A 144,179-nucleotide genomic window follows, 5' to 3' on the forward strand; every position below is an offset into this window, starting at 1 on the left:
CTTGATTCCAGCTTGTGTTTCTTCCAGTCCGGTGTTTCTCATGATGTACTCTGCATATAAGTTAAATAAACAGGGTGACAACATACAGCCTTGATGAACTCCTTTTCCTATTTGGAACCAGTCTGTTGTTCCCTGTCCAGTTCTCACTGTTGCTTCCTGACCTGCATACAGATTTCTCAAGAGGCAGGTCAGGTGGTCTGGTATTCCTATCTCTTTCAGAATTTTCCAAAGTTTATTGTGATCCACACAGTCAAAGGCTTTGGCATAGTCAGTAAAGCAGAAATAGATGTTTTTCTGGAACTCTCTTGCTTTTTCCATGATCCAGCGGATGTTGGCAATTTGATCTCTGGTTCCTCTGCCTTTTCTAAAACCAGCTTGAACATCAGGAAGTTCACGGTTCACATATTGCTGAAGCCTGGCTTGGAGAATTTTGAGCATTACTTTACTAGCGTGTGAGATGAGTGCAATTGTGCGGTAGTTTGAGCATTCTTTGGCATTGCCTTTCTTTGGGATTGGAATGAAAACTGACCTTTTCCAGTCCCGTGGCCACTGCTGAGTTTTCCAAATTTGCTGGCATATTGAGTGCAGCACTTTCACAGCATCATCTTTCAGGATTTGGAATAGCTCAACTGGAATTTCATCAGCTCCACTGGCTTTGTTCATAGTGATGCTTTCTAAGGCCCACTTGACTTCACATTCCAGGAGGTCTGGCTCTAGGTCAGTGATCACACCACCGTGATTACCTGGGTCGTGAAGATCTTTTTTGTACAGTTCTTCTGTGTATTCTTGCCATCTCTTCTTAATATCTTCTGCTTCTGTTAGGTCCATACCATTTCTGTCCTGTATCGAGCTCATCTTTGCATGAAATGTTCCTCTGGTATCTCTGATTTTCTTGAAGAGATCCCTAGTCTTTCCCGTTCTTCTGTTTTCTTCTATTTCTTTGCATTGATCGCTAAAGAAGGCTTTCTTATCTCTTCTTGCTATTCTTTGGAACTCTGCATTCAGATGTTTATATCTTTCCTTTTCTGCTTTGCTTTTCACTTCTCTTCTTTTCACAGCTATTTGTAAGGCCTCCCCAGACAGCCATTTTACTTTTTTGCATTTCTTTTCCATGGGGATGGTCTTGATCCCTGTCTCCTGTACAATGTCACGAACCTCATTCCATAGTTCATCAGGCAGTCTGTCTATCAGATCTAGGCCCTTAAATCTATTTCTCACTTCCACTGTATAATCATAAGGGATTTGATTTAGGTCATACCTGAATGGTCTAGTGGTTTTCCCTACTTTCTTCAATTTAAGTCTGAATTTGGCAATAAGGAGTTCATGGTCTGAGCCACAGTCAGCTCCTGGTCTTGTTTTTGCTGACTGTATAGAGCTTCTCCATCTTTGGCTGCAAAGAATATAATCAATCTGATTTTGGTGTTGACCATCTGGTGATGTCCATGTATACAGTCTTCTCTTGTGTTGTTGGAAGAGGGTGTTTGTTATGACCAGTGCATTTTATTGGCAAAACTCTATCAGTCTTTGCCCTGCTTCATTCCGTATTCCAAGGCCAAATTTGCCTGTTACTCCAGGTGTTTCTTGACTTCCTACTTTTGCATTCCAGTCCCCTATAATGAAAAGGACATCTTTTTTGGGTGTTACTTCTAAAAGGTCTTGTAGGTCTTCATAGAACCATTCAACTTCAGCTTCTTCAGCGTTACTGGTTGGGGCATAGACTTGGATTACTGTGATATTGAATGGTTTGCCTTGGAAACGAACAGAGATCATTCTGTTGTTTTTGAGATTGCATCCAAGTACTGCATTTCAGACTCTTTTGTTGACCATGAGGGCCACTCCATTTCTTCTGAGGGATTCCTGCCTGCAGTAGTAGATATAATGGTGATCTGAGTTAAATTCACCCATTCCAGTCCATTTCAGTTCTCTGATTCCTAGAATGTCAACATTCACTCTTGCCATCTCTCGTGACCACTTCCAATTTGCCTTGATTCATGGACTTGACATTCCAGGTTCCTATGCAATATTGCTTTTTACAGCATCGGCCCTTGCTTCTATCACCAGTCACATCCACAGCTGGGTATTCTTTTTGCTTTGGCTCCATCCCTTCATTCTTTCTGGAGTTATTTCTCCACTGATCTCCAGTAGCATACTGGGCACCTACTGACCTGGGGAGTTTCTCTTTCAGTATCCTATCATTTTGCCTTTTCATACTGCTCCAAGGTAAGGAGCAATGGCTGCACTTTGCTGGAGCAGCCGTGAAGAGATACCCACGCCCAAGGTAAGAGAAACCCAAGTAAGACGGTAGGTGTTGCAAGAGGGCATCAGAGGGCAGACACACTGAAACCATACTCACAGAAAACTAGTCAATCTAATCACACTAGGACCACAGCCTTGTCTAACTCAATGAAACTAAGCCATGACCTTGGGGCAACCCAAGATGGGCAGGTCATGGTAGAGAGATTTGACAGAATGTGGTCCACTGGAGAAGGGAATGGCAAACCACTTCAGTATTCTTGCCTTGAGAACCCCATGAACAGTATGAGAAGTATGAACAGTATGAAAAGGCAACCTCTCTAAAACTTTCAATAAAAACAAGGATGTTCATCTAGCTATAGATATAGCTATATGGCTATTTACTTTACATGAACTCAGAGAAGTGCAGTACTTCCAATTTGTCATCAGTTTTTCTTCACTCCACTTAGAGGAACCACAACCCTAATTTACTTAGTCTGATTTTAACATAATTCCAGTCCTAGTACCTGGCATGTTCTTAATCCATGTTGTTAATTTAACCCATGATTATGCTGTTACTCATTTATAAACATCACTTTAAAACAAGTTTGTGGCATTTATCATTAGTCCCACATATCATCTATCCATCACCCTGCATTGGGCTGTGTAGACCAGGCTCCACTCTATCTAACCAGTCATCATATCAGGCATCATATCCTATATCATATAGAGCTCTGAACTTCACTAGGTCAGAGGGAGGTGAACGCTGGGGTGATCATCCAGCTGCCTGCATATGGGATGAGTCATCTCAAATAGCAGAAGCAAAGGTGGTGGGGGCAGAAGCATGTCCAGTGACACAAGATACCAACCTTGGAAGTTCCAAACCTCCCTTGCCAAGGTCAGGCAAGCACAGGTGATATGGGGGAAGAGCTGACTCATGTTCAGAAAGCAGTGGGAATGGGAGCTGAATCCCCTCTATGTGACCCTAGGAAACTTCTTTCACCTTGCTGACTCTGTTTTCCTCGTATGCATTTGGAAACTTGATGTATCTATAACCAATTGTGACTTCTTATGTTTAATGGTGGGAAAACCGCTTGTACCATGCTGATGGTTGTCCAGTAGCCTTTTTAGAGAAGAATTGTGTCTTAGGTGTTAAGACCCTAAACATGTGCATAACTCTTGGCCCATGCTTTCACTTCATTTTCAGTGATATAGTTAAGTAAATGCTTTCAAGGATATTATTTGAAACTTCATAATAATGACAATATAAAATTAGCCTAAATCAAACTGTGAGGGATTGGCCAAATGATGATCTATCCACATGATAGAATTTTATACAATCATTTGAAACCTTACAAAGAAAATTTAATGTCATTGGAAAATGTTCACAATATAAAGCACTTGATTAAATACTCTATATAATTTTGATATATGTGTATGAAATATGGAAGAATATATTCACAGTGGTTATTTCTGGATTATGGTGGTGATTTGGTGACTTTAGTTGTTTCTTCACATTCTAGTATGTTTCCAATTGTTACAAGTTCATATATGAGAAAAAAATATCTTACTTAAAAAAGTCTTGAATTGGGATTAGGATGCCGGGATTCGAGTCCAGCCTCCAACAATGGCCGCATGAAAGTAAGAAAAATCTGCCAAGTGAGGACAACTTGCCTCACCTTTCTTATTGGATGAATGAGGGGCTAAAATAGGATAATGAGCAGGAAGTGCATGTGGGAGAAAATGACAAAGAGATAGAAGGGCCATTACTCCTACAAATTGGCCTAAGAAATGCAAAGTTACTCTTAGAAGAAATGTTGGTGCTGATAGTATTTCAAGTTGTCCTTATTTTCTCCAACCCAGCTTCAAAATAGATGAGATTAAAAAAAAATTTTTTTTAAAGTTCATGTAGAAGATTTTCTTGCCTAGTCACAGAAATGTCTCTGAGTGATTAAGACATAGACTAAAGTTGATAACGTTTCCTTTACTAACAGATCTAAAAGAGTGTCCCCCTCCTCACCCCACAACACACACACACACACACGTCTGTCGCCCTAGTCATCCACCTGCTCAGAGAGAGGGTAAGTGGGGTCTCTGATGCCTCTAGATGCCTGCAGCCTCCCGAGCGCACTGCCTGCCTTTGATCAAGGGGCAGGGAGCACTCCCCTTCCCGGGTTCACCAGGACACACCGGTAATCATTTAGAGTGCTGTGACAGCAATGTAGCCAGTTTGGAATATTCCTTTAACTCAAGATGCAAATGTCCTAAGGTGCCACCATCCTACTTTATTGCAAAACTCTAGGGTGATGTACAGGAGATGGCTGTGCATTCTCTTCGAGCACTGTGTAGTATTCCATACCCTGGACTTGCTAAAGTAATATTCAGACACTGCTCTCACAAATCACCTTCTCAAATTGAGCTGCAATGAAGTGAATCAACGTGTACTGACAAGGAAAATCTCCAAGAGTTTTTTTTTTTTTTTAAATAAACAAGTTGCCGATCAGAGTAGATCATGAAACCATTTATATAGCTATAATTCAAAACCTTACAATTCTAATTTATGTGAGTGTATAAGGCATAGAAAATTGATACTAAAGGTAAGATTCATACTAATGGTTAGATCTGAAGGTAGAGGAGTATGAAGAAGAAAATGTAGATATACTTATCTGTATTTAAATTTTTCCAGAAATAATGTGTTCATGTATTTCCTATCTAATTAAAATTAATTTGAAAATTAAAATATCTGGCAAAATTATAATGGATAGTTGATAATTGAACAAACAAGTATATTGTGGAGAACTGAAGTCACAGTTTCCACTGTTGGAGAACTGAGTTGCAAATTGGAAAGTGGTGGTGGAAATAGAATCTTGTAGTGTTGGATTGGAATTAAAAGTATCAGTATGAACTTACTGTTTTAAAAAAGGACAGAGAGAAGAAGGGAGCGAGAGATGGGGTGGGGGTGGGGGAAGAAAGAGAAAGATTGATTGTCCATGTGTATATATACAAAGGCTTAGAAGCAATGACACTTCAGTAGCAATGAACATGCCAAGCCTCCATATCTTGGTTTCTGTATGTCATTTTCCACCAAAAAAAAAAAAAAGAAGGACTCTTGGAGACAGGGCTGATTCCAGGCCTGTACCAAAGTAAATACCAGATGAGCCTGGAACATCTTCTTGTCCCAGAAAGTAGGGAAGTTTTTACAGAACGATTGGGGACACGTCAAAAAGACAAAGGATCCAGTATGAAAAGTCAAATCTGTGACCAAAAATATTTTAGCATCAAAATAATGATAGAAAAGAATCATAACGCATTGAATGAAATAAAAATTCATGAGTTACCTTAATATAAATGAGTAAATGGAAAAGAAAGGAAAACTATTTCTGACAGTAAAGATAACTAGTTAATGTAGAAGAAATAATAAAATTAGAAAAATTCCTTCAGGCACACTTAAGAATAATAATACGGAGAAGGCAATGGCACCCCACTCCAGTACTCTTGCCTGGAAAATCCCATGGGCAGAGGAGCCTGGTAGGCTGCAGTCCATGGGGTTACAAAGAGTCGGACATGACTGAGCGACTTGACTTTCACTTTTCACTTTCATGCATTGGAGAAGGAAATGGCAACCCACTCCAGTGTTCTTGCCTGGAGAATCCCAGGGACGGCAGAGTCTGGTGGGCTGCCGTCTATGGGGTCGCACAGAGTAGGACACGACTGAAGCGACTTAGCAGCAGCAGCAGCAGCAGCAGCAGCAGCAAGAATAATAAGTAAATCAACCAAGCATCATCAATGGATGCTAAAACAATTGAGTTAACATTTGAGGAGTAAGTGGATATTTACAGAATATCAAAATATCTCCCCATAACAAACTTACTGATTACAAAGGAATAAGTGTTTCCTAAGCATGGAGAAAGCTGGCAACACCACGGTAACCAAGGGATCCAGGTTAATATGGCCAACTCAGGACAAGCCCACCTCCTGTGCCTCCTGAAAGAACACACAGAGGACAAGATACCACATCACTTTGGTGGTATTTCTGCCCAAAATACATTACTTGAGTCTAATCCTAACAATAAACTGTGGAAAATTCTGAAAGAGATGGGAATAGCAGACCACCTGACCTGCCTCTTGAGAAATCTGTATGCAGGTCAGGAAGCAACAGTTAGAACTGGACATGGAACAACAGACTGGTTCCAAATAGGAAAAGGAGTTCGTCAAGGCTGTATATTGTCACTCTGCTTATTTAACTTACATGCAGAGTACATCATGAGAAATGCTGGACTGGAAGAAACACAAGCTGGAATCAAGATTGCCAGGAGAAATATCAATAACCTCAGATATGCAGATGACACCACCCTTATGGCAGAAAGTGAAGAGGAACTCAAAAGCCTCTTGATGAAAGTGAAAGTGGAGAGTGAAAAAGTTGGCTTAAAGCTCAACATTCAGAAAACGAAGATCATGGCATCCGGTCCCATCACTTCATGGGAAATAGATGGGGAAACAGTGGAAACAGTGTCAGACTTTATTTTTCTGGGCTCCAAAATCACTACAGATGGTGACTGCAGCCATGAAATTAAAAGACGCTTACTCCTTGGAAGGAAAGTTATGACCAACCTAGATAGCATATTCAAAAGCAGAGACGTTACTTTGCCAACAAAGGTTCGTCTAGTCAAGGCTATGGTTTTTCCTGTGGTCATGTATGGATGTGAGAGTTTGACTGTGAAGAAGGCTGAGCGCCGAAGAATTGATGCTTTTGAACTGTGGTGTTGGAGAAGACCCTTGAGAGTCCCTTGGACTGCAAGGAGATCCAACCTGAAGGAGATCAGCCCTGGGATTTCTTTGGAAGGAATGATGCTAAAGCTGAAACTCCAGTACTTTGGCCACCTCATGTGAAGAGTTGACTCATTGGAAAAGACTCTGATGCTGGGAGGGATTGGGGGCAAGAGGAGAAGGGGACGACAGAAGATGAGATGGCTGGATGGCATCACTGACTCGATGGACGTGGGTCTGAGTGAACTCTGGGAGTTGGTGATGGACAGGAAGGCCTGGCGTGCTGCGATTCATGGGGTCGCAAAGAGTCGGACATGACTGAGCGACTGAACTGAACTGAACTGAATGAATTGAATCCTAACAGCAGGCAAACCCAAATCTCAGACATTTTGCAAAATAAGGAGTCTCCAGTCCTCAAACGCATCAATGTCAGGAGCACAAAGGAAGCTTGCAGAAGGGCTCCGAATTAAGGGAGACAAAAAGACCTGGGAACTGAAGGCAACAGGTGATCCGACAGATCATCTTTGCTGGAAAGGACATTGTGAGTATAATTAGCCAAATCAGATAAAAATCTATGGATTAGATGATAGTGTTGTATTGCTATCAATTTCTTGATTTTTGTTTATTTTCTGATTTCTGTGGTTACATAAGTGAAGGTCCTTATTTTTAGGGAGTACATATTGAAGTACGTAGGGGTAAGAGAGCATCGTGTCTGCATTCAATTTTCAAATGAATGGGAAGAGAGGGGAAGAGAGACAGAAAAAGAGACAAGGATAAAAACTGGCAAAAAATGTTAACACTAGAGGAATCTGATGAAGGGAACATGGAAATTCTCACAACTTTTCTGGAAGCTTGAAATTATCAGCTTAAAAGAAACAACAAATTTAAAGGAAAAAGGAAGTAGACCAAAAAAAACCTTAGAGCAGATAACCAAGGTCTCCAACTCAGAGTCCAAGTCAAAAGCTTGACAAATCCTACAGAGAGGTTGTGTAAACAGAATGTGTAGGAATCTGGGTCTGAATCTGGCCAAAGGAGAGGTGATGGATGGTCAGACCTCTCAAAGCCTCAGTTTCTAAATAGGCTTCTTCATCGTGAATCACAGGGGCATTAGGGCCATGGGGTGACAGGATCCACAGAGAACAGCTGGCACCTCGCCAGGGCCCCCCAAACATTCAAAAGACGTGGGCTATGACTCGTCCTTGCTCTTGAACCCATCATTGAAACACGGCAGGGAGGTGTGGTGCCGGTTCCCTGAGAAAAAGCCCAATGGACATCAGTAGCGTCTGCCTAAGGAAGCAAGTCAGTGCCCCATTTGCTTGGAGAGAGCTTTTTCTTGAATGAAGTTATTTTTAAAACCATTCTAGTGCTTCAGTTACCTGAAAACTCCTCTGCCTCCCACAAAGGAGGTAGAAAAGCTTGAGCATCACTTGATTAGAGGGCAGGCTGTCCTCACCAATGTCTGGGTTCCATGGAACTCCAGGACTTTTAGGGTGAACTTGGGAAACGTTGAGACATGAAATCCAGCAATCCCAGGCTGCTTCGGCCACTAGCACTAGAAAGGCAGACCACTGGGCTTCTTGCCCACCGTGGTCAGCTGAGTGAGGACTCAGCACTGACCTCAGGGCAGAGGCTTTGAGACTTCAAACATGTGTACACGCTGCTCACCACCATGTATATACATATTCACACCACAGGAGGTATGTGTGGACTTGTGTGCATATATGTGTGTTTTATATATACAGACAATTTACAGGGAACATTGATATACAGAAATATATAAAATACATAGAATCAAAGGGCTTCCTTGGTGGCTCAATGGTACAGAATTCACTTACAATGCAGAAGCCAAGGAGACTGGGGTATGATCCCTGGGTCAGGACGATCCCCTGGAGGAGGGCATGGTACTCTATTCCAATATCCTTGCCTGGGGAATCCCATGGACAGAGGAGACTGGCGGGTTACTGTCCATAGAGTTGCACAGAGTTGGACATGACTGAAGCGACTGAGCTGGCATACATATGGAATCAAAGTAGATTGACATTCCTTAAGCAACCTGACTCTCTTTTTCACTTGGCAGGAACACTTCCTGCCAAGTATTTTTGCAAAACCTCTAAAATGCCTCCTCTGAGCCCCACTGTCCAACAGCAGAGTTAGCTCCCTCAGGTCAGAGTAGAAGAGGGCCCAGAGGCCGGGTTTGATAGGCCGCCTGTTGCCCCTCTCCCATTTCCCGAGCCGCAACATCCTCCTGGGTTCGTATGAGGATAGTACTGTGTATCTCCTTGTGTCATGAGGGAGGTAGCCGGTAACATGCAGCATCCTATAATCGCTCCATGGTCAATAACCAGTGGTGATGACCATAATTATCATCATCATTTGCTTCCCGGGGAAGGGCACCCAGAAAGCAGCCTCCGTGAAGCCTGGTTCCCTTGGTCTCAGAAAAGACGGGAGCTGCTCTTGTCTGCGTTGTTACTGATCCAAGTTCTCCCATGCTGCACACACCAGCACAAACACATGCTCACAGTTCCTGTGTTGAGTGAAAGTGTGGACAAGCATTCCCAAATCATTTTGAAATCTTAAAGGCGCTGGAGGAAATTCTAAGTTTTCTTAAATATATACCTTCAAGCACAAATATAAGTGTGGATTTCCTTCCATATCTGCAGCAGACATCATATTACCCTTGAGTCTAAGTCATCTTTTCCCTTTTGCATTGCAAAAATCTTCCCTGACAGCCAACAGAACACATTCTTCTTCTAATTGTTGGTTTACCTCTCACAAATGCCGGTGCATCGCTCCATCTCTAATCCTCACCTGCTCAGTCATTAGCTATCAAGTGTGGCTTTTTTGGAACAATTATATTCTGTCCTGCCATCAGCTCTCTCAGCGCAGGTAGAGGCTACATCCTGACTCCTTACACAGGATGTAAATTATTGCTGGCACACCAGTACCTGAAGAATGATTATACCCACTGCACAGTTAAATAATGGATGCTTAGCAAGGTGCATTGTAATAAGCAAAAGATATGAAATATCTACTATTCTAAGTGGAATACACTAAGTATTTTTTAAATAATAAAGCCATTTGGAGGAAGACAGGCTATTGAATCATGGTCTCCGGAAGAGACACCTCAGGCATGAGCTCATCTGCAGAACCTAGAGGGCCCTGTCATCTCATCTGTGAAATGGGAACAAAAATCATATCCTTGTTCAGCATCAGGATTGCAGGTAAAAGCTTGGCACTGAGGCTGGCACATAGTAGGTGCTCAAGAAAGGGCAGCAGCTGCTGCTCTCAAAGGAGTGGGCTGGCCTGCGGGGGGAGCAGCTGAGCACCCACCCCCTGGGCTGCATCAGGTGCAGTGTCTGACCACAGGGAGAGGCTGGCACTTATCTCCAACTAGGCAGTTGTCAATGGGACCTGCTCTGCCCCTAAATGTAGTGAAAGGTTCTGGAGGGTTGAGAAGAAATGGAGTCAGGGTGGTTCCCATAGACCTCTCTTGCCTTCAGAAGCACAGAAGAAATGGAGGCTCTAGGCATAGTGCCTGGGCAGCTAGGTCCCCTTCCCTGAGCCCCGTGCTTTCGAGGATATTTCTCTGATCCTCATGACAGGGCAAGGAATCAGGAAGTCAAGGGCACATGCCTGTCCAGAGCCTGCATTCCCCATCTTGAAGCAGCCTCCTGGCACTGGGAGACCCTGGATTTCTTGCTGGACTGGCCAAAGCCCACTTCCAGGGTTTACGTGGTCCTCACCCCCAGGCCCATCCTCCTGACCACAAGTGAAGCTACTGGTGTGTGCTGAGCCTATGGGAGTTCGATGAAGTGGAAGGAGTGGATGCAACTTGGACAAGCTGACTGGAAGAGCCCATGAGCACACGGGGTGGGCAAGGGGGAGACCCTGCTCCGGCAGTGAAGAAGGCCCAACCTGAACTGAAGGTAAGGATCCATCCATGAGGTGGCCGACGCACAGGGCCTTAGGGTCTGCGAAGCTGCTCTGTGCCCGACAGTGCACCAGACACTTTGGAATGTTCTCTCATTTACTCCTAACCAAGGACTTTGGATGAGGTAAGAGCATGGACTCCAGGGCTATGGCTTGAGTCCAAGGACTGCTTAGTCCTTTTCCTGGCTCTGGACCATGGTGAGAGAGTTAACATCTCTGTGTCACAGCTCCTCCGCCTGTGAACCAGGAATAGGCAAGTTCACTGGCTCTCAGGGCCATGTGGGACAGAGGAGGAGGCAAGCAGCAGCCAGCTGACATGCACAGTGCTGCCCCCACTACACTGATGGTCCCTTACAGTTAGGCCCACTGTACAGAAAAGCTGAGACTCGGAGGTCAAAGAATTCCGTGGGAAGCAGCAGAAGTGGTCTTTCTGATCCCAAAGCTGCTCCTCGTTCAGCCTCAAGCCCTGTCCCCCTCCACCCGTGATGTGGGGCTGTGGCCCTTTGAAATCCCCCCTCCACAGTGGGCACCTCCTGGCTGATGAGTCCAATTCATCTGGGGTTCCCAAGCCAAAGCCACCAGAAGTTGTAGCTCCCCATGTGGATGGAGAAAGAGCCCTTCCTGCCCTCATTCCTGCTGGCAGGTGGGAAGAGGCTGGCCACAGAGGCAGGGCCCAGCACACAGGCTTCTCAGGCTCTAGAACCTTCTGGAGCTGTCTTCCCACTGCACCATCCTGCCCACTGCAGTGCTGACCCTGCAGCCCATCTCTGCTCACATGGCTTCTTACCAGCATTCCACTCAGAGCCCTAGCCCACAGTGGGCCCCAGAGGACTCCTGGGGCACAGCCAGCTTCTCCAGGCCTTGCGGCTCTCACCTATCCTTCTACCTGAACACCCCGGGCAGCTGAGCTCATGGCAGAGCCCTTGCCCACTGACCCCACCAAGCCTCAGGGTCTGCATTAGTGTCCTAGGGCTGCCATTATCAATTTGTACAAACTCAGTGCCTTAGAACAACAAACACACACTATCTCGCAATTCCAGAGACTAGAAGTCAGGAAGCAAGGCGTCTGCAGGGGCTCTCTAGGGGAGCATCTGTTTCTTGCCTCTTTCAGTTTCTGGTGACTGCTGGCATTTCTGGGCTTGTGGCCACATCACTCCACTCTCTGCCTCTGCCTTTGCGTGGCCTTCTTCTCTCTGTGTCATCTCCTCAGGACACTTGTCACTGGAGTTAGGGCACACTGGATAACCTGGGATGATTCCTGCGTCTCAAGGCCCTTAACTTATCTCTGCAAAGACCCTTTTTTCCTAAGAAAATTAAGATTTACAGGTTCTACAGGTTGGGTTGTGGTCATCTTTGGGGACCACCTCAAATATTCAGGGCTTCCCTCATAGCTCAGTTGGTAAAGAATCTGCCTACAATGCAGGAGACCCCAGTTTGACTCCTGGGTTGGGAAGATCCCCTGGAGAACGGATAGGCTACCCACTCCAGTATTCTTGGGCTTCCCTGGTGGCTCAGCTGGTAAAGAATCTGCCTGCAATGCGGGAGACCTGGGTTCAATCCCTGGGTTGGGAAAATCCCCTGGAGGAGGGAAAGGCTACCCATTCCAGTATTCTGGCCTGGAGAATTCTTGGGTCACCAAGAGTCGGAAATGACTGAGTGACTTTCACTTCACTTCATTCAGAACACTGCCATGTCTTCATCTGTAAACAGTGAGTAATAACTGTATCAGTCCCAAAAGACCATGATGGGGTTTCAACAAGATAGTGTATGTTAGGTAAATATTTAAAAATACTAACCATATTTATTTTATTTTTCCCTACACATACAAATTCTTAAATAAAAACATAGACTTTTATAGAGATGTGTAGTATACAGATCTTTTTAGAGTCATAGAGCAGTTTAAATGCTCTCTTATTCAGTTTAACAAAAACAGTCCCTAATACTACGCATGTATCAGCGCGAGGATGTTACAGCTGTACCCAGGGTGTATTCCCTACGGGTCCTAGGATGGAGATAATCACGGCCATTCAAGGGCCTTTAGCTATCACCTATGGGTTGCCTCCAACATACGGGTGATGTAAGTTGTTAGGATGCAAAAGTTAAGGTTTGTAAAACACACGTGGACTTGTCGGAGGGTGACAAAACAGGGCATCAAATGTTAAATGACTGTCCCTTTGTTCTAGCTCAGCCCCTGTTAGGGGACTGCATAGCAGGTGTGCAGAGCAATGTACATTCAAGGATATACCCTCAGTGCTGATTATAATTGCATGGGGAGGGCGAAGGAGAGAGAGAGAAACAGAGAGAAGGAGGCAGAGAGAGAGAAGATGACAAGGAAAGAAGAGAAGGACCAAAAAAGGAAAGCTGCTGTAATGCCCTTGATGGAGGAATAGTTGGGAATGTAAGTGGTCCCAAACTCAGCTCCTCCGCAGGGCTCACAGTGAGAATGGCACGTCATCAACAATATGTGCAAGATGACTACATTTTGTGGGAAAAAAAAAAAAAACCCAGTGTCTATGCGTGTGTGGACATAGCCGCCTGGTGCACATATGAGCTCACAGTGATAGTGAACTTCTACATCCACGTGCAAGTGGAAAGGGCCTGAAAATACACCATGTGGGAAGGGCTAGACATGCAGGGGGGGCTAACTTTCCATCTCTGAAATGTGTGGACATTTCCCAGCGAGGATGGCAACAGAGCCTACCAGTGTAATCACCAAATTAAGTTCATTCTGTTACCCAGATTTGCAGACAAATCTGTGTTCAGCTGCAGGACCTGGAGGTTCAGAGAGAGCCCAGTGTGTTGTGACTGAAGCAGAGGGAGCTCCTGCCCTTCTCTGAGCACCACTCCCAGCCCCACATCTGCAGAACAAGGGGACTCCTGTGCTAATTCTGCTGCAAGGATCTAGGGACGCAGTCAGCCTGGTCCTGGGAATCTCATGGGTTTCGACTGGGAGAAAGGGTGACCCAGCTGACCACTGGGTTCCCGAGACCCACCAGCAAGCTCCACCTGGCTTCATTGTCCCCAGAGCCCCACTTGCAAGAGGACAAAGGGAGGGCTTCTAGGACACGCCTGGTCGGGGATGCCCAATGCGAACCGGGTGCCTTGGGCCGCTCCCTCTCGGGTCCGGGGCACAGTGAGGCCAAGGAGGAGGCGGGAATGAATCACCACAAAGCTATGCCGCACAGGTGCAGTGAAACTGTGAGATGCTGGGAACCGAGCCCCAGCTGGGTTGCCAGCCTGGCAGGGCCGTGCACCGGCCAGATCCCCAGGGTGGAAACAAAACACGCTGGGGCTCGCTCCCTCTGAGAGGCGGCTGAGGGCTGGCTTTCATATTTCGGTGGCTTTGTGTTTCCACAATGGACGCATTTCTGCACTCTGGCCCTTGTAAACGGATCCTGTTCAACAAGGCAAGTGATCTCTGCTCCCCCACATTTTGGATGCGTGGAGTTCAAGTTCTTGTTCTTGCCCTACAGCTGCTGTGTGACTCACCTGGGCTCTGACCTGTTCTGGGCAACTACAGTCAAAGGTGGTGGGTTCACCTCCCAGGCTAGCAGGAGCGAGGCTGTGCTCCAAAGGTCACAGTGACTCCACTCACTGCCCTAATCCCTACGCTCTCCAGGAGCCAAAGGGGAACTTCAGGGACAGGACCCACCTAAATTCAGGCCTACCAGGAAGGACTACGGAGTCTGAAAGTCAGCAGGCAACACCTGGATCATGTGGGACCAGACAGATGTCTCAGCAGGAGAGGGTGAGAAGTCATCATCAAGGGGAGGAAACAGGTGTCAGCCCACTTTCTCATAACTCGGGAAGGTGGGAAGGTCTGGGTTCCCTCTTAGGTCAGGGCCTGGGGCCCTTGGGAAAGGCCATCAAAAATCTGCTCTTGAGCTCCCTGTTTTACTAACAACTCCACTGACGGCAAGATGGGAAATCAAAGGATGAAATTTCCTGTCTGCTGTAAGTGGGGACATCAACCGAAAGTACCAGAGCTTTCTGAGCTCCCCTCAACCCTCATTCCTAGTTTTATAGGAAAAGCTATTGTTATAAGTATGGATGCTGTTGGGTTAAATAGTTTTGTTACGGTTCATTGGCCAGCGGCAGGTGGTGATTAATCCAAACAGCACACATCTGGGGTGAGGCCCCCCAGTTGTAGTAAAATGCTGCTCCTAGAGCTGGGAGGGGGCTTAATGTTCTGCTCTCTGAGGACCATGCTGCTCTGCTCACTCTGTCTGAACTGACACTTCTGCTGTTATAGGGGGGTGGCCTTGAGTCCCCAGACACTCTGAGCCCTTCTCGTCACTCGCCATGTTGCAGAAATGTGCTGTCTCCAGAACAACCTTGTCGATGGCCTGGGGGACTTGTGTCTCCCTCGGAATCCCACCTGGCCCTCTATCTGAGTCACCAAGCTTCCCCCACGGCCCAGAGGTGCTGTGCCCTTTCTCCGCAGCTCAGCTGGGCCACGGGGTGGATGCCAGCACCTCCTACTCCAGCCCCATCCATCGCCACCTGTCACCACAGCTGCTCCCCTCCTGGAAGTGTGTGGTTTGGGCATCATGGTCACTACAGAGCTCCTGGGTGTCCAGGATGGCATCTTGCCCATCAACAGGGATGGTGGCGGCAGAGGGGTACACAGGCGAATTCTCTATCCTTCTCGGCCGTGGATGGGAAACTCCTCCTGCTTAGGAATCCTGGAGCATATCACTGCATCTGAAGGAGATGCCTGGGCCCAGTCTCCCTGAGAGAACCAGGCACCCAGGGGCCGCGGAGCCCAGCCCTGTGTCTGCATCCACAGGGGCTGCTGTTGGGAGACGAGTCAGGCTGTCCCTCTTCTCTTCATGGTCATAGGAAGAAGCCTAGACTGGACCCACGTCGTGGGGGAGGGGACTGCCTGGGGCAGGGGTGATGGGCCAGTCAGGGCAGAGGAGCGCTGAGAAGAGAGCCAGGAACAGCTCCAGATTTGGGGGTGCCCAGACCTCAGAGCAAGGCCATTCTCCACCAGAACTACCATGGTCTTGGCACTGCTGTTAGTCATCTCGAGGCTGTTTCTTTCCCCTTTGTGGGTGGGATAAGTTTACAAAGGGGCTCCCACCCCGTTGGATGGCTGTGGGATGGAATGTAGCTATGAATGGACAGGGCTTCACCCAGGACTCGGCACGGTGGAGCCTCCCTTTACAGCTGGGTGTATCCACACAGGGCTTCCGCGCACATGCCGCCCACTTGGCCACACCTACTCTGCCAGGCCCTGTGCCAGGTGCCAGAGAGAAAGGCGCAGCCCCCAGCTGCTCCCGGGCGCGGGTAGAGACTCACCTGTAAGCAGATTGCAACACAAGTCATGACAGATGTTTGCCCAGGGGGCCTCAGGAGTGAGTGATTGAGCCAGGGGGCGCCCTGGGGGCTTAAGAGGCAGAGACACTCTGATGCTGTAACAGACAAGAGAAGAGGTACCAAGAATTCTTATTTCGTTGTTTTGTTTCGACTACACATTCCTTCATTTGCCACTCATTGATCATATTTCTCTATTATCTTTCATGTGCCAGGCACAGAGAAGTTCTCTAATATAGAGACAGCATTTTATCCAGAGCAAGTGACATTACCTGATGGACAGAGCCTTCTCCGACCCACGGTCACCACCCTGTCCATCTGCTATCACAACAGTATGAGGCGCTGGTTTAACCAGGGATACCCCCACCAGACTGTTGCCCTCCTCATAGCACCTAGTACAGCCCATTGTGGGGAGAGTGCTGGCAGGGGGGTCGTCAGTACCTTCAGGAGATGTCATCTAGGAGAGCTACACAGGGGGCCTGCCCTTAGGCAGGAAGGACTTTGTGAGCAGAGGGACCGATTGAGCAAGAAACACTGTGTTGAAAGGCTCAGCATGTTCAGGGTGGTGGGGGAAAGGAGGAAGGTGCTCTAGGTGGGGGGTAGGGGCAAGCACGTGCTAGAAAGCTGAGCCCAGACACAGCTGGGCTGGCAGACCCAATCAGACTGCATTGAGCAGCCCTTACCTCCTGTGGTGCCTTAGCCTAGGTTCCTCTGAAGGCAGAGCTGAGACTTGTGAGTAGTTTATTGGGGAACGTTAGTAAAGGATGAGGGTGCAGAAGAGGCAGAGGCAATTACAGGATGCATAAGCAAATTGGCCATGCTATGCGTGAAGGCAGACTCATCCATGGGACCACTGGAGGACCCCATGACGTGTGTCTCAGAACCACCCACCCTGGGAAAGGATGACTTCCCCACCTGATCTCACTCCCAACATTGGTTGGTGTGGCCCCATGAACTGCTAATTCGCAGTAGTTCAAGACTGCCTGGGTTAATCCTGGTTGGACCCAGTTGGTGCTTACAGGAGGGGTGGAGTGGGTGTGGGGTGGAGAGTTCTAAGTAGTGCACACAAGGAGGTACTACTGGGGGTTTGGGGAAAAGCAAGAGCAATCAGTCCAGCTGTCCGACATGAATCTTTGCCTGGACTAGATTTCCCAGCCTTCCCTGGGTTCGGAAGATACTTCAATTTCCCAGACTCTGGGCCAAGAATTCAGGACAAATGCCTGACTCAGGGAGGGCAGGGAAGACAGGTCAGGGGTTGGGGGAGTGAATGCATGTTGTCATGGAGATATTAAGAAGGGAGCCAAAAAAATGGGCCAAGGAGCTTAATCCCTTGTGAAGACACACATCTTTATCCATCAAGGGATGAAGAGTTGGGACATCCACACACCCACTCCCATCAATCATTGGCTGGTTGCTGCTCCCAGGGGTGGTAATTCCCAAGGACTTGGGCCAGCCACGAGGGCAGAGTTTGTCCGAACTCTGAGGTTTTGGACAAGCTTTCAGGCACATGTGCCCCAGACCCTACCCTCATTATATCAGAAGTGGATGGCAAACTCTCATCACGGCTAGGACAGCCACCTTGGACCTTCCAACCCAAGGTCCTGAGCCAGAGGAAGATCACTTCAGGCCAGCAAACACTTACTAAATGTCCCTGACCCTTCTTTGGTTTCCTGCATAGCCCTGCCAAGCCTGAGACTATATATTTATTGTTGGATTGTGGGCTGTCTCCTCCAGTGATAAGCTAAGCTCCCCAAGGTCAAGGATTTGGTCTAAGTCAGGTGTTATTCAAGTGCCTACAACAGTGCCTGCCCAGGAAAGATCCAGAGTTGCTTGTTGAATAAAGGGGGAGGAGTCTGTGAGTCATGCCCTCAACATTTAGTCTCCCAGGAGGAAAGCAGACCCCTTGCCTCCTCTGGCTTTCCCCAGGGCCTTGGGCTGGGTCTTCCCCTGCTGGTGCTTACCCCAGGCAGGGAATTCCTTTGGGCATTATCACAGCCATTTCCGGTTGGGTGGGCATCCCCTCTGAGTCCCTGCAGACCTGGGGTCCATGCCCTGTCCCACCTCCTCCATCTAACCCCCCCACCCCGAGGCCTGCCTTTACACATAGTCTTCAGTGTAAAGTCACGGCAGTATTCAAAAGGTTAAAGCAGAGTGAACTGTTAATTTTAATGCTTTCTCTAAGCTTCAGTTTTAATAAGCGAAAATGATGTTCTTATTTGCAGTAAAGTGGTGTTATAAAATTCTGTCTGTCAAGCTCATTTTAAAACCATGGAAATAAATGATCTGACAAAATCAGGCTATTAGACAAGTGAGGAAGAGTGATTTCCATAAAAGTAGAGGAGCTGTTCCTTAATTTCACACTTGGTAGTCTTTTGGGTCGACTAAATTTTTAAATAAGTGATAAAATTATATTAGCGCAATTGCATTTTTATAGATTTTTTTGGTCATTGTACTCTTTTTCAATCCCTTTATTTTAACTCAAACTGTTCTGCTGAAAGGTTACTCTCAACTTATGTTACCTCGTAACAGTCTCTGCCCACAACGTGGCCCGAGGCTCGCAAATCCTGGGACCAGCCAGGCGGGTCTGGTGAGAGCACAGCACGTGCCCAGAAATGGCCACTCTCTGCGGGATACGTGTGGTCCCCTAGTCTGGAGGGTGGGGTCCCCTGGACTGAGAGAGCACCTGTCCTGGGCTTCTGAACCCACTCCATCTTTTGCTCAGAAGGAGCCCTGGTTCTCCGGAAACCCTCAGCCTCTCTACTTGGAATGCTGGCTGAGGACAGGACCAGGCAGCGTTTGCTCAGGAAGCTGGGAATTTAGGCAGAGCAAGGGAACAGTGGCTCCTTTGTGAGACTTCATGCGTGCTGCACCGCCCCCCCTACCCCCACCCCGCAAACTTGCCAGACCCCTCAAATCATCAGATAGCCGGGGCTGTGCTAGAATTCTGTCTCAGGCTCCGGAGGGAAGAAGGAAGGAAGCCCACAGAGTCTTCCGTGCAGCTGAAATATCCCCGATGTGACAGGGGCCCGGTTGCAGGGAGGAAGGGGACTCCTCTGGTTTGATTTTTATAATTACAACAGCATCAAAGGTATGAATGTTTAGCACATCCTAAGTCACTTCAGTCATGTCCGATTCTTTGTGACCCTCTGGACTACAGCCCACCAGGCTCCTCTGTCCATGGAATTCTCCAGGCAAGAATACTGGAGTGGGTTGCCATGCCATCCTCCAGGGGATCTTCCCAATCCAGGGATTGAACCTGCAGCTCCTGCACTGCAGGCGGATTCTTTACTGCTGAGCCACAGGGGAAGCCCAGCACATCCTCCTTTCTGTGCCAATTTCCCGGGGTAACTGTTCATAGCCCAGACGTCCGCCCCACTCAGCACCATTTACCTCTGTGTGCATGTTCCTAGCCTTTGTTGAGGGGCTCTGGCTATGACACTGGCCCCAAGCTTGACGCTGGCCGTGAGCAGTTTTCAAAAACTTAAATTCATTTCCAGGTAGTCTGCTTCCAGAAGGAAAAAGAGGCTCTTTCCCACTGGAAGGGAGGGAACACATGTTTTGTTGGGAGTCCGACGGGGCCAGGCACCATGCTAGGCTGTGAGGATGCAGACTCTTTGTCTGTATCCAGTGGAGGGGAGTGGTACTCACCTGGGAAGCACAGCTCTGAGGACAAAGCAGCATCCTGCTCCAGAGAGAATGGCCTCTAGTGGAGGCCAGGCTTCTGAGGAAAGGAGAGGTTGAGTGGGAGGACCCTCGCTAAGGGGCTTTGGAGAATCATTTTTCTTTAGCAAAGTTAACCAGGTGCTTTCCATGTGCCAAGCACTGTGCTGGCTCTAAGAAGGGCCCTTTCCTATTCCTCCCTGCACTGGGAGGCTGAGAGAATGCCTATTTCCACTGGGAGGACTTTCCAGGTTGGATACTTGGTCCAGGAGCAAGCAGAGCGAGCTGGGAATGCACAGCCTGTCTGTGCCTCAGTCTCCCCATGAGTGCCGTGGTGCTCAGGGGTGTGGGAGGACTCTCCCAACCCTGGCACCCTACAGCCAGGGGATCTGGGCAGTGGCCAGCATGTGTGCCCACTGCCAGCCAAGCAATATCCTTCTGCTGTTTGGGAGAGCATCTTCGAATCACAGAAGTCAAAACCGCCTTCTCCCCCAGAATCTCCAAGAGGCAACGTGGGAGCGCAAGGGAGTGTTAGAGTCACACGTGCTTCCTGGGAGAGAGGAGGAAGTGCCTGGTAGACAAAGCCTGCAGGGTGGCCTTGGAGGGGCAGGGCTGTCTCTCCCTAGGAAGGAAGAAAGAAGAAGTCCAAATTAGTCATGTTGTATTACTTCTTTTTATGGCAATGCTCTGAAAGTCTGCAAATGTCAGCATGTTAATTTACTGTCACTCAGTGATATTATTTCATCCTTTCAAAAATGTGTTTCTTGCATTTTCAGTAGCATACTCCAAGTGTTCTCCATCTCAAAGTTTCTATAGATAGTGCGACTACTTTCACTCTGACCGTTGCCAAAATGTAGAAATTCATCGTTGACTGGAGCCACATATATGTTAGGCGTGGAGTTGGGGACTTGGGTTTCCTGCTTACAAAAAGGGGAAGAAGCTGATTTTTCTCTCTGCTCTATCACCTCTTGTCCTCCTAAAGTGCTCTGGGGTTTCTCTCTCAAGGAACGTGCAGAGATAAATTTAATAGAGAAATTTTAGCGAATCAGTCATGGCTGAGTTTGTATATGCAGTCGGAGCCCTCCCTGTCTCCCAAGCCAGCCCACCCCCACCCCGATGCTTCTCCTATGGTGGCAAACTTATTTCAAAAATTCTGATGAAACACTTTGTAAATTTTGTTATTCTGTGATGATAATAAATCATTATAGCCTTAAACACTTCTCTAGCTTGGAGCCTCAGTCACAAATTATCTTGTCATTCTGACCAAAACATTCTCCAAAAAAGCTTGACAAGTGCTAAAACCCAGAACATGAAACCATGTGTTGTTGTGAAAGCAAGATTCAGAAATGTCAATTAATTAGATTAAGAGGCTACTTTTAGCTTTACTCGTGTTGCCAAATAACCCTTAAAATATGCATAGCAGTGGAAATCTACCTCCGCGGTACAGTACTTCTGTGCCGAAGGAAGACAATGGATCGGACTAATGGACGAAATTATTGTATCTGTCAGTCGGCTCCAGAGAATGATCTAGAAGCAAATGTCGCTTCTTTTTCCACAGTATGGCTTCATAAGCTGGGTAAATTCTGTCATTTATGAATTCAAGTAGTTTCCCCCACCCTGCCCCTTAGAAATCATATACAGATCTAGAAGGGAAAATCAAGCTTTTCCCTATGTCTTTACTAGTAAGATGGATTTTTAATGTTTTTCTGTGCTTTTTTTTTTAATTTGCATTTGCATTTTGAAGTTCACTTTGTAAAAAAAAAATATCATGGAGAAATTATTTAAATTTTTTTCTCCCTGTTTCTTGAAAATCTTATCTTTAAATAATCTATATCCTCCATTTTATTTATGCCATAAACTGTTCCTATATTTTAATGGTCTGTTTGCTTTAAAAGGGGTTGTTGGTTTTAATAGCTCAGTTACTATCTTTGTAAACTAAACTCCTTCTGACGAAATTCGAGCAGATCATCTCTGCCTGTGTGTGGAAGGCACATTCCAACCCCTGAAAAGGAAATTTAAGCCAAATAAATGTTCTGCCCAAATTAAAATACATAAAATGAATAGTTAACTTGGACAAGAGCTGATGGACGGAGCATTCGGGCTGCGGACAAGTGGGTGTTGGGAGAGCCGGCTGCCAGCAGGGCCTCAGGAGAGGAAACCCAAATGAAATTAATTTCCTGTAACCCCCTTTGTCCATTCCTCTGGACTAATTGATTGCAGCATTGGCATGGATGTTTTGGGAGAGCAGAAATGGCAGGATGGATGGCACTGAGGAGGGTGACATGAGGCAATTCCTGCCAGGTTCTGAGACTCAGGATCTTAGCCCCAGCACCCCAGGCATGGTTCAATGCCACACCCCCCCATCAGCTCTGAGAGCACAGGGGCTGGAAACTCACCTCCAAATTCTCATGGCAGTTGTATCCACCTTGATTCTATGGTAATCTGTGTGTGTTCTGATGCTAACTTGATGACAGGGCATTTCCAACAGAGCAAGACACATCTGTACCCCCACAGAGAAATGACAGGGGTGTGGTGGGGGTGGGGGCCAGGATGAGAACTGTCTGAAGCTGAGCAAAGTTGCATGGAGCTGAGACAGAAGCCCTCCCCCTGCCTCGGGCATTCATAACCTCACCACCCCTTGCCCACCACCATCCCTGACAGCAAGTGTGAGGAGCCAAGCAAGGCATGACGGTCAGTTGCTCTGTCTGAGCCCTCCCTCCCTGGCTGGGGTAGTGGGGGCTCCACCCTGGAGGGCAGGGCAAGATGTGCCCTGTGCCAAGGGCGGGACTTCCTGTAGGAGGGACTTCTTGAGTAGAACCATTTCCTGCATGCTATCCTTTTGTGTGGGGCCAGAAGAGGGATGAAAGTGGGGGGTCTGCAGCCAAATGCCAAGTCCCTGTGCCTCACAGTTCCTGTTGCCCCCCCACTGGTTGTACTTCCCACCCTTCTGATCCAGTCTCACTGTTTCTAGCTAGCAATAAGGCAGTTAATGAGCTAGACAGAAGCCCTACGTTACCTCTGGAACTAGATGGGTAATTAACACATAAATAAATAAATAAGGATATAAAATAAAATGGATGAGTGAGGCATCCAGGGCTCTAGTCTCTCCAGGATAAGATGCACAGGGTGGTAAAAACACGGAGAAGAAGGGGGAGACCTGAGTGCTAGTTTCAGCTCTGCAGGCTGACGTGGGGTGCTATCTTGGCCAAGTCACTCCCCACTGCTGAGAACTGTCTCAGTGGACCAAAGAGCCCAGCTTGAATAAATGCCTACAGAGTTACAGAGATGAGATGTGACCTTATGTGGCTTAGTGCAGCCGGATGGCAGGTACTGACATGCCCTCTGTGTCCCTGCAACTTCACCGTCACTGAACCTGCCAAAGGCTCCCTACTGCAAGTACCTGGGTTGCTAAGGCCCCAGGATCATCTTCTTGTATGCACAGGGAGCAGTGCTCAGCCAGGGATGGGGGAGAGTTCCCTGTTGCCGCAGTGGCAACCTGCTCCTTAATGCTTCTGGAGTTGGCTTCCTTTCCCTTTCTGTCTCCCCTCTCCCCTGGTTCTATCTGAACTTTTCTAGGTCATCTGTCAAAGGGAAGATCAACACCAAATCACTGCTTTCAGCTTCTACTTCTGCAGGAGCCTCGCCCCGACAGAAGATATGGCTTCAGGGCCAATCTGGGAGCCCAGGCCCCACCTAAGATGGGAAGCCACCTGCTGTCATCTAGGGATGTAGCATCTAGAGATGTCAGAAATCTCTATGGAATCTTCCAATTTTCAAAATATGGCGATGAATTAAAGTTATGGTTTGGGGGTTGTTTTTGTTTGTTTTTATGTATGGCCCAAACCAAACAGTCTGTTGGTGGTATTCAATCCAAGGACCACCTTTGACTAAAGGTAAATTAAACTAAAGGTAAATGATTACCTGTGCCAGGTAATCATTCCCTGTTAGTTCCCGTGCCAGAGAGGCCAATATATGAAGGCTCCTCTTTCTAGTACATTCTGGTCTGCAGCCATCTCATGGTCTAGAAGTGACAACCAAAAGGACAGGTGGCCTTTGGTGGGTGCTGGGCCTCCAGATGGCCTCTCAGGAGACAGTGGCCAGGAGGTTCCTGAGGTCAGTGGCATCTACCCTGGTACACCTCTGGCCCCAGGAAGAGAAGACACCTCCATCAGGAGAGCCTGCTCCTAGGGTCCCATGGGAACCCTACAGCCTGGTTTCTCATTAGGCTTTTGGAAAATTGAGATCCTTTGTTCAGGGGAGCCACTCTAAGGTTCTAAGAGGTTCACTAGGGTTCACCACCCCGTTAGCAAAGCTGATATTACTCAAGATGCACAGAGGAACACAGTCAACTGGTAAACGGGGCCATCTGCAGCCCAAACTTGAACCCTAAGTGTACAGGTTGAACCTGACATTGGGGCAGAGAGTGTCCTGCTGCTCTGGGCTGAAAGCAGGTTGATGTGAGACTCTGCCCTCCTGCCCATCAGAATAACAGCTGTAGGTCGAGGAAGGCCCTGGTCCTGGGCTCCCCCTCTTGTGATGGAAAGTGTTTCCTCACAAGATTGCTAAAGCTGGTATGCCTGAATTTCAGTTTGTTGCTGTTTAGTTGCTAAGTCATGTCCAACTCTTTGCAACCCCATGGACTGCAGCATGCCAGGCTTCCCTGCCCTTCACTATCCCCTCGACTGATGCCATCCAGCCATCCCCTTTTCCTCCTATCCTCAGTCTTACCCCAGCATCAGGGTCTTGTGAGACAAATTTGCTTTCTTTGCTTAAGATCTGGAGGAAATCCCTGCTGACAGCATCTTGACAAGCACCCCTGAACCCCCAAGCCTGGAAAAGAATGGGTACCACATCAATTACAAGTTCTAGAAGGCGACTTACGCCAACTGGGACTGCCTCCCAAGGCCTGTGAGTAGATCTCAGAGAGCCCACAGCCCTTGGGATTAAGCAGGTGTACAAACTTTTGAGAAAGGGGCCAGAAGCTCTAAATGGTCAAGAAGCTACAGTAGAAAATCCTAGAAAGGCCTCCAGGTGGAATAGGACTTAAAAGAACATCTACTACTGCAATTGTTGCAGCAATATTTTGTTTCAGAGGATTCAGAGGTGCTTCTTAGGATGCGAGAGGCTCTCCCATCAGTCCTGCCATCTCAAGGCAAAGCCAGAAGGCAGCTGAGCAGCCAGCCTTCCTGTGGCTTCTTACAAGAGGGGCCATCCCCCTGCCCCTCCTGTAGGTTCGTATCTCACCCATCCCTCAAGGCCCAATCAGGCCTGTCTAGTCTAACGATCGGCTCGCAGCCAGGGCACTTGGAAATCTGGAGACAGAGCCTTGTGATCTTTCTCTTTGTTTTCTGTCCAATCTCATTCATAACTGGACACTGTCATTTACTTGTCACTATTGTTCTGTCTCCTTTCTCCAGCTTGACTCCAAACTCATTAGAGGCCCGGGCAGCTCAGGATGGGTCCCAGGCACTCTTTCTTTCTTCTGGGTGCCGGGCACAGGGTAGGGGTGACTTTGCTCTGGTCTCATGGTCCAGCTCCCTGAGATAGGACTTAACCAGGATCCAAGGAAACCTCACCAGTGCCCCACCCCATGTCTTGGACTCACAGAAGCTTCTCTCAAGACAAAAGTGTGGGTCCCCATTTTCAAGAAAGCCAGCCCCACTCCCAAATGGGCTGTGTACCAAAGGCCCCTGCAGTTATGATTCTCTGGGTGTCTGGCACCCACCTTGTGTCTGCTCCCCCGATCTTCAGCAGGCCCATGCCCAAGGCACCAGCATGGTGCTTTCTTACCAGCACTTTCTCCCCCAACCCTCTCATCCCCTTGGTTCTTGACAACAGGAAGAGCGAGGCTGACTTTCCCGTGGACACGTCACCTCTCTGGCTTTCAGTCCCATGCAGAATGAGCTCATCTCTTTTCCAAACTTGAGAGGTTGTCTTCCCCTCTACCCTCTACCCTGAAACAGAGTCCTGCAGGGATGGGGGTGGAGGGGATCTAGCAAGCAGAGGAAGTACCTCAGAGGCCAAGCACACTTTCCTTAGTGATTTCCCCCCGCCCCAGGTACTATGCTACTTTGTTGATAATGCAAATATTGACAATATTTAAAAAGGAAATAATGAGAATTGGGGAAAACAGTGTGAAGTTCAATGGTTAGAGAGTATAGAGAAGGCAGGAAAGGGGTCTCTTTTTATATGGTCTCTTGCCCCCACCCTGTCCCAACCCTCAGGCTGGGGCCCATCCACTGGATCAGTACCTCCAGGGTAATCTGGGCTGTTGGGGAGCCCACAATGAAGCTGGAGCCAAGACTCAGTCTCTGAGTGAAATGCTAGGGCCGAATGTCAAACTCTTCCCAGAACCACGGCTCTTTTGGAGTAGAGGATTGAGCGTGGGGTCAGCAGATGAATGGGTTTGCGCTCAGCCTGCGTTCCTAACTTCCCTGGTGGCTCAGAGGTTAAAGCGTCTGCCTACGATGCGGGAGACCTGGGTTCAATCCCTGGGCTGGGAAGATCCTCTGGAGAAGGAAATGGCAAGACTCCAGTACTCTTGCCTGGAAAATCCCATGGACAGAGGAGCGTGCTAGGCTACAGTCTATGGGGTCACAAAGAGTCAGACATGACTGACGACTTCACTTTCTTGTGTTCCTAGAACTTCTGCAAACAGAAGACTGGCTGACCTTCCTGATAGCAACTGCGGGCCAGAGCAGGACACAGTGCCCGTTCTGGGTCTCATCTACAGGTGGGCCCTGCAGGCATTCCAGCCGGCCTCCCTCCCGGGATGGCTGTGAAGAAGCAAGAAGAAAACGGCATGTGACCATCTTGAGAGAGCTGAGCTTTTCCACACCTGGGTAGGGTGACACCTCGGGGTGCGAGGAGACCTTTGCTTTTGGGGGTAGAAGCCCATGAGGATGCTCTCTTGCCATCTCAGCTGGGGGCCTCAGGACACATCCCTTACTTGAGAAGTGGGCTCCGAGTCTCCCCTTACCACTGCCAATCCCAGCAATCCCATCAAGGCGCCATTTAACCACAGGGAGGGGAGACTCCGAAGGGTCCGATTTCACTGGCATGGTCCCTTTTGCCTGGAGCGGGAGTCCACGGGACCGAGCATGGGTCAAGCCACACAAAGACTGCGTGAGTGAGTTCAGCAGAACCACGCGAGTCGGCTACGCCGCCCAGCAGGTCCCTGTGCTGCAGGAAAGCCTCCTTTCTTGTCCCTCAGCCAGAGCAGCTTCTGTCTGAGGCCTGTCACTGCAGCCCTTCAAACCCATTTGACTGGGTTGGAGCGCATCACACTGTCACCAACTCAGTTTTCATTAAGCGGCTGCTTCTCTGTTAGCCTAGCCAAGCAGAAGAACTCAAACACATGCACAAATTAAATCGACATCCAAACTCCACCAATATACAAAGCAATTTAAATGATATTCATTAGAGCGATGACAAGCCCTGATGAGGCTTTCAGGAGCTGGGTCCTTCAGCTTTTGCCGACTCGGTTTCATGGTCACTGAGGCGGAACTCCGGCGACTGTACCTCCATTTTTTTTCAGCTAAGAAAATGACTCCTTCCTGACACACCTACCTCATTCTCTCTCCTTTCCTCCCCACTGTCTTGGCCCGAGTTTCCCCAGCCCTGGTTTCTGGACACACAGGTACGGCTATGAACTGGAGTCACATAAAGGAAAAAAGCAGCCACCCTGACTTCTTTTTTCCATAAATGCTCCAATTAAAACAGATTTCAGTTTCTCGTAATTTCATTTCACTTGGCCTGGGAGATCTCTAACTCACAATTATGACGGTCGTAAATGTGTCCTGGAATCCTGCTGTGGGAAAAAAAAAATAATGGAAGTGAAATGTTGAAACGCAATAATTTTTCAAACTTAACCCTCCAAATTTAAAAAGTCGTTTCCCAAGTCCTATTTATATATTTTAATTTTTAAAGAGAGAGCAGGATGGGGCCCCACCCCCACCCCCTGCTGCTGCCTGGGGCTACAGCAGAGGAGATAGAGGCTTGGTGGGGTCTGCAGGCACGGGTGGGCATGGAACCCTCAGGCCTCACGTGTCGGGACTAAGAGCCATGCCAGTCTCAGAGTCATGTCTTGCGTCTCCAAGTCCCAGGAAAGGATTCAAGTCCATTTGGGCAAAGAGAGCAGCAAGGGACTGCCTGATTCATCGCCAGCTAAGGGCCAAGCAAGGTCATGGCCACATCCATCAGCTCTCTGGGCTTTGGAGTTTGCAGCCCAGACAATACCCACAGCATGGGGAACCATCCACAACTTTATACACTGAGGCCTGCACTTCTGTTTATAATTTTATGCTCAAGGTTAATTACGTATGTCCTTGGCTTTGATCAGAGATATTAGCATGTGATAATGTTGCCTGCACCCATATTGGGAAAATAAAGATTCTTAGAAATACCCATGGACTGCAAACACACTTTCATCATTAAGGTCTGAGCTCTTAATTAGGAAGAAGCTTTTAAATACTGGTATAGACAGCACTGTCCAAGCGAACGTCCTGTGATGATAATAATGTTCCGTATCTGTGCTGTCCAAAAGAGTGGACACTAGCCATATGTGGCTACTGGGCGCTTGAAAAGTGGGGTAAGACTGAGGAATGAAATGTTTTACTCTATTTCATTTAAATTTGAATGACCACGTGTGGCTGATGGCCACTATGTTGGACTGCTCAGGTTAGACAGTAAATAATAGTGTATCCTAATTCCTGAGTAGCTAATTGTGGATGTTAATCTCTGGGAAGAGGTCACCTTGCTTATCATCATTATCATCAGGGATGATTTATTAAGAATATATTAGTACATGACATTACACAAAGGTGGTGGAAAAGCAGTTCTTCTGATCTTTTATCATTAGAATTTAATTTTGAAAACACCTGGCTCTTTGGACGTAGGGAAGGGCACTGACCCCTGAATGCCGAGCCTCAAGAAGCTGCTAACTTTGATTTAAGTCACTCTTGATGTCCACAGCCATGGGCTGATTGAGTCACCATCAGGCTATGCGGGACTGTCAGGTCACTGACCAACAATGTGGCAAATCCACGTTTTGGTTGAGCGGGAAACATGGTCCCAAATCAAGGGTGATTTGCGATGCCTTGGGAACCATCAAAGCCCACCCAAGTGTTCGCCATTACAATCCTCCTAGGGGTGGCCTCCTGTCAGATCTTTGGAGACTGAAAATGGTGCATCCGCCTCTGGCTTGGGGAAACCTGATGCCTGTGTGGAGAGCGAGCATCTCTCTAGAAACAAAATCCTGTGTGCTCCCTGCTCTGCACTGATCCCGGGAGTCCAGGCCTCGGCAGAGTCTGCCATATCACACACACAGGGAGGTGGGGTTTGTCAGGAGAAAATTCCCCTCCCAGAAGCTTTCTGCTGTAAGACAGAGCTGAGGCCTTCCCCCAAAGGAGTGAGATGGTTTTTGAAGCTAACTATAGCATATTTTGCAAAGGCCAACGCACCCTGGAATCGCGTGGGAGCAGAAGCACAAGTACCTTTTCTGTGTCTCCAAGGTCAGCCGCAGGCTGAAAGGCATCGACTGGCGCCGGGTCCCCAGGGAAATGCATTTTCAGGTTCCCTTTTGCCAAAGATTACACGTGCGTACTAATAAATCCCTAGGGAGAAAAAAGGTTAGTGTTTCTATTACCAAAAGAATAACTATCTGGCAGAGTAAAAATGGTAATTTCGCCATTAGCTAAAAGGATAATAGCTATTATTTTAAAGTTAAAGTATTTATTATTGAAGAGTGGTGTTGGGATTTGTGTGTTTTCATTCTTATGATTGCTTCCTTTAATACCAAGTGGATTATTTTTGTGCTAAATAGTCAACAGAATAAAATGTGATTGCAATTTTCCAATTTCAAAAGAGCTGCACAGATGAATCTGAAAAAATAAAATCATTTGATTTTTTTTTTTTCTGTTGGATGACTTAGAAATCTCGGGAGACAATAGTTTCAGTACCGGATTTGTTCACTGCAGCCTTGTTTCTTCCCATCACCTCCTGTCTTTTGACCACTCTCAGACTCCTCTCTTCAGGGTTCTGTTCTCAAGATGGAGCTTGACTCTCCCCAGAGCTTGACAGTTACTATGGCCTTTTGTCAAGTATTCAGTCACCAGGTCTGTGAAACAATAGGTAGGTCAAGGATTGAGGGCAATGAAGTCCACCTAGTTGGCGTGGTCTGATTGTTTAGAATTAATTCTAGATTTGCAGACCACAGCCCTGAGCTCTGCTGGGGAACCCTCCCAGGCTAACCACCTCCACCTAAGCTCTCCTTAGCACCAGGCAAAGAAACGCCTCTTTGGTGGTTATCAATATTTTTTTTTTTCTTTTTTGCAGAATGAAAATAGAACGAAGATGCCAGGGAGATCTGGGTCTTCATCATAACCCACCCTCTTTAACTATGTAAGATTTTGGTTAATTATAGAATTCTTGCTGCCTCAAACTTAAAGATACATCACTGATATTTTTTGCTAAATGTTGACGGCAGCGAATAGCTAAGATGTGGCATATTGATTTCTTGTTGTGAAGTGAGCTGTTCAAGCTCCATTTAAGATTTTCATCTTGCATGTAGCCCTGAGCACATCATAGCACCATAAATTAGTTAAATTGCACATTTATCACAAATGTTATTTTAAGATACTGCGTAAATGTGATGGCTCAAAGATATACAGTAAGGCTGCAACAAGCCTGGGCTTGGGCGGGGTGAGGTCGGGGTCACCTACACACCTGTGATTAAAACCTCCCTCACTTGGCACCATCCCTCCGCCTCCCTGGAATCATTTAAAGACCTGACTTGGATGACCCTTCCTTCCTGCTCTCACTTTCTCTATTAACATCAATGGTAGGAGAACGAGTGCCCAACTACATTGCACTGGGAACGCAACTTCAGATCTCCCCTACTGGTCTCAGGAAAACCAGGGCCATTTGGGGTGTGACTGGAGGCTCTTTTGGATAGTGGCTCTCTCTCCGGCCAGGGAAGGGTTTGATGAAACGACCTTGAGAGTGAATGGCCCTCCATTTCCATGCCGGGTGGGGTCCCAGCCAGCCCCGCCTCCTGCCATGATGCATGCTCGGGGAATGACCATTGTACCAGGCTAGGTTGCACTCACGCCTCAGGCCCTCCACCGCCTAGTCACTGTTTCCTCCAGAGGTAAAGCTGATTTCTGGGCCCCTTAATATGAGTGGTCCTTTCTTGGCTATACCTTCGGGGACCAAGAGCTTGCCACCTGTCTTGGCCATAGCTCCTCTCTTTTATACCCAAACTGAAGTTCCTAAAGCTAACCCTGTAGGTGGGGTGAGGAGGAGATGGGCAGGGCATCAGGTTCTTCTCCCAAACTGTAAATGGGGGGTGGGGTTCCCAGCCTCACTTGCACAAATCCCCTCTCCCTTCAAGCCACATGGGCCCTGGTGGTGATGGAAGTGTTGTCAGTTTAATCTGTTAGATGCAGGACTTTGGATTCTAATAAACCGATGCTATATTTAATCTGTGAAAAATTCAAGAGTGGAAATCTGGGCTCCAGGATGTGAAGATGCGGAAGGCACAGCGGGGAGGGTGTATCTGTCCCGAGCCGGGTTCTGGGGGGAGCCGGGCCCCCGGGGGAAACGTACGATGTCCCAGGTAGGGGCAGACAGGAGTGAAGAGCCGCTCTGGGAGGGACTGCGGTGGCCACCCGGGAGGAGATGGGGAAGACGACAAGGCTGGAGACCCAGAAGAGAAAGCCCTTCTGCAGTGCCTGAGGCCACAGTCCGACTGTCTGCATCACAGGGCAAGCAGAGCCAACACAGACCTCCCCACTTGCCAGAAACCCGTTTTAAACTCTAGTGAGTTTCTCTCTAAAAACCCAGAGATGGATTGCTGAGAGAAAGTAGAGCAGACAGAAATTTTGGCCTCATCTTGACTAAAAGGGGTGGGGATGAATGGGGGGAACAAAAAACGTAGGCGTGTTGCCGAACATCTCTGAAAGGGCTTAATTTAAATTTTTAATAAAAGAGTATTTTTTTAACGTGGAGGTGTTTTATATATTACATGGATGTAATACATCTCTCATTTGTATAATTCTAGGTTAGGAGCTATGATTCCACATAACTGCAAGAGTAGTCTGAATATAGTAATAAAGGTATTTTACAATTTTACATGATGTTCCCAGCGTTTTGTTGGCATGATTTGCCGGGGCTAATAAAAGCTTGTGATTATCATATAAATGCTCTCCCCACTCTTCCCGTGGATGAGTTCAGGCTCCCCGCCCCCCTGCACCTCGTTATCCGTGCTCACTTTAGCACAGAAGAGAGAGCATGGACCCCAGGGTCCACCTGCCCAGCTGGGCTCTGTTTTCTGCTCCTTGAAAATCCCGAATCAACAGGAAGGAATCGCCCTGCACCGAGCCTTCCAAAAACCTTTCCTCCCATCTGCCATGGGCAGGGCTCAGGGTCCTGACTTGGACTTCTCTCATCCAGATGGGAGACCCAACTCCCGCCCCCATGCGGGTCGCCAGGTGTGACCGAAGCTTCACTACCGATACTTGATAACATCGCCTTCCCAGCAAGAATCTAACCCCAAGGGAACATCTTCCTTTCTTTTACATTTTTATTCTTGGGGAAAATTCTGTCCACGCCACCTCTGAGTGAATGCTCGCTGCTCTCCAAGCCCAAAGTTCACTAAAACTCCCTTGATTTACGGGCGGCTTCCGACTGCCAGCACCTGGCAGACACAGCAACCAACTCAGTCATAAACAGATCGCATACAATTTAATTTTAATGTGCTCGTTAGTCGTAGCACATTTCAGACATAATTGTGAACGCAACACAAAATTATAGCAAAAAGACAATTTTAATGCTGCCGTAGAAAAGAGGGTTATATGAAGAGTCACATAATGGTGGTTCATTGTCAACAACAAAACAGGGCACAGAGTGTCTGTGCTGTTTACATGCCAATATTTTATACATAGGTTCTCATATGGTGTCAGCTGTCAGTTACTTCTGCAAATTAACTGCCAAAAATGGAGAAGAACAGAATCACTTGGAGAGCCGGTAACCACGGGTTACCTTTCATAAGCCTAAAGATAAAGCTGCAGTGTGGGATCTTGGGAGAATAATTAGGAAGAACAAAACAGAAAGTTACCAATTGAAATAAAAAGGCGTCCTACAATATGGAATAGCAACCAAGAGGGCTTATAAATAAGTAAAAGAGGTTGTATCACAGAATGCCTCGTGACTTTTAAGCAAAGTATTACAGTACAAACATTTTAAAGGCTTTATCAATGTTTAGGAAATACAGTACAAGTTCTCTCTCTCTTTTTTTTTTGTTCTTTTTTTTTTTCCTTTTCAAATAGACTTAACCCTTTGAGCACTGAGTTTATTTTGAGCGTGTTTTTTTTTTTTTTTTTGATTTCTAATAAATACCTTTAAAAATAATGTGCAAAATAGTTATGATGCCTGCCATGGATGGATCTCCTGGCCTCGTTTATTCAGACTGCTCAAAACAAATGATAATATGATGCTAATAAATATGTATAATTTAAATGTGAACCTCTATCAATATAGATGTACTGTATAGCAAAACAAACAATCATACTTTGCTTTCAGATAATGTTTCTGTATACTTTATAAATGCTATCTGTGGTATCTTCTGTATAATTTACAATGTTTGCATGTAAAAAACAAAACCCATAGACCTTAAAAAAAAAAGAAAAAGAAATATACACTATACATAGGCACGGCTTATGCCCAGAGCATAGCAGGTACATAAAACACTGTTGCTATAAATGCAAGAAAAAAGGTCATTTACCCACAATCACATTTTTCATAAGAGAGTCTGAAATCTATACAATATATACATCTATGTTTCAATGTGAAAATAATATTCTTTTAAATTTCAAGGCGTGTTATACCCCTGCAGACCTGCATAAATGGAGGTTCATATTATTAATTATAACTAAGCTGGTAAGGAGTTTAAAAAACAGAGCTTCATACATTATTATTATTATTTTATTTTTTAACCAAATTAATGCAAAAGTGCTTCAAAGTACTCAGAGGGCTAAAGATGAAAGGGTGAAAAATGCCAGCACACTTGAGCCGCGTGGAAAAGTGTGCCCGATTTCGTCATAAATGCTTAATTAAACTGTCTGTTAATGCATGCAGCTTGAAGCATCAGGGGATGCTCACAACTAAATCCCATTTACACAAAGTTCCAAACACTTACCACTGCGTTTTAACCTTCATATTTTACCAGTAACAACAGCTGAGTATGCACCTCTATTAAACACTGTACAGTTATACAAAACAGTCCAGCCCAGAGTGATTCTCTGCAGTTAAAATAAGACCATGTGCCAAGAACAAGACAGAGGGGCCTTAAGGTGCCTGCAACAGTTTCCCTCAAAGCGAATTACAGTCACTTTAATCAAAAGCAAACGCTACTGCTTCTCTAACTCAGAAACATACAGAAGGTGGTCCTCAGGGGACTTCCCGTGTGTTTTGCTGAGGTGAAGTTTAACCGCATGCTTGCTCGCAAAGGTCCGATTGCAAAGTTTGCACTGGTAGGAGGTCCCCAGGTCCTCCTCGGGGGAGGACGTCACCAGTTTTTCTGACGGTGACTTGGTTTGTGCTATCTGATTGTTAATCTGTTCAGTGGACAGTTTGGACAAATCCCGTAGCCGGAAGCCCAGGTGTGACTCGAGGTGGCTGATGTATGTGGAGGGAGTCCTGATTTGTGACGCGCAGTCGTTACAAAAGAACACAGGGTGGCCGGTGTCCAAGTTTTTGAGGAACTTTGTTCCACCTGTCCTTCGCAGCTGGTACTTGACGTTGGCCAGCCAGTGGCTGATGGTGGTCATGGAGAGCCCGGTGAACCTGGAGATGTGCATGCGCTCCTGGGGGCTCAGGTCCGACATGATGTACTTGCCCTCCGAGGTCTGCCGGAGGCTGGCGGCGAACTGCGCCTGGAGGATGAGCAGGTGCTGGGGGTTCCAGTTTGACTGGCGGCCCTTCCTCTTCTGCGCGGGCGTCGCCTCCTCGGCCTCCTCCAGGGTGGCCCCGTCAATGTCAGACTTCTCAGAGATGCTGGAAGGGGTGGAGGACTTTGACGTGTGGCTCTCTGTCAAGTTCTTCAGCATATCGGATATATCTGACAAGGCGTTCTCGCGTAGCGGCGAGTTTGACATGAATGATACGACGGCAGATGTCTTTGCCGTTGTCACCGTGGATGAGGAGGTTGCCGGGGAAGCGGACGTGGGTGACAGAAGCGCTGAACCCAAAGAGCAGCCTTTGTCATTCTTGCCTTTCGTCAAGTCTATGGGCTGGTCGTTGCTGACGTGGTAGAAATAGCGGTCGAGGTGGTCTGCCTTCTTGGACTGCAAGGGTGGTGGGGTGGCCACCGCCGCCTTCTCGGCCAGGCTGTTGCTCATCTTGAAAAGCATGCTCATGGGGTCGAGCGCAGGCAAGGAGGGCTTGGCGGCCTTGCCCAGGTGGATGTTCATCACCGACTGCAGGGCGCTCAGAGGGTTAACGAAGGGCTGCTCGGGTGGGTGGTCGGTGATGATGGCCGTGCTGCTGCTCAGGCCGCTGCTCATGGGCTTCACCAGGTCCTTGCCGTTCTCCACTGGCTCTGCCAGGGGGCTCCCCTCCTTGCAGCCGTCCCGCTGGGGGCTGGGGCTGTCCTCCTGGCTTTTGAAGCCGCCGTCACTGGATGCCTCCATCTTGATGGGCTCGCTGATGTCGCTGCTGCACGGGGATGGGGTGGCCCGCTTGGGTGGAGAAAGCTTGCCCTCAGGCTCCTTCATTTTCTCCTCGACTTTGGCAACTTTCTCGGTGACTTTTTTCACCAGCTCCTCCATGGCGTGAAAGTTTGTCTTGGGCATGGGGGAGGTCTGGCTGCTGGGTGGAGTGATCAGAGTCTGGTTCTTCGTGGGGGACACGATGTCACTGTTGCCAAACATGGGCTTCAGGGGTGTGCTTTTCCCTGCGGAGCCCAGAGACAGCTTCATCATGTTGGGGAGCTGGTAGGCGGCGTGGATGCTGGGGTAGCCCCCCCAGCTGGGGGTGCCATTCTGGGCCTTGTTGATGGCCGACGTGACTGTGTTTTCCAGGGACTTGAGGATATCGAGCCCGCCCTTGGGGCTCTCTTCGAGGTCGTTCTCAGTCAAATAGTGGTACTTGGAAGAGATATCGTACTTCTCCTCCTCCTCGCAGGCCTTCTCTTTTTCCTTGGGCTTCTCTTCGAGGACAGCTTTCTCCTTGTCGGCTTCCTTCTTGACCTCCACGTTCAGTTTTGGGGAGATGCTGGCGGGTGTGTTGGAGGGGGATGTGAAGGTGGTGGCAGCCAGGGGCACGGACTGCACCTTCTCGTCCAGCAGGCTGGTGATACTGGGCGTGACGGGTGTCTCCATGATGGGCTTCCCCTTCTTCATGGCCGAGTTGGTGACCTTGATGAAGTGGCCGGTCACCATCATGTGGGCCGTGAGCTCCTGCAGTGTGTCGTGCGAGCTGCCGCACTCCATGCACTTGAGGATCTGGGACTTGCGGGCTTCGAAGTGCCAGGCGTAGCTGGCCCCGTTCTGGTGGCCGTAGCGGTTATTTGGCGTGATGTACGGGTTGGAGTTCTTCTGAAGCGCGTCGTTTGTGTCCGCCATGGCAGCTTTGGGGGTGCCGCCGGTGGAATCCGGGGAGCTGGGCAGCTCCAGCTCCAGCGAGGCCTTCTTCCGAGCGGCTGGGATGATTTTGGCTGCAACGGGAGTGACGGGTTCCTTCAGAGGCACTTTTTGGTAGTGTTTCGTTTTGATCATATGGACACTCAAGTCCTGGAGGGACTCGAACGAGTGGCCACAGTACATGCACTTCAACACCTTCTGGGCATCCTCCTTGCCTTCCATTTCCAGCAGCGAGCGTTTGCGGGGCTTGGACCAGCGCTTGGGGTTGTTGTTGTCGGTCTCATGGTTGTCGTCGCGGTAATGCCCCGTCTCGTTCATGTGCACCGTCAGCTCCACCAGGGTGTCGTAGGCGGCACTGCAGTCTTTGCAGCGGAACTTGCTGGCCCCGGTGAAGATGGAGCCGTAGAGCTTGCTGCTCTGCCGGTACAGCTGCACTGTGCTGAACAGGCTGGGCTCAGGCAGCATGCGGCTCTGGGACACCTGCTGCAGGGTCTTGGCCATGGCGCTCTGGTGCCAGTCGAAGCTCCCGCTGCCGCAGCTGCTGCTGCTGCTGCTGCTGCTGCTGCTGCTCCCGTTGTTCTTCTCCGAGGACGGCTGGTGCAGGTTGAGGGTGAGGTTGGACCAGTAGGAGTTGGAGAGGAAGTTGTTGTACACGGCCTTCATCTGCTCCAGGCTGTCAGATACGGTCGTGTCTTCTGGTGGGATGGTCACCTCCTTGGTCTCCTCTTCGTTCTTGATGGAGCCACTTTCAAAGTCGGCCATCCGGTCACTGGTCTCACTGATGTGGGACTCGCTGTCCATCTCGTGGCTGGAAAACTCGGCCGCCGGGGAGTTCTGGTAGCTCGGGCAGGTCTTGTTGAGCTCCTTTTCCGGGCACATGTACTTAGCCGACGGCTCTCCATCTGCAGGGCTCTCTTCTGGATCTATGTCTTCATCTACCAGGGCAGCAGCCTTTAACTCATCTGAAACATAGGCTGCATTGATAACAGGTGGAAAGGTAGGACAGAAAGAAGAGACACACGGAGGAGAGAAAGGAAAAAGAAAGCATTAGTAAGTGTTGACCTTACCTAGAACATTTTCTCAGCTCTTGGGGAAACGAAGCAAAGTAGACGGGCACATTTATTTGTAAAATTAAATAGTTAAAATGTGGTGTTTCTTTGGAGCAAAAAAAAAAAAAAATCTGCTCTTCAAACATAATTTGCCACCTTATTCTTCTCAAGGGGCAACAGCTTGAAATTAAAACTAAATTTGAAATTAATGAAGCACATTCTGGAGGTGGCATTCATTTCTAAAGTAATAAATTACTTGTATCAACCTCAGAGACAGCAGTTCCTGTCTGTCAATTAATATGTCTTATGCTTCTCCTACCCCTAATGCATTTCTTAACAGACAGATTCACAATTTAAATTAAGCAAGCATTTTTTACTCATTACATTTTTGAGGCTCAATCTTTAATAAATATAAAGCCCAAAAACATCAATACAATTTTTACGAAGTAAAAAGAAAGTACATCAATTGTACTAAATTAGAAACAAGGTTTTGTGACTTTTTTTTTTTCCCCCTTCCTTCTAGATAAGTCGGTCTTATAAAAGCTTGGAGTAAGTTTCCTACCAGGGTCCAGGTGCTCATTTGTTTCAGATGGGAGGGAAGACCCTGACCTGCCACCACCCAGCCCTGGCCTGCCCCAGTGTGCACACTCAGCCATTCTCAGCCACCGGCACACACACTATCCATGCAGAATTATGTCAGAACAAGTTCAGGAAAATTGGTATGCGGTGCTCATTCCTGCTGTATAAATATATACAAGACCTTCCAGTGGACCTTACAAATGTCAAAGTGTTTGCTCTTTAGACTACTTTGTCAATATTTACTCAGCATAAGCTTCATGGGCATCCAACAGGGATCCTGTCTTTCTGGAAGTAATGTAACTGGGGATGTGAATCCAGCCTGTGCTTCCGAGCAGGTGGAGGTACTCTCAACAGGGCCGAGCAGCTGTGGGTTCTAGAAGATGCCCTCCAGAGATGCAAAGCTGGGAGAACACTGTGCTAACGGAACTAAATGATTTTTTTTTTTTTTTCCATTCTAAATTTGCATTCAGTGACTTTGGTTTTTTCTTACGGAGCTTGCCTGACACTGTAAATCAAGTTAGACTGGGTCTTGTGACTAATAGACGTGGCCAGCCCTGTGGTAAGTGACAGTGTTAAGGCAGAGAAGGGGTGAAAAGTAACTTGTTGTCAGCTCCTCAATACCAGTTTGCTTCCAAAGGCCGGCTGCTAAGGCTGGAATGCCACAAGAGCTAACATTGCATGGCTGATTGAAAAGTCTTAGGAAAGAAAAGGAAGCTTTGTTTGTGGCATTCACTCCCATGATGTTAAAGATCTGCCCCCAAACCAATTTCACACTAGAAAAAGTAACAAACAAAACAGTGAAATGACTCCAAGAAGACTCCCTGGAAGACACACAGATATTCACCACTGCCCCCCACCTCCTTCCATCCAGGTCAAGAGTGATATATTTTTGTTCCTAAGTCCCCCTTTGAGTACCAAGATTTCTAAGCTGAAAAACTACTGATGTCCCAGCACTGAGGTGATTTGAACTTGATGGGAATAGTGTCCAGGTACATGCAGCTGTAGAAGCCAGGCTGCTTCTGCTCAGATGCAAACAGTGAAGCAAGAGTCTTGGGCTCGAGCTGTGGAATGTCCTTCCGCAGATGACCAGAAGAAAGTGTCCTGCTCCGTCAGCTGCAGTGAGACTTCAGTTTGAGGTTGTGCACTTGGAGCTGGCAAATGAACATGCCAAACAAACTCTTTCCTAAGGCCCAGGGCCACAGTGCATGGGGGCCCATGGTGCTGACCATAAGGGGGAAGATGAATGTTGGAAAAGGAAGCGGAAGAGAAAAAGGAAAGCAGGCATTGCCCCCTCTGCACAAACACTCTCTGCTCATCATTCTCTTGAAGTCTGGCTCTCAAACACCAAACAGGACTGGCAGGGAGGGTGGCTGAGGGCAGAGTGACCAAGAGTCACAGCTTCCCTGGAACTGTCCGAGTCTCAGCACCAAAAGTCCTACATCCCAAGGATCCTCTCAGTCCTGGGCAAAACCGGTCAGCTGGTCACCCTGGTGAAGGGACACCCAGCAGGACCAGGTCAGAACATCCAGGCAGGTTTGCATTCCTCTTTAAGAGGAGCTTGAGCAGGGTGAGCTGGGTTTGACTGTCTGCAGAAATGCACTGGGAGCAAGTATGCATAATGTTCCTATCCAAGGGGTTTCATCTGGAACACTGAGTCTGAAAGGAAGGACAAAAACACAGTGGCCTGTGTCCTGCAGCGGAGGTGCAAGGAAAAGCCCAGCCCTGTGTAGACAGGGCAGACCCCTGAGCCCCCGTGGGAGCCGCTGTCTGCAGCACGAGCCACACCTACCAAGGCTCCCATGGAATTCAGGCTAGGAGAAGCAGGGGCCCAGAAACGGCCCCATCTGGCCAGGCAGCTGGAAGCCAGAGTCAACGGTGGTCACGAAGGCCACCAGCTCAGGGAATATTGTAGCTCTGCCAGTCCACCTGCCACCCAGGAGCGGTGTGGGCCCCGTGGAAGCCTCAGCACAGTGAAGGGGGGGACAGCAGGCTGTCAGGAGCATCCCCCAACACACACGTGCACCATCATCGGCTTGATCAGCTCCCACCCTGAGCTGGCCCCCAGTGGACTCCAACATGCCTTGTAAATCGCACAGCAGTATCAGAATGTCATCAGTCTGGTGACTGAGGAGGAAATTAAAAATGAAAGAAAAGTAAGGCCAACCTCGCAGTTGACAATCAAATCCTACTCTGAAGAAAATCAAAAAGCTTCGGGGCCAAGAGGCCCTGGATTGGGGACACCCGGCATCACCCCGCACAGCACCCCTTGGCCTTGTCGTGGCTTCTGAGGCTCCTCCTAAATACCGTTGCACACTGCCCTGACAGGAACCTCACTGCGTGAATCCTTCCTCCATGTTTTGCGATAATTGCACTCCTCTGAGAATATCACATCCACTCTCAATGACTGAACTTCAAGAAGTAGTGAGAAAGTGGAAATGGGCCTAGAGAAATGGCAGAGGGCAGGAAAGAGTGGAAGGGTTCATTCAGTCCTCCAATTCTGATCGTGCTCCACCCCCACCAGAATACCATTTTCTTTCTCTAGGACTCCGTTTCCCCATTTGTAAATGACAGGTCACTGCGGCCGGATCAGGCCCTCCTTCTCTGCTTCTCTATTTTGTGGCTTTTCTGAGCAAAAGGTAAAGAAGTGAGGCCATGCCCGCTTGCTCTGGCTCATCTCTGCTAAACTCTGGCTCCTTTTCAGCACTCAGCAGTCAAGTGACTCCCTTGTCCTTCTGCTCTGCACTAACTGGCAAAGTCCCTGGCCAGAGAGAAGGAGAAACGTCCTTACTGGATCAGTTCATGTCCCAGATCAGGCCAAGAGGGAGGGGGATTGGGTGTCTCCGTCACAGTCTGGGTGGACAGTAAGAGGTCACCGAGGGTGCGGGGGAGCTGGGTGAGAAGCTAGCCCCACGAGGCTGGCTATCAGGGGCTCCTTCTCTCAGGGAGGCGATGGCAGGCCTTGTCCCCCCATTTGGACCTCACAGGTAATCGTGCACAGGTAACAAGGCCTGAGGAGGCTTTGCTATTGTGGATGGTTACTTTGATCCCTTGCTGCTATTTAACTTTCTGCACATTCCTGTCTGGATTCTCCACGGCCAAAGGCCCGCTCTGTACTCTCACATCCTGCACACAGGAAATGAGCAATAGACACTGGCTGTCTCCTTTAGAAAACGGGTTGGTTGAGCTCATGTTCAGCAGCAAGAGGCTTGTTCCCAGCCTCTGACCCCTCTGACCCAGGCCTGGGCCAGCCCCCAGCATCTCTCACTCCTTAAGGAACCCCACCTACTCCAGCCCCAGACCCTTCCCTCTATTCTCCAGACAGAATCCACTGGATGTTCAATCAGTGGGCTGATCATGTCACCCCAATGAACACTCAGTTGCCATCGGGCTTGGAAGAAAGCTCCAACTCTTCCCAGCCACCCCAGAGTCCTCCACCATTTCAGTCCTGCTTCCTCTCCAGCCTCTCAGCTTCTAGAGCATGACACGGCCTCTAACTCTGCACTGCCGCCTCCCATGCTGGGAACCCTGGGGGAGATTCAAAGAAAGGAGGGTGAGCCATCTACTCTCTGGTCTGCAGTGAAAGGTAATATCCAGGGGCGGGGGGACTTGACCTCAACTTTGTCCCCGTAGCACCTCACCCACTCCCTTCTTTTTACAAGGCACACCACCAAAATCTCTAGATTAACCACTCAAACACACACCCATGGAATGAATGCATGAGTATATGAATGAATAAATGAACACCGTAGATGACTTCTTCAAACCTCCTAAACAGTTGCCAAAACATCTAGATGGATCCAGCCTCCAGCTGGTCCCAGACGTGCTGGGGTCTGATCCGAAGTTCTTCCTGCATCCGTTTTCTGAGTGTGAGCAACATGAGGCTGGGCCTCTGGGGGACAGGATGCCAGAAGCCCACTCTGAGGAAGAGGGGTGGAAGCCCCGCAAATGGTGATCTCCTTGCACTGGGGCCACCCCTGGCTGTGCTCACACCCCAATACCTCTCTCCAAGAATGCTTCAGCATCACCGTTTTCTCTTGAACAAATAAAATTGAAACTTCTGCTTCTGGCTTCAGTAGAAGAGGCCCTGAATTGTACTCCTCCTCCCAGGGAGGAGCTCTCATTCAAACCAAGTTGCCAGGTGCAAAGATGAGAGAAACACATGCGAGTGGAGACTCAAGAGAGGGTGGACCGGGGTCTGTCACTTCCCTCAAATCGCTCAGTGGACAAAGTTCCTCTCCAAGACGTGAGCCCTTACTGACTACAGTGACAGGTCCCTCTACAGCCCTGTCTGGTCTCTTCCTCAATGTAAACTAAGCTCTTCAGGCAGTAAGACAGAAACCCATCTCTCCAAAGCTGAGGGCCAAAGACACATGTCTGAACAACTGGATGAACTCAAGAACTTAGCATGCCCAGAACTGAATGGGACTTCTGGGGAGAGACTCACGTTCATGAGAAATAAAAGCTCTCACACTTGCTGAGACTTTCTCCAAAGTTCTACAGCGCAACGCCCTGGAATGTCAAGCAATGAAAAAAAGAAAAAAAAAAAAATCACACTGCTACCTAATATGTGCATGCTTCTGAACTATTTGCATTTAATCCTCTCAATGGTCCTGGCAGGTGGATCAAATGATTTCCTTTCTACAGCCTAGGAAACTGCAGTTCCCACAAGTTAAATGAGATACTCCCAAGCCCTCTGCAGGGACCCCTCAGGTGTCAGTGGGCGTACAAGGGGATCTGACTAACTCCAGAGAGAATCACACAGAAGGAGTGTAGAGTGAGTGGGCCGCTGCGTCAGAGCCTTCCTTAACGGCTGACCTCAGTGGGTCCCACGCCTGCCCCTCCAGGACGGTCCTGAGTGCCCTCCCACAGCTCTTAGGTGCTCATGCCTCCCACGACGTCCAAGGAGTAAGGAGCTGACCGGGGCAGCAATCAGAGGGTCTGGAGGCAGCAGCACCCTCATTAATATTTATTATCATCATTAACTAAACCCAACCACTAGGTAAAGAGAAATTAATACGTTTGATATAAATATAAAACAGTAAGCTGGGGCATAACGGAATTCATTTTTGGGCAAGTGGGAATTACCTTCATCGCTCTGTTGTGCGTCTCTCTCCAAAGGAAGAGATGAAGGAGCAGGGGAAGAGGAAGGGTATCCTTGGGGGGGTGGGGGCTGGGCTGGGGAGTGGGGACACTGGCGGGAGCTGGAGAGAAAGGAAAGGGTGTGTGGCTGTGCCCTGCTCCCAAAAGCGATTTCAAAGTAAACTGTCCTGTGGAGTTTTGCATTTTCTGGGCTGAAATGAGCCCTCTGAAGTTATAACACTGTTTTCAAATTCCCAAGACTGCCTGGGAAGCTGCAGGCAGTTCACTTCACTGGCTAAAGCGTCCTCAGACTTCTGCTCCCTGCCCTTCCCTACAGGTGGCCCAAGATACACCTCATCCTGTAACCCGTGGTTCAGGGCATCCTCATCTTCGGTGATGTGATGGAGAAGGGACAGGAGGCAGGGAGAGGAGGTGGTGGGGCTGAAGAAGGTCAGGGGTGGAGAAGGCAGAGGAGAGAGTGGGGGGCAGGGAGCAGAGAAAGAATCATGCAAGAAAGACGGAGGAAAGAGGGAAGAAGCCATTAGGACTAGGGTGGTGTTGGGAGGGGACAGAGAGAGAAACAGAAGCAGACAGAGAGACGGAGAGAGAGCAACAGAGACACAGAAATGGAGAGAGAAACAGACAGAGGCAGAAAGAGACAGAGAGATGGAGAAATAGAGACAGAGAGAGACCACTAAGGGCAGTGCGAGGGAGGGAAGGAGAGAAAGAAAAGCAGCGATGCAAAGTTGAGAAGAGGCAGGAGAAGAGATGATTCTAGTGGTGGGGAGGACCTGAACAAGGGGTCTCGGTGCAAGGATGGCACGGGGAACGGAGCCCTGCAACACTGCTGTGGGTCATTCCCGTGGCTGGAGACTCAGGCCTTGTCTCAGCCTCTCCTGAGCACTCAGATTCTCAAGACATAAGGCGATTTTTTATTTTAAGGGTAATTTAACCAGCTGAGGGCATGACCAAGCAGACAGTTAAAGGCTCAGCCAAACCTGGTGAGCAGCGCAAGGGAACATGGCTTGGGCACAGAGGTTGCTGCTGCCCCAGAGATGATCTGGGCCTTCGTGGGCAGAGGAAACCTGGCCAGGGGAGCCTCAGGAGGAGCAGGCCCCTGAGCTAGGGCCTCAGCAAACGCCAGGAACCCCTCTCAGGCCCTCACACACATGATCACATTTGAGACTTGGAACTGCCCAAAAGGCAGGTGTGGGCAGCAAGTCTGAAACTGGACAGCTTGTGAAGAAGGTATCGGCTCTAGACTCGGTTCTCTTCTCCCTTCTCAGGGTTCATGCATGCCATGCTCACTCTGCTCCTGCCCTCCCCTCATAGCCAAGGCCACTCTGCATGGTTAATGAACCAAATTTGCATTTTAATAAACACCCTGCCTAAATGCCTGGGGAGACCTGGGTCCTAGAACATGCTTGGATACAGAAACATGCCAAGATCATCACAGGGGTCTTGGTCACTTCTGAACAGCTCCCCCCATATACCTGAATCCAGAACTGAGCAGCAGCAGACACCTAGTAACCATAGGGATGGGGACAGGTGGGAAGCCCCAGCTACCCCACGCGGAGAGCTGGCCACAAGAGCACCTGCCTGGACTCAGACAACCTGCCGTTTTTGTTGGTGTTCCTGTGTTGCACGATTTTCTGTTCAACTGAATAAGGTCACAGACACTAAACTGGGTCTTGGCTCCTGCTCTGCCCTGTGTTGTCCAAATGACCATGAGACTGGCTTCAAGTCTCTGGGCTTCAGTTTCTTCCCCACGAATCGGAGGGAGGAAGGGAAGCAATTTCTGCCACACCTGCCTCCCAGGTGTTTGCAAAACAAGGAAGTCACAAACAGTGAGCAGAAAGGGCTTTCCCAAGTGAAAAGGGCTCTGCAAACACAGGTGCACAGACTCCACGGAAGTGCGTGAGCCCTGGCAGACCGCACCCAAGACGGGGTTCTGGCCCAGCCTCTAGGCTAAGTCCTCTGCTTGAAAAGGAAGTCTCCAAGGTGAGGTGATGGTCCCCAGAGCCCCAGATTCTCCAGCTGACTTTCAGGGAAAGGGGCAGAGGGACCTAGCAGGGACTGTTAGGATGAGAGGTCCCCATGGGGTTCGGGTTCCATCCCCTTCTCTCTGGCGGCCTGAAGGTGTGGGCTGTGGAAAAGAAAGCAAGCCAGAGAAGAAAGGGAAGGAGAGGAAAATGAAGAGCAAAGAAAGCTTAAACAATATTAACATTAACATTCCTGACCCAGCACCTGCGTGTACTCTCACCGCCCCCCGCCCCCAGGCCTGGGTCAACTTCAGGAAGGAAGCCCTAGGGCTTTGGATCAAGCCCAGCTCCACCCACAGCCCCGCCCACCACTCCCCTAGGCTGGAGATTCCCAGTCTCCGCCCACCCCTGGGGGCGTGGTTAGAGCCTCCTCTTCGCAGGAGCAACCACCGGAGGCCACCACACCCCTCTGGCCGCCAGTGTTCCCGCAGCCTCCAACCTGGCAGTCTCTTCCAGGCTGACTGATGACCCCGTGTCAGGTCAGCTTCTGCCTCGAGTCACCTCTTTAGGGGGGAAAGAGTACAAAGTCTCCAGAAAACGTCACAAGTTTCACCTTGTTCTAAACACACCTAGAAATTCGGGACAGACTGATCCATTCGCAAAAGAATCTCTGCTTTATGAAGGGCTCAGGCCAAGTGCACCGTGCCCTCTGGGTTATCTTTACACAGCTCTCTCTTCTTTGCGAATGTGTTGCACATCTAATTGTGACAGGAAGGGAGGGCTCCTTTGTGGGTGTAGCCAGGTTCTACAGCATCTGCTCTGTCTGGGATTGGGAGCCCGGAGTTATCCCCTGATGTTCTGAGGGCCCCTAAAATGAGCTGTCAGGAGCTCTGGAGGGTGTGAGGGGCAGTGAGGCAGGAAGGATGCTCAGACCTGGGCCAGGGATGACCAATACATTCACCCTCCAGACAGCTCCCCACTCCCTGTCGCTTCAGGGTCCTGCAGAAGGTGGAAATCAAGATGGGATACATATGTCCTGCTGGCTGCTGGCTGGGAAGGATTTCAAGGAGCAGCACTGATGGGAGACTTCCTTTCTGTGCCAAGAGTGAGGTGACAGCATAAGAAAGTGAGTGATGGAGTAGAGGGGAGCTCAGCTAAATACGCTGGGTAATATCAAGGTGATTAGACTGAGCTGTTGGGCCTCTGTTAGGATATTAAACAGGCAGCAGAGAGAAACAATTGATTCTAAAGAAGTGCTCATGGCCAGTACCCAGGAGGTCACAACCCGACAGAGAACACAGGTTTTCTCCATCCACTTGGCTACGCAGAGTCACGAGAGATGTCACCGACCATCTAGGGTGACAGAGGTCACAGCCTCTGGGGACAAAGAAAGAATGGCATGGTACCAGGGAGACCAGGAGCCTCTCAGGAACCAGGAGAATCTCCAAAGGACCAAAGCAGGCTGGGCGGTGGGGGGCTGGGATGCATGGCTCTTTGGGAAGGAAAATGGTGGCTTAATGGTCAGGACTTCTCCAGAAGGCTGGCCACGGAGGGATGACAACCTCCCAGATTGATTGCGCTTCCCACTAGCAAGGTCAAGAATATTAATTTTGTACACGTTAATTTGATGTAATGTGTGAGATGAATGCTTGTTCGGTTGGGTGTCCCTGTGTTGATAAAGCTGCAATGCTTTCATGCCAAGAAAAGCATGGCATTAGCTGATCGGTAGAGCAAGTCAGCATGGAATAAGGCAACGCCACCCTTCAGCAGAGCCAGAGTGGCCAGCGGTTGTGCAGGCCACGATGGGCTCCTGCTGATTCTCTACGAGGCTAATGACAGTGAGATCCAGCGGACACCTCCCCACTGCTGGTATCCAGGCCATGGCCTGTTCCTCTAGATGTGGTGGAGAACACAAGGCTAGGAGCCTTCAGAAGCCAAACCGGGAGCCCCCCCACAGGCCATGGGGTCATGGAGGACACTTCTGGGGCTTGTCTCCTTAAGATTCTTATTGCCATGAAAGAGCTGTGTTCAGCCCTCTTGGTAGCCCCTCTGAACAACCTCGCTCCATTTCTTGGGACCCTCCTCATATGGATCGATCACACAAAGAAGAGGCCAGGAAGCTGGGAGGCTTCTGGAGATCAGCAAGGGAAGCCAGCTCCTTTAGTCCTGAAACTACACTCAGCCCACTTCAACCCCACTGTGAAGAAAAACAAATATATCAAGGGCACACTCACATGCAAAGCAATTGCCTCAGACAAACCTTCAGATGACAGAGTAAATAATATTCAGCTGAGGACCAGCTGAATCACCCCTGTCTTTGGCTCCAAATGCCTATGAACCAGTGAGTGAATCAACAGTGGTCCCTGTACCACCAACTCTCACGGAGCATCTGAACTCTCACTCCCTGTACCCTGCAGGAGTGCTCAGCCCACTGCGGAGCTGACAGGGCAGAACCGTAATCTCCCTGGTGGTGGTGACTGGGGTGGGGGGGTCTAGGTTGATACCCCCATCAGTTCGTCTTGGTATCAGGCAAAGCATGGCTTCTAGAGGTAAATCTCTGCAAAGGAGGAGAAAGATGTAAAACTTGCTATGAACCCCATATTCCCGTTTCTCTTTCTGAGCTCCATATATTTCCAAGATCCCTGTCCTCCTAGAGATGTAGGGTCTGAACCTCTTCCTTGTAGCCTTTTTTCTCTGTTATTCTACAAAAATCCACAAGGTAAATCCTAATCTGCAGTGGGTCTAGTAAATGACAAGAGTGACATTCTCTCACCTTGAGTGGGATCTCAGACACTGGGCAGGAGAGGTGCTGGGACGTTTCAAACTGTGCACACAAACACTTGGCTAATGGCTGAGCAGAGTCATGCCTCACACACCCTTACACACCGTCAGCTCTGGTTCACAGGACTTCCTGAAGGAGGACCACGTATGTGGTCCCCTAAGAGGCAACTGTGATACAAAGAGAAACTCTTACCCATCTGCACGCTCAGTGATCTCAAAACCCGGGAAAACCACAGATGAGAATTGGGCAATAGGTTGGGGGAAAATCTGAGGCGGTTCTTATAAAGTTCTTTACAAAATGGGCTATATCTGTACATGTACAATTCAAATTCTCCCTGAGTCTCTTTGGCTGTTCTCCATAGCATCAAAACTGTTGTATCAGGGAGGTTACTTGATGACTTTTTAAAAAGAGTAATAAATATTTACATGGAAGAGGAGGCAATCAATCTACCTAGCCATCTATCCATTTGCCCATCTACCATCCATCCATCCACCCAAAAACCCACCCTATCATCCAACATGCATACAAAACTAAGTATATATGCTAGACACTTTAAGGTTAGGAATAAGAAGTTACCAAAATAAACACCTCAGAGCCATGGGCTTTACTTTCACATGGCCAAGATGGCCTTGGTTACAGAGATCACAAGGGAATGCCCTTGTGATCACACACCCATACAGACTTTTTAGCTTGATATTCAAAGCCAGCATAACCTAGTTTCATTTTACCTTCTAAGTTTATCTTCCCCTGCCCTCCTCCCTGTAATGCACATACTAACCTGTGCTCGCTATGCTGTTTTGGCCTTGCCTTAGCGGACACCATTTCTTCCACTTTGCATATGATGCTTCAGCTTTTCACATCCTCAGCCCTGCCCTCCAAAACCCTGCTCATTCCACCTCCCCCAGGAAATCCCTTCTCACCTGTCTCTTTAATCTCAGAGATGAGACAATGGATAGAAAAGTCCTCTAAACTCTAGACACATTTCAGGAATGCTTATTGGCATTATTACTTGAACATCCCTACTGGCATCTCTCATAGTGTTTCCCAGGGCTAAGTAGGTGCAGTGGGCCTCTCCATATACATTACAGGAACCAGGCATTCCTTACCTCTGCGTCCTTCACACCGCCTGGCAGGTCAGCTGTCTGAGTAACTCCTGGTTGAATTCACAGAGTTTGGTAGGCACTGCTGAGTCTAAGAACCACACAGACCAAGTGTAACCTCAGGCAGAAGCTCCCAACAGCTCCCTCCACACTCTCAAATGCAAGCAGAGCAGCCCCGAGTGTCCTCCTGACTCTACACCACTTCATGTTCGAACCCTCGCGACCATTTCCCAGAACACTAAGCAGAGAGTCAAGGCCACAGTGTTTCTCAGGAGTCCTGACAAGGTTCCTCATTTTATGATCACAGGAAAAGTGGGAAAGAGAGTGCTCCCACTGACCCCAGAGAAGCCCAGCCTTTCCATCACTTCCCTGGGCACCAGCATGGTAGCCACCTGGACAGGGACACCTTCCTGAGGCCAGTGACCTTGGCAGTGATTGGCCAGCTACAACCCAGCACTCAACAGGCACTCAGCCAGCACTGACTGCGTATACACTTAGCACTCTGCCAGCATCCAGACCGCACGAACAGAGCACACACCTGGGTCGGCTAATACAATGTAACTACCATTTGAATGGACAGGTCACAGCCAAGACAAGGGTGTCATCTCCCTAGTCAGCTTGAAAAAAATAAACTTATGTTTTATAATTTTGACCTAAATACCCATAGACTTCAATTTCATTTCTATTTATTAAAATAGCTTTCCCTTACCAATGTATAAATACTACCTGATAGCTGGTTGGCATCACATTACATGTTTTCTTTAAATACCCTGTCTCACCTATTGGAAGGGCTGATGCTGAAGCTGAAACTCCAATACTTTGGCCACCTAATGCAAAGAACTGACTCATTTGAAAAGACCCTGATGCTGGGAAAGATTGAAGGCAGGAGGAGAAGGGGATGACAGAGGATGAGATGGTTGGATGGCATCACTGACTCACTGCACATGAGTTTGAGCAAGCTTAGGGAGATGCTGAAGGACAGGGAAGCCTGGTGTGCTAAAGTTCAACTGGTCTCAAAGAGTCAGACACAACTTAAGAGACTGAACAACAACAACTCATTTACGCTGATGTTTATGTTGTCTGACTTATGTGTTTCTTGTACTAAATTCAAGAACCCTCAACACATCACCATCCTTCCGGGGGTCAGAGGGGGAGAGAAAAAATAAACTTAAAACATTACATAGTGAGAGTGGCATTCTCACTAGCGGTCAGCATATTACTTGTCATGGTCATTTTGTGAAAGGTAATTTAGCAGTATGTATAAATACTGAAAATCTGTTACATTCCTTAAAACAGCTAGGAATCTATACTACAGAAATACACATGTACAAAAAAAAACAAAACAAAAAAACAAAAACTGCTCTGTGTTTAGGGTGTTTTCAGCAACAATTCTAATACCAAAAAACTGGATAAACAACCTAAGGTACACCCATACCATGAAATAGTATGCAGCGATTTACAAGAATAATAAGAGACAAATACCAGTGTCAGCTAAGATGCGGAGCAACTGGAACTCTTTGAAAAACTATGTATCAGGATCCACTGAAGCTATACCTACATACACTCTGGGACACAGCAATTTTCCTCCTAGGTAACTACCCAGCAGACACGCATACATATCCCACCAAAAAACCAGGACCATAACATCCTTTGGCACATCATTCGTAACAGCAAAGAGACTGGAAACACCCCAAATGTCCACCAACAGTGCGAGGATACCTGTACAGCAGAATGGTGCACGGCAGTGAAAACACACAAACCACCATCCAAAACAACGGGACGAGCCTCACAGATGACACGATGCAGGAACGATACTGTCTGAATTCACTTAAACAAGTTTCAAGAATCAGGCAAAACTGATTTGTGAAGTTCCATGGAGGGGGCCTGGTGACCGGGAGTGGGCACCAGGGACTCTCAGAGTGCTGGAAATGTTCTACTTCCGGGTTGGGATCCTGGTTACACGACCGTATTCACTTGGGGAAAACTCATCGGCCTCTACACTCGTTATTTATTGGCTATCTTTTTGTTTATTATACTGAGTAAGACGCTAACCTCAAAAGAATGAGAGGATTCTATAAATTCTGATGTGGAACGATTTCTAAGACGTGTTGGTAAGTGTCAGTGGAGGGAGCAAGTCTCGGAAACACAAACACGGATCCCTGTTTTCTGTGTGAGCTTGTGTGATGGGCACCCCAGGAAAAGGATCCCCTCGGAGATGTGGGGCACATTCTCTGGGTGCCAGAGGGGATACATGGCTGTGGAGGCAGATGGCAGGAGATAGGGGAGGAAGGGGGCCTCTCCTCTGCCTGGTCTGACATTTTCACGAGCACACATCTGTGAATGTATTGTGAAATGTTGAGATGTGTAAAAGGAAATGTATTTTTAGTACATTTTCCTGTGTGTCAGGCTCTGTACTGGGCACTGTCTGCAAAGCATACACTAGGCAAAGCCCCTTTCTACTCACTTATCCAAGGACGGCAGGTGTGGGGTAAGAGTGTGTCTCCTGCGTGGCGGGCTGGATCCAAAGTCACAAGGCCTTCAGGGACCAGACGGGTGGGACGTCCACCTCAAGGCATACCTCAAGGCATTCTACTGAGGACGTCACCTGTCATGATGAACTATGGTAAGCAGAGACACGGGGGAGCTTTGTGATGAAACCACTGACCTTAGTGGAAGGAGGAGGTGACAGCCACTCTCCACCAACCTCGAAGGCTACTGGGCTCCCCGAGCATCTGGCTGTAGTAACACCCAAACTACCCATGGGGCCCGACTCCTTCAGCCACGGGTGGGAGCCAGTGGAACTTCTTTCAGATCACAGCTGCCACCAGGTCAGCCCCATCCTCTCATGGGGCAGAGTCCTCGATGCTCCTCCATGCAGCTCTGGGATCACCCCAAGGACTCTCCTGAGCCCTTGAGATGAACGTCGCAGGGACAGGGGGTCTGTGTGACTAGTGGGGGAGCGCTGGGGAGGAGGTCTGCAGTGTAACCTCAGGGTGGAATGAGACAGCCAGAAGGTACAGAGAGGCACACCACTTGCTTTATTCCACTCCTCCTTCTCCTGTCCTATTCCTTCTTAGGGCCAACGAAAGGCTCTAGAGCCTGGATTTTTGAGTCCAACACAAAGTGAAGTCGCTCAGTCGTGTCCGATTCTTTGCGACCCCATGGACTGTAGTGTCCCAGGCTCCTCCATCCATGGGATTTTCTAGGCAAGACTGCTGGAGTGGGTTGCCATTTCCTTCTCCAGGAGATCTTCCAGACCCAGGGACTGAAGCCAGGTCTCCCGCATTGTAGGCAGATGCTTTACCATCTGAGCCACGAGGGAAGTTCTGAGCCGCCAGGGAAGTCTAACACAGGTGCTCCAGAAATCCTAGGCTCTGAGGTGGCGAGAAAGTCCTTACAGCAAACCAGAAGATGCGTCCCCTGGCTGCCACTGGCTTTGCGGGCTGTTCCCTGCCATTCCCTAAGGGCAGCCCCAGACACTGTGCTCCTAAGACTCTGAACACCCACCGTTCTGCAGTGGGGCCTGAGTGGGGACCCGCAGGCATTTCCTGAGACGGTTCAGCGGACGCAGTGCTTGGCCTGGGGACAGGGCTGGGTGGTGCTCCCTCTCCAGGGTCTCCTGGGTAAATGCCGCTCCTCAGGCAGCCCTGAGACCTTTGTGACCTCAGCACCTCCCGGCTCCCATGGTGCCTCCTGAGTACCCAGGGAAGGTCCCTCTGCACCTCTGCTCACGTGACAGGAATAGCTCACCTCCGGATGCCCAGCTGACGTCCCATTTTGGGTGGGGTTTTGCTGCCCTCTCCACCCTCAGCCAGTCCTTCTGACCCCTGTGTGCTTACAGTTCTCCAGGGATCTTGCCGCCACTCGCATCCACAGTGGACTAGGCCCAGGCAGGCAAGGACATGGCCTCCACAGCCCCCGCACCGGGCCTGGCCCAGGCTGGATGCTTGGTAAATCTCCCTGAATTGAATCAAACTTTCAAATGAAAAGACGTCACAAATATGGAAAGCAGACTTCCTCCTGGTCTTTTGTGTTTGTTTGGTGTTGTTTCCTTGAGATACTTCAGTGCCAAGCAGCGTTTCCACAAAGAATTAAAAACCCAGAACCAGTGGTCAAGTGCCAGGAGCATTCCATCGTGCCCCGCGGGACGCGCACACCCATGGGGGCTCTGCATCCCTGGGGACTTCCGGTGCAGGCTCTCTGCCCAGCTAGCTAGCAACCTGGGAGGGAAAGGGACACCACGGATGTCCCCATTTAACAGACGGGGAGATGGAGGCTCAGAGACAGAGATGAGGGGATGGAAACAGCCCTCATGATCCGAAAACTCAGAACAAGAAGGGCAGTCAGAAGCCAGGCTTTCCTATTGCATCTCTCTGTTCTTCTACTGAAGACACAAGGAAAGATGCTGCTAAGGGATCTCCCTGGCAGTCCAGGGGTTAAGACTCCAGATTCCACTGAAGGGGATGCGGGTTCAATCCCTGGTTGGGGAACTAAGATCCCACATGCCGCATGGTGCAGCCAAAAAATAGAAAAGAAAAGTAAAAAAAAAGAAACTGCTTAAATGTGAGGACATAGAGGGACAGGTCCCTTTTTCTTGAACAGTGTGGCATGCAACCCTTGGTAAATGGGGTGATATCACTGACCTTGTGTGGGGAGGGGGGGATATCGTGAAAATTAAATAACACAAATTATACACAGTAAGGAAAGGAGCAAATGTCACTCAGTGGGGGGTGCCCAGAGCCCTCTGCTGGTCCCAACTGTGGGATCTGGTGTTTTTCCTCTTCTCCTTGGTCAAAAGGGAAAGTAGTTTTTTGGTCTGGTTTGGGTTTTTTGATGTGAAAATACAAATGGAAAGGCTGATTTTTGAGACAAGCAAACCCTGGAAGTTTCTGCACGATGGCTGTGACTAGGCTGTGGCATACAAGACAACATGGTCAGGCAAGAGGTGGGGTGAGCACCTGGGGACCGAGGCAGCATGTCCCAACACTGGAGCCTTAAACGCCTGTGTCTCCATTTCTCAAGGGTGCCTGACGCAGCCCTGCAGTGCCCCCAGCTCCTGCTGCACAAGCCCTCTGGCATGGATCCCTCACCCAGTCCTGGGTCCGTGTCTCAGAGTGGTCCTTTATGCCTCTCTGAGAGGAAGTCTGAACAGTCTGTAGCCAGCACGGTGAACACGGAATGTCACATGAGCAAAGACACTTGTCAAATGCCTTTCCCTTACAAGCACCCTCATCATGACCTGTGTTAATGAAGTTAATTGAATTTAAGATCAATAATGGTTAATTATTGCAATTTGACATTCAGAGATAAATGGCTTTAAGACAGAGGGTGCGTACGTGTGTGAGAGAGAAAGAAAGAGAGAGAGAGGGTGTGTGTGTATGTGTGTGTGAATCCTCTCCATGGAAGGTGAACACATTACAAGCCTAAGAGGGATCCCAGAAGCCTTCCATTGATCCTGGTACAATCTGATCGACTTCATCCTCTGATGAATGTGGGCTTTTCAGAGCTACAAGTATATGTTCTACAAGACTACTCTAACCCTTGTCACTGGCCCAATCTATATGTGCTGTACACCAGAAATCTATTGAGATAGATTAAAGAACTGCTGTAGAAACAAGAGCAGCTTCAATAAAGGTGAAGGTTTATTATATTGACTATTAATGTAACTTAACTGTATGCCGTTATGAATGCTTATGGATCAAGGCAGTTTAATTTGGGGCAGTTAGATATGATTATAATTGAACACCATTTTTTTTTTTTTTCTAACATCACCAAAGATGAACTCAATTCAACACGGAAGGAAAAAAAAAAGCCCAGCTCAGAAAGTAGGTTACAACTAGCTTTGCAGAGGATGGCTTCCCGGGAGTGGGGCTACAGGGCAAAGATGGGGACAAGGGCAGGTCTAGGCCTCTATTCTGCTGACAGTGACCACTGTCCTCTCATGCTGGGTCCCTCATCTCTCTGGGAGCTGACCCCCTGGCTGTCTGCAGCTGTTCCCCAAGCCCAGGTCAGGGCTGGGAAGTGGCAGCTCCAGTTTCTGCCAAGTTAGTGAAAAGTTGACTCATTAAGAGGGCTTCCTTGATAGAAAGACATTCCCCAAACCAAGTAATGATGCTCCTCCAAGCACACAGAGCAGGAGAAATGACCTCTTACAAGATGCATAATGACAAAGTAAGTGCTGCCACAGAAGGAAGTCCTCCTGATGGCGGAGCACTGACAATAAAACGCGGCTGAGGAGTTCTGTCAAAATGTAAGATTATGCAAAAACACCGTTGAGAACACTGCTAATCATCTGCTTGTGTCAATTACTTGAAGGGTCTCTGACAGCATATTTACATTAAACACATTTCAGGAGCAAAATCCTTAATGCTATATCAGAATAGTTTTCATTACCATTAGCAAATCCTTAAAAGTCTTTTTCCCTCTCGGCTACAATAGGAGTGATGGGTGGGGGCCTGTGTGTGGGTGGAATGGATGGTGGAGGGATTTCAGCTCATCCAGCTGAAAGGAAGCGGGTGACGCCCAAGGTGGATGTGAGGGGCTGTGATCCCACCTTCCGTGAAGGGAGGAGGACGTGGCCCTCTTCAGTCCCTAGCGCCTCCAAGCCAAGGGAAAAGTGGCACCACGTCTAATGTCATCTTATCTGACGAAGCAGACAATAGGTGCAGAGGGGCAACTGTTGGAATGAGAACCTGGATGGCAGCCGCCAGGACGGGGCACCGTTCAGACATTGCATCCTGATCACACAGATACGGCCTCAATTAGGGCAATGCAGAAATAACCAGAATGACAACATGGGGCCTGAGAGGCCCAGCAGAGCCAGCTGGTCCAGAGCGAAGGTTCTAGTCCCATGCTGGGCATTGAGTGGGGACAGCCCAGTGGGGGGCACAGCAAGGCCCACCCCAGGGAGCTCCTGTGGAGGCTAGAAGGAATCCAAGGTGCCGGTAAAGGTACTTCTAAATGCTCCCAGCAAATTATACAGCCTGGGTTTTATCTGACATGACAATCTATGATGATGGTGACGACAGCCACTAAGTTGTTACCATTTTTTAATTTATTTTTATTTGTTACCATGAGGTAGGTTTGGTGTTTCCCTCATTTCCCAGATGAGAAGACTGTGTCCCCGTGAGATGCAGAGCTGACCAAGGAATACCAAGATTTGAACTCAAGTCTCCTGGGCCCCTTCTACATGCAGCACCAAGAACATCTTATTAACAGTTAGGGTGACTACGAGCTGGCCCGCAGGGATCCCTGCTCTGCAAGCACGAGAGAACAGTTCTAATATGCACAAAAGCAGGCGAGAGGTCCATTCAATAATTTGAAAATCCCTGAAACCACCTTCATCTCAAGAAGTGTGTCTGTCGCATTCAGAAGATGGAGCTGCAAGGGTGGGTCATGCAGGATGGCCGCTCCCTGGGCATCTCAAGGTTCTGGGAGGCAAACTTATAAACTCTGCCACACAGGGCTGACCAGGCAGTCCCTGAGCGGCTACTCACGGTCACCAAAGGGCCTCGGGGCCAGGGGCTGACCTCTTTGTGACCCGTGCTCTGGGAAGTACGCTAGTGTGAAGCAGACACAAGACTCCACCCAACATCCAACCCGCTTGATAGGAAATATGCAGGACACACACCTACTTACAGTCAGGCCAGGGGATCCAATATTCGTGGTTATTTCAGAAATTGGTGTTACATTATATTTAAGACAAATGAATTCCTTTTTAGGGATTCTACACTCTGAATGTTTTAAGTAAAAGCTGTCTTCTCCCCATTCTCAAGCATACAGACAGTTCCCTGACCTTTAGAAGGATGTATTTGCTTATAGAAAAAATAATGCAAAGAGCTGCCACACCCATCCTCAAAATGCACTTCCAGACTCTAGGAGAGATTTGGATTGAGGGGACCACAGGCCAAAACAGAAGCGTCCAGAAGCCAAGGTTCTAAAAAAAGCCAAATGTGAGGGCGGATTCTGAGTGCCCCGTTGCTTGTTTGATGGAATAAGATGTGATGGATGAGTAACGTGACTTGGGTTCATTTTCATTTCTTTATATAGATCACACATACATACATATGTAAACATATACACACATACAAATGCATATACATAAACACATATGCACACAGCCATCTATATACGCACAAATGGACATTTGCATGAATCTGATTGCCCTACAAAGTTATCCTTTAAATAAATTTGAACAAACAACTCCAAACAAACCGACACCAAATGAATACACCAGGCAAGAGAACGTCATCCTTGAGGGTGGGGTCTGCTATTTAAACATCTGATTCCTGGCAAACAAGCATCCCGTCCAGAGTATCACCCCCAAAACTCTCTGGGAACAGATCAAGGACCCCTGGGCTGTTGATCACACACCCTGAAACGGGTAAATGGGCTCCTCTCCACGGTACCCCCACAAGGCCCGGCCTGCACCCTCTCCCAAGAGGACGGAACAGGCCTGGCTGGTCAGCGGCACTTGCTCCACGGGGAAGCCAGCAGCCTCCCACCCCAGCCCAGAGTCACTCGTGGGCAGGGGGGATTCTGTTCAAAACCCCACCTTCCAGCTGAACCATCACTGCGGGGTCACTGAGTGGACCAAATCAGATCAGAGTGACATCTGTCCTTTAGGTGCTGGAGCAGATGCTCACTCCATCCCTGCCTGCATACCTTCCTCTCAGCCAAGCACTTTGTGCCCAGAAAGGTCCGAAGGTTTCCCAGGCCAGATTTCTCAAACCTTGCAGCCCTCAGCTGAATATGGACACTCACAGAGATGAGTGGGGGCCTCTGTTACACCCGTGATCCCTGCCAGCAGAAGTGAATGGGTTTCAGGGGGCCTTTCTTGTGGTCCAGCGGTTAGGACTCAGTGCTCCCACTACAGGGGGCATGGGTTTGATCTCTGGCTGGGGAACCAAGTTACCACATGCCACAATGCAACCAGAAATAAATACATAAATAAACATGGACTGGCATGCAATCTATTTATTCGGGAAAAAAGTGAATGGGTTTCAGAATGATGGCGCTCTCGTGAACATCTAGGTGGGGACCTTCACACTGATAACCAGGTACCAGCAAGGCCTCGCCAGGGCCAGATGCTCCCCTGGCCCCTCCACACCCTCCCCCACAGACTCCCCTAAAGAAGCTCGTGGAGCTGTGAATGGTAAGACCCACTCGCCTGTCACAGGCGGAAACTCTTGAGAAACTTGCTCAGGGGGACAGAACTACTCATGCAGGGCCAGGATCTGAACCCAGCCGGTCTGGATGCTGCTTCTGTGCCCAGAACTCTCACTCTCCACCTTTCTGGCTAAGCTCAGCCCCTACGCGCATCTTCAGCTGTTTATGGAAAGCAGGCCCCTTCCCCGAACTATCAAACTGGGACCACAACCAAAAAAATTAATCTCAAGTTTTTAAAATATCAAAACCTTAAAACGTATAATTAAATTAATCATCATAAATTCCTTTTTAGCACTGAGAGTTGGATTTATAATATCATTTTGAAACCTCTCTGTGAGATTTAAATATTTTATAGCATATGTGAGTTAGAAGGGAGCGTGTCTAAGGGCTTAAATATCGCTGGAGAGCAGCAGAGTTTGACAAAAACTGTAGCACAACTGTTTCTAAGGTAGTTTGTAAAAATTATTTATTTCCATACCAGTTAATTATGATGGGAGTCTTTGTTGAATGCACAAGCATTAAAAAAGTGCTGATATTTTATGCATCTTTAACTGGAGCGTGATTCCCTGCAGCGCACTGGTAACTCCTTGACATTTAGCATTCACTCACAGCAACTGTAATAAGGGGTTTGATTGCTTCCTTTGCAGATGCAGTAATTTAATAACTGTGATCAGTTGCATAAATTTCCTATACAACCATCTTAAGTTAGCCACATTAAAATTAAGCAAAATTGTAATCTGTTGACAGATTATTGCTACTGAACAATTCTCCTAAAAGCATTTCAGATTAGCAAGTGCCACGAGCATTTGTGTTTTATATGCTTGTAAAAAATACGGCAGCTTCCCCCGTCCCCACCCCAACCTCCAGTCAACCCCCCACCCGTGTACACAGACACCACAAATCTGACTAGAAGATAGTTTCATGAAATTCTCTGCTTTCTGCTAAATCACCTGCACTGTTGATTTCCTTATGTGAAATGTTTTGTGTTGGTGAATTCTGCTCTCTGGAAGGGGGTTAAAAAAAAAAAAAAAGGTGGCGTTGTCAGTTTCTTCTTCCTTTCTTCCCAGTAATTTCCTTTATGCAACTCTGCATCCATTGCCTTTGAAGGGAACCTCCTAGCATGGAGCTCTTATGAATAAAATGACTACATTCCTCAGAGCAAAGGAAAAGTGCTAATTTCATACCGTACTTACAGAAAGGTAAAGGATGCCCAGCTTCCTCAGGGGGAGGCATCCTGACTTAAGGAGACAACACAGAGCCTCTTGCCCAGTTCCTAAAGAACTCCTCACGGAGTGTGTAAGTGAAAAGACGAGAGGGCTCCATGGGCAAGCTTTTCTGACAGCACGGCGCTAAAGAAAAGAAACAGCGCCCTGGCCCGCTCTGTTTAGAAGCAAAGTGGGACCCCATCTCCTGCTTTGTGCCCCGTGAGTTGACTTTTTAGAGCAATGTTTAGCCAAGCAGGCAAGTCAGGAATAACTGTTTCTGATACTTCCCAGCAAATATCTTTAACCATCTGTTTACACTTGCCAAATATGCTTCCAAGTTTCCAATTTTATCAGTATATAAAAAGAATATCTGTTTTTAAAAAAAAATTGTAAATATCTTGTGATGCATCTTTACATAATTCAAGAGAAATTAAAAAAAATTTTTTTCATTTGAAAGCCAGCATAAGCACAGATTTGTTTAAATTTTCATTTACATGAAGGTCTGGGGTGGAAGCCACCAAAGCGAGTCAGAGCTTTTTTGTAGGGCAGGGTCAAATGTCAAAGGTGCCTCTCAGAGGAGCAGTATGCCCTCCCCCCCACAGCAAATGACTGCAGACATGGCAGCCTGGCTCCCAGGAAGGCCCTGCATATGCAGCCTGTCACTCCCGATGGAGTTTCGAGGTGTCTCCCAGACAGGTGATGCGCCGGGGCCTGGCTGCAAGCTTCCCGCGGAGCAGAGACCACTGCTGAGCTTGACAAATTGGATGGGACTTCACTACCAAATTTCCTGCCAAGAGGCCTCACAGTCAAATGTCTGTCTTCTTCTCATCACCAAGGAATGATGCTACGACTCTGACACAGTGTCTCCGGTACTTAAAGACAGAGTTAATGCAGAATGATCGAGAAACGTGAGGCCTACGAAACTTCCAAGAGCCAAGCAATAGCAACTCCTTGATCCTAGGAGGGTTCATGTGTGCACACATGTATGTACGTATCTACAACACCAAAAACCCCAATTCTCACTAGAAAAGCGAGAACCGAGGTTTCTGCCGCTGCCACCGTTACCTGCACTGCTTTGTAATAAATTGGAGATACCCTGGGCTAGGTTTGTTTGCTTCTAATTATAACTAATTATGCTTCTAAATATGTTCTTTAGGGTTACCACATGTATAAAAATGGAGGTAGGAAAGAAAGAAAATGCATTGGGATTATTAAAAGAAAGAGAAACATACTAATTAGTTAACCAGTATACTCATTTCAATGTTTAATAATATTTTTTAACATTCCAGCATACGCTGCAGAATAAAAAATTACCCACAGCACCACCTGTGCATCCCCTGGGACAGGAGGATTTAGCGTTCTCTCCCGCAGTTTCTGGAGCCCTCATTTCTAAATATTTTTTTGAATATTTCTTTGTATTTCACCCTATCCCACCCCCGCAAATTAAAAACAAAAAGATAGTAAATTTCATTTCCCACCAAAGCCTTTTAAATAACATCTCTACAAAGCCCAACTTAATTACATAACTCAAGTGCTCAAAGGGGAAAACAAAACAAAACAAAACAGCACAGCATTTATTTCCATAATTTTGGCCGTCTCTGCCCACTTTGATAATGTGTAAATGTAGTGACTGTGTCAACGGCCCCGTGTCCGCCTTGCTCCCTCAGCCTGGGGAGGGACCACTCTCATTTTTTTCCCCATCTGTTTGTGCTTCTGCTCACCCTGTGTTCTGGGAAAGTTCTGGGCTTTGTGTGAGCTGTGATGGGCCCAGCTGCATATGTCTGGGAAGACAGGAGAAGATGGAGCAATGCAGAGGATACAGACCAAGGAGCCGGCCCACCCTCCCACTTGTAAACGGAGCACCTCTTCACTTGAGCAGAATGCAGAGGCAAGGGTGTTGCCCCCTCAGGATCCCACGATTAAAACCAGATCATGGCCAAAGCCAAGGGCGCTCCACCAGCCCCTCGGGCTTGCCTCCTTCCAACTCCACTTCTGACTGCGGGTCAGTCGTACACAAACAAAGCCTTAACAGAAATGTTACCGAGGAAATAATAGCCATTTCCAATGATAATACACAATTTTAGCACTGACGCTTGGCTGATTTAGGTGTTCGGCCAACGTGTCAAGCAGCCTGCCTTCCTTAGGCGGGCCTTTAATGGGTAACTGGCAGGCTCTGGCAGCCTTATTTCTGTTTTAGATTTGGTTTGTCATTGGGTATCCATTACCTGCCATTCATCTTTGATCTCTTTGGACAGGCCTGATCAAAAGATGTCATTTGACCTACTCCACTTGGCAGAAACTTGTATGACTCTCATAAAGGGGCCACCCCAGCTATAAATAAAATGACATTATTATTTTTCTGTCCTACCATGTAGAAGAGACAATTATGATAATGCAGTGTCTGTCATCGGGAGCCCAGCAAATTGCTAGCTCTCACGCAACTGTTTAGCTTTCTTATTTGTTTTTTGTCTGTTTTCCTCCATTTCAAGTTGAAAATAAAGCAGAACTGAAATCCCTAATGCTCTGCCTCCCACTCCGATGGTCTCAGGGCTTCTTCCCATGGTGCTGACACGCAGGGGTGGCTAGCAGCTTGTTTGTCAATGGTGGGTGGTGGTTACGGCTGTCTGTGCTGGCAAGTCAAGTCAACTATGGGACCAGGTTTGTCCTTCATCCCGTGATTTGAAAACAAGCTAATCCCTGAAATTAGAACTGAGAAATATTACCGCAGGTAGATAAAAATCATGGCCAGGGTTTACTGTGTCCTTAATCAAGTCATAATATTAATAACAAAAAAATGCAGCCGAACTTTCATCCGATCCACAAAACAGAAGACAGCTCAGAAGTCATTGCTGGGGAGCCCACAGCTTGGGGGACACAATTGGTCCAGCTGTTTGTTTCCTTCTCTGGTTGGACCAACAAAAATATGGGCTCCAAGCCTGTGAGACTGGCTCATGATCCTTCCCAGAAATGGAAGTGTGGGGGGCTTTCAGGGTCTGCTTCTTTCCCTGGGCGGTTGAGAGCTCTGTGGATATGTAGGGGAACCGTAAAGGGATAACTAACCCAGTAGCCATTCTCTGTTGGCCAGATGCATATGAGGACCGGAGGCAGCAATCCTCCACTCGTACTGTGCCAGGAATCTGCCCCACTCAGTCATCTCCACTCACTCAGTGCTCTTGCTCAGGAAGGGAGAGCAACAGGGACATAGCATCAGAGACCCCTGCAGAAATTCTGGCTGTGGCTACTCAGAATCATGTCATTCTAGAATGAAGGAAGTAGCAGGAACTCACAGATAGGCAGCAGGTCCAACACCTTATTTAATAAAGGTGGAAACAAGTCCCAAAGAAGGGGGAGAACTGCCTGAAGACAGCCCAGGGAGTTCATTGCAGAGCTGAGACTAGAATCCAAACCTCTGACCTCTGCAGGAGGGGCCCACTCACCATGCCCAGCATCCTGCCATCTTCTCTGAGGCTGGCCACAGAGCTCCCCTTCTGTGAGCTGATGACCATGATGCTGTTAATCTGTGGGGCCTGCTGTTCTTCCCAGTTGCCTCTGGAATACGGGCTTTTTGCTCAGCATGAAGATGCAGTGTCCCTGGTCATTCCAGCAGACAGCATGTCAGTGGGCATCCCCTTATTCAGTGCCTTGGGCTCAGGACTTGGCCATCCTAAGGCCTGTCGGTGCCACCATCACCCATGCTGGTGACAGAATACGGGCTGACCCCTGGAAAGGAAGTGGGTGGGTAGGCGATAAAAGAACAGAAGGATGAAAGGGAGAGAGAGCACAAACTCTGAATTCCTTGTCTGCAAAGAGGAATGTGGCTCCAGTGGGGCTTAGATCAGTTGGACTGTATCTTTTCTGCAATGATGTGGACAGAATACTTTCTAAGGACAGGACGCCAAGGCAGGGCAACTCCACCCCGTGATGGAGCAGGGGTCCCTGAATGGAGACTCACTTTGAGGAACATCACGTGAGTGATTTCCTGGCTTTGGGAACCATCAAGTCAATGAGAACGAACATCCTGGATCAACAAAAGAATCAAAGAAAGTTCCAGAAATAGTTCCCAGACCACAAAGTCTAGGCAGGAAATGACAAAAGTGTAGAAAGCATAGCATTCTCCTAGTCATCCCAGTGTAGATGGTCTTGCAAAGCACTAGACGATGTGGCACAAAGAGGAAAGATTGCTGGCATCAAGACTGTTGTTGGCATATCATTCCCGAAGACTCAGCTTGGGCACCCTCTTTTAAGAAAGCCATTCCCAGTTTTCTCTCACCTCCAGGGATGAGTGAGGCATATCTCTTCTGTGTTCCCATCCTGCTTATATCCATCTCCAACACGGTACCCACACTCAGAGTTATCTGTTTCTGTCTGCAATGCCCTCTGCACCCTGACCTCCTCGAGCACCTCCTATCCAGGTACCCTTGCATCTGCCAGCACTGGTCTGAGCAGGTGCTCAACATACTTCCAATTGTTCCAACAATTCACAAAACACATGTTCCAGTAATCTGGTGCCCTCAGAGGAATCTATGATTACAGGCAAGTGCACACAAGTGCATTTTCCTTTTTTGGGCTTGAGCAATGTCTCCCCCATCCCTGAACCCTGAGTCCCATTCATCACACTGTAACACCATAGTTTGCCAAGCCTCTACCTTAGTGCCCCGAACTTCCGTCTGTCCCCCACCCTGCTCCCAGAAAATAAGCCTCTCTTCCTTACAAGCTGCTTCTCAGATTCCAGTGGATGGAAAAGTGAAGACTAAGAGTTGAGTTAGCCAAAGCAGAGAGTATGGGGGCACCAGGAGAAGAAAATCACAGTTTTCCCCCATCATCTCCCCAAGCAGGTGAGCGCTAAGGGATATGGAACTACTCCACAAGCACTTTCTTTTCCTTTTTGTATAATGGTGACCCCAGGCACTGGCATCCATGATGATCTACAAATATCTGCTACAGTGATAGATGGATGGGGCCTGGGGGCCCAGTGCTCAGGGCCAGAAGGAGAACAAACACAGAGAAAAGGTTGGGTGAGATGGTGGTGCTCTCTGGTGCATACAGCATGATGCTAAGGACCCTGCAATCTCACAGGTCCTTCTGTGAGATTCTTCCATTCTGTCCTGAGCATCAGGAGGACTTGGGAAAGTTACAAAAGCTCCTGAGTCTTCACCTGTAAGTTGAGAATAAAAGCATCCTCTTCTGAGAGTTATTAATGCATTACACACATTAAGCACATAACAGTGCCTGTCACGTGTCAAACATTCAATAAAGAACAGGGTTGTTTTTTCTTTTTTTGGTTACAGAAATTATGCTATGAGCAGAGATGACCAGGGAAGACAAGAAAGGGCAGGCAGGATCTGCATGATGACAGGAGGACCAGTCCCTCTACTGGGCCCAGCCCTTGTACCGGGGAGTCATTAAATATCCAGGAAACCCTTGCCTGTGTAACAAGTTCAGCTTACTGAGCCCAGGGAGGAGGGTGGTCGCCTTGGCAGCATGGAAACTAAAAACCTTTCTCCAACCAAAAACCTCTCTCCATCTCAGGCTAAGAATTCCACCAGCCACAAGCCAGGTGGACTCTGAGTTAAGCACCACCTTGTTTGGGCTACCCTCACACATGTGGAAAAGGCTGGGGTGGTAATATGGGGGAAGGATGGAAGATAGGGAGGGTATGTATTAATCCACCCAACAATCTGGCTGGGGATATATTAATCAATCTCTCTCCTCTCCCTTTCCCCACCCTACCTCTTAACCCTGAGGACAGATCAGGAGCATTTATGTCTCGGGAGGTGGGAAAGAGTGGAAGGAAAAAACAGAGACCACACAGGGGCTCCAAAGCTGGGCTGTACCCTGGTCTGCCCTTCTCATGCAGGATCGTCTTCAAGGCGGGAAGCAAGAGAAAGAGACAAGTCTTTGGCCTCTGACTGTACAGATTTGTTCCTTGTAGGAAGAGAGGCCGTGGACCTACAGGACCTCCCAGCATCGGGGATGAAGTGAAGAGGAGCTGAGGGGCTATGACAGGAATGTGTATCTCTACCCCACTCGTCGGCTCCACACCAAGGTGCAGGGTCCTTGGGCCAAGCAGGGGAACGGGAAGATGCGATGCTGTTGCAGGTCCATGCAGGGCCAAGAGGTGGGATGGGAGGTGGCGAGTGTGGCCATCCTCTGCATCCTGGCCTCCCCATCTCATGGCCTTACGCCTCAGTTTCCTCATCTGTAAAAGGGGATGGCCACACCATCTATTCCCAGGGTTGCTATGAGAGGGGCAGCAGATGAGACAAGTGTTTTGCATGTTGCTATGTGCTGTGCACACCGCTGCTTCTAGAGAGGCCCATCCTTCCCTCCCATGGCTGGAAACTATGAATCGGCAGACTCTGGTCAGAGAAACAGCACAGAGCCACAAAAGGAAGCTCTAAAGCTGTGCTGTCCATGTGACTAAGTTTAAATAAATTAAATAAATTTAAAATTCAGCTTCTCAGCTTCACTTGTCACATTTAAATGCTCAACAGTCACACAGAGTGGACACTTCTGCGCAGGACACCTCCATCCAGGCAGATGGCTCTCTGTCTGGACATGTTGTGGGGTCCTCTCCTATTGCTTCCTTGAATGTTCTGGCTCTCTGAAGTACCCCGCTTCCCCCTTCCTACTGTCCTTGGAAAAGGCACTTGCCTCTAGGAAAAGTCCTTAACCCTTTACAGGCTGAGGACCGTTTGGAGAAGCCAACAGACATCAGCATTCACTGAAACCCAGACTACCTCGCCACATGGGGTGAACCCCACCAGGGGTACAAGAACATATCAGGTGGTTCACCTTGAAGCCCACGGTAAGATCCCTTGTCCTTTCTTTTTCCTTCTGATCGCTTCAGGGAGAAAGTACCAGGGAGGTACTATTGGTCTTTAACACCTCCCCAACACTGGTGAATCTTCCCTTTTTACAAAGAGAGCTAAGGCGTTCGACTTGGGACATAGGCAGGCAAGAGAATCCAGCTAGAATTTAATGATATTGTTTGATTTCACTGCATTTATTTTTATGGTTATTTTCTCTTTATGGCAAGTGATTCTGGGTCTTCATTTATGGGAGTAACACACTACACTTTCCTTTTAAAAATAAATTTATTTGAGTTAAAGCGTGTGTAAATAAGAATGTTTAGGCAGCACATGTGGTATATGCCGGTATGTCAAACAGCATGCCAGGTTTGGGGAACAGGCTGCTCCACCTGTTCAGGAGCATGTAACAGACACAGAAGGTTCTGGAAGGGGCTCTGAACGAGGAGCTCTTGTCACATCCCTAGACCAGCCCATGGTGAGAGACCTGGCCCCCCAGATAATAAGCATATTTGCTATTTAAAATTTCCAAGTTTCCAGATTTGTAAGGAAATTTGGCAGGCTCCTGTTGAAAAGATATGAATTTCCACTTTGGGGCAGTTGCAGATATCAAACCTCAATATTAATAAATATGCTAATAAAAATGTAAATTTTGCAAGAAGCCATTATCAATTAAAGACAGGATGCTTCATATCCGATTTATGGTTCTTGTGCGTGGCCACTGATCGCAGCCTGGTCGCAGCCTGGTCACTGAGTCTGCAGGGCTAGAAGGACATGCCAGGGTCTGAGATACAAGCATGTCATCTCTGGATCCAGGACACCCAGCAAGAATACTGGCAGTGACATTCCTGGCATCGCATGCTACTTGCACACAAGGCTGTGGAAAGCTTCCTGTCCCCACACATCTGCCAGTGACACGCATCCATCTCTCCCAGACACCCAGGATACCGGCAGTGACATGGGAGTCTGCCTGACTTGGGCGGATGGGCTGAGGGTCAGATGAATGTTCAGATGCATGGCCATGGGCATCTGGACACAAGGAAGATCCTGGGGGGCTGAAGGGACCCCTGCCCCTTGCCTGGATAGGCCCCCTACCCAAGCAGAGCACTTGTACACTGGGCACTATCAGAAATGAGCCCTGTGGGAAGGGGATCAAGCTCGGAGTCCAGACATCTGGTCCTGGCCCGACACACTTCCTAGCACGTACTTGGGGCTAATGACTGACGTCCACGTGCCTCAGGGTTCACCTGTAAATCAGGTAATGTCTTCGTCCTGGGTCAGGGCTGTTTCCACAGTGCCTGGGCTCTCTCATAGCCTCCAGCCCCATGCCCACATCGGGGAATTACACAGTCCCCAGCCCCATTGGACCTGCCTCGTGGGTGGCTACCAGGCCCAGCCAGACGGTGTGCTGTGGACGACAATGACGTGATGACCGAAAGCTGGGCTCCAACAGAAACCAGGAAGGATGCCTCTCTCCCCACAGCAAGGACTAGAGGGCTTCTTCCCCTACCATGCATTGGAGATAGGACATGGGAGGCCCAGCTGCAGCCATGCCTACTCCCCTGCCAACTGATGCTGCCTCAGGAGCAAGTCGACACTCTCCGAGCACAGCAGACAAGGGTGTTCAGTGCCCGTGAGAGCACATGGCAGCCAGGGATGTCAGTCATCCCTGCAAGGGATGCTGAGAAGCCCTGAGACAGGACAGTTGTACCTCTGCAGCAATGCCCTGCCTGCACTGTGTTCCAACACCAGTCAGCCGCCCGGCCCCTCACCTCCTCCATCCTAACCTCCTCTGGACTCCGTTTCTGATGGGCTTTTGAATCATTTCTAATGAGAGGATTTCACAGCCCCTTGTGAGACTACACTCTTGGGCAGAACTTGTAATTTGAGTGATTGTGAATTGTTCTGAGTGCCAGATTTGTATTTTGCAAAAGATCAGGATTTTATTCATATCGGAGTGCATAATTCTGCCTCAAGATGTGTTAGATTACGTTAATTAACTTTGTAGCCAGAATGGGAGAAATTAACCGTTTGGATGAACCTTGCTCTGTAATCACCGTCATTCTCAGCCCCCTTGAGCATGCCCCTCTGGGCCTCCTGGAAAAGCAAGCAAGGGAAAAAAGTCAAAAAGAAGTTTGGGGGTGGGGGGTGGGTCCAGGGAAAGGCTTATCCCCAGGAAGCCCCCGGAAGGGCTACATTCCTGGGATTTGAGAGGTGCTGACCTCCATGAGAAAGAGAGATCCCACACACTTATATATGTGTCTTCTAAACTTTACAGATGCAGCCTGGACAGGTGGATGGATAAGAGTAGGGAGCCCTACCACCAACACTGTTGATCAGACACTTTTGTCCTGGGCCCAGGTTAAGGGGAAAAAGCGATGCTGCCAAGAGGGCCCTTCCTTGTGGGCTTTCCCTGAGTGCCTGGTAGAAATGCACCAGCCCCTCGAATAAACATATCCCTGCAAGGGCGACCTGAGAGGAAGATTACTGGGACCATAACCTGCTAACCATCCAACTTTTTCTTTTTCCTCTTACCTTTATTTTGTTATTTCTTTTTCTTCCCTTTCTACTTTTTCCTCTGTGGTACAAGCACGAATCCAAATCAGCCCTCCAACTTTCTGATGGTATCTATCAACTGGTTATTTTTTTAAAATTAAAGGATAGTTGATTTACAATATTGTGTTAATTTTGGGTGTACAGCAGAGTGATTCAATAATATATAAATATATATATATATATATTCAGTATTTTCCATGATTGGTTATTACAAGCTACTAAACACAGTTCCCTGTGCTATTATTAGGAATGTGGCATTAACAGATACACTCTACTATATATAAAATGGATTGATCCCTTGTTTTGGCAAGAGCCACTGACATCTCCCCAGTCTGTCTGTAACTGGGGGCTGAGAAATCCCCTTCTCCTCTAAAGGGTGAACCTCAAGGGCTCCTAAGGCCTACCTTTGGGGAGAGCTACTCGCCACTGCCCGGGGACAGGGCACAGGAAATCAGAGGCTGCCTCCCAGGCCCTACAGCCAGCCCCTCCCACCTGGCACCAGGAATGGGGGCAACTCCATCCAGAGTGGCTCCCTCATCACCCAGCCTGGCTGGGCAAGGCACTAAAAGGTAAATATGAGAAATACAATTGGAATTATGATAAACAGAAATAAAAAGGGGCTAAAATCAGAAAGGTTTTGTGAAAAGAAAAACGGCTGGCAATAAAGCTGGAAACAGCAGTGCTCCGAGGCAATTTAGACTGCAAAACACAAACCATTAAGTTTGTGCATTATCTTTTAATTTAATCTTGAATGATTTATAATCCATCACGCAAGGCTTCAACCATATCCAATTATTCTCTGCTGCTTGATTGACAAGAAAGGTGATTTATTAAGCTAATAAAAAGTGATGTGAGCTGAGCTCATATAAAAAATAACCAGCCGGACAAAGACTTTAAAGAGACATCGACCATTTTTTTTTCCCCATAGAGAAGGGTTTCGTCACTTTCACCCATTCAGCACTAATCAAGTGGCAACTTAAGAGAGAGTGGCAAGGTGTAATAATTACCACGATATAAAATTAGACTTCCATCTCGGGTGGGTCTGTAAGGAGAAGAAAATAATTATCAGTGCACCCGGAAAAAGTCTGAAGGCCCTAAGAGTCCAAGAGGTAGCGAGATCTCGAAGTCTTCGGGGGTGAAGGCCGTACCAACACTGCACAGCTGGGTTTTCCGGAGGAAGCAGGAGTTCCCTGCTACTTAAAAATGCCTTTCCCATTTTCCAGGGGAAAATCTGCCTAAATCTCCAAATGCCTGTTTGTGAGAACTCCATTATGTTTCCTGCAGCAGTAACACTAGAATGCTTGTATGCATGAATTAAGGGGAAGACGGCACCTCCGAAGTCATCTCCTGTAATTGTTTACCTAATGCTGCTCCGAGACTCTGGGGAAAAGGCAGGTTTGCAAGATGAAGTGGTGTGTGTGAGGCCTCTCCTCACACACACCAGGATGCCACTTTAATGTCCAAGATGCTGGCGTGTTTCAGTGAGCACAGCACTTCAGGACTAACGATGCAATCAAGCCTCGTGCAATCAAACAGCCTGGGCTGGGGAAATAGTGCTATTTGCAGCAGCCGCTGTGTCGTGTACTAAAATTTTCTGGAACAGAGAGGAAATAAGAAAGTAAAAAGGCAAAAAATTCTAAATGTTCGTGGGGGAGAGGAGCGGAAATGTTAGTGTCTGCTCTTCCCTCTGCGTGAAAAAGAGGGTGAGGAGGGAGAGAGAGAGAGGCCAAACTGCTCCCCCCCAACCTCAGACACTGTAAGCTGTGTCACTGAAGAGTCTTTCTCCTTGTTTTCCCATTTTATTTCTCAATTATTTGAGTCACATATGCTCCAGCCAAATATTCTCTGCTTGCTTTTATTTTCCACCGCAACCAATATTACCTACAGTATATTAAGCAATCTATAAGGGCCTGGCACCTTCTATCATTCTGGAGGAAGACGATGCCAGCGATTTGTAGAGGAATTACAACAAAGAAAGGACCACAGGAGTTTAAATTTAGTCTCGGGGACTTTTTCTGAAGGACAAGATTATTTTCTGTTTTTTTTCCACCCATCAACAAAATCCAACCTTTTTTTTTTTTAACTCCCTCCCCTTCCACCTCTCTGGGTATCCCCCCAGCCCCATCCAGAGCCCAAGTAGGCCAGCTGCCCAGGAAGGCAGGAGAAAGCATAGACGTGCTATAGACCAAACCCCCAGCCTGTCCAGGGCAGCTGCTCCAGCCAAACCACACCAGGTGACTTGCTGCAGCCCCTCCGGATGCTGGGACCCTTAATGGTAGATTCTACGGATGAAGAGATGTAAAGAGCTAGGGGACTCTGGCTTCACCTCACTACCCAGGTTCTGCAAGGATTCAGACCTGTCTGCTGTGTCTCCTGGCCCTCATATCCTTTCCTTCAAATCTCCTTGCAACACTGATCCTACTGGCCAAGCATGGCAAGGATCACTGAAGGCCTGGGAGTTTCCTGCTAAAATTAAGACAAAGGAAGGGAACAGGATGCTAATGAAGACAGAAGCACAAGCCAGGTGTGGGCAGAGCAGCAGGACACAAGCACAGAGCATGGCCTCCCGGGCAGCGGAACCTCTCCTGCACCTGCCCAGGGACCAAGGGCGAAGCAGCAGAGCCTCCCCGGTCCCACCACCCCCAACTAGGCTGACTTGCCATCCTTGCATTTTTCCTTTAAAAAAAAAAAAAACAAAAAACTTTCTTCCGGAATTAGACCTGAACATCCGGGATGGAAAAACCACAAATCCAAGTTCATTTATAAACTTTTCGCCCTGTGCCTCTTTCGTGTCCGGGTCCCAGATGGCAGGGGTGCCCCCAGCCCTCCCTGGCAAGCCAGCCCAGCCACATTGACTGGTCTGTGTGTGAACGTTCGGCTGCAGGACTGTAAAAGCTCCCTTTACCAAAATCAATTCAAAGACTCAAAACAATCTATTGAAGAGTTTTGCAGCTAGCTTTTAAACCACTTATAAAAGACAACACACAGGAAAAATTAACCCCTGTGGCTCTATTAGGAACAGTATAATAAATGTACATTTAAAAGATCTATAAACACATATTTATCTGCAAAATGTTCTTGCATAAAACTGTTATTGAAAAGGCTTTCATTTTATCTTTGTGTTATTGTAATTTTATTGAATTGCTTATTCATTCTTTGATATTGTATTTTAATGATATTATAAATCTGTTTTATGTCTGATAGGAGCCTCATTGTAAACTGATATAACAGATAATATGGCAATTCACCATAAAAATTCTAAACCAAAAATGCAGATCAGAACGCAAAGAAGCACTTTAATTCATTCTCGGTTTCTTTTCATTTTATTTTTTAATTATTTTTCATGTGCCGGTTGCCATCTGTTGATAAAGAATGGTTGTGAGAAACTCACTGTACAACACAATAGGAACTTTTTGTATAATTCTATTCATAAAAAATGATAACAGTATAAAAGCATTACACTCCTCTAGACTGAGGATCATTAGCAAGTTCATTGTATAAACTGATTTAAATTAGTCACTTTGGGAACAAAATCCTTTTTTGTAAAATATCTTATTTTGGGTAATTTTTAGTATCATGAATAATAGAACAAAAAAAAACCCACTTTCTAAAATGTCTCCTATTATTTTTATCCCTTTATTAAAAACAATGAAAAACAATTATGATAAAAGATGGTATCAACATGTACAGCAATTATGTCATAAACTCAACTATGGCTCAGAAACTTAGCAGGAAGTTCATTCAATAAAAGTATCTTAACTTGCCATCTCTAAATGATAAAATCTCCATTATCAGAAGGAAGTGATCTGGTCACCACTATTGTGGCAAACACCTAATCCCCAGAGTAGGGCTTTATAGCATCTCTGGTGCCTCCTTGCGGGTGCATCCCGTGGCTGTGGACGTTCCCACCAGCCTGGTGCCAGGGCTAAATGCATCTAATTACTTTTAGCTCAGTCTCTCCCGTGGTCACATGAACCTGATCCTAGAGACCTGAGCAGTTGCTTTTCCTGGATGAGGAGATCTGGATATAAAAGCCTGCATCAAAACCGTCCTGTTAAAAGTCACACAGTTCATTCCCCTAAAGAAAAAGAACAACAAGACTTAGGGAAAGTGTGGATCATCACCTAACAACGTAGCAACACGGCAGAAACAAGCAAGCTATGAATAGCAGCTGCCAAGACTGCCCAGCTCTGCGGCAGATCAAAGAATGCTATAAACACAAAGGGCTCCTATCTGAAAAAGACAAAATTATCTTTTTAATTCTTTAAGAATTTTGCACATAAATCATTTGCAATAAATACTTTCAGTTCCACTGGGAATTAGATACACACACACACACACACACACACACACATAAACATATGACAATCACTCAGTGAGATGTAAGTAAACCGCACTGAAGACATGATAATGGCTGAAGGACCAATAAGAGCAGACAGGTTGACAGAGCCAACCTGGTCTTTTAACCTGAGCTTCTCACCTGAGTCACAGTCCCCGCAGGGGGATGCGGCCAGTACCAAGGAAACCAGTGGGCCCGCCCACCAGGCACTCAAAGCCCCTCAAAGCACCACCCGGTAAAAAAAAAAGTTTCTACTGGAAGAACTTTGAAGAGGGAAAAAACAGCCACCATGACAACAACAAAACGCTTTTGCTCATCCTCCAAAACAACCATCTCTGAAACAATGGGCTGACTGAGACTGCAGCTTCATCTCCTGAATGATGTAGACTCTTCAGCTGTGACCCCTGCAGAGAGAAGTGATGAGTCCTTGGATTCCTAATTCTTTGCTAAATAATCAGTTGATAGCACGATCTCCCTAAACAGAAACCTAAGAGACAGTGTGGCTGGGAAACCATAGCTTAGAGCTGGAAATGATCTTAAGGATCAGCCAGACCACACCCGGAAGCATTTTCTCTCCTAGGATTCGCTACATATGAAAATTCATGCAATACATATGTAGGTACTTAAATATAATAAAACACATATCTGCAAACTAGAACCCAATATGAGAATCACCACATTACCACCGAGCTTCTCCCATCAAGCAGGTATCCTGGACACAAACACATGTTAACCCCCCAACAGAATCCCATTTCCTTCTGAGCTTTATAGAGATGATTCCCAGCCTGCATGGAGCCTTGATCTGCTTCATCCTCTCCTGCTGTGTTTCTAAGATCCACCCCTGCTGTTGCATGTGGCTTGGGGTCCTTCATTTTTACTGCTCTTTAATATTCCCTTGTGTGAATATTTTTTTAACCTTAAAAAAAAAAAAAAAAGATGGACCAGGCAAAAGATGTCTTACTGTGAGCTGACACTGATGTGACAAATCTGCTAGGTCCCTTGCCCCACCACCCAACCCCCGACCCCCACCCAGGAATAGGATCTGCAATCATTCCTGTGTTGGGGGTTACATGTTTCCTCACCTGCCCTTCTGGGGAGGCGCATCTGCACAGTATGACCTGAATTGCTGACCTCTCCCTTGACCTAAGCTTTTGCAGGTTGTTGTAATTAAGATACGACCAGGTGCTGTCCAAGAGACTATACTAATGACCACCTGGCTGCAGGAAGGGGTGTCTGCAGAGCACCTGGCTGAAAGGGGGCAGGCCAGGAGGCTTAGAGCTCCCTGACTCTTGATGCACAGAAGAAAGGAACGGTTCAGTCGCAGGTCTGGGAGCCCTTCCATGCTTTGGTTAACATTTTTATCTCTGTTGGAGACTGTTACTGAATCCTGAGCAGTTGAACTCTGGCACCAGTGAAGGAGAAGGTGGAGCTCCTTTCCCTAAGGGCTGTGCTGAGATGGTTAGCAGGCCTTAAGACAGACCTTCTGACCAGGCAGCCTCCTCACACATCCTCCAAAGGGGTGAGTTTCTGCCTTGGGATTTTTAAACCACAGTTTTTGGTAAGTGTCAATGTACAGTTAACCTTCTGTATCCAAGGATTCGTGGATTCAACTCACTTCAGATTGAAAATACTTGGGGGGAAAAATTCCAGAAAGTTCCAAAAAGGGGAAATTTGAATTTGCTGCTCACTGGCAACTATTTACATAGCACTTACTGTGTATTAACAACTATTACATAGTATTTGGGCTTCCCAGACAGTGCTAGTGGTGAAGAACGCACCTGCCAATGCAGGAGACATAAGAGACATGGGTTCGATACCTTGGTTGGGAAGATTCCCCTGGAGGAGGGCACAGCAACCCAATCTAGTTTTCTTGCCTGGAGAATCCCCATGGATAGAGGAGCCTGGCAGGCTGCAGTCCATGGGGTAGCAGAGTCAGACATGACTGAAGCCACTTAGAATGCACTCACATAGTATTTACATTGTATTAGGTATTATAACAGAGAAGGCAATGGCACCCCACTCCAGTACTCTTGCCTGGAAAATCCCATGGACAGAGGAGCTTGGTAGGCTGCAGTCCACGGGGTCGCGAAGAGTCGGACACGACTGAGCGACTTCACTTTCACTTTTCACTTTCATGCACTGGAGAAGGAAATGGCAACCCACTCCAGTGTTCTTGCCTGGAGAATCCCAGGGATGGGGAAGCCTGGTGGGAGGCTGTCTATGGGGTCGCACAGAGTCGGCCACGACTGAAATGACTTAGCAGCAGCAGCAGCAGGTATTATAAGCAATCTAAGGGTGATTTTCCTGTAAAGTCCCCACCTCCCCCCAGGTCCTTGTATTCTAAGGTAATGCTCTGAACCCCATTCATCTTCCCAACAGAAGGAGAAGTAATGATGGTGCTGGAAGGAGAAGGCCCCTGCTTAGCAGGCAGGCAGAGCTGGACACCTCGCTGAAGGCACCCTGCGAAAGCCCTACCGCACCTCACAGCATCCCTGGACACATCTCCTGACATCATCAAATGGCTCACTCCTGAAATGCCCCAAAGATGATTTCTTCTTTTTTTTCTTTTAACTTTCCACCTCTAGAGTGTACTTCTGGTTATCTTTATCAAGCTTAATTGGGAAGGTCACACTCTCCTTGGAACTGCATGGAGACCCACTAGCGCCAGGATGTGTGTGTAGAACAGACCCCAGTATAGTAAAAGCAATGGTCCTGACCGTAGTCAGGGTGCCAGGTCAGGATTATCCAATACAGACTGTTTATTTTCTCATTTCCTGGACATATGCAATGGCAGGCCCAGGGTGGGAAGGGCCACTTTCCCTCAAGGCTGTGTGTGTGTGTGAAAGGTCGAGGAGAAAAGAGAGAGAATAAAAGAAGAGGGAGAGAGTAGGAGAAAGTTGAGCCTAGGATAAAATGATGTGAAAGTGAGAGTGTTAGTTGCTCAACTGTGTCTGACTCTCTGCGGTTCTATGGACTGTAGCCTGTCAGGATCCTCTGTCCATCGGATTCTCCAGGCAAGAATACTGGAATGGGTAGCCACTCCCTTCTCCAGGGGGATCTCCCCAACACAGGGATCAAACCTGAGTCTCCTACATTGCAGGGAGACTCTTTACCATCTGAGTCATCAGAGACATATTTAATTTTTACATGAATGAATAAGTGAAGGAATGAATCATTGAAGTAAATGAACAAATTAAGGAATGAAAATGAATGAGTACCTTCTGCCTGGCCACAAGGGTCTCTAATACAAGACAGGATCAACATTAGGTCCAAGGGTGACTGGCATATGTCTATTGTTGAAAATTTGGGATATAAAGGCATATAAAAGAGAAGGTAAAGAAGAAAAAAACGACTTCGATTTGGAGGACTATAATTCTTTTCCTAGTCTAACAAATTCATGTGTGTGAGTGTGTTGGGTTTGTGTTGTGTTTGACAACCTGCTTTTTTTGTGTTGGGTTTGACAACCTGCTTTTTTCATCCAACACGGAAGCTGAGAACTTAACACTCACATGGAAATTGTTTTGAACAAGTCTTCTGCTAGCAAGTGCTGAGATACCCGCAAAGGTGACCATCCAGTCCCAGAACCAAAGGCCAGGTCCTCCTCTCCAGGGAGAAGTCCATACCCACCTCAGCCCAGCACTGCACTGATACCATCCATCCATCCCTCCCTCTGCTCTACAGAGCACAGCACAACCGTGAGCCTCCGTGGAAGGCAACTGGCAACCTTCACTATTGAATAATTGGAAATATTTGAAAACCTAGAAAAATAAATACTGCACTCCTGTGAATAGGTTTGATTACATGAAAAATGAATTTATTTCAGACCTCAAGACTCATGAGCGTTGCCATTTAAGAAAAAAGACAAAGCATAATTCAGTCAAATGCACATTTTTCTTTGTACTATTTTTTTTCTGGATTTTTGGTGTGTGTGTGTGTGTGTGTTTCCACCTCTGCAAGGATCCAAAGGTCCTTTGAAACCTTTACAAAGGTTGAAGAACCCTTTGTAAAGCTCTTGGCAATGCACAATGGCTCGTGAACTTCACACCAGTAGACCCACGGTGAGCTCTAAGAAACGTCTGGGTCGAGGCCACAGGAAGAGCCTGGCTTGTGCCCGCCAGGCACACGGGGCAGCCCCACCCCAGTTCTCACCCTAAGGTTGAAGACCGCGCCCACAGTAACTCCCAGCGCTGTCGCCCGCTTTGGAAGGGTATTTCTCCCAGATGCTGGAGGCAGCAGCTGCTGTTCCGACCTTGAACCTACAGCACCCACCCTGCCTGCCGTGAGGGGTCTGAAGATGCTGCAGTGTCTTCCTGGGCGCCCTCTCCACACACTGCAGGATCTGCCCCAGGGAGCACACTGCCCTCCGGGTGGGGAACCACAAGGGCGCAGGGATCGAAGCCAGGAGGGATGTCACAGTTTGAGGAGGCTGGCTCTCTAGTTGGGCACCGACTTGAACAGGCCAGCCCCTGGAGTCGCTACACACACACACATACACACACGCACACACAGGCTGGCCTACTGCATGGGATCCAGGCCACTAGGAAGGCAGCCAAACGTGCTTTTAAAGCATTACTATTATTTTTTTTTTTTAATTTAGTAGACCTGTGAGTTTTCTATAATTAGAAAGCAACTGTTTGAATTTTTATTTTTAATGTTTACAATTTGACTCTTCAGAGTGAAAACTCCAGTAGCAAGATCTGGACCAAAATTAATTCTTACAGTTGACTTCAACTGCACACACCCCTCCCCAATACAAACAACGGTGCCAAGGCGAGGAAAACGAATATAATTTATTTAAATGCCCTGATTTCTCTGATGCCAACGTGAAATAACAGGGGCTTTAAGTTCAGACACAACTTCTGGAAACTGAAGCTGTTCCCGTGCAGCGATTGGGAGCACTTTCCTCCACCACGCTGCAAACTGGGAACAGAGGCCTGGCGCCCAGCGAGCAGGGATCTCAAGGGGGGAGGCGCAGGGCTCCTCTGCCTGCCCCACGCTGACCCATCTGGACAGGGCACTTCCCAGACCACGTCCTGCACCAACTTCCCGAGGCCCTCTCCCTGCACTGCTTCCAAAACAAGGGCCAACCCAACCCGAAGGATGAGGAGAGAGCCTTGTGTTATTTAGGCCAAGTCTGGAGGGGAAGACACTTTAAAATGAGACAATCTCTGGGCTCAGTGATTTCATGGAAGCACAATATCTTTTTTTCAATTCTATGAGTGGAAAGTGAAGAAACTATTTTCATATGAGCATATTTTTCTCCAAGGAACAGTTAGAGAAAAATGCTGATGTGGTGTCTCAATACATTTTACGACAACGCCATCAATTACATAAAAACACAATTAAGTCACTGTTTCAAAATCCTTAAATATTATTCAGCCAAAACCCAAAAGGACATTTTCAGTGTTCTCTGGTCATTATCTAAGGAGCTGCGTGCTGGAGCCAGCCACCTCCGCCGTACTCTGCAGGAGCTAAACATAGACAATCCGCGGTCACAGCACCTCCCTGTCCTGGCCGCCAGGCTCCGCGAGCATCCTCAGGTAACGGGGATACCAGCGGAGCAGGCTTCTGCAGTCCAAACACAGAGCCAAGTTTTAAATCACTCCCTGCCTTCGTCAGTGGGGTTCAGCCAGGAAGTGACCATGTGAACTTGGGCTGGTCCCTTTCCAACTCTGGGCTTCGGTTTTCCCATCCATCAAATGTGGCTGTCAGTCCAGCTGAATCGAAAGGACTCTGATCCCAGGAATTTAACACCTATTTTCTGTCATCCAGAGATTTAAAGTAAAAAGACAAAAAAAGGCCAGATGACTACGGGGATTCATCCACTTTCACGTCTGTATCCTATTTTAGACGCATGGAGATGGGCTGAGGCCTTGCTAAATAAGCAAGAGGAGGGGGTTGCTGACTGTGGTTCTGTATTACCAAGGCTCTGACAGCCAGTCCACGTCAGGGGCTCACTCCCACGTTGCTGTGGGAGAAGGAAAATGCGTATAATCTTTTGGAAGAACAATTTGGATATTTACCATTTTGTTAACTGAACAAAACCCTTTCAGCTAACATTTCTGCTGTATCCCACCAAGATGTAAGTGAAGGATATTACTGTATCAAGACGTATGCAGCATGTTCACTGTGGCCCTGTTTGCTGAAGGAAGGACTAGAAACAGAGAAAAGTCCTTCCAGAGAGAAACGCATTCTTGGAAGTAACAGGCCCCCCTTAAAAAAGCAGGAGGTAGCTCTACACAAATACGAACATACGTAAGAATGTAAGTAACAGGATATGATAATAAGATGGGCACTGAGATATATAGTTTGCCAGCATTTTATTTTGAAAACTGTCACACATACAGCAGAATTTAAAGAATTTTACCTGTAAACCTATCCAGGGCCTGGATTCTACCTTTTGCATTTTTTACTTGACTGGCTTTATCATGTATGTCTATCCATTCTTCCAGGTATCTTAAAATCTGGGTGTATATCAGAGCAAAGTACAGATGTCCAAGATGTATGTTCGGAGAAGGCAATGGCACCCCACTCCAGTACTCTTGCCTGGAAAATCCCATGGACGGAGGAGCCTGATAGGCTGCAGTCCATGGGGTCGCTAGGAGTCGGACACGACTGAGTGACTTTACTTTCACTTTTCACTTTCATGCATTGGAGAAGGAAGTGGCAACCCACTCCAGTGTTCTTGCCTGGAGAATCCCAGGGATGGGGGAGCCTGGTGGGCTGCCATCTCTGGGGTCACACAGAGTCGGACACGACTGAAGCGACTTAGCAGCAGCAAGATGTATGTTTCACTGCAAATGGAAAGGTAAAACAGAGTGTATATGTGTATTTATGATTTTAAATATCTGGAAGGATATACCTCTGGTGGCAGCGCCTGCCCCCAGGAGCGGGGGAACTCTCTTTAATTCTTTACCCTTTGATCCTCTTGGATTTTGTATTATGTGCACTGTTGCTTTTTTAATTAAAAAAAATTAAAATGCATTTAGTTTCATGAGGGAAAGCTATTGTCAAGTCTTTTGAGGCTCTACATGTACAGCTTCTGTGGAGTAGCCCTGCACACATAAAGTCTGGCGCACGTGTGTTCGGATGCGTGTGTGTGTGGGCACATGCATGTGTGTGTGCACACCGGATGCTGTGAGATTTCAGATGGAGGCTCGTGCTTGCTTCTCGTGATGTATCACTCTAGGTCACTTTCTCCTAGAACCGAAGTCTTGAGGTGTGGGGCAAGGATCTTAGAGAGACTCATTATTTAATGTCCAAGTAAGCGGCCATAAAAGGCAGCCTGTTTGTTGCTGTTAAAGAGAACGGAGCACATGGAACACATTAAGGCCGGGCAACCCCTCTGCGGAAGGTTAGCTGTGTGCTCCGATGCCCGTGTCTTAGGCTTTCTTACTGTAAACATCTGTGCAACTTCAAATAAATATCCTCCCAGCATCTCATGCAGCCTTGGGTTCCGATGGAAACCTTATGCAACATGGTCCAGCGTGCGTGGGCCAGGGACACATCAAACTCCAGGAAAAAGTATAGCTCCATGTTAAGAATGCAGGAAAAGGTGTCCTAAAGAGGGGTGACCATTACAGAATGTGAGTCCTTACAGCATTCAATCAGACTGCTGAAAGACGTTGGTTTTCTGGTTCTTAAAAGAAATGGCCAACGACGAAGAAGCCAGAAGAAAAAATATATAATTAGCACGCTCACGGTGGACAGTGTCGTAAGTCAAACATTCAAAGAAAAAAAAATTCCAAAGCAACAGCTGATGTGTTCATCATTCTATGATATGTTCACCAAATTCCCTTCTTTCTTAAGATCTGAAACTTGAGGGTCTGGACTTTCAGCCTCTGGGTTATGGGTGCATGTTTGCCCAACAGCGATGGATTTTCATGTAGTGTGTTTTAAAATCTTGGAACCGTATACCTTATTCAAGAAATAGTAACATCAAAAATTGAGATCACTGAAAATGTGATGAGTTATGTCAGGCTAAACACCTGAAATCTTTACTTTCCTATACATGAAAAGGTGTCAGTACTCATGAAAGGAAAAGAAGTGTAATTTATTAGAATTCTGCTTATTATGTTTGAAAACATGCATGAAGCTGGTTTCTCTTTTCTTTGGAAAGAATAAGACTATGAAACATTGATTTCAACCAAATTACACACATATGTATTAGATATATATAAACATACACATGTACTTGCACACATATATAAACACACACAATATATAAATTGATCCAGGCATTTTACTTAAAGACAATAGAATCCAGGCAATCTATATCTTATCACATATCTAAGAAAGACTCCAATGTGTTACCAAAACTTCCAAATTCAATACACAAAATGAAACTAATTACATTGGGGGAAAAACAGAAATGAGAAAATGGACTGCTATATTCTCGTATTTATTTAATGTTCTCCTTTTCTGGGGGTTATTTGGACAGTGTCTCTGGTTGCATCTGCAAACCAATACATCTACTGTCAGATCACTAAGGCATTTGACAACATCATTGTAAAACCTTTAGATACTGAGATATCAATAATTAAATGCATTCACTTCACACTTTGTTCTTGCGGATACCAGCTATTTATCTCTGTCCTCAGAAGAAGCTAATGGTGTAATGGGCAAAACATCAAGAATAATTAAGAAAAACGTTGCTATAAACTCCATCAGAAGATATAAAACTTTTACCCGGGACCCCAGCTGGCATTCATTACTGCAGGATCCACCTTGTACCAAATACATCTTGCTGAAAAGTGAAATGCTCAACTCAACGACAGGTAACTCACATAGTCTACACTGTGGAAAAAGACCACCTTGAGGTGCGTCTCTGAGTGTATGTATTGGAAGGGCCTCGATCTGTGCAAATATCATCAGAGTGGGGGTAGCAGGGCCACGTCAGTGTGGGCCAGGCTAGGGTTCAAGTTAGGTTAAGGCAAAGGGCTACACTCAGGGGCAGGTGGATCCCACCCTACAGAAACTCACCTCCCAGTCTAGCAGAAGATGCTTCAGGATTGTTTGCATAATTAGGGGGTACTAAGATAGAAATTCTGAGAATATTTTCTTCAAGAAATGACCGAGTAAATCATAAACAACAGGTCCATATTTCTTTTAGTAGAAAATATCATTCTCCTTTCATACCCCACAACAATACAAAGGGAGAAATTATTATTATTATTTTCAAGTAAGGGTCAGGCCTACCTGGTATATAAGCCTTGAAATAGAAGACGCTATTTTAAATCAGGAACAATGAATTACAATACCATAGACACACTGCAGATATCGTCATTTAAGAATAAAGAATTATCTGGAACCACAGCAAGGGAAGACAGCTTTGAAGAGGCAGCCTCTCAGATAAGCAGTGTCAGGCATTTGCATATCCTTTCAAAAAATCTCTATTTTAGTTGTTGCCTAAATGGGAGTAGTTTCCTGTCACTGCGCGCTCTGTGACCCGCTGGTCAGCCTCCCAACAACAGAGGTCACAACGGCTCCCCTGTGTCCACCTGCAGACTTCAAAGAGTCACGACGACAGAAGTCAACATTCCTGTTTCATCATTCAATTATACCAGATTCCCCTCCCAATCTCCGTGGGCGAATCCACTGCACTGAAAACGGTTATCTTGCTATTAATGACAAAGATATGGAAAACATGGCACTGAAATATGTGATCCAAACTTAGGGAGAAGGAATGTTACAGGAACTGCTTTGTCAACCCTAATTGTGTAATTACTTCTTGGCTTGGTCACCTAAGCTCAGAGCAAGAAATAAGAGACAATGGTAATTTCTTACTGCTGAAATGAAGGTGTCAAGCTGTCTTGTGTGTTCTGTGTAAGCAGAGCTAAAGTTTACATTTATATCATGTTACCACAATTACCATCTTCCAGAGCACAGCAAGAAACGAACAGAAGAAGGTCAGCCCTCACAACGGGCACACGAAAGTTTACCTGCACAAATATTTATTTAATTCGGCCACAGTCACAACATCTCTGTTTTCGGTCACCATCTCAGCCCCCATTTTTCACATCAGTGAAATTGGTGAACTGCTCCCAGCAACTTGTATACTAATAGGAATAACATCATCCTTTAAAAATGGTGTTCATAAATTGGCTACTAATAATAACTAACCACTAGATGGCTTTAGATTTTTTACCTCTAAACATCTGAAGGTGAATCATCTGTGGTCTTGGGGTTGTTTGCTTACCTCAGTTAAAGGCTGGCATCAAGACTGAAGTCTAGGGGGAGCCCTGGGGACAGTGCCCGGGGGTGTGAGCATTTCGGGTGGGGAAGTCTGCAGGCCTACCCTGCAGCACGGCTCCACAGCTCCCTAGTCGTTGGAGAAATCATTACATGGGCACACAATCCTAGCTTCACTCCCATCAGCCTCCGGTCAGCTAAGAACAAGGACCACGTGCCAAAATGTTTTTTTTTTTTTTCACACCAAGTACAAACCACTCCTCATTCTAATGGAGAAAAAAAATAAAAAAAGCAGAGACACACTAGGAAGAGGAAAAAAAAAAAAAAATGAAATTCCATTATAACTGGCTTCCTCAAGCCCCAGCCTAGGATGTGAGTAATCACAAAAACTGTAATATCAGCTTTTTATGTTTTCCTTACACTGGGTTCCTCCTTTATTTCCTTTCAAAGGGGTCAAGATCTTTTTCTTTTTCTTTTTTAATTCATAAAAGCTGCTCCGTGATTACTGAAAGGTTGGTTTCTCTCTGTAACAGCTCTGCCTTCCACGACAGTCGTAAATTTGGAGGCAAAAAAAGAAAACTTGCACAAAAATCTCTCAGCAGCTGTCCTGAGTATATCTCAAAACCTATCCAGTCTCATGTCCAGGTCTTCTGGAAACCTCTAATGGGCCAGCATGCTCCAGGCAAGCTGGCCAGCACCCTGAACCGGGGGCTTCAGGCAGAGGCCTTGCCTGCCCACCCCATGCCTCCCATGCAGGCACCAGCAAGAGGCCAGTGAGCCATAGCCCCCTGGCCTGCCCCCTGTCCCAGCCCAGGCCAGCCCCTTCTCAGTAGCATCCGAACCTATCTTCCCCGGCTCCATTTTCTTCTTTCCACTACCTCCCACCCTAACTAGTGATGGGGGTGGGGAGAAAAAAAACAAACTTAGCATGCTGTGTGGTCCACATCCCTTTGGATTCAAAACATCAATGAGCTTTTTTAACAAGTAGCCAAGTTCCATCTAAAATTAAAATTTAAAAAAAAAAAAAGGCTGGAACTCCTATCTCCTCTTGGTCATGAAGCAGACCATGCGGGAGCGTGATTCTGGATATGGATGGAGACTCTTGGAAATATATTTTCCCAGTTGCTCCTACTGGCGGGGATACTGTCTAGAGAAGGTGGTCAGTGCCCCAGGGCATGGGATACCCAGCATCTGTGTGCCCCCTCACTGCCCCCGGCACAGATGACCCCACAATGAAGGGATGGGCGCACGCTAGTGGGAAAGGCAGCGCCTGCCCGGTTCACTCAGGTGGACGTGGGCCCCCTGTGATCTCCCTCTACCCAAGAGCAGAGGTGAGAACCAACCCCACAAGACCCTCTGCCCCTGCATCCCTCTCCAGGCTCCATGAAAGAAACAGCAACACATCCCTGCCCTAGAGAGACACTTCAACTAAACCAAAGCATCTGAGAAGCAGGGTTCTTACAGGAAATTTGCACAGGGCAATGCCCAGCCTTCATGGGCTCACCTATACTGGAACTACAAGAAATGTGCCTGTAAGGAAGGACATGTCTAGAAGAATTTTTTTGGTTCGTTGATGAATTAAAAGAAGTGCATTAATTTTCTCTCATAGCATGCAATAGCTTATATTTATCGCTTTTGTCTTTGTCACAGATATTTTGTGTCTGCCGTGAATTGTTTTTTAAAAATTCATCTGCCTTTATACAAACACCCAAACGATCACAGCAATCCTAATTTCCAGTGGACCAGGCTACGACCTGCCAGGAAACTTCCTGACCACTGCTCTACTCTGCTCGCCGTGCTCTGCCGTAGCACAGGGAAGTGAAACCCTCTGGTAAAGACGAATTTTCTGGAAATGTCATGGATGCACAGGGAGAGGAAACTGCACACAGTTGCAGGAAGCAAGGCAGGCGCTGTCTCACTGCGGCCAAGGGCCCTGGCACTGCGTGTCCACCAATTGCCACCTACTGGAGTGTCTGTGCTATCCGGTCAGGCCGTGACAGTCTATTGATTTTAATAGAACGTCCATTTTTCTATTTCCTCACCAGGGCACCCTGCACTTCCATGGGAAGGGAGGCTCTTTCTGGGCAGAGTGGCTGAGTCTCTGCCATGCCTGCTTCCCCAACAGCAGAGGCCACCTCCTCAGCACAGTTCGTTCTGGGTCAGGGCGACCACAAGGTAGGCTGTACATGCTCCGTACAGCCAAGGGCATCCCCTTCCTACTCTCTCCCTTTTCCTACAGTAGCTGGGGCTCCAAAACGCATGCTTCCATTCACAAAAATGCATACGATTGCTTGCGGGAGGGACAAATTATGTTTCCTGAAAGACCCTTTGTCGTGTGCTAACATCACCGTCTAACTGCTGGCTCAACCTGTTTCTTCAGTTGTCAATGAGGTGTGTGCTCTGTACCTCCTGACAATATAATCGTCATAAACTTTATTATTACATCTGGAATTTCATGAAATGCTCAGTAATTGATGACAGAGGCACAGCCCAGAATGCTGCTCCCACAAGCTCTGCCACAGTTCCAGTAACCTAACTGCTTAATACTCCTGGAATGTATAAACAGTGTTAACCGCTACATTCCCCACACTGACAAGGCAGAAGGAAGCCACCGAGTAAGTGCCATCTGAGAGCAAGAGAGGATTCTCACTTGCGGAGAAAAACGTCCTCCTGGGATGTAAGCTGAGATCACGCTTTTGGGGGCGATGAGGGCAGATGACCCGTAATCAGATGTGATTTGGGGCTGACACACTGAGATTATCAGCTGGATTTGGGAACTGAACCAAAAATGAAATCTGCACAAAGCCATCACCCATCAATACTCATTCTCAGTTTGGTGGGGGGCTCCAGTTTCAAGGAAAATGTTTACTGGGATTATGAAAAAGTGCCGCAGCTCACACTATGTCTAATTTCATGGACACCAAAATATGAATGGCAGGTAAAGCAGAAAAAACGCCATTGTGGGCCAGGATTGCAACTGGACTGGATGACACTCTTATCTAGTAGGAGAAAAGATGGGCAAAATAAACCAGGGGTGAAGGTCATGCTCAAGGGTCCCTAGGAACTGGGGACAAATAAGCCTTAAAGATAAGGCTCCACGCCCACAGAGAGAGAGCTGAGAGCCCTAACAGCTGCCCCCAGGGCCACCTGGAATCAGGAGGATTTAACCGTGGGCAGCAGAGTCCACAGCTGCTCAAGCAAGGAGAGGTGCATAGGGTGGGGTCAGGAGAGGAAGTCGCCCCCCTTGCCCTGCACCCACACACCTCACCGCTTCCCCTCCCTCTGTATCATTTTTAACCAAAACAATCCATTTAACCATCAAATCCTCAGCCAAACTCCTGGCATGTGAGCGTGCCATCTCTCCAGGCCAACCCATGTGGAATCATCAAGTTCATACCAGAAAGTCAAATGTCCTGTTTGCAAAAAACCGAAGAAGCAACTTTGTTGATTCTTGCCAGCTTGAGCCCACAGGCCAGAGGCACGGGCTCTGAGAAGTCTGGAGCAGACCTGGGTCCCGGCACCAGGGCCACCAGTGACCGGCCAGACTCCCTTTAACCCTGGCTGCCGAGTTCCCGTTAAAAATGGCCCCGCCATCCACCTCAGCTAGGTTCCCGCGCGAACGCTAATAAGTACTTGTTTGTTGAACTGAAAAATCATTACCACAGAACACGTCAAGTAATGAAAGATGTTTTCCTTGGAGAAATGTTAAATACTTCACTTCTTTCACAAGGAATGAGTACATGTGTTTCCAAATAATACCCTTCTCCCCCCGCCCCCCCCATTTCATCAGAGAGTCTGAAGCTCCAGGACCTGATCTGAACAAGCTCGTGTGGCAGGGCTCTCAGAACCAAGAACACGCTGTTATTTTATTTATTTATTTTCCTTTGCCCAGCTGACTCCGTGTTTGTTCTATTACTTATTCACCTAACCATCCCAGTAGGAACCTCAGGCACGTAGCTGAGTGTTCGTGCTGCCTTACTATTTTATACAGAAAAGCAAGAGAAAATACCACCATCGCAGTCTCATAGATTACCCCGGCATGGTCTTCACTAATATATATGAAAGAGCCATTTCATTCCAGGCCCAGAGCAGAAACAAAGGCAGGAAACGGAATGTCAAGAAAGGGGAACATTTCACCACAGGAAAACCCCTGGGAACCCCATCTTCTCTCCCAAATAGGAATCCTCACCCCCTTTCAAAAGCTCTTCCTTGGGCGGATGAGAAGTAATGACTGCATCTTAGGCAGTTCCGAGGTCTTTTAAGTGTTTCAAAATGTCTTTACCTGCAGGGAGTCCCACTGGGTAATTTGGGCTTTCTTTCCATGGGTGGCATTCTAAGGTTTCCACAGGGTGAGGACCGAGCCTGCCTTAAGACTATGGCAAGCTGACCCGGGAAAATCCAAAATGACTTCCAGGTAACCCTGTCTCACCAAACTCGGAGGAAAATGCGTATCACTTAGATGAAACACTCAAATATCAACTTGGCGTGGGGGTCAGTGCAGTCCTGGGTTTTCTCACCATCACAAAGACTTCAAACATGGTGCTCAGTCCTGGCACACGCCTGTGACACCAGAGACAGTGCGCGTTCCTCCCCCATCACAGAAACCATAATCCAGGGACAGAGACGTTGAAATTCTGGTCAAAACGGACACTCACAAAATGAAAACCTCTAAGGAGTAAGCAACGCACCCTTCCTTGGGCCCCTTCTCTCTGTCTCTCTTTTATTTTGTGCATCGTTTAAACAGATGCCGGGGGAGGGGAGGGGCGGTTACCGGAGAGGACATTAGATCTCAGCTGCAGCTCCAGAAAAAAACTGGTGTGCACCAACTTCTCCAAACTTGAAGACTTTCCATTCTCTCCCTGGGTTTTGTTTTCCTTTTTTAAGGGGAAGCAAATTTCAATCTGACTTCACCTGCCCTAAAGGTTGGTATTTTTTATCTATGAATTCATAAATCTACCATAAATGACTCGCACGAACTCTCTTCCTTTGCCCTTCCCTGACGAGCCGCCACATTTTGGAATTGCTCTGGCTGACATTAGGCAATGTGCTTTCTCAGCAGTTATTTGGAAAGGGGAGATGACAACTACAAGAATTTCTCTGCAAAGGATGAGAGGGACTACTCAATGCCCATCTCCAAATAGCCAGAGCTCACGGAGGACAGGCGGGTCTCCTGGTGACTCCTTGAACTCTGTAAGCTACCTAACCAAGCTCCCGAGTCCCAACCAGGCATCTGCTGGCATTGCCAGGCCTCCAGCAGCACAGCCCCCTGCAGGTCAAGGGCAGGCACTGCCCAAGAAAATGTTGAACTTCAAGGGATAACCACTATGTGGTCAGGAAACTCCCAGCCTGACTCAAGGGCTCAAAAGGCCATCAAAGGAACACCATCTCAAGGACCCAAGCAGCAACTTGAACTCAAAGTCATCCATCTCTGGGAGGTCAAGTTCTGAACAAGACCCTCCTCCAGCCACCTGCCCAGGTGAGGCATCTGCGAGGGGCTCCAGACAGTCAGGCAGGTGATTTTTCTAATCTGAGTTATTTCCCTCTCTCTGTCTCTCTCTTACCAAAAAGCCAGAGCGGTGTACTGTACTTAGTACTCCCACTGTACTAAGGGAGAAGGTGGACCTCACATAGCGAGAGGTAGCCCCTGGGGACTGCCACGGGATGCTCAGCGATGCATCCCCAGTGCTGCCCGGCATGGGGCATTGAGGGCTGGAGTTCCTGATGTGCTGTGCCCTGAAAACGGTGTCCCAACTTAAAAAAAAAAAAAAATGTGGTTTTCTTCCTTCTCAGGAATTCTAATATTCAAAGCCTTTTTTCCACCTGCTAATTTTAGAAGTCCTGCTATTCTTTGGGAGGAGAATGGTGTGAAAATCAAGCATAGTATCCAAAAATAAAAGAGTAGATCTGTTTCAGGGCGTGCAGCATATTTAACTGAAAAGCAACTCCAGATATGCCACTTTCTATCGAGTCTTTAATACGTTTTCCAATTTTTCCAGAATATTTTAGCTTCAGAAAAGGCAAGGATGAACTTCCTAATCTATGAATATTTTTGCGACTGAAATGGGCACCCAAAATTATTTCTGGATTGTGAGTGGGGATCTTTTCAGAATGTGATGCCAGGTGATCACTCAGGATGTGAGTCACTGGTGCGCTTCCCAGGGCCGCACAAGATGGATTACAAGTTTCCCTTTGGGACCTGGAACACGTTCCCAGGTGAGTGAACTGACACAGTGCTCTTTCTCCGTGGACCCTGAAGGTGGACTTCATGGCATGCTTTGCAAGTCTCCCATCTTCACTTAAAAAAAAAAAAAAACAACTTGTGATCTAAGGAATTCATTTGTTCTAGACCCACCGAAACTGCGGAGTGGCTTGTGGTCCAGTCTGCCCTCCACTCCAGTTCTCAGGTCTGAAGCTCTCCTGAATGGCCCAACGTGATGACTAGGGGAGCTTAAAGAAAGGATACTGGAAGGCTACCTGAAGACCCCAGCCCACGACTCCTCCAGCCTAAGAAGCCAGAGATTTGTGACAGAAAGTTAGAACTGTGTGTCAAGCCCTTCATGCAAACAATAAATATTACTTCTGCTCATAATCGGACTTTTCTCCAGCATCGTCTTTGAATGTTGAACCTTTTTCAATTAATTAAAAACTATGCACTGCAGAGTGCATATTTTATCAGCCCTCAGCTGCTTAAGTGTCTAGAAAAGACCAGGCAGTTTTTCTTTCTTTCTTTCTTTCCTTTTTTTTTTTTTTCCAGGCAACCCAGAGCAAGTACTTGCAAGGGTCATATCTTTTTAATTATCTTTTCTCTCTTTGATTAATTATTCCGTCTGACAATAGCGTGTTTCTAATGCTATTCACCTGCCTTTGATGATTGACAACTTTTCTGTCTGATTCAGAGCAAACAGCTGCTGCCACAATCTCCTAGCAACCCGGGTGTGATGGATGAGCCCCCAAGATGGATGGCTGCAATAAATCATGTCTCCAGCCATAAAACTGAGAAAAGGGGATAAGAAGAAAAGCGAACAAAAAACAAAACAAGGTTTCTTCCCGTGAGTGCACTCAGTTCCTTACCAATTACACCTGAAATGGACTTTGCACCTCTTAATAGCAAAGTTTTTCTAATCAGTAAAAATGGGATGATGCCATTTGTATCAAAGGTGTTTACAATTGTTCCTGCAAACTGGCACTTGTACTCCAATTACCTCCAACACTGCCCAAGTGCAAGGGCAGAGGATCAAAGTTTTGCTTTCTTCCTTGAAGTCTCGGCAAGAAACAATATCATCTTTCTATAGTCAGATGTGATTCCAGACACCAACAAAGGCTATATATCTGATTCCACCCAATTTTTGGCAGCAGCTGGACAACACCAAAAGTGACTCCTAAGTCAGCCTGTGCATAGTGTCAGGCTGCTAATAAAGTTATTTCAAAATAAACAGACACACACACACACACACACACACAAAGTTGCCTGGAGTTGGTGAGTGAATACACCACATTCTCATTTCTTTCCTATTCACGGGAAATGCAGGCTTTTTAACACCTCAGGGAAAAGTTTGTCCAAGAAGCAGCAAGATATGAACATTCAGCCCTTCCACGAATTCTCGATTCTCATTTCTTTAGATAAAAAACGACCCCAGTCTAACTTTCTGTCCCATCATTTTTTAAAATTAATGTCCACACGATAAGTCATACAAGAAGCCCTAAATTTAATTAGCAGACCCAAATAAAGTCACATATTTAATAGAATGCCTGACAATTAAATTTGCTCTATCGGGGCTCTCCTACTGGAGGAGTCCAGCAGGAAGGCCAGCAGTTTCTGTTTCCCTTTTTCCACCGGGAAGCCGGCAGCAGGCCTCTAAAGCTGGACGGGGAATGGTTATTGATGCTTCCCAGCAGCTGGGGGCCTGGGAGAGCCAGCCTGCGTCCCTAAGTCCTTCCAGTAGGTGGGGGTGTCCTGGAGCAGAGCTCAGGGTGCAAAAGAACCAGGAGGGATTAACCGTCTGGGCCTGGAAACAGCTGTCCACATCAGTCCTGCGAGGGTGGGAGGCGGGGTCTGCAGGGGGCCTACGGAGGGTGACCCAGTGCAGACACAAAAGGGGGGAGGCTGCTGGGAGCAGGGGTAGGGGTAGATCATTTTTTATCTGAAATATTCCTGGGACGTGGAAGTCTATGTTTCTTCATTCTCACACAGCTAACCAAGCCAATCGGTAATTTTTTTTTTTTAAATAGTTATATTGTGCTAAGCTTTGTGGATACAGATTTTTATTTTTTTCAAGCATGTCACCGAGTTTTAAAAAAATCAGACAAGGGTCCTGGCTTCGGCAACTACGGCTCTGTTTATATTTTAATGTTTCGTACATGACTGCCTCTGTCGGGGAAGAGAGAGGGAGAGAAGGAGAGAGAAAGAAGTTGCCTGTTAGTGTAAATCACAGATACTTCATTTTCCCCAGTGTCCTTGGAAATTATTCAAAATTAAACCGTCCCTCCTTTACGGGAGGGGGGTGTCTTCTATACTGTAAATGGGAGGGACTGCATCTGGTCAGCAGCAATGATAACCCAAGGCCAATCGATGGAAACACACACACACACAGGCCCCTACCCAGCCTCGGCTCGTCCAACTCTCAAGTTACAGGTTTACACGGCAAGTCTAAATAATATTCAAAATGATAAATGGCACCCTAAGCCCGGCATCCACCATCAATCTTTTTTTAAGGAACATCCATCTTCAATAACGCATGTTTGAATCATGTGAAGCCAGGAGCCCTGAGATTCATTTATACCACCCCTCACAAGCCAGGGCGGCTGAATGATACCTGTCAGCTCTGCTTGCTCGTTTTTTTTTTTTCCCTTGACTACTAAAAGGGGGGGAAAAAGAGAAAAGGAATGCGGGGGGTGGGGGGAGTCAGAAGAGCCTCAGAGGCTGAGCAGTGTGGTTTAGCAGATAATATTAAAGAACATAACCTCGGCGGTGCCTCTGCCAATCTCGTGCCCGCCACGCCACACACCCAGCCATCCATACAAGCAGGTTCTCCTCCCCTCACCCTGCATCTTCTCCCTCCTCCCTCTCCCTCCGCCAAATCAGCAGTGCTCTCTCTGCAAGCCAGCGGTACTGTGTACAGTGGGAGGACGAGGAGGCTGCATCACACGGACCAGGCTTCCCTCCCCTCCCCGTTGTCTGGCTGGGGCCCATATGATAAATGACATATGTCATTCTGTCAGGAGGGAAGGGTGGGTCAGTGATGTATGACTCCGCTGAAAAGGAAATCGACTCTTTGGCATGGCGCAGCTCTTCACCGGGATCTAGTTTCAGAACTCTGAAATGAATTCTCCGACGTTTCAAGTGCATACTTAGGGCAGGCTGATGGGAGGCCTGGGGAAATCACACTTTATCCTCCCCCTGCCCTTCCGATGGCAAGGGAAGAAAAAAAAAAAAAAAAGCTTCTGCCACTGGATACCTGCAAAAGGCCACGCGCGTGTCAAAGTCCCCAGCAGTCACACACCACGGGTTATTAAAAAATGTGACTTTGGGGAAAAAAAAAAAGGGAAAAGAAATGAAGCGGAGTAAGGTTAGTCCTTTTATTTATTTATTTTTTCATGGCAAAGGGCTGACACAAAAGCAAGATAAAAATTAGCATGTTTGAAGTAATCGTCCGCAGCTTGACATCTGCATAGTAAATTTTAAAGGAAAAAAATGTGTCAGACAGCCCAGAGCCGCTTCGCCCTCCCCCCTTTCATTAGCTCACTGCCAGGGTGGCGCTGCTGAACCTCATTACGGCAAGAGGATTTATGAAGCTGAACCCAATGGCAAAGAAAAGGCATCTGTCAATAATTGTAGGGAGCTGCACTCACAGCTTTGAAATCTCATTAAGTATGCAGTTATCAGGCATAAAGATCAAAAACATTACTCAACTCCGACAGAATCTTATGGAGGAACATTAATTAGCAACAGGCCTACAGTACAAAAAAAAAAAAAAAAAAACACACACAGACTTCCTCTCACACCTGCCCAACCCACAAACCTAAAGCAACACTCCCCCTCCCGCCCGAAAAAAAATAATTCCCGGCATCTGAGGCTGATCAAGAACATGAAACAAGAGAGACACACACAGAAAGGAGGAGAGGGAGGGAAGGGGTGGGCGGCGGGCAGGGAGGGAGGGAGGGGAGGGCGGGGAAATTCGGTTGAGAAAGGCTTGGCGGTGAGGAGAGAAAAGGAAGAAGCTGTCAAACTTGAGAAGGATGTCAGCGCTGGCCCTGATTACAGGGGCCTATGGAGTTCTCAGACCTTTTATCATCCTCGCCATCAAAACCAGCCGGGAGTCACCGCAGGAGAGCTGATGGCTGGCCCACTGCAGCCCAGGTCCACGCTGGGACCCCAGACCCGGTCCTCGGCCCCTGCTCACCTTGGCAGGCCGGGATGCTAGGCCCGATGCCCAGGAGACAGGCCCTGCCCAGCGGCCTTCTGCAGCACCCCCACTTCCCTGCCTGGTCTGCAGCCAGCCAGCCCGAGAAAGCAAGGGCCAGACCCGCTCCCCAGGCCTTGGGCACAGGCTAGGGAACCACTGCTGTCAATGAATCTCAGCGCCGTCTGCAAACACCTTTCCCTTCCTCCAGAGAAGAGGAGGATCCGCTTCTCACACATCCACTCTGGCTTATTTTATTTCTGCGTATGCTGATTTACAGACTCGGTCTCTTACAACACACCGAAAAACAAAATATAAAAGCAGAGAATTCACATTCAAGCCGTCAGGCCAACATCAGGGCAGGACACCTCTTGACCTTTGTAGCACGCAGGACAGAGCGCAGCTGATGATGGGGTCAAATGTCCCTGCTAGGGTGACTCCAGGTTATCCATAGGGGGAAAATTAAATAACAGGGTTCCTCTCCCACCACATCCTCCACCTTCTGCAAGAACAATTCGCTTGTGTTTGGAAACATTCCACAAGAATTGTGTGCTCAGAGTCTCAGGCAAACTTATGCCCTATGGTGGCTTGATCCAGGGTAGGTACACAGATATGTGTGTGTATGTGTGTGTGGTGGGGAGTGGAAATGTCAAAAGATCACATGTTTCGGTCCAACAGGCAACGTTGGCCAACTCTGTGGTGGGATGTGCAACAGTCAGGCACAGTCCTCAGATGCCCCATGAAAGGTGTCTAACAGTAGCAATAGTAATAATAATAAAGCATGTATTCTGTGCTAATTTCCTTTATTGCACTGTTACAGAAAGGTGGCTTTTTCTTGTTACCCATAAGCACATGCTCCTATATTCTCTCTCTCTCAGACACACACACACACACACACACACACAAACGCATGGCACTTCCCATAATCCCACACCATGAGGATAAGAAAAGCTATAGCACAACATCTCCTCTGATTTGAAATCTCTACCATCACTCTTCTCTGAGCTCTTCTTCCATTCCTACATCTCTTACTTCATTCCATAGGCCCTCCTAACTGTTTACCTCTCACCTCTCCAGAAGTTAATGGTTACCTTTTCTTCATTAGCCACATCTTTAAGGAAAGGGGAATTAAGATTCCTAGGCAATCAGCCTGGAGACCCCTTCAAGCCAAGGCCCATCCTCTCCAATCACTGACTTTCCTTTGGAATATCAATGAACACATCTCAGATAAATTGTCACCTATGACCAAGAAGAGTTGAGAACACTTGTCTATAAACCAGACTTGACGAGAAGGAATTTTAGCAGGAGTGTTACAATAAGGTGTTTATATTTTTTATGTGCTTACCATATTACCTTTATTATGTGTAACATCAAAGTGATTATAGCAATTACATCTAACAGAATTAATTACAGAACTTCCCATCATCCTGGGATACATAATGCATTAGAGGTAAGGCAAAGAAAGAAAACATCTTGATTGTAGTAACTAACTATTGTTGGTGTGTATTTTCCCCGGCAGCAATGCCAAACCAACAGCAGCTTTCAGGACGATGGAGAGGGAGAGTTTTAATTGGAAAATGAGGTATATTTTCTTTAAATTAAGTAACGCTTTTGCCTAATGATATGTTGGTGCTATTGGACATGTAAAATCAATTTCATTTTTTAAGTATAAATCTTTAAAAGGTGCTGGTTAATCCACCCAACCAGTGTTACTACATAAAGGAGAAAGCACATGGGTAAAAGACTTACAAGTCTTTACGTATGCAAAATAAATTCACTCAAGGCTTCATTAATATTAATTTAAATTCAAAACCCATTTACATTAAATTGTTCATTAAAAATTGCCTATTTTATGCAACATGCATTTCTCAAAGAACTCAGAGGAAACTGAATACATAGGACTAGATTTAATGATGGGGATAGAAAATCAAAAGTAAATGAATTGGAGTCATTTCATGTATATTACCAAACAGCCCTTTACTCTCCAAGAGATGGGTTCCAGTTTGGGGGACAGACAAGCTTTCAGAGTAGTTTGTTTTCTGCTATTATAAACTTGCAAACCTGACCTTCTGGTCTACCCAAGAGAAAGACGAAAACAAGAGACACTGGTGGAATGGAAACCAGACTGGGGAAGGCAGCAGGTACCACCGAGAAGCCCACCTGGACTCCGAGCATTGGCAGTTAGGCTTGCTCTCTAAAAAGGTACATGAATGAGCATTTGTTAGCACCCATCTTGGCCCAGAATTAGGAGTTTCTCTCCCCGATTCACTCCGCCCCCTGCAATCCTTTATTCCCAAAGCAAGGGAATCAGGAAGATGATGACAAGGAGTTGGTAAGTTCCTTGCTTTGGCTCCCAACCCTCGAAGACAATCTGAACTTACACTGTTTCCCCAACAGCTGTTCTGGATGAAGAAAACACAGTCATAATTAATAACACGTGTCCTGACAGTATGAATTAATAATTTATCATTAAGCCCAAACAAATTTAAATTATTCTTCAAGAGCCACACCTTAGCACACTTGAGAAAATAAGGTAAGGAGAGGGTCAAAAAGTCCAGGTAACGTGACCTTTAGAGAAATGCTCCCCCCACCCCATATGTCTCTCGGGCCACTTTTGTTGAAATACTAAAATAATTTACAAAATTGAAAGTAATTAAGCCCAAGAATCTAAGTGCTGATCAAATCAAGTGTATGTGCTCAAAATGTCTTCTTTTTTAAATGGGGCTTATAAAATATTCAATATTTGGTCAAGGACACTATGTAATCTTTCTAATAAAGATTCCTAAATGTGGAGTATGACAGTTGTTCAGGCAAGTGGTCATAAGAAGATTATGTTCTATTACTGGTGTTTTTTCTCAGCTTCTAAAACTGCATAGCATGTTTCTAGTCACAAACAGTAACCTGAATTTTTACACCCATGTCTAACATAAATGTTTACAAATGTTGAAAAATTAGAGAAAGCTACCAAATCTATGTATCCATTCCTTACAATCAGGTATAAGACTCAAGAAAGACAGGAAAAAAAACATATTCATAGCCATTGTTTAGTAGGATTTGAAAATTAATTTAATGACTAACTACAAATACTGGAAACTAGAATTAATCTGTCTGAATTTTTTTTTAAGGCTTACAGACATTTAAATGCATGTATCAGGACACTTTATCAACCTAACATAAAATTGTCATCTTATCTTATTATATGACTATTTTATGCATGTGTCAAAAGAATTTAAAAATGACTGCCTGTCTATTGAGTCTAATTACAAGTGCACATTATCTGTCTCGATGTACCAGTCCATATCATTGTTACCAAATACAATATATTGTATTCACCTTTCATTTTTTAACTTTAGACAGAGAAACCGCAATTTGGAACATAACTAGAACACATACACACACTGAACACCTGAGAAGGTCCAGCGTGATACCACCGCTATGTTCTGTCCTGTTTCCCTACAGGCTACGGGGTGAGGTTCCAGGGGTGTTACAAAACAGCTTCTCTGAAAGGCCTCCTAACCTGGGCTGGATGCAGACAAACACAGAAAGTAGACACACACCCTACCTTTTTTTTTTTTTTTTTTTTACTACAAGACTAAAGCTATTTTTATAGTTTGTCCAGTGATAGGCAGGAATAAAAATGGGCCAGCAGGAAAGCCTCACAAACTGTGCTCGGCTAACTGGCCTGCTCCTGTTATTAAAGATGGCTGTGGGGCACCCACCCGAACCAGGACTCCCATCCTCTCCCTGCTCCTTCCCTGCCTGCATCTGCAGCCCTAGCCCCAGCCTGGCTCTGCCAGATGCCAGGAAAAAGGAAAGATGCCACGTTGCCCTCCAGAAGCTGATCCTTCCCCTTCCAGAATCCCAGAAGTGGAGGGCGGGGAACCAGGGGTTTTCATTCTGGGAACTCACCTGGGTTTCACGGCATTTCCCCTGGCCCTGAGCAGTCACCTTTCATTCTAATCACTTTACAAAACAATCTTTAGTTTAAAAAAAGAGGGAAAACGCAGACTTGTGAGGCAATTTGGGGAATAACTGCTGATACATCAGTTATTGACTACCTGGCTCCCACTTATGAGCGCGCTCAAGGCAAAACCGAGAACAAAATGACAACATCAGCCGCTCACAATCAAGGCTGGCCCTGGAGAGCACTGAAGCTCTAACTGACAGTTGTCAAGATAATGGGGGCACAGCAGCCAATTCTGGAAGCTTCTCTCCCCTACGTGGACGTCCAGGGGAATGGCCTTGGCTCCTGCCCTCTTTGTTTCTCTCCTCCAGCTTCTCAGTTTCTCTTTTTTAAAATTTACATTGTTCCTTTCGTTTTGTAGGAAAAGGGGGGAGGGAGAATCACAGAGTGATCAAAACCAGTCATTTTGTCACCTTGCTACCGGGTAGAATGTCTATCCAAAGGAGAGATGTGTGGCAGGTTTTGAGAGCAAATGAATTCCCAAAGCTGAGGCCGAAATGCCTTCCTGAATGATCCATGTGCTTCCAAGAGGGAAAAGCTCCTCTCCGGAGCTGCCTGATATGTGGACGAGACTTAGGAAGGTTAGGATGGTGGTACGTGGGCCTCGCCACGTGTGCCATCTTCTAGTTCGTCCATGTCTACCCACAAAGTAAAACCTCCAGGCCTCGCCACCACAAGCTCAACCTATTCCTTGGGGACCCGCAGTGATTTGTTACTCCAGCAGGTCCTAAGGGGTCCAAACCACTTTGCCAAAAGTCAAGACGCTTGAAGGTTTACCTTTGCAATACAACTGCCTAAGAACTCCTTGGATGGTTTTTCTCTTTCACCAAATAAGACTCAAAAGGTCAATGACAAGTTGTTGTTGCTTGTAGGATTTTCTTTCCTTTTTTTTTTTTTTTTGGCCAGGGGCGGGAGGAGTTTAGGCAAGGGCTTATTAAGATTTTACACTTCCTTCCAGAGAACAAATAAGAATAAAACGAGATCTGCTATTAAGTACTGCTTGAACTTCTTTTCTGCTATTTTCAAAAAACATACTTACTGAAAAACAAACATTACGCGTAGGAGACAAAATGGTCGTTTTACCTGAAGGACACTGGCCTCTGTCACCCCGCTGCTCTCTGAGCTTCTACGGGTAACGACATTTGTCCAGCACAAACGTATAGCCCTTTGAAATTACACGCCTGGAGAAAGGAAACTCCTGCCCAGGTTTTTCCTTGGCAGGTGAAGAAATTTCTCTCTTCCCTTTGAGAAAAGACACTCAGCCATGCATAATTTCTATCAAAAAGAGAAAATCCTGAAGTGCAGAAATACGTCTTTTCAGGGATTCTTGGAGCCTGCCTTGGCCTTCTGGAGAGCAGCGCTACATTTGGCCTAGATGTAAAAACTGTGCACCTGTGTGCTACGTCTGCACACTCTCCCCAGCTCTCAGCCCTTTGTGGTTGTTATTCTACCCCAGACCATTAAAAGGGCCCTAATTCCTATGACATGATTATCCAGGTACCAAAGCCCATTTGTCACCTGCAGCAGAAAATTGAGTTAATGCACAACTAAAGGCAGCCAGGACTGTGTAATATCAACTTGATTACATCAAACTAGCTGCAAACCTAATTCTGCGGGATGACACTGCGTCGAGCTTGTCATCTCCAATCATTAAAGCTGTCAGAAATCCATCAGGTTTACAGCTAATTAGGTGAACACTAATGAAGCTGGCAAAACAACTTTTCTTTTTTTATGGCTGAGCGGACCTTTCAGTTTGGAGGGGGAAAAAAATTCTTGAGTCTTCTCAAGGTTGCTGGGACTGGATTTCCAGTTACCAATCAGCAGACATCTTTCTTTTTCCCACTCTCTTTCTCTATCAGTACAAAGCAATCAATTTGTCATCACTCCCAGTATGCCACAAAAGCAGGCATGAACCTTATAACTTGCAGCTGTGAGAACTGAAAAAGGAGGGAAAAAAGAAAAGAAAAATGGGAAGTTTTTTGCCCATCCAAACAAACAAACAAACAAACTCACACAGCACACATACTGGCCTGTGTATACTTATCACCAGCCTGGATGTGGAAGGTTTTTTTTTTTTTTATCCCTCCACTCTTAAATAAGTAGCCCTTCAGACATTCCCCACCCCCTCCTCCACACGTCCATTAGGCAGAGGCATTCTGATAAAGTAAATCCAAAACCAGGGTATGGGAAAGAAAAAAAGCACTCACGCTGCCAACTTCTGATTGACCATTAAGCTATTGATGAATGTGCCTGTCAGGAGAGAGACAATTAAATCAAATATGAAACAAAGTCGTTTTGACGGGTCATTTTGATAGAGCAAAACCATTCTTCCAGCTCCTATTAGTCCTGCAGTCAAGTTTTTATATAATGAACATTTCTTAACTGACCTGAGATTTCCTGGCTGGCATTTTTTAAAGGTGCAAAAAGGTTAGTGAACAGGTTGCTTTAAAAAAAAATAAAACCAACAGCATACTTCCTCCTCCTCCTCTAATATTTTTAGCAGAAAGTTATCAAATACGAGTCTCAGATTGGCAAGGTGGAAGAGAAAGATGAAGCAACGGCGGAGAGGGCTCTAAACCAAATGTAAAGATGTGATCACATATGGTTCATTTGATTGAGGCAGAGAGATACCTTCAAATGTACATCCAAAAAGGAAAGGAAAAAAAAAAATTTCAAAGACTGGAAGCAGCCCAAGACACTCCTACTGTCCAACTTTGTAAAGGAGTCCTCCAAACTTTGAGAGTTTATTTTGAGTAGATAAGCTCATTGCTTGAGCTTGGAATTTAAAGTAGAAGATGGGATGGGCAAAAAAGCACCAGCCAGAAGGTGACTTGAGAGGTGGCACCCTCCCTACAACCACGACTGTGATTTTCAAACTTTGTAAATTTGGGTAACTCTGAGGACAGAGCAAAATCGGCAGCATATGCCCCAAACCAAGTCTGTTTTCTTCAACAATTTCTTTTGGACACTAACAGGTCAGTACATTTCTGGGAGAAGAAAGAACAGCGTTCTCTCTCTGTGACCCTGTGTGAGAAGACTCAAGTTCAGAGTGCAGCCAGTGTGTGAGCTCCACTGGCAATGCCCGCTGAAGCCATGGAAGTGACCACCACCATCATTCCCACTGCCACTACAGGCACTCACCGGTGGCATGGTTACAGTGCCTTCATCCCAGAAGGGCGCCAGGCAAAGCCCTGACCCTGCTCCCTGTCCTCCCTTCTTCCACAAAAAGAACAGAAAAGAAAGGAAGAGAAGAAAAAAAGAAATGAACCTCCACTCAACCCTCCCCTTCAGGCAGCATCTGAACCTCTGCACATCTGAGTGTTACTCATATCAAAATACATCCCGTCCATATGTGGTCCTCTCAGCAGTCCGCCCCAAATCCCAGAAGTTGCACTGACAGGGCCCGAGTGACGTCACAGAGCTTGGCCTCACCATTTCGAGTGATTTATTGATGTTTATTGGGAATGAATAGATCAAAGGCAGCAGCATGACGGGCGATCAATCAGTCATCAAATCAAGGGTGGCAAAGGGCCAGAAACCCTTCTTCCAAGCAACATGCCCCCAACTGACATTATTGCAAAATAATGTTATGTGTGTGGGTTTTGTTTTGCTTTCAATGATGCTTTTTCCAGAAAAGAAAAAAAAAAAAAAAATCGGCTCAGTCTTAACAGGAGTTGACACTCCTGGAAAAAAAAAAAGAGAGAGAAAAAAAGGAGCGGGGTGGGGGGGTGGTGGGGGGCGGCGAAGAAAGTACTCAGATACGTCCCAGAACTAAGTGCCAGGAGGAAATGAGGATGGGAGAAGCAGTAGAAGGAGAAGGTGGGGGTGAGCGAAAACAAACCAGGGTAAAGAGAACGCCAGCATCTAACATCGCCTTGACAGTCATCTGACAATACCCAGACCCTGTGCGCTCTGGTTTCCACCGCTGTGCCCGGTTTGGGCCCAATAAATGAAGAATCAATCGGATTAGCAGTAAGGTGGCCAAAGGGACCCACTCGCTCACTCGTTCGCTCTCTTTCGCTTGGCAGACACCGGGCAGTCCCCCGCCGGCCGGCCGCGAGAGGACACAGAAGGTGTCCCGGGGAACTCAGGTGACCCCGCCCGCCCCCCACAGAAAGAGACAGAAGAGGGCTCCTTCCCACCCCCTCGGCGGCCAGGCGGGGAGCAGAGGAGGCAGGACTCAGCCCCGCTCAGTTCGCCGCGGGCGAGCGCGGTTCCCGAAGTGGGTGCGAGCGGGAAGGGGAGCAGGGGGGCGGCGGCAGAGCGCAGCGGGGCGTCCGGGGGGCGCCGGTCCGCCGGGCGGGCGCACGCACCAGACAGGAGAGCGGTGAGAAAGCCCGGCGCCCCGGAGTTACTCTGCGTGGCCAGAGCGAGAGGGGCAAGGAGCGGGGCAAGGAGCGGGGTCGCCGCCGGCTGGAGACGCGGGGCGAGGAGAGGAAGAGGAGGCGGAGAAGAGGAGGAAGGGGAAGCGGCTCGTACCTGCTGCGCGCCGGGGCGCCTGCTGCTTCCTCCTCGGCATGATGCTCCTCCGGCGACTGCCACTGCCGCCGCCGCCGCCGCCGCCGCCGCTGCCGGGCTGAGAGGGAGGGAGGGAGGGGCGGCGGGCCCGCGGGGGGGCGAGGCGGGCCGGCTCTCAGCCTCCCCCCCGGAGAGCGGCCGCCCGCAGGATGCTGCTGCGCCCCGGCTCTCCGCGTCCCCCCCGCTCCGCGCTCCGCCGCGATCCCCGAACGTGCGGAGGGAAGAAGGAGGGCGGGCGAGGGAGGCGCGGGGAGGGAGGAGCGCGGGGGGAGGAGGAGGCAGAGGAGGAGGAGGTGGTGAAGGAGGAGGAGGAGGAGGAGGACCGCGCTGCCGGCGGAATGGGAAGTTTGACAAATCGCTCCAGAGGCCGGAGGAGGAGGGGCGGAGAGGAGCGGCAGCCCTGCCCCCCCCACCCCCCGCCCCGTCCCCAGACGAGGTGCGCGGGGTTCGGGGCCGGGGGGCGGGGAGTGGGGGGAGAAGGCGGGCAGAGGGGTGGGAGGAGGCGCACCGGAGCGGCCCCGGCCGGTGAAGCCCGGGTCCCCGCCCCCGGGCAGGAGGGTCACGGCATCGGTGGGGGCGCTCAGCCGCCGCCGCCGCCGCGGCCCGGGGCTCAGCGGTCCAGTCTTCTGCCCGCGGCGCGGCTGGAGCGGCGGCGTCGGCAACAGGCAAGCTTAAAGGAAAAGGAGATGATCGTGTCACTCGCCCGCCCGCGGGGGCGCCGCGCCCCCACTCCCGGCCCCGAGCCTGTCTAGGACCCCCGCCCAGTCCTGGGAGGGGGTGCCGCCCCTCCGCCTCCGCCCCTTGCGCGCACGCAGGGGCGCGGCGCCGGCTCGGCCGAGCCTGTCCCGGGGCACTAGCTACTCCCGCCTGCCCCTCTTCCCCACCCGGCCTCGCCCCCTGGCTATCCCCCGCTGCCACTCCCGGGCCGTACTCCTTTCCACATGCCGCGTCCAAAGCCCCCAGCTCAGACCCCGGGCCTGGGCCCGCGCACCCCGGGGATGCCAGGGCCCGCGGGCGGGCGCCGGCGCCCTCGGGAGAGGAGGCGGGCGCGGGTTGGAGCGGGTGGGGGCTGCTCTCAGACCCCGCGCGCCTCCCGAGCTCCTCCCCCGGGACCCGCCGCCGCCACTTCCCCCAATTTTTTTTTTTTTTTTTCCCGGGCAAACTTTCCCGGGCCCGTCCCGGGGGTGGGCGAGGGAGGGGGTGCCTCTTAAGTTTCCTCTCCAGACTGGGAAGATCACGGTACCTCCACCCCGTCCCTCGCCCCCTAGGCGCCGGACCGCGCCCCCAACCACGGGCTCTGGCAGATCTGAGGGCGGGACGGGGGCGGGGGCAGGAGCTCAGACTCTCAAGCCCATCCCCCGCTCCGGGGCGCCCCGAGAGGGGCTACCGCGCCCAGTGCCTGGCCTTCCGGCAGTATTGGGCAAAAAGAATTGATTATTGATTGGGTGATTGGGGTCGCCGAGGCTCGGGCCAGCCCGGCGGATCGTGGAGAGGAGGAGCTGGCAGGGCTGAGTTGGCAGCGGGGCAAAGAGGGCTCACTTACTGGCGGCCGCGAGGGCGCGGGTGGGCCGGAGCTCAATGGGACGACCCCAGGGCAGCGGCGGCTGAGCGGGAGCCGGAGCCGGAGCGGCGCGGGCGGCGGCGCATCGATGCGCTGCGGGCTCGATTGCGTCTCCCTGGGCCAGCTCTTGGGCCGGGAATGGGGCGGCAGCGGCGGGGCTGGCTCCGGGCGCTGCCGGGCGGCGGTGGCGGGAGTGCGGGGGCGGCCGCCAGACCCACGGCCCCTTAGGCGGTGCTGCTTCTGGGCGCGCCGCTGGGGCCCTGGGAGTACCCTGTGAGCCGCGTGCGAGAGTCCGGGCGAGGGCCGAAGCCCCGCGCCCTGGGACTGACTGCCTGAGCGCTCTGGGAGCTGCAAACCCCGGCCTTCTCCCGTCTTTCCCTACCACCCCCCCCCCCACTTATGTTTCTTTTTTAGTCTCTTTCCTCTCTTCTTCTGCCCCCTCTTCTCTTTATTTTTTCCTTGTGATTGTTTTTTGCAAGTTTGTTTTAAAAGTTCACAGGCATACTTTCTTTTCTTTTAGACCAGGAGACCTCGATCTCACCCTGACGGTAAGATCAAAAGTCTCCGCTCGCCCCCAGCCTGCGGGCTTGGGCTCGGTCCAGACGCCTCCCTGAATGCAGATGTGCTGCCGCCGTCCTCCGGGGCTATAAAGCCGCCTCCTGCGCCTTGGCGTGCGCAGGAGCGCACGGAGTTGCGGGATGCGGACCCTGGGCGGTTGCGGGGAGTTGGAGTCTAGCTGCGGCTGGGCCCCGGGCTGGCCTCGTGCGTGGGGCGGGCGCGTGGCGCGGAGTTGGTGCCTGCGGCCGCAGAGGCCAGAGCAACTGCCCCTCCAGGCCCGGGAGACGCGGCCGTGGGGCGTGAAACGCTTCTTGCGAAGGAGAAAACGGTGAGTTGGCAGACGCCGCCCGCGGCCTCAGGATTCTAGGATTCTGGTTGCGGCACTGATCACCACTTGCCTGAAGGAGAGTAGGCGCCGCGGGAGGTCACCTCCTGCCGCCCTGACTCACCTTCCACACGCCGAGCGCCCGCTTGGGTCCACGCGTTGTAGCGAGTGCACAGCACTGAGCACCGTGCACGGAAGGCTGAGACTTTCGCCCTGGCTCGTGCTCCCCCTCCTCCTCTCCTTCCCGGCGCAGCTTTCCAAATCTCAGTTCCCTCCGCCCTCTCCCCCTGTCGGCCGTGGCCTGAGCTCCGGTCTCAGCGTAGCCCGCAGCCACCGCCAGATCGCTGCCTCGCCCTCCCCCGCTCAGGCACTGCGCGCAGTGCGATCCGCCCCAACATCTGTCCGTCCAACCATTGGCGCATCCATCAGTGTCAATGAGCTGCACATCGCCGCGACAGCCCGTCACGCACAACACGGGCTATGCGGGGTGCATATTGCGACCGCGCTACTTTGCCGGGGCACGAAAACAAGGTTCCGGTCCGGCTTGGCACAGCTTGGAACCCTGATCTCTACGGGGATCTTTTAGCTACACCTACCCAGTTTAATATCGGGATCTCTAAACATGATTAGTTTTGCAGGCCATTCTAGGGATGGGACAGGTGCAGGGGAACAGTGTCAACCAAGCCCTTGCATTCTGCCAAGTTCTCTGCCCCTTTTCTGTGGACTGGGTGTGGCATAGGAAAGAAGGGAGGTAGGTTTCCCAAATCCGCAGCAAGCACGATATAGACCTGGAAGCTACCTCAACTCCGTGGCTTAAATCTTCAGCTTGGCCGAGTCCAAGGGTGTCGAGGTCGCCAGGCAGGTGTTAGCCAAAAGGTCTCAATCTACAAGTTTGCCAGGCCCCGCCTGGCTGCTTGGTACCATGGCCTGACAGTGAGGAGACAAGAAGGGAAGAAAGAGGAGGGATCCATGGGTTCTCATGGATTCGAGTGAGAACTATGAGCTCGATTTAGGGAGAAATAGTTTCTGGGTGGCAGTATGTCTGTAATTCACATGTTATTTACAGAGGGAGAGAGAACGGGGTCATAAGTTGGAGAAGCCAGTGCTTTGCAGGGAGTTGCCGACCATTCCCCAAGAGTGCTGACCCCGGACGGTGGTGGCCTGCTCCCCTGCTTCTGCTTCTTGCTTTTCCCTATCGTCCCCTAACCCAAGATCCAGAAGACAGACACCTTCACATATGTCCCTGATCATAGGATCAATCTGGCCGGGCCAGGGGCCTTTCATGTCCTCCCAAGAACTTAAGAGGAAGAGTGTACGTAGAACCTCCTCCTGGGACATCTGTGGGGCGGCTGTCCCTGGCACTTCCCCTGATATATTTGTGTTATTACTACTGAAAATATATCTGTCCGGTGCCTGGTGAGTTCGGTCCCTCCGAGTCGACTACACACGCGGGTCAAACCTGCGCGTCTCATGGTTCCGCGATTCCCGAGTTCGGAGGGATACAGAAACCGGTTTCAGGCATGCTCCCAGGCCTGCGCGGTTCAGGAGGAGGCCAGAGACCGCTGAGGCGGCGCTAGCTGGGGCTCCTTCCTTGGGAAGGACGGTCCGCGCTCTAGGGTGCCGGCTTCGCGCACCGCATCCAGCAGCTGAATCATTTCCACGCTAGACTAGAGGGCGGAAAAGCCCGCGCCTGGCAGAGGACCTAGAATTCTGTAGAAGGCACACTGTGCAGAAATCTTTGTACCCTACTCTGAAGAGTTGCAGAGACCTTTCCTTTGAAAAGCCACAATACGGTTCTGCCCTGCAGAAGCACCTGGTAACTACTTAGCCGCGTGAGTCACGCAAAAAGTGGCCCCCTCTGGGAAGTGCCGTGTTTCTGAGAATAATTTTTTACACCCCTAAAAATAAAAGGAGAAGGGGGCTGAGGGACAGTGGGGAGATACCAAAATGTCCGGTGGCAACCGCCTGTAGGGGAAACTGGCGGCTCCCATTGCGATCAGCTGGACCACCCTGTTAAGAGCCCCCCAATTTCCCAGGGGCCATGAAGACAACTCCTGACTCCCAAGATTGCTCCTCGGGCGCAATGCAACCCCGCTCCTCCTCTGCGGCGGGATTCGGAGCCCTGTTCACTTCAAATGGTCCCAACAGCCTTTCCTTCAGGTCAAAGGGTTAGAAGCCCGACTCCAGCTCCCGGAACTCACGGACCCCAGGCGGCAGTGCCGGGCCTACCTGAGCGGGTCTCTCCCATCCTGGGAGCGCTTTTGTCCTTGGCTAACCCGAGCCTAGCCGGGAGAAGTCGGAAAGGGGAGAAGTACGCAGGCGTGTGATTCGAAACAAGTGTGCGGTGGAGGGGCGAGGATCCTGACCGCGGCGGGCGGCGCGAGGAGTCTGGAAGTTCGCGCTGGGGAAGGAGCAGGCGGGCTACCGCCTGGAGGCAGCCGAGGTTGTCTTCAAGGTGCGGTTGAGTGCTGAGTGACAGCCCGCCGGTCCCAAACCAGGCTGAATTAAGTGTGTCCCCATTTGGGATGGCCAGAAGGAAAAAGACCTCCGCAAAGAAGGCATCCTTGCAGCTGGCTATCCAGGCCGGGTAGCCAGGGCGGGCTTGGGACCCAGGGGTCTAAACATAGACCTTAGAGAAGGGTTGTCTGGAGGAGGCGCGGGCAGCCCGCAGGGACAACGCCCTCTGGGAGACTACACCCCATGTCAAGGTGTGAGGGCATCTGGCCCGCCGGTGGGCCCTTGGGGAGCCCAGTGCCTGCGGGACGAGGCGGCAGCGAGGGCTCTCCAGCCGTCGCCCGCCTGGAACGTCGGCGCTCTGGTCTGGACCCTTTGACATTCCTTGTCACCACAACCTGGGCTAGGCAGGAGGAGATACCCTGAGTGCTGAGAGGCGGACTGCCACCACCTGCATACCTCAGCCAGGGATTGGGCCCAGGACCTCAGCCCCTGTCGTGGCGGGAAGAATTCGGACCCTGGGGCCAGGCCCTAGCCAGGCGGTAAATTGTTTGCTAAAAGTGCATTTATACAGCAGCGAAGTTTGTTTCTCTTTTTCCGGTAGCTTTGTTTTAACGAACCAGATGTTTTGTCTGTAAATTCTCCCAAGAACTTTTACAGTTTTGACGTGAAATAAACCTTGGAAAATCGGAGCGGTATATTAATGCCACTTCTGTGGGGCCTCGGGGGAGCTACTTCAGGCTCCCAGGGATGGGAGCTGGGGGCGGGGCAAGGCACTCCTGGAAGAAAAGTAGGAGACTTCTCTTGGCCCAAGAATTGGTGCTGAGAATGTGAATCTCCCCAGTCCCCGCCATCCCACTCCCCAAACACTTGGGTACACAGGCTATCAACCCTTCCTCCCCAGAGCGGGCTTCCTACTTGGTAAATTTCTGTGTTTCCAACACGGAGGTCTGGCCCAACTTTGCAACTCTGCTCTCTGCAGGTCTGGCAATCCCACCAGGACCACCCGACTCAAAGGCAAAAAGCACCTTTGATCTTCCCTGGCCAGCTTTGAGATCCGCTCTCTGCTGGGGCGGGGCAGAGCAAGGCTGCCCGGGGCCATCCCTGAACTGGGCATGTCTGGGACTTCCTGAACTTTGGATGGAAGCTGACCCAGTCATGCCCCCTAGAAAGCTAGAGCCAGCATGTCCCCTCCTTGATGTCTCATTTCCCCCTCCCTCCCCCCACCCGCCCCCAGACTTGGGATTTCCAGGCAATTATAAGCATCTTTAAAAACAAAAATTAAAAGCTATGTACCTAACAGGGAGGGAGGGAACGCCATTATTGGAAGGGAATCAATCGGGTATGCCTACAGACCCATCTCCTAGCTGGGTGATTGGTAGGGACTACTTTCTGGGGTTTCCCAAGACCTGCTGGGGATTTTCCGTCCCTAACACCCTGGAGCTCTCCTCTGCTCTCAGTACCGGATTTTCAGACTTGGGGAGCACAGTTTAGACTCCGCTCCCCCTTTTCACATAATTATCTTTCAAACCTAATCCTTTACCGAACTTTTCAAAAAAACTTTTTTTAGGAGATCTAATATTTAAAAAAGTAGAAAGTCTTCGTGTTTCTAAGACAGATATACATTAAGACCAGCTTGGAGGACACAATTACTGGCAAAATGCCCTTTGATCAAATCCCTTGCGTTGACCTGAGTTGCTCGGGGAATTCCAGAATTACTCGCTACAGCGAGGCGTGTTTTTTCCCACTCTGGGTGAAGTGGATTTTTATAAACCATTTAGGCAAAGCTTAAGGAAAAAAAAAACTACACTCAACGCAGTAGCAGCCACTGTGGGGCTCGCCCCTGGCTGGAAGCAAGCAGCTCTTTGCTAGCTGAAAAGCAGAGGTGCCCAGCTCTTCCCTCGCGGATGCAAACAAGTTCCGCGGACAGAATCCTGCTTGTGAATCACCGCGAGGCTGAGCTCAGGCTCGTCCAATGCAAGAACCCGGGAGAGGAGGAGGTCTCAGAAATCAAGCCACCAGGTCTTCTCAAACCAGACAGCCCAGCGTTGCAAGCCTGGTGACCTCATTAACTAGCCGGGGAATTTGCAAAACGAGGAGGAATTTCGTTTTCTCTTTCTCTTCTTTAATAGCTCTTCTTTTCTATCTTATATATTATGGTTTTTGTGTTTGTCGCTGAATTTCCAAACGGGGAAAATCGAGACCGGGCGCAATTCTCAGTAGGGCAGGTACAAGAGAGGGATACTGGGCTGGGACCTCGTTCCTGTCATTTTTATTTCTTGAAACTTGGGTGCTTAGCACTTGTGTTTCTAGAATAGCAAACCCAGAATTCTTCGGGACAGGGCGGCCAGCAGGTTGAGTTTCTTTGTATGCGGATAGTCTCTTTTTTCCGGCAGCTTTGATAACTCCAAGAATTTCCTCTTTCACAGAGCAGCTCTGAATTCTCCCTTCCCTCTTCATCTTTCTGCCACTTTTTTTCCCCAAATCTTCCTCCTCTTTCTTCCTGTTGCTCTCTGGTTCCTTGTTGTTTGTCTGCTATCAGTTGTGTCTGGACCCCATAAGAATTTGCCAAGATTATTTATTTCAAGTCTACCAAGTGTTCATCCCAAAGAGGTCTAGTCCTCCTCTCTGTGACACGGCAGAAGCGGTCACCCAGTGCACAGATTGAGAGGGAACAAAGTAGTTTGTAGCTGCTGCAGGTTTTTTTAGGGCGGGCAGGGGAGTGGGGGGGAGGGTGGGCGGTCAGCAATAGGTTGATACTTGGTTTAAAACAAAAGAACATGTTAAGAAGTTTCAAAGCTGCCAATAAAAACCTTTAAGTGGCTTGTGATTCAGTGCCTCGAGTTGCGGCGATGGCATTGGTAAATGACTCTAATGCCCAAAGAAAAATATTACAAATGCAGCTGTCTCGGCCACCAATCGGGCGCCGCTCTCCTGCGCGGGCGGTGGCTCCTCTCTGGCGCGAGGGCACCCGTATTTGCATGATAAATTGACCAGACTGGCTGCAGCCAATGAAATATTCAAATTAGGCCAGGGGTTAGGGGTGGAGTCCCTGGGGCGCCCTCTTTGAGCCCGAGGCTGCAGCTGGCGGTACCACCTCTCCAACAGCGCCCTCTAGAGGCAGGACGGGGGGCAGCCCCACCCACCCCAGGAATGAGAGAGGGGAGAGGCAGTGGGCCGGAGTGCTCTTATCACCTGGAAGACTAGGTCTCTGCACTCTTCGCTTGCAGTTGGATAGCAGAGGCAGGTGGTGACGCCAAAGAGGGGTTTAAGAAAAGCTCTAGCGCCTTCACTCCAACTCCCTTCTGTAGGTTCCGGTAACAAATCTAGCGTTTGCGTGAAACGTGTGTTCCATTGGGATTAACTTCAAGATAAGACACTTGCCCATCCCGGATCTTGACCACCCTCTTCAAAGCCCTCCAATATTGAAATTCTGAAGCAGACAAATCCAACTTGCACTGAGCAGAGGACTGTATGCCCATGCAGGTCAGGCCCACTGGAAGCTGGGACTGGGAGTTGGGGTGCTGCCGGAGCCTGGCCCCCGGGAAAGCCTGAGCAGGCTGTTCAGGTGGGTGTGCTGACAACTGGCTTCAGCTACAGGACTCCTCCCCTGGAAAAGCGCATCCTGAAGGAAGCGTCCAAACCCCTAGGCAGGAGCTCCTGTCAGTGTGCAAAGGCATGCAAGGAGGGACCTGTCTATAGCATCCTTCAGGAAGAATGTGGAAATAAGGGAGTGTGCCAGGGTCAGAAGGGATGGACCCGGCCCTGATACTGACCTTTGGTCTCTAAGGAACGAGGAGAATCTGCAGGCCTTCTGACCTGGTTCTGCCTGTGGCTCAGGACTCAGTGGAGACCTTTGCCTGGGACGCTGGATTCGCTTCCATCAGGGACCAGCAGATAGTTCTTTCTGCTCAGCATCTCTTCTTTCCCACCACCTCCCATGGCCCATCATTCCAAGTACCCCGGGGCCCACCATGCCCCTGCAGGCCTATACACACACTTTTAATTGATGTATAATTGATTTACTGTGCTGTGCTTAGTCGCTCAGTCATGTCTGACTCTGTGCGACCCCATGGACTGTAGCCCGCCAGGCTCCTCTGTCTATGGAATTCTCCAGGCAAGAATACTGAAATGGGTTGCCATGCCCTCCTCCAGGGGATCTTCCCCAACCCAGAGATCGAACCCAGGTCTCCTGTATTGCGGGAGGATCCTTTACCATCTGAGCCAGCAGGGAAGCCCTACAATGTATTACTGATTTCTGCTGTACAGCAAAGTGACTAAGTTATACGCATATATGCATTCTTTTTTTAAAAAATATTTTTTCCATTATGATTTATCCCAGGAGATTGGATATAGTTCCCTGTGCTATGAAGTAGGAATTGGTTTATCCATTCTAAATGCAATAGTTTGCTATACTAACCCCAAACTCCTAGTCCATCCCTCCCTCCACCCCTTTTCCCTTGGCAACCGCCTGTCTGCTCTTCTGCACGTCTGTGAGTCTGTTTCTGTTTTGTATATTTTTAAAGTACAGAGTTTTTAAAAGTGCAATTGTCTTTCTCTCCTGTGGAGTGGTGAGCATGTTGCTCTTTCTCCATCTCTGAAGAAATTAGAATTGGGGCCCAGCTACAGACTGCCCTGGGGAGTGCTTGATCTCCACTCCGCTCCCTGCCAAGGGGTCTGCAGGTGGTAGTCAGGCTGCAGGCAAGTGTGAGTTCCAACAAGAAGGGCCCTCCAGGCCCTGCTCTGCAGCCACACTCAGCTCAAGTCAGTCATCTGCAGCCATCCTCCCCGGCCCCATTCACCAGAGAGGGGGCACCCTGGTCAGGGGGTGCTCTCAGAACCTGGACCCAGGCTGGCTAACTGTTTGTAAATACACACAGAAAAAAAAAAAAAAACTGTAGGTGCTGAATACAAATTTGACAGAGAGTGAATTGTGACATCACCTGAGAGATATTATCAATACCTTTAAAATCTGTAGACCCAATGTGGGGGGGTAAATTCATAAGAAGCCTTTCACATCATTTAAGGCGCTTAGGAGTGTTTTGGCTGCTGAGAGGGGCTCTGGCTCTGGGTTTGCTGGGAATACTGGTGGGCGGTAGGGGGTGAACGGGTAAGTTCAGGTACCAAAGGGCCTCCCTGCTTTTCGAGAGAATTTGCAGTTCCTACTGACTTGAATGTCTGGGGTTAGGGTTCCCACTAGGAAGGCCTGCCGGTCACAGAAGCAGCAAGGTCTTTGTAGTTCCCCTGACTCTGTGTCATGTGGCAGGGAAGCCTCCCTTCAACCTCCCAGCAGCCCACAATCCCTCCTTCCTGCTCCTCAGGCCTCACCTGTCGGCCAGGAAAAATGAGACTTGAAAATGGGCCAGAGTCATCCTCCAAGAGGGAAATTTGTCAAGGAGTCATGCCCGTCTCAAATGTCCAGAAATGCCAGCTGCTCGTTCTCTGGAGGACGATTCTATCTGGGGCATGTCAGGAGTCTAGAAGGTAGACAGCGAAGGTGAGAAAGTAAGAGGGCTGACTCTCCAGCCCAGGATGCATGACAGCATGCAGGGAAAGTAGGATCAGCAGTTCAGAAGGCCCAAGTGCATGGCCGGGCTGCACATGTGCACACGCCAGATGAGTGCAAGCTCTGCCCATGTGAGGCAGCGCCTGGGCTGGTGGCCCCTAACTCACCAAGTGACCTCGAGTGGATTGCCCCCCGTTGTGAGCCTCACTTCCTTCATCTCCTTCTTCAGCCCTGAGTAGAAAATTAGGGAAGAAAAATTTCATCCAAGTCAGAGAAGTCCTTAGAAGCTTTTACTTCTTTGCACTGTATCCCGGGAGCTTTCAGGGCTAGACCAGGGTTTGAAAGAGGCATGGTGTTACTAGCTGTCTGCCCGTGGGCGAGTCACAGCAGAGCCCACTTCCCAGGTAGAGTCAGGCTTCCCTGGGATGATGGATTTATGTTGATGCTTGGGTGAAAAACTTGGCATACAGTGGTTGTCCAGTGATGCTGACCCCTCCTGCAGCCCTGTGAGAAGGGCAGCCACCGGGTCAGACTTCTTGAAGACAAAAGCTTATAAAACAGGATGAGGTTGGATGCCCCAGAGGATACTGCAAGCAGGTGCTGTGAGTGGGACAAGGAGAAAGAAGGCGGGGAGGTGCGGAAGGCAGGGCAGGGCACAGGCCTCCTAACTTCCTGGGAAGAGTGGGCATATGCAGGGCGAGTAAGGTGGATTCTCCAGGCCTTTCTGGGAGCTAATTAAAGGAATGGGTTTAGTGAGGAGCCTCGCTGATATTTCTATTTTCCCTGTTAGTAGTGACTGGAATTTGTACCATCCAGGTCAGATGGAAAATAGAAGCCTGGAAAATCTGACACTCTCATTGATTTGCTCACCTTGCCATCGCTCCTTGAGAGAGGAAGCACTGTGACTGCAAAATTGCAATTAGGAGCCAGCCTGTTAAGGGTTCCTCACATGAGCTCCCGTGCTGTGTAGCTCCCAGGCCTACCTTGTCTCCTTTCCTGAGGAGGTAGATTCATTCATAATTCTGAATGAAGCAGGGAATGCAAACGTGTCACACCTCCTCATGGTAAGGCTCACATGCTGTCTGGCACTTTGCTCTCATTTTGGTCAGGTCTTTGAAAAGATGGCAATTTCCCCAATGTTTTAAAAGTATTAGCTTCCTTTCAAACATTCTTTAACCTTTAATGTTTTGTAAGTTGATGAAAAGGTCATTTGGTTCTGAGGATGCTGCTGTTTCATAATTGTTCAGCCATCAGGGTGAATTCCATCCAAATCTTGAGTTCTTTAACGGGGCTCAGTCCACTACCACCACCACCACACACACGAACACACACACACACACACACACACACGCACACTCTAGATTCTACCTTTCATTATTCATCTGTGTAAGTATATGTGTGTATGTCTATATATTTGCATCTGTGTACACACATATGCTTCTAGAGACTTGAATTTAGACATGCTCACAGAGTGACTTCTTTGCAGGAAAATATCTATAAAACTTACTTTTTTTGAATGATATGATTTGCTAAAGATTGGATGATAACCGTTTCTTATGCACTGCCCATTTTCCTGATTTTTTAAAAAAAGAGTCTTGTCAATTTCTAATTTAACGTTTCATTGTTGTGCCTACAATAAATGTGTCCAGAAGCCTAGGAGACCTAAGATGTTTTCTTTCTGTCTCCTTGCATAGTGACACGGATTCTCATAGCTGTTCTCTGCCGCTTTTACCTTTCTAAACTGAAAGAGTCCTGGAAACAGATGTCTGGGCTTGTTAGATTTATATTTAAAATAAAGTTAATAGGCTCAAATAAAAGCATGGAAGAATTGTATACAAGGGAACTTTGTGAAGTAAATGCCTGGACCAGCACTATACAGCTTACTCAAGAGCCACTGGGTGTGGTCTCCTGTGTTTCTGGCCCTGATGATTGAAATTTTAAGATGAAAGATCTCCAGGCAAATACAGATAGCTGTGTCTTGTCTTTGTCGATTCGTGTAAGGAACAGATCTGGTCTGAACTGCAGTGAATCTGAAAGAGCACACTGTCAGATTAACACATTAGACTTAAAAGACAGAATTGATACTTTTCAAAGGTTTCAACTTTTACTTGAAAGCAAACACTTCTGAAAAGCCCTTGGCTGGAATAAATTGACTGAAAGAAAGCAAAACTTGTGACCATCCGGATAGTCTCTCTCTGGGACCACCTCTCTAGAATTCTCTCAAATTTAGCCCATATTCCAGGCTCCAGACTGGTTCTTGGCACCTCTCTGGTCTGTGATTATTTTTTGACTTCTTATGTTTCTCTGTGTGAGATACATTAAAAATGTAGAAAAAGGTGTAAATCATATGTGGCTTAGATAATAATTAGAAGACCAGCACTTGTATAACCACCATACTCAATCACCAGAAATGATCCCTCTACCCCGTGATTATCATCACCTTTCCTAGAGGCCACCACCCTCTCTACTTTGTAGTCATTGCTTTATTACCTTGCTTGGTAGTTTTAACACTTCGGTACAAATACCCCTGTGCCTGTATTTAAACTTTGCATAAAGAAAATCGTAATGAATGAATCATTTCATGTCTTATTTCTTTCACCTGGAGACTTGACCATGTGAATGTGTGCAGTTGGTCTTTTTTAAAGCTGTGGATCATGAATATATTGCAGTATAGTAGGTTTTTCTTTTTTTCCAGTTTTTTTGGCTATTATGAAAAATGCTGCTGTGAACATGCTTATTCATGTGTTACGCACATGTGGGAGAGCTTGTCTGTTACACATATATGTAGGGGCAAGATCGCTAAGTCATAGGGTATGTGAATCTACAATTCCCAACTGTTTTCCAAAGTAGTTATGCCAATTTTCACTCCCACAAGCAGTGTTTTTACATGTCCCCATTGTTCTACATCCTTGTCAACATGTGATATTTCAAGCTTTTCTTCCCCTTCTTTTTAATATTTTCTAATCTAGTGGTTGCTGTTGCTATCTCTCTGTGTTTAATTTGCATTTCCATGAATGCTAATGGGGTTGAGTGCCTTTCCAGATGTTTATGGTCACTTGGATTTCCCTATTCATGAGGTTCCTGTCCAAGTCCTTTTCCCATTTTTTTTTTGCATATGTTTTCTGTTGTTTCGCAGAGGTTCTCTATTGCCCAGTTTGCTGCAAGTTGCTTTGCAACTGTGTATCAGAACAGAAGTGTTTCAATGAGCTGATGATTGTATTTCCTAGGAAGTTTCAGTCTGCAGGTAATAGCACCCCCTGCCTATACTGGCTTAAGGAAATTGTCTAGTGGTAAATCCTGGCTCAATTATACAAACAGGAACCTAGTTTTCTCTCCCCTCTCTTAACTCTGTGTTCTCAGCATCATCTCATCCTCAAGGTATTTTGTTTGACTTCAAGAGTGGTCACAAGTGGTAATTAAATCTGCTTGCCTCTTTGTCCGCATCCAATAGGAAAGATAATTAAAAAAAAAAAAACTTTGTCACTGGCCCGTGTAATCTACATCCTTCCCTTCAGTTTTCAGAGGCCACTTTGGACAGTAACCATCCCAGGGAACACCATACCTTGATAGACTTAATCCCTTATAGGATAAAATGAATGAGGGGGGGCAACCTCAAGCAGCCACACATTCACTGCCAAGGCTGCCGGGGTTTTAAATTTTTGTTTTCGAATTTACATAGAGTAAATTCTCTCATTTAGTGTATAGTTCTCTGAGTTTCGACAGATTCATGGAGTTAGATAACCACCACCACAATCAAAATTTGGAGAAGTCCCATCTCTCCAAACAGGCTTCCCAGGTGGCACTGGTGGTAAAGAACCCACCTGCCAATGCAGGAGATGTAAGAAACGTGGGTTCAGTCCCTGGGTGAGGAAGATCCCAGGAGGTGGGGCAGCCCTCTCAGGTATTCTTGCCCAGAGAATCTCATGGACAGAGAAGCCTGGCGGGCTGCAGTCCATGGGGTCGCACAGAGTAGGTACGACTGGAGAGACTTGGCACACAGGCACATCACCCCAGACTCTCCTTTGTGCTGCTCTTTCATAGTCAAAGTATCCTCCTACCCCTCATTGCCACTGCCCGTGCCAGGAACCACTGGTCTGTCCTTCACCCCACCCTTTTGCCTTCTCCAAGATGTACTAAATGGGGTTATACAGTAGGTTACCTTTGGGGTTTGGCTTCTTTCACTCTGCGTTTGAGATTTATCCATGTTGTTGAGTTTTTCAACAGCTGGTGTAAATGGATCACAGTTTGCTTATTCACGCATCTGTTGAAGGACAATTAATTAGGTTGTCCCCAGTTTAGGGTGACTGTGAATAAAGCTCCTATACTTGGACATACAGGTTTTGTATGAACATAAGTCTTCATTTCTCTTGAATCCCAGTGCTTAGGAGTGGGATTTCTGGGTTTTATGGTAAGAGTCCCAGTTTCCTAGGTGGCACAGTGGTAAAAGAATCTGCCTGCCAAGGCAGAAGACGCAGGAGACTCGGGTTCGATCCCTGGGTTGGGAAGATCCCCTGGAGAAGGAAATGGCAATCCATGGCAGTATTCTTGCCTGGAAAAATTCCAAGGACAGAGGAGCCTGGCAGGCCACAGTCCATGGGGTCATAAAGAATCAGACATGACTGAGCGCGCACACACACACACACACACACACGCATGCACACACATGGTAAGAGTATGTGTAACTTTATAAGAAGCTGCCAAACTGTTTTCCAAAGTGGATGTTATCATTTTGTGTCCCCAGCAGCAAAGACTGAGAGTTCTGTTTGCTTCTGAAGAGGGTTTAATGGATGGGTAAATGCTTTGCAAAGAGTGGGGTTACTACTCAGATGCCAAGGTGGGAGAAATTTAGAAGAGGTTGTTCTAAACTCACCTCCTCTGGGCTCCCAGCCCATCTGCTGTTTGCAGACAGAGTATTTCCAAGAAGAAATACTTTCAAGAGGGAATAGGTGAGCACCACTCTTCTCATTTTGCAAATGAGGGTGTGGCACTGCCTCTCTTGGATGAGCCGTCCATGGGCTTGTATTTTATTCCTGGATTCACAAAGTAAATGAAGTATGGGCATTTGGAATGTTGCTATGCTATGTGGCAAGAACTAGCTAGAGAAAGATATCCAGATGTACAATCAGAATGTCAGGGCTAGTGGGGACCTTAAAAGCTCTCACTTTGGACATGATGACCTATCACACACCCAGAACCCCAGAATCCCAGCCCAGGACTCTATGTCTCCCAGGTTCAGGGCAGGGTCCCAGCAATGGTAAACTGGGATGGGCTTATGGGTCATGGCAGCTGTGTGCTCAGGAACAGAAATGAGGCTAAATGCCAGGTACACTGTGGCCAGAGTGCCTGCATTCCAGCTTGCATCCCCCAAGCCTTCACTTCCTTTATTTTAGTGCCCAGTTCTGAGGCACCTTCACATTTCAAATGTCCTGAGAATATGTTTAATTAGAACTTGGCCATACAGCCTTTTAAAATAAAACAGAAGGGACCAGCTAATTATATCGCTCAGCATTCTGTGGCAAACATATATTTTTTAATAAAACACTTTCCTAACCAGAGGAATCCCTTGAGAGGCAAATCCTCATTTATAAGAAGTTTCCCAAAGGGACTTAAAGATGCCTTATAGAGAAAGGAGACAAAGAGAGTAAGGAAGTGTTTTCCAAGAGCTTTTAAAAGATATGCTCATTCTGAGGTTGAAGTCCAGATATTTTAAAGATGTAAATTTTTTGTTCAAGTGTCTTATAATAATTTCCTTTTTTAATATAATTTATATATTCCCTTTCCCCTTTTTGATTATTACTATAAATACCCATATTTCTTATCCAGATTCTTTTTTTAATAAGTACAATATTTAAATAAACAAGTGATTTTCTCACAATGCACTCCATTTCGCACTGGTTCCCACCCCCTCCTCCAGCTCTGCTGCTATGCACCCACGCCCTTCTCAGTTCATTTTGTTATAGCCCCATTTAAAAAGAAGCAAAATAAATAGGTGAGCTTCATTCAATTAGATATTTTATTTAACTAATCATAGCCCCCAAAGTATCATTTCAACATGTAATCAATATAAAATGATTAGTAATAGATTTTTGTATTCTTTTTTCATGTAAACCTTTGAAAGCTGGTGTATGTATTGTATTTACAACACATTTCAGTTCAGATCAGCCACGTTTCAAGTGCTCAGTGGCCACACAAGTAGCTAATAGCTACTGGATGGGGCAGTGCAGGTCCAGACAAGGAGTCTTCCAGAGAAACTTGCTGTCCTTGGCATCTTAACTTAGTCCCCAAATCCAGCGACCATATGCCTCCCTCATACCCCTTACTGGCCTTTTGTGTTGGCAGTAGGTCAGGTGGTCACATGTAATATGACTACCTTACCTGGGCATTTTTACCTCTTTTCTGCCTTGCTAATGATACACCACAGAATCTCCCCAGCCCGGTTTGTTTTGGACTCATTCATTCAGAAACATTTATTGAGCACTTCCCAGATGTTAAGCCCTGTGCCCGGCCCTGGAAATACAGGTGAGCAGACAGACTTTTCTTGCAAATTAATTACAGAACTTTTCAGTGTTCTTAGGGTCTAGTAGGGAGACAGACTTTACTCAAATAGTTATGGAAGTCTGTAATTTCAAACTGTGATAAGGGCTGTGAAGGAGATGTACATTAAAAAAAAAAAATGCTAACCCTTGGGTCACTGCTTGTGTGGCTTGTCCCTCGGGGTGTTTAGTAGAAGTTGTCCAGCCCCCAGCCAGGTTGTCTTGCTGAACATTGATGTGACAGAGGAGAGGCAGATGAGACAATCTCAAGATCTCCCTAGTCCCGAGCATCTGTAAGGAAATTTCCAGGACCAATAGCCACTCACCAGTTCTTAAGCCAGTGACCCAATTCATCCATTTGTGTTTGTGTAGGTTGCTCAGTTGTGTCTGACTCTTTTGTGACCCTATGGACTGTAGCCCGCCAGGCTCCTCTGTCCATGGAATTCTCCAGGCAAGAATACTGGAGTGGGTTGCCATTCTCTTCTTCAGGGCATCTTCCCAACCTGCGATTGAACCCAGGTCTCCCGCATTTAGGCAGATTCTTTACTATCTGAGCCACCAGAGAAACCCTATTATGAGGCTGCTAGAACACCAGTCGTAAAGAGGAAGCAGAACACAACTCATTCATTCATTCAAGCATCAATTCTTGCCGAGTAATCTGTGGGATGTGAGGCCCCACTCTGGACATTCAGGGAAGCAAGGCCAGCATTCTCTTTGGCCAGACTACACTGCCAGCTGGGCACTCTTTCCTAGAGAAGATAACACTTTAAAGAAGAGGAAAAATCAATGCTGATAGAACTCCTTCTCTGGTTCCTAAAATGATATTGTCCCCCCGTGGCTGGTGATTTGAGCCTGGGACCGAGCTGGGCAGCCTGAGCCCTGCATGGATGCAATCTTGCGAGCGCCTCAAACCTGGCCGGATCAATAAACAAGAGGCAGTGCCGAAGCCAGCTGGGTGGAGGGGGGCTGGGTTCAAGGGGCAAAGTCTACCATTCCTCTTCTACTCCCTGAAAGAGGACAGGGACCCTCCCTTCAGTCCGAAGTCCCCGGGGACAGGGTAATTTCAGCTGCACTTGATGTAACCTATACATCACTGCCTTCTCGACCAGTTCTCAAATTAAACTCTGATGTATAAAGTTAAACAAAAATGAGATAAAAATTGGCAGAGGTTGAAGAGGGTCAAAGTAGTCAAAACGCAAGGTAGACCATTGCTCCTTTTGATTTATGTTGTTCTGTACACTTAGAAAAAAGAAAATTGTAAATCTCCCTGAGACTTTTTTTTCAATGAGAGTGAGGCATTACTAATTTATTTTCAATAGAGTCCCAGGTTTCTCAACTGGGAGGAGCGCTGGGCCTATTGTTTCTGGTGAAGACGTCATGGTTTGACCTCAGAAGGGGCTTGTGATGACAGGAAAGCACCCTGCAGAATTAGAATTCTCAGGCAGCAGGCTTAACCAGGATCCAGCGGCATCGCTGATGCTGCAGACCTCAGGGTCTGCTCTGCCTTCTCATTTAATCTCCACAATCCCGGATGAGGTGAAGCACACAGAATTTATCGTTCCCCTTTGTTAGCTGAGGAAACTGAGGCTTAAGGAAACTGCATGTCTTTGATAAAATACCAGCATGCCTAAGGTGCCGCGGCACAGAAGTGGAGAGGACAAAGGCCAACTCTTACAGACCTCAGCTTCCAGGGAAAGAGAAAATAGCCAAGTGAAATGAATAAAAATAAATATGATTAAAGGTAGAATGAATTGCTGTGAAGAATATGGAGCAGGAGAAGAGAATAGAGAGGTGGGGATGTGGAAGCCAATGGAAGGTGTAAACCATCACTTTGATGATTTTGGAAGATCACAAGGGCAGCTATGTGGATGATGAAGTTAGGTGGGCAAAGGTGAGGTCAGGGGGTCAGTGAGTAGGCAGGGACCCTGGTCCCAGCAGGACACAGTGGTCACTTAGCCCATAGTACTCGCTACGGTGGGGCTGAAGATCTATTTTGAAGGTAGGGCATCTGAAAAGGAGTCTTTCTTCACTGCACAGCCTGCAGTCACTTTGCAACACTGAGGTGCCTGAATCCCAAGCCAACTGCTTCTTGCGGGGAATGAAAAAGGGGAAATATGGGGCTGAGATAGCAATAGTGGAAAGCAGGCATTCTGGAGAGGGGTACTTGGTCCAGGCATATTTGTGCGTGCACATGTGTGTTTATGAGTGTGTGTGTTGTGACACACACTTTCAGCCCTGTTTTTTCTAATTAATTGTGAAAATGAACTTCCAGCGCATTTACCTGTGTTCTTTCCTTAAGCCCTTAGTCTGTCTCTTGTCGCTGCCGCTCCACTGAAACCACTCTCTTCAAGGGCATCCTCACCTTCCACATTGCCCAGGCCATGACCAAAGACCCAAGTTTCCTCACACAGTGGCAGCTCAAGGGGTTCCTGAGGCCCATCTGCCTGGTACATGGCATGGATTTCTGCACAGAGGTCACCTCCGTGGGAAGAGACTAGGATGAGGTTTCTGTGGATGTCAAGACCAGCCTTCAGCCCGTGTTCTGATGCAACCGCAGCTGCTGCAGGGCCCACAACCTGAGGGGCTTCACAGGGACCCGTGTGAGGATGCCTCAGGTAGAGCTCATCCCTGACATGAGTAGCTTCTTCTCTCTACAGAGCACTGGCAGCCTCAGGCCAACCTCACCAAGTTCTCTGGAACTTCCTCTGAAGGTCCCTCTCTGTGTTGGGCTCTGGAGGGGAAGGGAGCATGGAAGGGGGTTGGGAAATGCAGAAGAGCTGGTCTACTGAGGCCACACCCTTGCTGGGCACCCAGGTAGACTGCATGTCTCATTCTCCCTTGTAGGTTGATGTGGTCATCTCAGTTTCCTCAGATGGAACGTGAGCAGAAGGGATGTGTTCTAGCGCCAGGCCTAACTCACAAAAAGCCCCTGGAAACACTCCTCCATTCTTGGCAGCTTCCATCAGTGGACACAGATGACGATGAGGAGCCAGGGAAAAGTGAAGCCGCAAACTAGAGGGAGGCTGGGTCCCTGAGTAACACTTCAAAGACTGCCACTTGAGCAGGAAATTTCTACACATCAACTGTGTAGAAATTTTGCCTGTTGGGCCTGTTTGTTACACAGCTTGGCTGACCGTAATACAATTCTTGTTCTCAGAGTTTATAGTCCCATTAAAAAGACTCAGTTACACAATTCTGAAACAATAGTGGGTGTCTCAGAAGAGGAGGTGGGTTATAGGGTTTGGGCTTTCAGTTCTGAAGTTCCCCTAGGCTACAGGCTCCTGGCCCTGTGACTTTACCATCTAAACCCTTTTCTAGAAAAGTGGGAAAGAGTCAGATTGGGGGAAGGCGCTACTGGCAGAGGAACACCACAACTAAAGGCTCACAAATAGGACTTGAAGCAAACAACAAGATGAGATGAATGCCAATGATCCTCAGAAGGGAACACAAGTAAATGGTCCCTAAATATCTAATAACTTCTGCTGTCACAGGTGGAATAGGATCAGAGGTCTATAACTTCTCTCTGACCTAATATACCTCTTTAGTTCCTGAAAGCAGGCAACACTGAGCCTGCTATGCAGAACATCAGTCTCCCACATCCCTTCTCCAGGCTGGTCCCTCAACCTGTTATCTGGGCTTCAGGGGATAAGTTCTCCCAGTCTCAGATGCTTGATGAGAACAGCAGTCTTACCCTGCTTTCTCCAGAGGCTATAAGGAAGGGGATTTCATCATGTTTCTGAGCTGAGGGTCCTAGTGGAGGCTTCTGAGTATCAGCTGAAATTCAGATGTGGTCTTTGTGGTCCCAGTTCCCAGCTGGGCACTGGCAAGTGTGACTGGGCTGGGGCCATCTGAACACAATAAGCTTGGGAGCAGAGCCGACTGCTCATTTCTGGTTTCTAACTGAGGACCCAGAGTCCTGGGGCAGGGGCCTCGCCACCCTTCACCCTCTGCTGGTGGCAGGACCACAGAGGTATTGAAAGCAGTTTCCCCTTTGATGGGGGAAGACAGACACAGATGCTACTGGTTCTCTTGTGGTGGACTCTGCACCCCCCACAAACCCTGACTGCACCCTAATAGACAGTGCTTCTCTGGGCACACGATGACAAGTATGAAGGCACCTAAAAGTCCCAGCTCCCTGTTTTGACTTGTGGTGTGACCTTGACCTTCTTACTCACCTCACCCCCCACCCCACTGCTTCACAACAATTATTTCACAAGGTTCTATTAAATTAGCATTCATTGTTTATTATATAAATATTGTTCACTGTTGAGTTAGGTAGTATAGCAGGATACTTTGATTGTTTCTGTTCTTTTTTGGGGGATGCTGTGCTGGGTCTTGAGGCACACAGGGTTTTTCTCATTGTGGTGTGTGGACTCCTCCTATTGCAGAGCACAGGCTCTAGAGAGCTCAGCCTCAGTAGTTGTGATGCTCAGTTTCCCTACAGCATGTGGGATCTTAGTTCCCTGCCCAGGGATCGAACCCACATCCCCTGCATTGGAAGGCTGGATTCTTAACCGCTAGACTGCCGGGGAAGTCCTGCTTGATTTTCTTGGTACACACGATTAAGTTTTCCCACCCCCACAACCTCTCCGTGTGACTTTTCACAAGGTCGAATGTATCAGATGGTCTCTTGCTGTTGGAGGCGTCTGCTGAGTCCTCTGATGGTATGGTCTGGTCTGTACTTGAGTGTCATCACAGCTATTGTCTGGAGCTCTTAATCACTGCCAACCTGGGAACTCCCTTCCCCTCTTTCAGACATTGGATACCCTGCTTCCTGGAGCTTCTGTCTTTTCTTTCTTGGTTTAATCCCTCCTTTCACTGATGCACAATGCCTAGGAGCCTTCTGACGATGTAGTTATGACGTCTGGATTAGGCTGGCAGGTGAAAGAAGTTTCTTCTGCCTTCTCTTCTAACCATCCCACAAACAGAGAACAAAACAAAACCGTGGCAAATAAATGAGAGGGCAAGAATGCCAAGCAGAAACACAAACTCGGTGTCTATAACCTGATACTGAAAAGGGTGGAACGTGGATGGGAGAGGCTTGTCTGCAGCAACACTGGGGTCGATCTGCCAGGCGGAACCCCCAGTAGCTCAGAGCACACCACACGTGGCTTAGGAGACACCACACGTGGCATGAGGTCACCTTCGAGGGAGGCAGTCTGGCCCCCATTCAAGAACCTATGACCCCCTCCCCAATTATCTGAAAGATGGGTGTTGAAAAGCTAGAGTGAATATCAAACACAAAACAGTGAGATTTAGAGCAAGTCTGCTGTTAAACACAGACCCCCAGTTCCCTCTTCTCTCAACGAGCAGAGGCAGGTCAGGAGGTAAACTTTTCCTTATGTAATACAAGTTCTAGGCATTTTAACACAGGTGTAGATTCCTGTACCCTCTACTATAGTCAGGATACAAAAGAGTTCCATCACCCTCCAGCCCCACAAAACCCCACTCCATCATGTTTCCCCCTTTTTGGACACACCCACCCCTTACCCCAGACCCCTAGTAAGCTTTGGTCTGTTCTCCACAACGTACCTCTTCAAAAATGTCATACAGGTGGAATCAGAGCATATGTATGTAACCTCTCGAAACTGGTTTTTCATTTGGCACAATGACTTTTTGATTCATCCAAATTATTGCATACATCAGTCTTTGTTTCTCTTTGTTGCTGAGTGATGTCCCATCGTAGGGATATACCGCAGAGCAATTATCCATCTCCCCTCAAAGGACATTTGGGCTGTTTTCTGTTTTGGCAATTATGAATCGTGCTGCTACAAACATTTGTACACAGGGTTTGGTGTGAAGACAGATTTTTATTTCACTTGGGAAGGTACCCAGGAGTAGGATTGTGTGGGTTACAGGGTGAATGTACATTTACAGGAAATGACCAAACCCTTTTCTAGACTTACTCCGCCACTCTTCTTCCCACCAGCAATGCACGAGCGTTCCTGTTGCTAGACCTAGCCAGAACTTGGTATTGATAGTACTTTTGTTGTTGCTGTTGTTAGTCATTTTAATAGGTATATAGTGGTATCTCATTATGGTTTTAAGTTCTATTTCCCTAATGACTAATTATGTTGAACACTTTTCATGCGCTTCTTCATCATCCTTACATCGTTTTGGTAAAGTGTCCCTTGAAGTGTATGTCTGTTTTTTAATTGAGTTGTTTGTTTTATCGTTGAGTTTTGAGAGTTCTTTGTATATTAAAGGTGCAAGCTCTTTGTTGTATTGAATAGGTGATTTGAAAAATTTTCCCCCAGTTGGTAGCTTATCTTTTCATTCCCTTCCTTGTCTTTTTTTGAGTACAATTTTTAAATTGTGATGATGGAGACCATCTTTAAACTTATTCCTATCCCCGCTACTATGCACTTATTGAGCACTGGGGTATGCAGATTCCTGCTAGGTACTGCAGAAGACTCATGGGATTGAGTGCTTAAGGAATCATCTGATGAAGTCACTGCCCTTTCCCCTCGGGATGGGTGTCCAGTTTCGACCCTGAGCCCTGAGAGGGGCTTGGGACTTCCTCAGATGTTGTACCTGCAACTCTGCTAAGTTTTAAACTTGTCCATTAGAATTATAGCTGAGCATCCCCATCTTACCCACACTTATAAAAGTCATTTCCTCCCTCTCCCCACATAACCTGCTCGTCCAAATTCAGCCCAGGCTTGAAACCTTCTCTGATCCGAAACTTCCATTTCTTTGTCTGTTGCCTGCTTTGATTATGTCACCCTTTCTGCCAGCTGGTTGGGTTTTAAGGATTAAATCACCTATGTAAAGCTTTTAGAAATGCCCAGCACCAAGCCTATTACAAAATATGTTTCCCATGTAAGTTGCTGCAAAACCAGACAAACCCCTAAACGCCAAGAGCTCCTCATCTTAAGGTTCCCTGCCATCCTCCCCTAGAAGCCAGGATCTACCAGAGGTCTCTGCAATATGATTTCAATGGCAGCAAACCAGCCCATGTGTAGACACCTCAGGCAACAACTCGCACTATCCCACAAACTTTATGGAAATAGCTGCCAAACGGCAACACTATGTGTGGGATTTTAGGTGACCTGGCAAGTTAGTAGAAGGAAGGCTACTGAGCAGCTCTGAGCCAGGGGCTTCCGGTTGCTCCTAGGGCCTACCACCAAGGTAGGTTGACATGGCCGCTAGTCCTCCAGAGTGCCCTGGGCTTCCTTTTCTAGGATGGGGACAAACCAAAAGCAGACCTGAGTCTGCAGTTCCGTTTAGTGGGCCCTGTTCCCAAATGTCGATTCCTAATAGGCAACAGCTGCTGCTGTGGTTTCTTCTGGGCGAGTGATTCATGTCTTTGCTCAGAAACGATAAGCAGAACAAATGTTTACTTAGACGGATAACAGAGGGACAATTGGAAAACAGAGACTGGCAACTGGAAATATGTTGTTGCGATTTGATCCATGACAATGAATCTGAATTAGTCATATGGCACTAACTGGCCAGGCTTTCTAGGGGCTGGAGGCAGAGTGGGCCGTCAGGGGCAGGAGGCAGCTCGCCTTCCTGGAAGAGAAGTACCAGTGATGAAAGGACACGTGGAAAGGAAGTCCTGAAGGTTTGCTCAGAGCACGTCAGAGCTGCTGCCCCCTCTCCAGGTCACCCTCCCTGACCGGCTGCCTTACTGGGTATCCAGTCTGGTGCCTCACCCAGAGGAGCCGTGGTGAGAAGGGGAAGCTCGGCACACACGTGCCTGCTGCCTCTAAAGTCCATGAACATCTTCTTACACATTCAGAAATGAAAGAAAACCGTTAACTTTCTGTGTGCATGCATGAGAGAAAAGCTTTTAAGAAATCCAAACACTCCACAATAATGAATTTGAATCTTCGGGACAGTGGTACCTATATTGATTCACCTAAGGAAGAAACAAATACCTTCAGTGCTGAAACCTAAACGTGGGGCTGTGGAAGAGGATTTGCAGTCTAATTATGTCTACATAATTTAAGATCTTGCATCCTATTTTATGCCTATACACTATGTACAGTCATCCTCAAATACATTATTTAGTAGAGAGATCATAAATATTTCTATAAGAAGGGAGAAAAGGCAGAAGTATAATTTCTTTTTTTTTTTTTTGCCCCAAAGAGAAAAATACTATGTTTTGTGAAAAATGTCTTAGAGAATCAGGAGGAAAAGTACAGGGAAAACCCCAAACTCAGATTCCTTCTTACTCAGGACAGAACCTCTGTGGTTGGTGCTGACGAGTCTGGAAGCATAATTGAAGTCAAAAGGAAGGTGTTCTTTCTCAGAGCAGCAATACTGGGCTGGGCATGGGAGGGGGCTCTTTTAACAGCAAACATGAGCATGGCGAATAAAGAATTCAACCTTAACTTCACAGGTGGGTTTTTCTTTTTTTAAATCAATTGTTAATTGTTTTTCATTGGAGTACAATTGCTTTAGAATGTTGTGTTAGTGTCTGCTATACCACAACATGAATCAGCTGTACTTACACATATAATACATATATATCCCTTCCCTCTTGAGCCTCCGCCCATCATCCTACCCCTCTGTGTTGTCACAGAGCACTGAGCACCTGTGTGATACAGCAGGTTCCCACCAGCTAGCTATTTCACAGATAGCAGTGAATATATGTCAGTGCTACCTTCTTGGTCCATCCCACCCTCTCCTTCCCCTCTTGGGTGCACAAGTCTGTTCTCTATATCTGTGTCTCTATTCCTGCCTTGCAAACAGGTTCATCAGTAGCATTTTCTAGATTCCGTATGTACGTGTTAATATACGATACTTGTTTTCCTCTTTTTGACTTACTGCACTCTGTATGACAGATTCTAGGTTCATCCACATCACTACAAATGACCCAGTTTTGTTCCCTTTTATACCATATCTTCCTTATCCATTCATCTGTCGATGGACATTTAGGTTACTTGACATCACAGGTGGGTTTTTCTAAGCATGATATAAAGTGTGTAAATGGGATGACGTGCTCCCCTCTGGGCGTCCACCAGCACTTCCTGTAGGAGGCTGTCTGGGGCTGAAGCAGAGGCTGGAGGAAGTAGGGTGGGGCCCAGGAGCCCATGAGTGGATGTCCTTCCATATTGGAGAAGACAACTGTCGGGTTTGGTGGCCCAGCTCTTTTCCCTCCTTCTTCCACTGACAGCAATCCATGAGGTTTGGGTGTGATTAGAAAACGCTGCCCCCTTCCCCTCGATAGGCCCCAGTTCCAGGGAAATCTTGTGGTCCAGGCTGAGTCAGTGAGCTGCCTCCAGCCGGTCCCCTGAGGCTGGTGTTGGATGGTTCCGTGGCCCAGTCTGGGCAACTGAGAGTTTAATGCAGAACTTGTGCCTGAATTTCCAGGGCTGAGAAGCTGCTTTTCTGGCCAGTTGCTGAGAGGACGGTGTGATGTTAGGGCTGCCAGTGGGCATGCGTTTGCCGCATGTCCGGCCAGAGTTTATGTCCCTGGCTAGACCACACTTAGACTTCTCACTGACTCATGCCCAACCCAATTAGATGCTTTTTTTTTCTGCCTGGATTTATCACCATTGCAACAGAGAGAGTCATCACAGACACTCCTCTTGGCCCAAGACAGAGAGGGAGGAATGATATGAAGATAAGGACTGGATGTAAGTTCTTCTTGAGAACTCTAAGCACCTCTGGGGGACCACAGGGTCCTCGTGCAGAAGCCCCTCCATAGCTTCCTCAATGTGTCCAGGCTCTGGGTACAGTCAAGGCCTCGACTGTGCGGCCTTCTGAGACCAGCTCCCATGGGCGGTGCTCACCATGGCCAGGTTCTTCTTCCACAGCTCACAGTTTGCCTCCTTGGTTGGGAAGCTGTGGATCAGAGCTCTCAAGAGTGTCTCCAGACTCACTCTGCTCATCCTCTGTCTGCCATGAAACGCTTGAACTGCACAGCGCAGAGACCAGTCTCTCCATCTAAAAGCTCCCAGTTCCTCCCACTATGTCCGTGGCTGTGGCCCAACGACCTCCTGCCCATGGATCCCCAGTTCTCTCAGGCTGGTGTTCTCTTAACACGTCCACTCAGAACTGATGCTACTCAACTGGCCTGCTTGGGAGTGAAGGCTGGGGCTTGTGGCTGGGCCACACAGGAAGTCCTGTGTGTGCATGTGTGATCAGTCGTGTTCAACTCCATGCAACCCAGTGGACTGTAGCCCGCCAGGCCCCTCTGTCCATGGGAGCTTTCAAGCAAGAATACTGGAGTGGGTTGCCATTTCTTCCTCCAGGAGATCTGCCTGACCCAGGGATTGAACCCACCTCTCCTGGGTCTCCTGCACTGGCAGGCAGATTCTTTACCACTGAGCTGCTCAGATGTGGTTAAAACACCACTTCTTACTGTTCCTGGAGAAACAACCAGAATTATCCCTACCAGACCTAAAATCCCTGTGTGTGCTGGGTACCAAAGACTCAGGACCTCTTCTCCCTCCTTCCTGGGTGTTTGTTCTCTCTCCTTCTGGGGACCTCTGTCTTTCCTGGATCAGTTCCTGCCCATCCTTTTTTTAGGTCTCAGCTTGAATGGCTCTTCCCTGCCCCCAAACTAGGCCAGACCACTCTGCTGTAAGTCTTACTCATTCATTCATTCATTCATGGGGTGTATTTTTTTTAATAGCATCTGCTATTTTTCCTGAACAGGATGCACCCTCATATGAGCTCACAGTTATCTCCATGTCACCCTCTGTGGCTTGTAATGAAGGCCTGTGTCCCTTGCACAGCCCTGTGTTCAGAGCAGCTAGTATATTTATATCAGGCTTTCAGTGAATAAGTGAATGCATTTGTCCCTTATTCCTTATTTGCAGTTTTCTCTCTTGCCTTTCCTACCAAGTCTTGGCCTCGCGGCCCCTAAATGTGTGGCCACAATTCACATTTCCCTAGAACCCCTTCTCAAGTGACCTCATAAACGGGGAGGATGGATCAGGAACTATCTGGAACATGTACAGCCATGAAAAGTCAATGATTCAGGCCCCGGGAGGCCTGGTTTGGAAAGGTATGGTGTTGGAGTGGGTCTCAGAATTGTCAAGCTCCTGGAAACAGAGGGCAGGGGACAGGATTAGTAACCTCAGGCTGGCAACTGGCAACCAAGGGGCTTGCTCCTGGCTGCGGCGTTCTGGCTGTAGTTGGGGCATTAGTGCTAGGGCTCACCCTGCAGTGTGCCCATCGCCTCGAGGGCTCCATGGGCCACTAATGTGCATAATGCATACCAGAGAGGTGACACAGCTTTTACTAGGAAGTCCAGATGTTGAACACACATCCAGGAGACCTGCGAGATTCTGAATTGTCTGTGACATAAAACTATATCAAACATATAGTCTGGTTTAACAATATAGCTTGTGTGTGTATGCGTGCATGCGCACGTCTGTGTGTGTGTATGACAGAGAGAGAGAGAGAATCTCATTAAATATTTGGAATGATCACATTTCAGGGGCCTCTGACCATGGCTTTGTGTGCTGTCTCCTGGGTGTGAATAACTGTGAGGCTGAATTTAGATCTCATGGCTGGAAGGCCGGGGGCTGGGCCAGAGTTCATCTGCAGGTTCCTGGCTGGCCCTTTGCTCCAGTTCCACTGGGTGTGTCATCAGAGAAGCAAGCAGCATCCTGCCTCCTCCACAGTGGATGATTTCTTCCATAAGAATCAATCCAGTTAAGATCAGAAAATGAACAGTTTCTTTGGGTCTTTCTGCTGCCCCAAGTCGAGAGTCCTCTTGTCAGTCATTGTATAACTATCTGCATGTGTGTGCATGCATGCTAAGTCGATTCACTCCTGTTGAACTCTGTGTGACACTCTGGACTATAGTCTGCCAGGCTCCTCTGTCCATAAAATTTTCTAGACAAGAATACTGGAGTGGGTTGTCATTTCCTCCTCTACGGGATCTTCCTGACCCAGGGACTGAACCCACGTCTCTCTCTTTTTTTTTTTTTTAGATTTCTTTCTTTCTTTCTTTTATTTTACAATATTGTATTGGTTTTGCCATACATTGACATGAATCCGCCATGGGTGTACCTGTGTCCCCCATCCTGAATCCCCCTCCCACCCTCCTCCCCATCCCATCCCTCTGGGTCATCCCAGTGCACCAGCCCCGAGCACCCTGTATCATGCATCGAACCTGGACTGGCAATTCGTTTTACATACGATAATTTACACGTTTCAATGCCATTCTCCCAAACCATCCCACCCTTGCCCTCTCTCACAGAGTCCAAAAGACTGTTCCATACATCTGTGTCTCTTTCGCTATCTCACATACAAGGTTATCGTTACCATCTTTCTAAATTCCATATATGTGCGTTAGTATACTGTATTGGTGTTTTTCCTTCTGGTTTGCTTCACTCTGTATAATAGGCTTCAGTTTCATCCACCTCATTAGAACTGATTCAAATGTATTCTTTTTAATGGCTGAGTAATATTCCATTGCGTGTATGTACCACAGCTTTCATATCCATTTGTCTGCTGATGGACATCTAGGTTGCTTCCATGTCCTGGCTAGTATAAACAGTGCTGCGATGCACAGTGGGGTACACGTGTCTCTTTCAGTTCTGTGAACCCATGTCTTATGTCTCCTGCATTGGCAGACAGGTTCTTACCACTAGTATACTTATCTAGGTTTCTAAATAGTATTTGTTTACCTTTTCCTAACTGCATAAAATAATATATATTCATAACAGATAACTTAGAACAAATTTTAAATAATATAATTGTAATCTCTTCACTCCCAGAAAATACACCAGTGCATTGGCATCTAGTTTTTTGTGTTTTTCCAATTTGGCCATGCTGCAGAGCTCTATAGGAGCTTAGTTCCCTGACCAGAATTTGAACCTGGGGATCCAACAGTGAAGGCACTGAATCCTAACCCGTGGACCACCAGGAGATGCCCTGCATCTAGTTTTCTATGAATAAATATTGTGGAACAAGCCCACAACCTTATTGTGTATTCATTTCCATATCTTGCTTACCTATACATCAAGAATATCTTATTATCATCATTATTACTCTCTGAAAGCACACTTTTACTTGTTTCATAACATTCCATTATTTGGATATACTACTATTTATTTCTTTTCTTCCAAGCTACTTTTATTTATTTTTAAAATAGTTTTTGTTGGAGTATAGTTGACTTAAACAAGGTTGTGTTAGTTTCAGGTGTACATCAAAGTGAATCAAATACACACACACACACACACACACACACACACACACACATCTCCATTCTTTTTCATATCCTTTCCCCACTTAGAATATTGAGTACAATTCCCTGTGCTGTATAGCAGATCCAAGCTAGTTATCTATTTTATATATAGTTGTGTGTATATGTTAACCCTAATCCCCTAATTTACCACTTCCTCCTACATTTGGTAACAATTAGTTTGATTTCAAGATCTGAGAGTCTGTTTCTATTTTGTAAAAAAAAGTAAATTTGTATGAGTTTAATCATTTTTACTGGTTGCATAATATTCCACTATTCGGATATGCTACTGTTTATTTAACCAGGCTTCCATCTCTGGACACTTAAGGTGTTTCACTTATTTTCCAGCAAAAGTAGATACAAATGAACGCTCTTACATATAGATTTTTATGAGTATCTCTGAGTATTTTCTTAGGAAAACCTCAAGACTTTTTTGGGATCGATTGGGAAAGATTCTTTATCTTGCTTAGACTGCTTGACTGGTAGAAAGTCAGCCTGGGGGAGCTGGAGACCTCTTGGCTGCTTTCTAGGGAAGGAAGCCTTAGAAAAGTAGAAAGGAGAAGGTGAGAGACATGGGCGTCCTGACGGTGTCATCTAAACACCTGGGCCTAGCTGTGCTGGCCTTGCCATCTTTGTGTCTACAATGCATTGCATCTCGTTCAGTGTGAGCTGATGTCTTTTACCCGCCACTAGCAATGGCACCCCACTCCAGTACTCTTGCCTGGAAAATCCCATGGACGGAGGAGCCTGGTGGGCTGCAGTCCTTGGGGTCGAGAAGAGTCGGACTCGACTGAGCGACTTCACTTTCACTTTTCACTTTCATGCATTGGAGAAGGAAATGGCAACCCACTCCAGTGTTCTTTCCTGGAGGATCCCAGGGACAGGGGAGCCTGGTGGGCTGCCGTCTATGGGGTCACACAGAGTCAGACACGACTGAAGTGACTTAGCAGCAAACACTCATCAAACTGAGGGATGAAGTACATGGTCCCAGGGCTGGAAGTTGTGCATGAACTTCTACAATAGGAGTGGCCATCCAGCTTCTGATGAGACTCTTCCTGTGGTGTCTTCAGACTCACTACCTTTGAAACAAGCCCATTTCCTTGCTGGAAACTCTGAGGGCTAAAAGTTCCCTCCTATAGCGACTAAAATGCATTTTCCTTTATTTTTAATTTTCAGATGAAGGTTGGAGAATGCCAGTATTCTTATTGAGGGCGCCAGAGCTAGCACATGATACCCTCCCTACTGCCAGTAATGGGTGAAGTTAACCCAGATTGCAGAGCTATCACTCAGGCACCACCAGAGCAGATATGCAAAGCCTCCTGTTCACGCTTGAAGCAGCATCAATCCCCAGACCTCTAGTCCTCACTTTCCCTTCCTTTTATCTGGGCTGGGAGAGAGGGCTTATGCAGCATGAAGCCATCTTATCCACAGTTTAGCAAATGTCTGTGGAGTCTTTAAAACGGTTTCTATCATAATAAAAATATTTTAACTTATAACCTCACAAAGAGATAGGCATGGGAGTCTTTATAAAGCACAGAAATCCAGATGAGCATAATTTGAAAGTAATTTGAATCGTAATGAGTATTTTTAATGTAAACAGGCAGGAGGAAAATTTTGCTGGGTTCTGATGTAGTACACACACCCAAATATGTGTCTTTCGATGGAAATATGAGTGTCAAGGGAATCCAAGATGGTGCAGCCGTCACTGGCATAAATAAGAGAAAAAGGATATTTTCTGGGGGTTTCAGCAGGAAAAGAAAGGCAATGATTGTGCTATGCAGCCTGTGGTCATTGCCGATCTAGCCTCTGAATGGAAACTGGGGGCAAAATGTAGACAAGCTGAAAACACTGACTAGTTCTTATGAGACAAAAAGAAGGATGTGCTGGAAGGTTTCTTAGAGATAGAGAGGGACAGGTGTCTGCAGATATCAGGCACTTGATACCCCTCCCCCACCTAATATTTGCACTTCTATTGATATTTAACTAGTGCATCTGCCCTACTTCTCCCATTTTTTGTCCCCTTATGTGTGCATAAGGAACTTTTACACCATTACAGTAGATGTAAGACCACAATCACTTGTCTTGAATAAAATGAAAACAAGACATCATCACTAAAAGCTAGCCTGATGCTTCTGCTTGCCCAGAGCTCTGAGCCTCAAACCATTCCTTTTTAGCTGAAAGCAATGAGCAAAATGTGAGAAAGATATTTAAGGTGTCCTGACACCAAAATGAGTCTTTGTTGTAATTAGAGTGATTTAAAATAAAGGTAAATAAAACACGGGCAGATATCTCATTGTGATGTCTACTGCTCTTTCATGAGTTGTCCATATGCCACGTCAAAGCTTCTCAACTACTTCTATGACTAAGTACCCCTATTGATGGAGTCCAGTTGCCTCACTGGACACATAGGATGCTGAGAACTAGTGTAGGGAGGAAGTCTTCCTGTGTCTGCAACAGCCCCCTAGCTCCCAGTTCCAGCTTCTTCGTTGCTTCCTTCACCATCTCTGCCATTCACCACAGCAGCTCTTAAATGAATGCTGGGGCAGTCTGCATGTTGGGGGGAACACAGGGCAGATGTTTAACTCTCCTAGAAGGAGAGGCAGTGTGAGGGTGGTCCTCTTCATAGAAAATGTGGTCAGAACCGTGCAGTGCTAAGCTGCCAGCGGGGCCCAAGCCTCATCTCAAGGACAAGGGCACTCAGCTCAAAGGACAGTCTTTGTTGGCTCCACGTTTGGCTTCTTTGGTGACAGCTGCTTCTACCAAAACAAGTGCTGCAAATCCAGGATTTTCAGAAATAATCTCCAATCCTCAAAAAGGACATGTTTACACCAAAACTTCTCTGTGTGTTCACCCTCTGTTCACTCAGAGCCTCCTGCAATTTTCTCTGTGCTGCATTTTCGTGTGATGGCTTTTGCCCTGGAGCATCCGCACATGCAAATAGACCCTGCCTGAGGTCCAGCCGGGCTCCTCCCCAAACGGAGCCAAACTGTTCATTGTTGTTTATTTCTCCTGCATTTTAAAAATCATGCCTATGCTGAAGCAGAGTGCACACTTTCAAGTTCACTTGCAGATCCGTGGGAAGCTGAAAAGCTTCATCATTACTACTTCAGGGGCTCTTTGTCAGTGTCTTCCATAGGTGGCCTTGGAACCAGACCCTTTTAGCAGCTTCCTTAGCCTTGCCCAGAGTTACAGAATCTGAAGTTTGAGACCATTGTTATAATCCACATTTTAAAATTGGACTGAGTCCTGTCTGCCCTAAGCCAGTGAGTAGATGGTCCTTAAGAGGCAAATATTCGTCCTCCACCTGGACATGCTTCAGTACATGGTTCACATCCCTTTCCAGGCCTGGGACTGTGCACTTCATTCTGTAGTTAATGTGAGTTTTTCGTAAAAGATAGTGGAAACTAGGTTAAATGAAATGTTGACAAGGGACTGCAAGTTCAGGAACACTTGGATCCAGGAGTTCGATCCATCATGAGCCAATCAGTCAATGGGTCTTCACTGAGCCCCTGCTAAGCCCTGTGCAAGTTCCTGCTGCACGGGAGGAGGTCCCTGCCTCCAGGAGCCTTTTGGCTTGTTGGGGAGGCAAGGTATATATTTGAAGAGGCCTATCCGAAAGGAGACAAATAATAATACAAGATGATGTTCTCAAACACCTGCCATTCTTGGGGCAGACCTTGCCCTATTCATTTATGAACTCACTTTTCATTACCACTTACTTATGCTGATAACTAAAAAAAAAAAGTCTTTATCTCTCTTCTTTAGTAGCAAGCACTGTGCTGAGTTTGAGGCATACAAGTGTGCATAGCATGTAGCCTTGGCCCCCTAGGAGCACACATTCTCCCAGAGAAGGTAACTCTTGGCAGAGACCCAGAGAGCTAGGCAGGTCTGCCTGTGACCCCAGTGACTCTGGGAGCTAATACACTGAGCAGCGGTTCCGTTGTAATCTCTTGTGAAATAGACCTGCCTTTTGTGGCCCATCAGTTTTCCTGCAGCTGCTGTTAACAAGTTGCCACAAACTTGGTGATTTTAAATAACAGACATTGGGACTTTCTTGGTGGTCCAGTAGTTAAGACTTTGCCTTCAGATGCAGGGGGTGTGGGTTTGAACCCTGACTGGGGAACTAAGATCCCATATGACTCAAGGCCAAAAAACCAAAGCATAAAATAGGAGCAATAAAAACTTTTAAAATGGTCCACATACTTTTTTTTTTTTTTTTAACAGACGTTTATTCTGTCACAGTTCCAGAGGCCAGAGGTCTGAAATCAGCATGAAGTCAGGGGCCAGATCAGGGTGTCACCATGGTCTTCTTCCAGCAGGAAGCTCTGCGGGAGAATCCATATCCTTAGGTCGTCAGCTTCTGGTGTCAGCTGGCAGTCTTTGGCTTGTGGCTGCATCCCCTCAGTCAAGTCAGCGTCTTTGAACCTTTGGCCCATCTTTGCATCACCTTCTCTGCGTGTGTCACATTTCCCTCTGCCTGCCTCTCCGAATGTCCCATGTGATTGCACTTGGGGCCCTCAGATATGCAGATGAAACCACCCTTATATTATATATTTATGATGTATAAATATCAATAACCTCAGATATGCAGATGACACCATCCTTATGGCAGAAAGTGAAGAGGAACTAAAGAGCCTCTTGATGAAAGTGGAAGAGTAGAGCAAAAAAGCTGGCTTAAAACTCACCATTGAAAAAACTAGATCATGGCATCCAGTCCCATCACTTCTTGGCAAATAGATGAGGAAACAATGGAAACAGTGACAGACTTTATTTTCTTGGGCTCCAAAATCACTGCAGATGGTGACTGCAGCCATGAAATTAAAAGATTCTTGCTCCTTGGAAGAAAAACGATGACCAACCTAGGCAGCGTATGAAAAAGAGACATTACTGTATCGACTAATGTTCATCTAGTCAAAGCTATGGTTTTTCTAGTAGTCATCTACAGATGTGCAAGTTGGACCATAAAGAAAGCTGAGCGCCAAAGAACTGATGCTTTTGAACTGTGGTATTGAAGAAGACTCTTGAGAGTCCCTTGGACTGCAAGGAGATCCAGCCAATCCATACTAAAGGAAATCAGTCCTGACTATTCATCAGAAGGACTGATGCTGAAGCTCCAATACTTTGACCACCTGATGCGAAAAATTGACTCAATGGAAAAGACCCTGATGCTGGGAAAGATTGAGGGCAGGAGGAGAAGGGGACGACACAGCATGAGATGGTTGGACGGCATCACTGACTCGAAGGACATGAATTTGAGCAAGCTCCAGGAGTTGGTGATGGAGAGGAAAGCCTGGCGTGATGCAGTCCATGGGGTCGGAAAGAGTTGGACACGACTGAATGACTGAACTGAACTGCCTCTCCTAATGTCCCATGTGATTGCACTTGGGACTACCAAGATTATCACACCATCTCAAGGTCCTTCACTTAATCACATTTGCAAATCATACCCTTATGGGGTGACATTCACGGTTCCAGTGATTATGACCTGCTAGGCTGCAAATGTGTCCCCCGCACCCCCAAATCTATATGTTGCATCTTTTTTATATAAGTTTATGTATTTTAATTGGAGGCTAATTACTTTACACTGTTGTATTGGTTTTGCCATACATCAACATGAATCCTCCATGGGTTACACGTGTTCCCCATCCTGAACCCCCCTCCCACCTCCCTCCCCATAACATTCCTCTGGGTCATCCCAGTGCACCAGCCCTGAGCATCCTGTATTGTGCATCGAACCCTGGCGATTCGTTTCACATATGATATTATACATGTTTCAGTGCCATTCTCCCATATATGTTGTTTCTTAACACTCAAGGGTGAAGGGATTAGGAGGAGGGGCCTTTGGGAGGAACTTAAGTCATGAGGATTCCATCCTCAAGGGTGGGGTTAGTACCTCATAAAACAGGCTCTGGAGAGACCGTCTCGCCCCTTCTGTCAGTGTGGACACAGCAAGGCGATGGCTCTGAACCAGGAGGAAGGCCTTCACCAGAACCTCACCCTGCAGGCATCTTGATCTTGGACTCCCAGCTTCTAGAACCATGAGAAACAAATGTCTGTTTTTATAAATTACCCACTACAGGATAGTTTGTCATACCAGACCAAATGGCCAGAGACAAGACCTAATATCTTTGGGGGCTGTCGTTCTGCCTGCCATATGTGATTTCCCTGGCCATTGCATGCACGCTGGCCTTTAGATGTTGCCGTGAGTATTCACTCCACAAACGTGCAGTCTTCTCTGCTCTCTACCGCTTTCTGGCCAACTTCCCTAGGACACGTGTCATCCTTGCTAAGGAAGAGCTCAGAGTCACAGGTCAGGCTGCAGCTCTGTGGCCTCCCCGAGAGAGGGCCGGCCTTCCCTATCCTGCTGACGGGAGGATTCCGAGAGCCCATCACCGGCTTGTCTCTCTCCGTGTGAATGCCCGCATTCTGTGAGCAGCAAGAGGGTCACAAGTCAGTGCATGCTCGGGGTCAGTGAGGAAACACAGAGAGATTAAGGGGACAAAGAGAGGGCAGGGCAGGGCGTGCTCCCGCTGGGAGTTAACCTAGCAGAACCGCAGCAGGACAGGCAGACAGCCCTGCCCTGCCTCAGGGCCTGGCCCTTCACTGTCTGAGAAGGGATACCAGGTCACTCATAGCCTCTCCTCCATCCTGCATCCCAAGTGCCTGACTCCATACCTACCAGTGAACACCCTGCTTTCCTAACACAAAAGCCAAAGGGCCCTGTATCATCCTGAGCCTCCCAGAAGTGTTGCATTCATATCATGATTTCTTTTCTAGAAGCATCTTACAGGATGCTCATGACCACCAGGGCCCAAGCTTACCATGTTCATTTTCCAGATGAAGAATCTGAGGCCCAGGGAGGCCAACTGAGGATGCAGGCATGGAGAAGGATGGATAAAAACCCCAGAACAAGAACACCCTGCTTGGAGATTGTCTGCTAGATGGGAGTAACTTTCATGGCTAACCTAGCCTAGGACAAGACTGTGTGTAGAAGGGAGAAGAAAAGGTCAGTCCTCAGGTCTTTCTGGACACACCCAGCCTTGGCCTCTGCCCTCACCTCTTCCAAAGCCCTGGAGGGCTGGAGGAGCCAAACACCTAGATGGATGGCTGACACACTCCAGAAGTCTCAGAATACACACAACCTGACGAGCATCTCCAGGACAGGTCTGCTGGGGATATGGGCCCTTGGGGGAGGGTTTCTATAGACACCTGGGCTGAAGTTTTAATCCAGTTCCCTCCTCTTCATTCCCAATTACATTGCCTTCCTCATCACTTGGGCTGTGGTCTATGGGGTCTCGCAGAGTCGGACATGACTAAAGTGACTTAGCAGTAGCAGCAGCAGCAGCAGCAGCCTCATAACTTACAAAGCCATCAAGTAGCTGCAGAGAACCATGGTGCTGGGGCCAGTGTGGGTAGAGGCCTGGCCAGGCTTGATCCCACTGGAGAAAAGTCATCTGATTGTACAGCCTAGGGTCGGATGGGATGATGGGTGATGGTTGAAGCTTTTGGGGGAGAAAAAGGGAATCTGCTGTCCCTGCCCCACCCCTGCCATGTCTGAGAACTGACCACAGTTACCAAGACTGATTCTCAGGGCCATGTCAGCTTTTCTCCCCTTACCTTGTACAGTGGAGCCAGAGTGGACCTCTGCCCCCAGCTGCGCAATCACCTTTCCCTTGAAAGGAGAGAGTGTAGGGCAGCTCTCAGAGCCAGCCTCCTGCCATCAGTGTGCTGGGAACAGTGACTGGGAACTCATGGGTTTCTATCTTCAGTCCTGAAGAAGCAGCAAGATCTGGTCTGCAGAGGGAGAGAGAGGGAAGCCTAGGGAGAGGAGATGCCACGGTGGGGCCTGACAGTGTTCCCAGTTTCTGGGACACATCCTTCCTGCCCTGGGTGCCTCCACTGGTCTCTGCTTCCTAATGACAGAGCTCACTTGATTTCTTGAGACTGAATGAATGACCCCCGTTACTTGCAGCCACAGGAGTGCTGACCACGGGCTGCAGCTGTGTAGGCCTTTGTGAGCAGCACAGCCCTGGGCTGGGTGGAGGCCCTAGGACTCTAGATAGAGGGACATCTGCTCTTCTGACTCCCTGAGGTCCAATAGGAGCTGGGATTGGATCCTGATGACCCTGAGGTCAAGCCCGTCCCACCCTCCAGCAGTCAAGAGGGAACAGTTTCTGAGGACATCCTAAATGGCCTGGTAGGACACACCATTTGAAGGTGGGACAGGGTCCCTGCAGGTAGAGGGAAGGATCAAGGCCAGGAGAGTCATCCCAGAATATGAAGATACTAAAGAGAGAATGTCTGAGGCCAGGGCAGGAAGGGACATCACAAGGGTCAGCGGTGACAGCTCTTGGCTAGCTGTCCCTGACCTTGACATATCCATGCCCTCAAACTTCCCTTAGACACAACAACTTTCCCATTTAGACAAGGAAACTGAGGATCAGAAAGCATGTTGGCTTCCTAGGGCTTCCTGTGGTCATAACAATGGATACAAACTGACCAATTTAAAACCATAGAAATTTATTCTCCCCAAATTCTGGAGGTCCCAAGCCTGAAGTCAAGGTGTCCTGAAATCAGGCATGTGCTTCCCTGCCAACCCTCCTGGGAACAATCTGTTCCTTGCCTTTTCTGGTGACTCCAGGCATTCCTTGGCTTGTGGCAGCATCACGCCCAGCTGCCTCTGTTTTCATATCGCCCTCTCCTCTTTTCTTGTGTCTCCTCTTCCACGTCATATGAGGATACTTGTCATTGGATATACGGCCCATGCAGGCAATCCACAGTGACCTCATCTTGAGATTCTTAATTACATCTGCAAAGACCTTTTTTCCAGACAAGGACTCACTCACAGATTCTGAGGGTTAGGACGTGGACACATCACGCTGAGGACCACCATCTGACTCCTGAAAGCAAGGGCTGGCTGATTCCTCAGTGTCACACACCTGTGAGGGCCCGAGTGCGGATTGGAGCAGGTCAGCCTGAGAGCTGTGGTGTTTGCTGGATCCTGCATAGAGGTAGGAATACTCGGGAGGAGTGTAAGGTGGGGACAGGGGAGGGGGCAGCAAGGGAAGAATGAGCTGCCCAGCACTGGCTATCCCCTGCATGTGCGGAGAAAAAACAGATATGATTGTATTTATCCCAGATCGATGGACATGAGTTTGAGTAAGCTCCAGAAGTTGGTGATGGATAGGGAAGCCTGGTGTGCTACAGTCCATGGGGTTGCAGAGTTGGACACAACTGAGCGACTGAACTGAGCTGATCCCAGCTCTATGGCTTTTAGAGAAGAGCCAGTGCAAGGGGCCTGGGGTGGCATCCACATCCTTGTAACTATGTCCCCACAAATGTTTCTATATGAACCATGAAGAAACTATCATTTACCCTCCTAGGAGACACTCTGCAGATCCCAGGAGCCATATTGCCAGCAACACTGGGGGTGTCAGAGCACTGGGGGGAACATTTTGAAAGTGAAAATGTTGGTGGGTTGGTCCAGGGATGTGCCAGGGGAACGGTGAAGGTCAGGAGCGGGATGGAGCAGAAAGGCTTCTACTGGAAGAGATGAAGCTGTCTGTCCTACACCAGGCTGCCCGGAGGGGCATTCCCCAGGGGGCGACGGCTGAGTCCAGGTGTGTGTGACCAGCAGCTGGGGAAGGAAAATAGGGTGTTCGGGGCCCCATCCTTCCCACGTCTTCCTCTCCCCACTCTGGACAGCTCATCAGACTGTGTATGTGGTGATACGCCAGGCACCCCAGCCCCTCTGCAGAACCAAATGGAAACTTCATCAGGGACATGGCCACATCCCCACCACACACACACACACACACACACACACACACACACAAGCAGTCTTTCGTGCGATGAATCCAAGAGCGCCTTCTTCTAAAGGTCTCCCCACTCCCTGCCCTGCATTCCTCCCTTTACCTTCTCCCCAGCCTCATCATGTACGCTCAGTCCTCTTCCTCAGCCTTTGTTCGGACCAGGAAAACGCACTCTTTCACCTAAACTCAAGTAAATCATCAAGTGCCATAGAAAGTTACGTTCAACACTAGGGAAAATTGAATTTATCTTGGGGATGTTTTATTCTTCCAAAAGTCCACTTCGGCAAAGTCTAATGTGTAGAAAAGCATGAAATACTACGGCTCCGGATGGAGCCCGCTCTCTGCCGAGCATTAAGCCGCGGGGTCCGAAACCCGCCTCACTCCCGTCAACCACTCTCTTTAACTCAAATGCCCATCAATGTCCCTGCTAAATGGGAGTCTTAGGCACATCTCATCTTATCATAATGTCACGAAACCCATAGAATTACAAATCAGGTTTAAGGCAGAAACTGTGACAGCCAAATCTAAGTACACCAAAAGTACATTAAGCATCCGTCTTCATTTAGCATCCCCATTCTGGCCCACCTCTCAGCTCAGACCCACTCCGTGCAGAGCTCAGCTTGACACAGTCTTAAGATCCATTTTCGAGTGGACTGAAATATAAATGACAGTTCACCCTGCACACGAACACAGACAACTGTATAAAATATTTAAATAAAGACAGCAAAGAACAGAGGATTGCTGCAAAGCCTTTGGCAGACCCAGCCTTGGGGAATTTAGCAGCTTGAGATTCATTACAAATTTCATCTTTAATGTTATTTTTAGTTCAATATTTTGTAGCACTCAGAAGTAAATCTTGGTACACTGTCTCCTCTCCCCTGGCTTCCTCTCTTCTGTTGTCTGATCCTTCAGTTTTACTGAAACCTAATACGTTTTCAATAAAATTGATTTGTGACGTCGTAATGCTGTGTGTTGCCATCTCCCGTTCCTTGATGTAATGGGGAGAGGACGATTGCATGATTTGGCAAAGTGAGGCAGGTTGCTCTTGGTTGTGGAATAAATTGGAGTGAACTTGGAAACCACCCTGCAGCAACACGGAAACTTTGCGTGTATTCTTGCCTCTTATGCGCTGCCATTTTGAAGGTCTAGCCTCCAATGTCACTCCTGAGTGCAAAGTAACCTGTCCTCTCGCGAGAGTCACTACCCCAAACACAGACGTAGAGGAGAGGAGGAAACCTCTTGTTTCAATACTTACTGTTCAACTGACCTTTTGATATGAGTTTCCATGTGGAAACCTAGAGCCAGATTGGCAGTTCCAAATGAATTTCTAAAAAGGTGCCTGTTCCCGCCTGGGAGCAGAAGAGGATTAGTTGACTGGAACGCTGTCCTAAGGTAATTCTTTGGGTTCTTCAGTCTTCCAGGGAGACAGCAGGGAGATTTAAATACAGCCTTGCCCACAAGGCAGCCAACGAGGTGAGAGGGAAGTCAGAAAACGGTGACCTGCTCCTCAGCCAGCCCCCTGGATGTACAAAATTGAAGCCCCTGGAAAAGGAACAGAACCCAGAAGATTCTTGTGATTTTGACTGAACCAGGATGGGTGGTTCTCACTTGTCTTATCAGGACAGACCCTGACTTCTGACATTGGGAAATGAGGAGCTGGTGAGGAAGGTTCAGAATGAAGCTCAGAGCAGCTCAAGAGAAACAATATTTGATTCAAAAATCAAGTAATCCATGGTATTTGCTGGATAGAGCTCTGTGACTTGGTTTTTCCATGTCAAAAATGGGTCTGATGCCCTTGGCCTCCTCATTTAATAGGACCACTAAGGTTGAAGGAATAGGAGAACTCTGCTTGCTTGAAGGGTTTTCTTTGCATTGGCAAAAACAAAGGGAGAGAACTGGGGTGGTTATCTGGGTAACTTACACCTAAATAAAGCTGAAAAAAGAAGAAAAAAAGGAGAGAAGGGTGGTAGAGGATGAGATGGTTAGACAGCGTCACTGACTCAATGGA

The 144,179-nt window shown here is 47.9% G+C and overlaps 1 protein-coding gene across 1 annotated transcript; it reads right to left on the bottom strand.

Moving 5' to 3' along the window:
• Positions 1–32,633: 32,633 nt before the first annotated feature.
• Positions 32,634–102,313, bottom strand: TSHZ3 (teashirt zinc finger homeobox 3). The gene is made up of 2 exons (XM_061387880.1): positions 102,231–102,313; positions 32,634–37,522 (listed from the first exon to the last, which is right to left on the bottom strand). The coding sequence occupies exons 1-2, from the start codon at positions 102,268–102,270 to the stop codon at positions 34,317–34,319; spliced, it is 3,246 nt and encodes a 1,081-aa protein (XP_061243864.1). The 5' UTR covers positions 102,271–102,313; the 3' UTR covers positions 32,634–34,316.
• Between the last annotated feature and the right edge of the window lie 41,866 nt (positions 102,314–144,179).

This window comes from Bos javanicus, chromosome 18 (assembly GCF_032452875.1).
Source record: "Bos javanicus breed banteng chromosome 18, ARS-OSU_banteng_1.0, whole genome shotgun sequence".
In the NCBI taxonomy this organism is placed as follows: domain Eukaryota; kingdom Metazoa; phylum Chordata; class Mammalia; order Artiodactyla; family Bovidae; genus Bos; species Bos javanicus.

Bases quoted from the DNA above. Each gene is read 5' to 3' on its own strand.
- TSHZ3 (XM_061387880.1), bottom strand. From the start codon at position 102,270: ATGCCGAGGAGGAAGCAGCAGGCGCCCCGGCGCGCAGCAG. The intron at 37,523-102,230 runs GTACGAGCCGCT...TTATCAATGCAG, and splicing joins GGCGCCCCGGCGCGCAGCAG to CCTATGTTTCAGATGAGTTA.